Source organism: Crocodylus siamensis, chromosome 4 (assembly GCF_052110815.1).
Source record: "Crocodylus siamensis isolate JL-2025a chromosome 4, ASM5211081v1, whole genome shotgun sequence".
In the NCBI taxonomy this organism is placed as follows: domain Eukaryota; kingdom Metazoa; phylum Chordata; order Crocodylia; family Crocodylidae; genus Crocodylus; species Crocodylus siamensis.
In genome coordinates, this window is record NC_143398.1 from 146,568,446 (window position 1) to 146,712,624 (window position 144,179).

A 144,179-nucleotide genomic window follows, 5' to 3' on the forward strand; every position below is an offset into this window, starting at 1 on the left:
ACTGTAAGCCCCTTTTCCTTCACTCCCACCCCAGCTATTTACTGTTGCTCTTAGTCCTGGCCATCTCTTTCCTGTAATGGCTGCTCAGTGGTCACCTCAAAGGTATGCAGGGCTGTGTGGCTCTGGACTGGGTGGGAAAGGAAGGGAGGGGTTAGCTAGGATAGGGCTGGAGGGGTGTAGGGAGAGAGTAGGTTGGGATTCAGGGTGGGAATCAGGTTGGGGGGCTGGGCTGGGCAGGGGGTAGTATGGTGTGGGGGTGCAGTTGGAGGCATTAGGGTGTGGGGTGAGTAGAGGACCCTTGGAGTTGGGGGAAGCATAGTGTAAAAAGCCATTGTTGCAGTCAAGAGTTGCCAACCCAAGAAAATGTAATGACAATCTGCAAACTTTTTACTGATGACCAAACTATTTTACTATGGTTGGCATTAAACCCCTAAATTTGAGCCCAGCCCTTCTAAGTGCTGCCCAGGGCCTGGCAGAAGGGGTTACATTTACATTATGTAAAACATCTGTACAAAAAGTATCAGCAAAAAGTTTGCAGATTTTTCATTAAAATATCTTGGATTGGCAACCCTGGCACCCACTGATGTCTAAATTAAGTCAATGCTGCAATTTGTTTAATATTTCCCATAGTTCATCTTTTCATACATGTGAAAAATGTTGAGCAGGCTGATGGTATAGAAGGTCTGAGAGCTTGTCTACTCTGGAAAGTTATTTCAGTAAGCTGTGAATTTAAACTGATACAGTTATGGTGGTATAATTCACACTTGTATTCCTGTAGACTTTGTCAGTTTAGCTTTGGAAGTGGTTTAAGCTAGCTGGAAAAATAAACATTTATATTAAAGTATGGGTGCCTACCAGAAGCATGATCCCAGTTAATAAATCTTTCCAGAGCCAGGTACATACACATACTGCCTTTGCATCCATCCTTGTCCTTTAGCTACAGAGCAGAAACCATAATAAACCTAAATGAACTCTGTAGTTCTTGCATGCAGACAGCAACAGCATGAACACTTCCATAAACATCCTATGAAGTGATGTGCTGGTTCTACTTTTCTCACTGCTGCTAGCTGCAGCAGGCAGGGGAACAAACTACCCCAGGCCTAGATGTCTTCCTGCTTCCTGTTATATTTGGTTTAACTGTTTGAAATAGCCTGTGAGCTGAAACTGGGGGGCAAAACTGTGACTGTCTAAGCATTCACTTTATAGCTGCTGACAGAAAGCATGTTACAGGGCATCCCAGGAAGAACCTGAGATGCAGACACTTCTAGAGAATTTGGCATAGCCACTGCCATTAGTATCACAGGGAATTGCTACCAGATATCAGGGCCTGGGTGGCAAAGAACTTAGTCCACACCCTTTGTCCGTTTGTATTGTGTGATAGAGAGACTTCACCTGGTTGAATAAGCAGCTGCTAAGACGCTGCACTTTTGACATGCTGTGAACTGTGTTCTTCTCAACAGTTCTGAGCTCTGCCAGAGGCACTTGCACCCTTCCCTGCTCAGGTTACAGCAAGCTGTGGACCTTTTACACCTCCTACCCGAGAGTGTTATCCTGGAGTCCTCTGATGCATATAGCCTGAAGGTTTGGACTGATTTCTCAGATGCTGGTGCGAGGCTTTTCTACCTCCAAGTAACTGGATCTCCTGCCTGCTCCCTTCCAGGTCTATTAAGTTCCAGTGGGAATCTTTCTGGGAGATGGAAGGTTTGATGTATGCACCCAAATTTGAGATGCATTGCCAAGGCCATGGGTCTGTGGGCCATCTTCTGTTTGTCACATGTACTGCTTATCACATGCACAAGATTCAGAGCAAAAATATCACCCCCTCCTCTTCCCACTCTCCTATAAAATCATCTTTTGCCCTAATTCAAGAATGATAAATAAGCACTTTACAGTTAGCCTGACACATCTTCCATCTGTTATAGCAACTACCCTTTCCTCACTAACAGGCTTATTACCAGAGCCATTGTGACAGCAGTGTGCTGCTCATACAATGGGGTTTTTGTTCCTTTCCTAATTTGCTCATGAGATTCTGTGACAACTGCAGAGAGGGTCCTGACCCATTAGCAGCTCAGTGGAATTTCTCATTTATGAAGGTATTGTTTTCTCAGGCCAGCTGGGAGCCTGGTGAGTGAGAAGCTGATTCTCACAAATGTGTTTTATGTGTCCGGGTTCTGCAACATGCAGAAATTCTGTACCTGATTTTTCCCTGCTCTTGGGGTGAAGAAAGCAGAGCCCTTTTGCTTGTGCTAATCCTTGTAACCTAGCTATGTTGATTAAAATCAGAATGATCTCCTAGTGCTTGTGCCTGATCATGCTGGGTCAGTGGCAAAGGCCAGGTGCCCTAATTCCCAGTCGTGTTCATTTAACTCAGCGTATGCATTCATTTGTCACAGGGACAAAGCCCCAGTTGCTACTTGGAACGATAGAAAAACAGGACTGGGAGGGACCTCTGGAGGTCATCTATCCAAACCATCCTATGAAAGTGCTTGTGTAACCCAGTGGTGCCCAACCTTTTCTTCATATGGGCAAATGAGCAGTGCCAGGTCTGTGGGCCTGATCTGATGCATAGGGTGGACCCCATGTGGGGTGATGGGCCAGGACCCAATCCAGTTGTGTGGCAACGTTCCAGGCTGGACCTGCTCCAGCTCTGTGGCAGCAGCCTGGGCCAGGCCCAATTGAGCTGTGCAATCCAGCCACACAGGGCTTGGAAATTTGGTGGTGGGGGAGCTGTGGAAGGGTTAATTGCCACCATTCCCTCGCTGTCAAATTTCAGGGCTTGTGGGGAGCCCTATGGGCCTGATGACATGGCTCTGTAGGCCAAATTTGGTCCATGGGCTGGGGGGCTGAGCAGTCCTGGTCTAACCTATTCCTAAAACAATCCAAACAACTACTGCACAACTACAAGGCATATTGCTATAAAGCACCACGAGCACCTTCATCTACCACAGGGAAAGCAGGGGGTTAAGGGCACTGTCAATGTCCCACTGGTGCAAAGATTATTAAAATACACTCGAGAGATCCAAGGAAGAGGTTCATGGTCCCTTGCTACAGAGCAAGGCAACCAGCCCCTAGGACCATGATGGTCAGTGAGGTAAAATTCCTTCTTGGCTCTAAATATGGCAATTAGTCTGACCCTGAGTAGAGCAGCAAGAGCCCCTAACCAGGTTTTAATTCCAGCAGGAGTATCAGCACAACCCAACTTTGGCTACGGACCTAGTTAAGAAACACCCTCACATGCATGGCTAGTAGAACAGTTTTGGAAAAGATCTTTCTGTTCCCTTTAGGATGGTTGGAGTCAGCATTATTTTAGCATGGGAGACCACAATGTTTAAAAATTCTACTTCGCTATCATGCGGCCTTCTCTAGTGCCGGCAGCTACACCAGAGAGTGGTTTGTGAGGAGAGTAGTGCGCAGCTCCAAACCATCCCTAACAGGGCTCCCCATCCAGGATTTCGGTTGCAGGCCCTAGTCCCATTTACCCTACCCCTGAATTTTTGGCCCCTCTAGGTGCCTTGTGGGCCAGATGACATGGCTGTACAAGCCAGATGCCTGATGTCCCTGCTTTAAAGACTCACTGTCATGAGTTCAGTGTTTGATTCTCTTCAAGGTTGGAAGGATAGAAATGCAAATCACTGATTTGGTTTAATCTTCTCCAAGTTATGTCTGGGAAAAGCAGGTGCTGTCCATTCACGCTCATTTGCTGGAGACTTAACAACAGCAAACAGGTGATAAACTTGCTCACTTGCCCCTTCTGCTAGCCGTTGCTCCAAGTATTCAAAAATCAAGAAACTGGTTTAAAAATTAAGCCTCTGGTATCAGAGTTTATTGGCTATGCTTGCTTCATGTTTTCAAGTTTTTCTCCAAAACTTAACTGCTGGAAATTAGGATGCGTGTTATAATCAAGGAACTAGGGTAACAACAGTTTTTGCTGCTTAGGCTTCTCCCAGGGGAACGTAAAAGTAAAGCTGCAAGTGCTGCAAGCAGGGCTCGCTGGCTGCAGACACTTTCTCTTCTCCCTCCTCCCAGAAAGATTTTTTTTTTCTTCATTCTGCCTTTCAGAAACAAGGTGTATGTCTTAATTAGGGCCATGTTGTATATGAGAAAATATGGTATTGAAATAAAACAGTCTCTGAGAATCTCAGCTCTTGCTTCCACGAGTTGGAACAGTGAGAAAGCACCAAATACCATAGAATCATAGGTTTGGAAGGGATCTCGGGGGCAGAGGGATTAACAAGCAGAGTTGGCACCCTGGGTGGAAGAGGGGGGGCAACAATTTTACCTATGCCAGGAATTCTTGAACAGATTCTTTCTGAGTTGCTGCTGCAACTGCTGCACACTGCCTGTCCCACCTGTTGCTCTTAAAGCAGCAGCAGCAGGAGAAGCTGGGGACTGTTTTGGAATTCCTGACATAGGTAAACCATGGGGCTGCTCTTCCTTCTGGGGCCCCTCTCTCCCACCTCTAATAATGTGCCTGTTTAGGGGTCATCTAGTTTAACCCCCTGCACAAATGCAGGATGCTATTCCCAAAGCATCCAAGTCAAGAGCTTATGCAGCCTTTGCTTGAAAATGCCCATTGAAGGAGCTTCCACAATTGCTCTGGAAGCTTGTTTCCTTTTCCACTGCCCTCCTGGTCTGACAGTAAGTGCTTTTTTTCCTGAGATTCAATCTAAATCTGCTTTGCTGCAATTTGAACCCATGAACTACTCTACTGCCAGCATCCTGCCAGTGGCAGCGCTGGACAGCACAGTTCTTGAGGATGCAATTTGTCAAGCAATGCTGAGTACTGCCATGGTGTCAGTAATGTCTTCCTGCAGCAGCAGGAAAGGGGGCGCTGCTCCACGGAGGTCTGTCCAGGTAGTGTGTAACTAGTGCGGTACCTAAGGGTGGAAAACTCTTTGCACTACAAGTCACCTCCCTACTTTCAGAGCTTCTGAAAACCAGTGTTTGGCAGAGGCACCTTCTCCTACTGCAGGAGTTTCTGGGCAGTTGGCTTTCAGACTTCAATTAATGTGGGAGAATGAAAGACAAATGTTTTTGCTCTCAGTATTTTAACCTCCCCCCAAACCTTGGCTATGGTAGGAGTGTCACCCAAGCAGAATTCTGCCTTGGGTCTGGCCTCTGCCAAGGGTGCACTGAGCGTGAGCTACTGCCCAAAGTTGGGGGCTTGGGGGTGTGTGGCTGATGAGTCATGTGACAGATCAGACCTCTTCACCCTTGACCCCAGTTAGGTGACTAGGGCCAAGTAATAAAGTCCCTTAGATCCCAGCTTCAGTCATTGAGAGTACAGTATGGACTGTATGGGAGGGTACCCTTTGGAAATTGGGCCTGTGTCAGAGGCAGGTAGGGTTGATTTTCACCCTTCCCAGTTCCTGCTATTCCTTCTGAATGTGTAGCTAATGCACGCTAAAAGCTGAAAATCTGAGCTGGGGTTTCTTTAGGTCTGTTTAAAACTCAGCATACAGCAAACCAACAGAGGTGGCAGTTACTCCTGTGGGATCCTGAGCAGCACAGGGATAGATATCCCAAAGTCAGGAAAAGTCCAATGAACAGAGTTCATACTGGAGATGCCTTTTTTCTCTCTGCTAAAGTCTCATCTGCAGAGGCCTGGAGGAAGAATGTAGGAACGTCTTCTAAGAACCTGCCAGCTTGCAAGCCCCTCAGCCTCTGAGAAGATGAAATGGGAGAGAGACAAAATGAACAGCTAGGCTTGGATTCCCATTGTGTATGGAAAACTGGGGAGAAGTTAGGAGTGGCTGGGTAAAGTGCTGTCCTCTGCCTGTGGGTTGCATTGGAGGCAGGCTCTGGTGGAGACCTTGTCCTTCTGTTTTCTTTAGCCAGGAGCACAGCCAGCATGAGAGATGATAGTTAGGGTTACCATATTTCCAGTTTTAAAAAAAAGGACACCTGTCCGGGGTGGGGGGAGAGGGAAATATGATGGTGGGGGGACAGTGATATGCCCATGCCCTCACTTTCAAGCCACAGTCGCCCCAGCCCTGCTGCTGTCCCTCACTCCTGACCCACAGTACCCTATCCCCTAGACCATGCTGCTGCCCCTCACTCCCAACCTGCAGCCTACCCTGTCGCTGCTGATACTGCTCACTCCCGACCCATAGTCCCCTGGCACTGCCTGTGCCCTGCACTCCCGCCCCACAGACTCCCATCCCCTCTGGTGTCCTTCACTCCCAAGCCACAGCCTCCCCGCAGCCCTACCGGTGACCCTCACTCCTGACCCACAACCCCCTGCTCTCCTCTGCTCTGCAATGCCTCCTGGCTGCTCGGCCCCTGTGAGCAAGGGTACCGGCTTGAGTACTGTAGGCCAGGCCATGTAGCTAGTTCTCTGTTGCCCCCAAACGGATGCCCCACTCCCTTCCCTTGCTGGAGGGATAGCTCCCCCCAGCGTTGGCGGGTGCCCGCCCCACTCACACATCCCTGCCCCCTCCCCCCACAGTCCCCCAGACAGTCCCCAACCCCCATCTCCCATAGACTTACCTGCATCCAGCTGCTGGATCTACACCCACAAACCTGCCTGGCTGCATGTCGGCCATGTGCACATACGTGCACAGAGGTACAGGATGCCCCCTGCCTGCAATTGCTCTCCTCCACTCCCCCTGGCCCCAAGAAACTCCTTGCTAGGGCAAGCCAGGAAGTGCCAGGAGAAATTTTGATGCTGAGCACACCAAAATCCCGGGCTTTTGTTGTTATTTAAAAAAAAACCCACCCAGACAGAGCTAGGAGGACCCAAAAAGTGGACATGTCTGGGAAAATTTGGACATACGGTAACCCTATGTTAGTGACAGCAGGAGCAAAGCAGTTCCAATCTGCTCTTAACACAGCTAACTACCTCTCTCTGATGAGGCCTTGGGATGCATTAGTACAGGGCTGGGTGAAATACTGCCTGTGGGCTGGATTTGGCCCACCAAGGGATTTTATCCAGCCTGCAGCATGTCCCTCAGCCCTGGCATGGGGGGCAATTCAGGCCATGGTGCCTGCAGCTAGTCATGCTGTCCTCAAGTGCACAGTGGGGTAGAGGCAGCACAGTGGCCAGACACTGCTTCCTGGCTGCCCCAAAAGTGGCTCCTTCTGTCTGGCACCTCTGCAACTGTCAAACCCAGTGGCTAGGGTGTCACTGCCTGGGCACCCTGGCCCGTCTGCCCCCACCCACCACTGGAGATGGCAGATGGAACGGGTGGGTGGGGTCTCCCTGGAGACCAGCCTGGGACCCCCATGAACAGGGTGCACTCAGCCAGGTAGATGGGACGGGACTGCAGGCGAGTGGGGAGTGGCATCTGGGAGCGGGATGGATGGGTGTGTCCAGGGCTGGGATCGCAGGGTGGTGACAGCACAGGGTTTGGGCCTGGGCCCAGAGAAGAACCATGATCTGCTGCCTGCATGGCCCTGTGATGGGTGCTGGGTCTGCTGGGTCACAGCTCTGCCCTGGGCCCCAGCCCTGCACTGTCACTGCCCCACAGTCCTGGCCCTGGCCCTGGCCCCAGCCCCAGCCCCAGCCCCAGCCTCACCCACCTTTCCTGCTCCCAAACACCAGTCCTTGCTTGCCTGTGGCCCCATCCCATCCACCTGGCCAAGCACACCCTGCCCATGGGGTTCCCAATCCAGTCTCCATGAAGATCTTGGGGCTGGGGCCAGGTTTGCAAGGTGGTGACAGCACAGATCTGGGACCCAGGTCCAGGGCAGAGCCACCTAGGGAGTTTTGGTGAGCAGTTGCAGGCCAGGGCAGGGGAGGTGCTGACCTGGCCCGCAACAACTCACCAAAGCTCCTTAAGTGGCTTTCCAGCCATCCCTGCATTAGTTATACAGGACTGCTCTCTCTGTGCCCACCAGAGGGAGTGCTGAGCTTACCACTCTCCACCAAAAGAAATACCAGATATTCCCTGAGGGGTGGGGACTGGGAAGAGTTTTGCCTCTTGCATGTTTGTGTGATGGCCCGGTCTCAGTTCCAATGCACATAGTCCATATTTTCAGAATAAGCAAATTTTGCCCTCCAACCATGATTTAACTGCAATCCCATCATGTGAACTCCAGTTCATTCTTCTAGTGACTCAAATCTGAAAACAGGCAAGTTTTCTGCAGTCTCAGCACTTGCAACAACTATCTTACTCCTTAACACCTGACCCCCCCCAGGTCTCTACTTTTGACAGTAGGGACTACTGTGTTTTTTATGTCCTCCTACTCCATCCACTTACGGTGACCACCTTTTTAAGATGTAAAAGCAGGACACATGCCCTCTTCCCCACACCACACCGCTGCTGGCAGCATGGCTGGAGCAGAGCCCAGCAGGGTGGGGGTGGATGTGGGCTGCCCACTGCGAGCGCTGAGCTCCCTGCCCTGCTACCCTTCCCCCAGGACCCCCACGCCAGCTGTGTGCCCCCAGCCTGCCAGGCAGCAGCAGGGGGTAAAACTCCACGCTGCTGCTGCCCTCACCCCCACTGCTGCTGGATGGGCAGGGGGCACATTGCCATAGCCATGTGGGGCTCATGGGGGGAGGGCTGCAGGTAGCCTGCATCCATCCCTTCCCTGCATTCAGATGGGGAGGGCACATGCCCCCTATGCAATCCCTCAGGGGGTGTGCACAGCAGTGGGGAGCTGTCCTCACCATACCCTACACCCCTTGGACAAGCCACCCATAGCTTCGTCCCACTCCATGCCCTGGCCCCATGCATGGCCTTGCCTGGGCAGCACCCCAACACCCTGCTCCTGCCCCATTCCCTCCCTCACCATGGGGGCCTCCATTTGCCACCCCGCCACCAGACTTAACTTCAGGGAGCTGCTGTCCATGCTTCCCAGCTCTTCCAGCCATTTACATGTATGTGCAAGCCCCCTGTGTCCTGCTCCCAGCAGCCCCAAGCAACCCCTTGCAGGCTGAAACAGTTCCAGTCTGCAAGGGGAAACCCATCATTTCCTGATCCCTGCACAATGCTGCGAAACTGGGACATATGCTGTCCCAGAGTCATGCAGCACAGGACCGGGACTTGAGGTTCCCATTCCGGGGCTGTCCACCCAGTTAGGGACAGGTGGTCACCCTACATCTACCGTGACTAAGATTTAGCCTTCTCATTGCCCTGCTCCTAGATTGAACCTGTCGCTCACAAATCAGAAGCCTAGACAAGGGTTTAAAGAGACCATGGCAAGAGTTGGGCACAGTGGAGACCCTTGTTCTGCCTTCCATGAAGCCCTCTCTGGCACATATTCTTCTCTGGGTTAACTGCTGAATGCTAAATGAATATGGCTCGTATCTACACATTACCCTTCAATCAAACTAAAACTAACGTATGTTGGAGGAAGCTAAGTATCTCAGGAGATGGGAAGAGCAGACAGGGAAAAGCCCCAGAGGTGTTTGCAGTGAAGCGGGGAGATAGGAGGGGCTGGACACATTTTCCTATTGGAAGGCAGGGGATGGATATACTCATTTCTTGCCTCCCTCACTGACCAGGTCTAGCAGCTTTTGGGCCTGGGTGGTGGTGGTGGTGTCTGTGCCAGCAGTAAGAGGCTGCTGTTTTTGTACTGCCCCTAAGTCAGCACCCAGGGCTAGTGCCCCACTCACCTCCTCCCTTAGTTATGCTGCTGTTCATGACAACGTCCCTGGACACACATGGAAAAGACTATTTCTGTGCACTTTTGGAGGTGTTTCTTCAGCTGGGGCTGAGACAACCATTCAGGCTGTACTAGAAGGGCTTCCGGTTTCATAAAGTCTGCTGCTCTTTACTCTTTTTCTGGCTGGTTTAACATGCTGGTGGGCACTTCCCCTCTGCCCCTTTGTCAATATATCAGCTATCAAAGTATGAGGAGATCAATATTAATTGTATCAAATGGTCTTCAGCATTGTAATAGATTGCAATATTACTGTGATTGAAACACAGAGAGGGAAGGAGGGCTGTGTATGGGTGTCATTAAGGCTGATTCATTTAGCAGAGCAAATCTCCTGAGAATATCAGCAGAATTCATGCCAACATTCTTCTAGGGAGCTTCATGCATCTGTTAAATGTTAAAAGATATCCAGCACGCCAAGATTATCAGTCTCCAGAGGCTGGCCTAATGACACTGGGCCAGCAGCAAGTAACCTTGGAGCCCAGAGGTCACAATATGAGAGGAGATGAAGCTTGTATTATTTCTAAGAGATGGGCTGCACATAAACTCACTGTGTAGGTCACACCTGCCTTCCACACACGTGCAGGTTACACATGTGGAAGGCAGGTGCAGGGCTCAACCTCCTCACCCATAAATTCAGTTATGGCAAAGCAGAGAAGGTTGTGGGCTGAGCTTCCCACATGCCCCGGATCTGAGTGTGGGTGGGCAATAGGGTGCCCCAGGCATGTGGGCAGCAGATCACTGCTGCAAGATCCCAGCCCCAGAGCAGCTCCCTGCCCAGCTGTGCGCCCTACCAGCACTGCTGTGTCCAGTTTCCACAGAAAACCTGGCCCCATGCTATCATGACACCACTGCTATTGGGGTCTTCATGGAAATTGGCCACAGCGATGCTAGCAGGGGCTGCTAGGTAATGGAGTCCGGCCACTGGCCGGATCCACCATTTTACCCACCTTGGTCTAGCTCCATCCGCTTTCGAATCACCCTTCAGGCAGTTGGAGGCTGCTATCAAATCCCCCCTCAGTCCTCTCTTCTGCAGACTAAAAAAGCCCAGTACCCCCAGCCTGTACTAGTGCATGGGATTATTCTGTCCCAAGTGCAGGACTTTGCACTTGTCCTTATTGAACCTCATGAGATTTCTTTTGGCCCAATCCTCCAATTTGTTGAGGTCACTCTGAATCCTAGCTCTGTCCCCCCAGTGCATCTACTACTTCCCCCAGCTTGGTGGTATCTGCAGACTTGCTGAGGGTGCACTCTATGCCATTTCCCAGGTCATTGATGAAGATTTTGAACCAAACTAGCTCCAGGACTCATCCCTGGGGCATTCCACCTGATACCAGCTGCTGACTAGACATTGAGGGCACAGAGAGAAGTGCAGCTCCCTGCCATAACTGAGAATGCTTTGCAGGAAGTGTGCTAAGTTACAATGGTCTATGGACCAAACAGAAGTTCACTGTTGGTTCCAGCGGGGAAGGGAATCTGGCTTCTGCCTGCAGCCTGCAGCTGGTTTCCCCTAGCCCTCCAAACCTGCCCCTGTTTTCAGAATGGGAGAGGGGAAAGGGAGCAGAGGGAGCTCATTCTGGGGGGTTCCCAGCCAGCACTGGAGGATGGGGTGGGTGAATTGGAGCCCCTCCCAACCTCAGGGGACTCCAATATACCTGCTTCACCCTCCAGCAGGGGCTGATGAAACCCCCCAGACCAAACTCCCTTGCTCCCTTTCCCCCCCTCCCATTCTGAAAACAGCTCAGAGGCTGGGAGGCAGCTCAGACACAAATTACAGAAGATGCTAGGTTATGCAATGATGGTTCAGATTTTTGCAGGATTTGTCCCTTTTGAAGCACTTTTGAGCCAGACACTTCTGTATGATCGTGGCTGTAGAGCACTGTCAGGGGCCAGTTCGAGCAAAAAATTGTCACTTCAGTCTGCAACCTGAGACACTGATTTACTACCCTTTGAGCTCAACAGCCCAGCCATTTTTCTGTTCACCTTACAATCTATTCATACAACTCATACTTCCTTAGCTTGTTAGAGTGCTGTGGGAGACCATATCCAAGGCCTTACTAAAGTCAAGGTATATGCTTTCCCCACATCCACAGAGCCAGTCATCTCATCATAGAAGATAACCAGGTACGTAAGGCATGACTTGCCCATTGGTGAATCCATGCCAACTCTTCCTAATCACCTTCTCCAATGGGTGAGATTCTTACAAATGGATTCTTTGAGGACCTGCTCCATGATTTTTCCAGGGACTGAGGTGAGGCTGACTGGTTTGTAGTTCCCCAGATCCTCCTTCTTCCCTCACTATATTTGCCCTTTTCCAATTGTCCGATACCTTTCCCAATCACCATGAGTTTTCAAAGATGATGGCCAGCAGCTTTGCAATCACACTGCCCAACTCAGCTCCTTTGGGTGCATCATATCCAGCCCCATGGACTTGTACACATCCAGCTTTACTAAATAGTGCCAAACTGGTTCTTTTGCCACTGCTGGCTGCTCATCTCCTCCCCAAATTGTGCTGCCAGGTGCAGTAGTCTGGGAGCTGACCTTGCCTGTGAAGACTAAGATAAAAAAGGAATTGTGTAGTTCAGCCTTTTCCATATCATCTGTCACTAGGTTGCATCCCCTATTCAGTAAGGGAAGCTGCAACTCCAACTGCACTTTGGTCTTCCTGATTTCATCCTTGTATTCCTGAAAAATAGTCTTATACTCCTCCCTAGTTGTTTGTCCAAGTTTCCACTTACAAGCTTTGTTTTGGTGTTTTAGCTCACTGAAGAGTTCCCTGTTAAGCCAAGCTGGGATAGTTTGTTCCTACACCCTCCGTAAGGTTTCTTTAAAATACAAATAGCTCTCCTGGACTCTTTTTTTCCCCTCAGACTGGCTTCCCAGGGGAACATTTCCATCAGTTCCCTGAGTGAATCAAAGTCTGGTTTTCTGAAGTCCAGAGTCCTTACTGTACTGCTCTCTCCTTCCTTTCCTCACGATCCTGAAGTCAATCATCTTGTGGTTGCTGCTGCCTAGGTTGCCATCCACTTCTACATCCCCCACCAATTCTTCCCTGTTTGTGAGCAGCAGGTCAAGAAGAGCATGATAACTGGGGTCAGGCAATAAAGCCTGTCTTTTCAGTGCTCACTTGGACAGTGTCACAAATACCTCTCTTTTCTTTCCTCCCATGGAGCCCAGGCCCACTTTTAGCTAGTAAGATCCCCTCGACAGTCTATTTGAAGTAGCTGACCTGAGTAACAATATAATTTTTCCTAACGTAGCCTTCTATCCACCATGCTCTCTTGTTTGCTCATGGCTCCATCCATAATGGGTACTTGTATTGTGTGTGTCTTTCAATATCCCCATTCATAAATATTTCAGGGTTGTAGAATTCTTCTGTTACCAACATTTTCTTACTTAATCTCAGCAGTTTGCATCAGAGAGAGCTGTGCCATGGAGCGTGGTGCTAGTGTATTTCTGCTTGGCAGCCTTTTATTATTAGGGTTAATTCCCTTATCCCGTGCAGCATATTCTAAGGGTACATTTGGGACAGACTATAATGTTACATGTTAATTATTTAGTATGAGCAGAAAGGAACTTTGCATCATATTCTGGGTAGTAGATTTATGGTGCTTCCTGCTGGGCTGTGTATGGTTCCTATAGCAGGAGGAGCATCAGGGCAATAGCAGCAATAGAAATTGCTCTGAAAAAAAAATATTGATGCTATGAAAATGCATCATCACAAAGAACTGATCCCTGAGGATATTTTTTCCAGCTGAGTCTGTAGCATAGTCACATCCCACGGGATAATCCACCAAGATAAAACTAGAGGTTTAATGAGTAAACAATAAGAAGAGGATATCCAGTTATCCGGCTGCTTGTTAAAAGAACCTGAGAATTTCGGGGGGTTTCCATAAAGAAGATCACTGTCTTTCTCGCTCAGTCTGCCTAATAAGGAGCAAAGCATTACTGTGATTTTTTTAAAATTGACATCGATGGGTTGGTGTTTGTTGTGGGTTTTGCTAATGTGATGTAAGTATATATAAGCAATTTAGTGTGGCTACCACGCAGATAAGGTAATGTTCTACAGTGAAAGTAACATGGGAGTCAAAGGGCAAGCTCTGCTCTCTTAGGGCTGCTGTGCTTTCACTTGCTGTAACCAGAGAATTGTTGACACTTTATACAAGCAGAGTGTGTGTGCTATGTAAATGAGGCCCAGGTTTGACAAACCTTTTCTAAAGAAGCCAGTGTAGATTTGTACCTTGTACAACGTCTCAGGTGCATAGCTGGAGGCTGGAGAACAAATAGCTGTAATCTTTCAGTAACTCCCTTGCTTGTCACCTGCTTCATCTTTCTCTTGCTGAGCTGGAAATGCAAAGTAGATTTATTGACTCCCAGGGCTCTGATCTGCTGATTATAAATCTCTGTCCTTCAGAGGTCACTCCCTCTCAGTTCTGTGAATCTGATCTTGCCAATTCCCAGAACTATGCTGCACACATCTATCAATCATGATGTAGTGTCTTGACAAAGCCAAAGAGAGACACAGAGTTAACGTTGCACGTTTAAGTGAATCCGTTCCTAAAACTTCTCTCATGGAGACTGCCTGCGCTGAATGTGCCGGATGAAACACTAGATAAATGCATGTTGCTACTATCATTAATGCTCACTAGAGAGCAAGCCCAGCAACAAGGAAAGGCCCTGCTCAGCTCCTTTCAGCTCCAGTTTGGAGATGAGAAGAAAAATATGGCTTATAAGGAAAGCAGATGACCTTCCTTTGGAGGGAAGAGATGATGCAGCATGGAAGATTTCCTGGGCTCCTGTGCCATTGGCAGGCTCATCCACCTTTTTCTAGGTCCTTCTGAAGCTTAGCTGAGGGGTGCTTCTGTCCTACTGGCTTCCTCCCAATAGGCAAATGGCTGTACCACCCCTGCTGTGCATTGGGGTGATTTCACCCTCCTCACTGCTGTCTGCATCACACTGCACTGTATCATATTCCTAGCTCTGCAGCTGGGGCCAGGCTGCTCAGCCAGAGACTGTCTCTGCTTCAGTCCAGATTGCATCCCAATATCTTTCTAGAGCACAACCTCAAAATACCACTGTCTAGCCAGTGGGAAGTAATTTGGAGTTGCTGTGGAAATAGGCAATTTTAACTGAGATGGTGGAACTTGGATCAACACCAGGTGCAGTATAAAGTCACTTGTTTGACTGTGCTCCGAAACAGACACAACCCCCTCGCCCCTGCTCGTACTTCAGTGAACTAAACTATTCCCCAGGGTCATGTGCTCTCATTTAAATCAGAGCTACTTCTTCTCTTCCACATAGCTGCTGATATCCTCCCCCACCCCCAGAGTGTTTGGTCCACTCCTGCTTTGTTCTGGAGTGATAGCTCAACATGGTGTTTTTAAATGTTATTTCTGGGTTTGCTGTGAAGGAGCTGCTGTCACAGGAGCCGTTCCTGCTGGTCCCCAAAGAGCCACTCCACCAGTTCCTTGACTTGAAATAGATGGATTTTCCAGCCAGTGGTTCTATAGGTTTTGTATCCCACAAGTCAGACCCTGGCAGTCTAGTTACTACGTCATGCATCCCTACCTGCCCTGGATACCTTCTGGGTACAAAGAGTCCTGGATCTTTTGTGCCGAAGGCCAGAAACTGAGCCTGGCAGATGCGCTCGTTACCAATATTATTGCTACCTGTGTTTGGGGCCCCTTTGTCTGGGTGCTGCATACATCCATAGAAGATACAGTCCCTGCTGTCAGAAGCTCACTGTCTAAAGAGATGAGAGACAAGCAAGGGACCAAAGAATGCTCATTGTTCCCATTTCATAGATAGGGAATTGTTGTCAGGAAGAGTAAACAGTTTCCTATGTTTCAGGGCTTCTGGTAGTTATTTATAGGGGTGAGAAAAGAATTACCTTTTCTTCATGAATGCTTTATACACTTCTGATTCTTTTCTTCTTCTCTGAAGCATTGGTCGTGAACATAGCTAAAGATAGGAGTGTTTTTTGGGGTTCTCTGATGCTCCTTCTGGTACTGAAGAACTTCTGAGATACCTGACAAGGTATTTTGCTCTCTCAATCAACATCTAAACTGGGTCCAAAAGGAATTTCCCTCATGTCAGATTGGGAAGGACTTCAGAGGTTTTGTCATCCTCTGTAGCATGGGCATAATCCTGTTCTGGGGATCAGCAGGGCATCCACAGTGCCTTATCTCCTCTGTTTTTTTACCTGTGGCCCACTGTACAGTGTTGCTGATTTGTACATGCTATGTGCATAAAGGTTTGAAGTGGACAGTTTTCAGGACTTTCTGAAAAGCGGTTGTCTGTAAACACAGGGGACTGGATTCAAGAGCCCCTTCAGCCCTGGGCTCTTGAGCAGCTGAATCATAGAATCATGGAAAATGAGGGTTGGAAGGGACCTTGGGAGGTCATCTAGTCCAACCCCCTGCTCAAAGCAGGACCAGCCCCAACTGGATCATGCCAGCCAAGGCTTTGTCTAGGGTCTTAAAAACCTCTAACGATGGAAGTCCACAACCTCTCTGGGTAACCTGTTCCAGTGTTTCACTACCATCCTAGTGAAAGTTCTTCTTAATAGCTAAACTTCTCTTGCTGCAACGTAGACGGTTGCTCCTTGTTCTGTCATCTGCCACCACTGAGAACAGTCTAGCTCCATCATTTTTCAAACCCCACTTCAGGTAGTTGAAGGCTGCTATTAAATCCCTTCTCTTCTCCAGGTGAAATAAGCCCAATTCCATCAACCTCTCCTCATAAGTCATGTGCCCCAGCCCCTTCACCATTTTTGTTGCTCTCCGCTGGACTCTCTCCAGTTTGTCCACATCCTTTCTGTAGTGGGCCCCCAAAACTAATCACAGTACTGCAGATGTGGCCTCACCACTGCTGAATAGAGGGGGATAGCCACCTTCCTTGATCTGCTAGCAACACTTATTGCCTTATTAGCAACAAGGGCACACATTCAGCTTATTGCCTACTGTAACCCCCAGGTCCTTTTCTTCAGGGAATCAAGGGAGTGGTGAGGTATAAACTCACCCAGAACTCCTAACCCCAAGGGAACGTAATTCTCTCCTCTCCAGTGTCAGATCTGAGCCCTATGGACAGACTTTCATAGACGTTTCAGGTCCACAGCATGGGAGGCACGTGCTTCAGGTACCTGCCTGGAGTGATGGTCATAGGCCTGGATTCCAGGACAGGTAGATCACATCTCAGAGCTTGAAATCATCTGGCTCCTGGTTCCCCAAAGTCTTCTTCAGAGGGGTTTGCACTCTCCAGTGCAAGAAAGAGGCCAGGAGGTTCATAGTGATGGAAATGAAACATGGAGTTTGGGGTCTCCATAGAATCCCTCTCTCTGAGGCAACACCAGTCCTGGTGATTTCTTGCCAAGGAAGGGGATGACACTGGCTGCCAGCACTGGCACAGAGAGACCATGGCAACAAACTGGGGTGAAGCACAGCACTTTCTTTTATTTGGGTCTGAAGATGATGAATACAGACAGAGACTACAGAGTGGGGAAGGGTAATAAATTTGCTCAGCATCGACTCATTTACAAGCACCTGCCCTTTTCTGGAACTTGTACTAACTAGAGCATCTACCGCAACAATGAATTGTTTTCAGCTGCTAGCTCCTTACTGACCATCCATAATCCTTAATGGGAGACTATGGTTTCACGATTAGCTTGCCATGAACACAGCCAGGATCTCATGCAGCATTATATGGAATCCTGCCTTTTTTTTTTCATTCCACTGCTTCATGGTGCCCTTCTCTTCCTAACTGTCCTCTGTGTTGAAACAGCTGGACGGAGTACCCACCTCCTTGAATACCACAATTAAAAGACTCCCTAGGATGCAGCTTTCAGAGTGTGTAGATTCATTTCTGTGGTGACAGCCCTCACCTCTGGAGAGTGGAAAAGCCATGAAATTTATCTGTGTGTGTCACAGTCTCTTTCTGAACATGGACCTGTGCATTTAGTTAATACTTTTGTGAAGTGGGTAGGTAGGGGTTTTGCTGGGCCACTAATTTCCCCTCTAAACAGTGATGTATGCAGTGACACATGCAGTTCAGTGTGCAGAGCAAGTACAGGATTGTGTCAGGGGGAGTGTCAGTCATTCACATCATTTCTTGCTGAAGAGCCCAGCAAGTAGCAAAACAAAACAGTCAACTTTTTCATTGAATAGTAAGTTCATAAAACTAATATGTGCCCCTTTTCTCCTTCTAGCAGCACCAGTCAGCACTGGGCACAATTTAATAGGTCAGCTATTTCCCTTTCATTGCTAAAGGGGGAACAATAGTTGCAGTTAGTATATTGACTTTGAGCCCTCTGCCAATTTCCCAAAATTTAGGCATTGAGAAGGTTGAACTGTAACTTCACACATACTGGGTGCATCTACGTGTTCATTAATGTGCTGTAGTTACTATGCCATAGTTACTTGGATAGCCAAGTCCTAAGTCAATGCACAGTAACTTGTACTACTGTGCAGTAGCACCAACACATGGGGGGTTTTTTTGGATGTTAACAGCACAGTAGCCTAACACTGATGCGCAGTAGCATATTAGCATGGGTTTTGCTAGGCACAGTACTGTGCAGTGTTATTAGGCTACTGTGCAGTTAGTGTCTTGTGTAGATGCACCCACTAGGCACCAAGGTGCATCATATAGGAGCAGAAGGCATCAGTAGAAAGGTTCATTTCTAATTCCTCATGCTGTCTTTTGTAAGACCTCTATCTGGATGGGCTCAGTCCTAAAGTAGTTGTTCAAAGCCATGGAGAATTCCCACATTTCTTGTAGGAAACTAAGGGGAGCTTATAACATACACTGTATCTCTGCAAGCCTGGACATTGAATCATAAACAGGCTAGGAGTCCATTAGCTAGGTATTAGTTAAAAACAAAGCAAGAAAATACCCCCAACATCTGGCATAAAATTTACCGTAGTGGGCATGTCTACAGGAGATGTTTATTGCACAGTTGACCAGTTAACTGTGCAGTAAACATCTCAGCGTCTACATATGCACCCCTATTGGGACACATGAAACTAATAAACTCTGTACCAGGGCAGTACTTGGAAATACAAGTACTACCCTGCTGTGGAGTATTTTCATGTGCAGCAGTGCACATGTAGATGCTGCCCTGGCTGGCTGGGGCACAGGGTGCTTCAGCACAGGGCTAGCTGGCAGGCAACACCTGTGGTGAGGCACCCTGTGCTCCAGCCAGCCACTCCACAGCATGTGGAGATGGGGGAGCAGCCAGCCTTGAGCTGGCTGGACCCCCATTTCCATGTGCCTCAGTCGGGGCTCTGCAGTATGTGGAGATGGGAGAGCAGCCAGGGCTGGCTGACTCCCCCGCCCTCCATCTTCACATGCCACTGCAGCTGGCTGGGGCACAGTGTGCCTCAGTGTGGGGGCTGCCCCACAGCACATGCAGCCTGGTCAGAACAGGCCTGGGCTGGCAGGCTGACCCCCTTGGTCCCCTGCCGCCCGGACTACTCTGACTGGGCTCCATGTGCTGCACATGAATAAACTCTGGAGCAATAAACTCCAGTACATTGATCCACATTAATTGCACATGTGGACGTTCCCAGTGAGAATGCAATATATCTTGTCCTTTGTCTCCCCTGTGGGCTTAAAGTAGGAGCTGACTTGTTGAGATCAGCGGACAGGAGCCTCTAGGCTGCTGCACCATCATGAAGGATCCCACATGAACAGCTCATGAGTGTACAAGATCCCTTTTGCTGCCTGTGCCTTGGCTTATATAAATACTGAATGTAAAGGCACACCTCCTGTTTTGCAGAATTATTCACACAAAGCTGCAACCTGATACCAAGGAAATAAGCACAGCAAGCTTGAAGGGAAAGAAGGACTAGTCAAGAAGCTGAATAAAGGGGCACTGGCCAAAGATGTAGATGAATTTATTAGTTACAGTATTTTTTACACATAAATAATAAACAAATCAATAATGCCAATGAGAAACGCTCTCCTTCACCTTCACTCATGGGGCACCGGAGAGAGCATGTTTGCTGCCTGAGAAGGACAGGAGGCATAAAGGCCAGTGGTTGCAAAGTTAGTGGGCCCTGTGAGGCCCAGAGGAGAGGCAGGTCCTTCAGAAAAGGGCACAGAGCAGGGTAGCAAAGGAGCAGGTGGGTGATCATTTCAAAAACAGAAGAGCCTATCACCCCTTGGCCAGGGGGAATTTCCTCTCCAGATACTGTGACTATGGGAAAAGCTGGGTTTCCTACCAGCAGCACAGGGAGGTGGCTCCAAGGGAGATCAGGCTCTCAACATACCGAACTTTCCCTCCAAATCACCATGCCCAGCAGAGCAAAGCCTTTCTGTACTTTCCAGCCTGAACATCAGTCCAAGAAGCAGCACACAAAGCCCTGCTGCTCAGGCAGCGATGGGGGTGTGCGGGTGGGATGCTGGTTAGCACCTCTCAGCACAAAGTTCTCCCCACCTCTCACAGAGGTCATACTTTAATTAAACAGCATGTACTGCCTTGGCCAGTGACAGGGCTGGCCCATCCTATTCTGCAAAACCTGCAGCCAAGGGGTCCCGTGTCTGGCCACTTCCCACCCCCACATCCCCACAATACAGGCTTCACATCCAGGAGCTTACCACCCACCCCACCCTCCTGCTGATGGCGGCTTCCTCAGCCGCTCACCACTCCCTGCTGCCAACACCGGCTTCTTTGTGTCAAGAGCCCCATAAACTATATTTTGCAGGGGCCCCCAAAAATTGTGTGCTGGCCCTGGCCAGTGAAGCCCTTTTTCAGACAGTGCCCTAGAACACCCCTTCCCATATCCTGAACATGCATGTCTGGAAAGGATAAATACAGATGTTAAGACCTTGGGTGTGTTGCTTTTCTCTAAAGCAGTTGGCTCACCATCTCCCTCCCCCACCAGCTGTTGAGAAGATTTTCTAGTCCCCAAGATTTCTCTGCCATGTCCAGGTAAGGAAGGTATGACCAGCACTTGATGGAGTTGTAGAAACTGCTGAGAATGACTTTGGAGGAAGCTGTTCAGTCTGGAAGAGCCTGTCTGCCATGTGCAGGCCCAGCTTGGGCTGGAGGAATCAGCAGCCAGCAAGTAGCTTGGTCATAGAGCTTGGAGTACCATGGCCTTTAGGCAGGATTGGAGTGCAAGGGCTCCAAATCTCTCTCTCTGTGTTGCTCTCTGGCTTAGCTTCACCAACTGTGTCAATTCATAGTAATCTGTGAGGTTACATAAGTTTAGAGCCACAGGCCAGCCTGGAAGGGGAAATATGAGGGGGCTCCTGGTTTACCCACAGCAGCATTTGCTGCCATGCTGCAACCCAGAACACAATGGCACTGGCCAGTAGCAGCCAGTCCTCTCCCATAGTGACATCAGGCTTAGTACACAAAATAGCCCATGTATAAAGTATTATGAGCAAGGAGGCACCAAGGCAGGAGCAAGCACATACAGGAGAGCAAATATTCCCTGTTCTCAGAAAGCATCTATATGAAAACATGACACTGGAAACCTCCCATGCCCAGTGGCTCATCTGGGGATAGAACGAACACCCGTTGCCAGCATGCGTGTGAGTGCAGGCAAGAACATTGCTTGTGTGGGGGAGGGAAAGGTTAGGTGGGGGCTCTGTGTGTGTTGTGGGGAAGAGAATTAAGAGCAGTGTTGGAGCATCATAAAGTCAGAGGCCAAGCCCAGGGGGACCTATTTCCTTCCCTAGGCCCCTCAGCTGGAGCTCCAGGACAGTCACAGGGAATGTGGCAGGATCATGCTTTGGCTGTAGATGGCACAGACTCTGTATGCTGCTGCCAGCATCGTTAGCCTGTCCGCTGGAAGTTTTTTGTGTTGGTGAGAGAACCAGTTCTGCCCTATCATGGGGCCCTGTCATGGGGCTGCTGGCTGGTTGTCTGAGGATGGGCATCTCTGCCAGACTGATGCAGCTATTCATAAAGCCTAGTACAGCCCCAGGCTGGTCCAGCATAGCTCCTATACTGAATACTAACCAAACATCTCCATATATACACACACAAGGGCTACATTAAGGACCCAATGGTATTAGTATGTGTAGCCTTTGTTGTAAGGTTGGGAAGGAAGACTCCCAAGGTCCTGCATGTATGCAGCATTCTCATCCAGGTGGGACAGGGGAACTGTATCTTCCTCGCTGACCTGACGATCAAACTCAGCTTTCAGGGTAGGCCGCTGATTGTCTGGGAAGGCCAGGGAGAAGAGGGCTTCGGGCTCACAAACAAACTTGTATACATAGCGCTCTCCAGCAACCTGCAGGATGGAGACAAGTCATGTACTGCAGTGTCTGTCGCACCCATCCAGCACGCAGCTGAATGTTCCCAGCAAGCAACAAGAGTAACAGACACATGGGGCACATCTAGATGAGCATCCACATGCATTTCCTCGGGGACATATAACAAAAGCACATGGTTGTGCCACTGCTCCTTGCCTCCAGGGAACGCCCCTGCAGGCGTGCTCTGGTGCATGGCAAGTAGCCCTGGGTGAGGTAGGAGAGGAAGGGGCCAGCACCTGGGCTGGTCCCAGCAGCCTTACCTGGGGGCCTCCTGGGGCTCCAGTGGTGGTTATCTGGCAGCAGAGAGCTTAGCCAGCAGCTGGAGTGTATCTCTGGTTGGCCAGGCTCCAGTTTCAAGTGGCACAAGCTACTGCCAACGTGCACCACACATTTTTCTTGTGCAGGTTTTTTTGACACTGGCATCTCCCGGTGTCAACCCCACCCCCCTGCACTGCAAATTAGCAGTGTGGGGAATGCCTGCATGTGTGGCATGTGCAGTGTCACAGATGGGTCTGCAGTGTCGCATACAGCATGTACATGCTTGTCTGGATATGCCCATGGGGTAAAAAGGGAGCCATGGTGGCAGGGCTTGGAAAAAGCCTTGGCTCCCTAGCTTTTCTCACTGCATCAGGGGAAGACTACCACCAGTCCCTACAAGGTCTTCCCCTCAGCTGCTGCTCTGTTCCTACCTGGAATACCTTTAGGGAAAGAGAGCATGTCACAATGTTCAGCTATTTTCCCTGGAAATGTAGGGGGACAAGAGAGAGAATTGTGGTTGTGGAGATAGGAAGCTGTTTGATTGGCAGCAGACTTCTGGATTTACAAGATATTTATATGGTCTCTTGGGACACCTGGAACTTACAGTTTGGTGCTCTTTAGTAGCTTTATAAATTCACATGATTGGAGCAACTATAGCTTCCCTATGACAGTCATGCTGACAGCTATTTATTTCATGGTAGGTTCTTTCCAAATACTTTTAGGAAGGGACAGTCCCCACACCACAGGGTTCACAAAAATGCATTCCCCTCTCATCACCCTACAGAGTTCTTCTGTCCTAGGCAGTAATTCCTGGGCATTTGCTGCCAGAAGAATTCCTCCCCTCTCCCCATTGAAGACAGACATGGAGAGATAAAAAAGTATGCCTCCTCTTTGTCATCTTTCCCTGGATTCAGCTCCTTCATCCTTTCCTTTTAGGGTTTCTGTTCTTTCCTTACTGCTGTGCAAATGAAGGTGTAGGTGAAAGAGGAAGCCTCCAGAAGCCTGGCTGACTCACTGCATGTTCTGAAACTTCTGACCACAAGCAACACAAGTGTCACTGAAGGCCTGAGATGCCAATAAATTTGCAAACTAACCTTCTGCATGATGCCCTTCTCATAATAGTAGCGAAGGGACCGGCTCAGCTTGTCATAGTTCATGGCGGGCCGGTTCTTTTGGATGCCCCAAAGCCTGGCTACCTGCAGCACAAACACCAAAACATATTAACATCTGTGAGCCCCCTGGAAAAGACCAGATGACACATGCATGCATGAGTGTTTGCACACATGTGTTTAGGGGGAGATTCAATGAGTTTCATTTTTAAGGGAAGGCTGCTGCTTAGAGAACTAATATAAATAATTAAGAGGAGCCACACAATGGAGTGAATGATAATAAGTTATCACCTTTTAAGTGGCAGTGAACAAGAAGGACAGGGCTGAAAGACAGGTGCTTCCTTTACCCCCAACACAGAATGCAAGTCTGCAGGCATCCCCAAGGCAACTGCACTGATTGAACAGTCTTTCAGTATGCAAACCCCTACACTAGCTAATCAGCTCTCTCCTGGTCTCCTGATATGCTGACAATAAACAAGCATGTTTGAGGATTCATTGGAATCCCAGATGCTGAGCGGCTGGCAAAAATGGTATATGATCCTCAATTCTTCATGAAAAAGGCTTGGCATTTTTTTAACAGGTGCCCATATGTTGATGGGACATTTTCACAGCTATGCCAGCTATGGAAAGGGCCACTTCAAATGAAGCTCTTTTCAGCCTTTCATGAAGGCTGAGCCAATTACAATAACAAGACGGAAAACCATTGTAAATGTATATCAGTGATTCTCAACCAGAGTACGCAGCACCCTACAGTGCCTTGAGATCCTTTCAAGGGTGCCACAGGGTGCGACACAATGTTAGCACTGTTAGGCCACGTTCAGACAAGCGTGGCTGTGCAGTATGTGGGTCTGGAGACCTGTCTGCAGCGTCACACGCTGCACATTCAGGTATTCTCCCCAGTGCAAGGTAGCAGCACAGCGGTTTTTTGATCCTGGGAGATCCCGGTGTCAAAAAAAACCCTGTGAAAAAAAAAGTGGGGTGGTGCAAGTGGGGGCAGTATATGCTGCTCAAAACTGAAGCCTGGCTGGCCGGAGCCATGCTCTGGCTGCTGGCCAGGCTCTGAGCAGCAGGAGTGCTGTGACTGCAGCTCCTTAAGGCACCTGGGACCCCAGGTAAGGCTGCTGGGGACAGCATAAATGGGGTAACCTGCTGTGCATCAGAGGGCATTTGGCACAGGCATTTCCTTGGGACAAGCAGCAGCAGCACAAGGTGTACAGCTGCTTCTTGTTCCCCAGAGAAACAAATTTTTATGCTCGTGTGGATGCAGCCTGCAAACATGATACACAAGAGAAACCCAGAAATTTCAGATAGGAATCCACAGTGTTAAAAACGTTCTGACTGGTTGTGATCTTTCTGAGTTTTTTGCAACAGATGAGATTCTCTATTATTTTTCTGTTGTCAAAAAAGGAGTGAAAACTAAGAGCCAGCATTTACCAAGGGGTGTCTTGAGTCTAACCGTTTTGAGAACTACTGATGTATGTTAACAAAGCAGTGACCCAGCAAAGCAACTCAGCCCATCTGTGTGGCATGTGTTTGTAAGAGCCTGAGGTTTAGTGAGAGTAGCATTAAATGCAGCTATAAATTGGTTCTGACATTAATGGATGTTGCAGACACATTTCCAGCTGTTATCAGAGTTTATTGCTCTGTTCAGGACAGGGCAACATTAGAAGTGACATTCCTGTTAACTGCAGTTTCTATCCACCCATGCCTAGAGTAGGATATCTTTTCTTTCAGATTTCTATTAAAAACACTGGAACCAGTGATACTAAAAGAAAAATGACTGCCTCCAGTCCATTTCTCAGTGAACAGGATGCAGGTGGCATAAAACCAATATGAGACCAGCTTGAGAGTAAAAGTCCCTTGGAAGGAAGGAGCCAGACAGTCCACTCAGTAACTGCGTTTTTCCTTAGTAACTCTAAAACCCAGTGAAGGAACTATTGGAGGAGGAGAGTACATAACTCCTTATTCTGGACACACCATCCAGACTGCTCACCTGCTCCTGAGCTGGGGCTATGAAAACCCCAGCCTCAGTGACAATTCTCAGCTAGTTAGCACCACTGTCAGGCAGGCAGGCAGGCAGGGGGCTTTACAGACTTGGGATAAAGGCCCCTGCCCTGATGAGTCTGCAGTCCCAGAAGCTCAGCCCCATGACCCCTCATTTTTCCTGGGGAGAAGCTGAACGGTTTTCACCTCTTCTGGCTCGATGAGTTTGAACTCCATCCCTCTGCCAGTCCATGCAATGAAATGGGAGTTGGTGGGATCATCCAATAAGGCCACCAGGAACTGCCAAAGCTGGAGAGAACCCCGCCGCTGGTACGGGGGTCCTTCCCGGTACCCGCCGACTTCCTGCTTGATGTCTCCTGCTGAGCAGAACAAACAAAGAGGGCTTCTCTACCTATAACCCTTCCCTCCCCTACTGTCATCCGCCAACACTTTTGTGGGTGAGGGCTCCTCACTTCACAAAGAAGAGGTGAAAACAGCTTCTCAGTAAAATGGCACAAAAGTCAAGGCAAGTCGCAGGCAGCCCATACTGCAAATTTCCTCCCCCTGCTATTTATGCAAGGGAAGAGAGTGGCTGCACAAACAGGCCTCAGAGTACAGTGAAAATTGGACTACAAAAGATCTGTGAATCACCCTGCAGTGTAAACACAACAAGGCACCCATGGGTGCGGCCCCCTCCACCCCCTCTCCTGAACTGGGGGCTAGAGACTGCTGCCACCTAATTGCTAGGAGCTTTCTGCAGAAATAACTTCACACTAGATGTGTTTTCCTTCTAGCTTCACTGCCTGCTATAGACTTGTCTCACCATTTCTGCTGTTTCACAACCCAGGAATGGGGTATCGCTACTGGCTGTCCCTTCAGGCCCAGGCACACGTTTGTCATCAAGCTGGATGCAGCACAGCTGGCTACCATCCAGCGTCAAAGTGTGTTATGTAAGCTCCCCTTTTATTGTTCACAAAGACAGGGCCAGCCCCTGGAGTCCTCAGTGGGGCATGCGTATACTAAATGGGATGAGTAAAGCTGTAATTGTTTCTGAGAAATGCAGGTGCCAGCACTCTGGGCAGATGTTAGGCCTGAGTTTTGGCAGAAAGCATTTACAAGTTCAGGCTTGACTCCCTGCAGCAGCAAAACATGGCTACAGTCTGCATCCCTTCCTGTGGCACTCGTACAGCACCCTCTGTGCTGTGATTGACAGGCTGTGGCCAGGATCAGACTAACCAAAACCTGTTTGCAGCTTGAACAGTAGTCACATTATTGTGGATGATGTTAACTCCAGTGAGCTGCTTTTTGAAGCCCAGGAAACACGCTATGAGAAGCCCAGGAAACACATTCCTGAGAAGCAGGATATCAGGTATAGCTCACGCATAAGGGAGGAGTTCTGTCTAATGGACAGGGCCCTATACTAAGTAGAGCAGGCAGTGTACTCAATGCTGCCTGGTGACCTGGCTACAGAGGGCATTGGATAAACTTGCCCCAGACCAGAATTTGGAAACCACACCATTTTCTTTCAGACCTTCAAATTTTTCTGGAACGACGCAGACATCTTCAGAGAATGGCCTCATTTGCTTGTCATAGCCATATCCTAGAAAGAGACATGAGCAGCAGCAGTCAGAGAACACAAAGAAAGAGCAGCACTGGAATAGGGGTCATTATAGCAGACGAAGAGGATCAGGAGATAGCGTCATATGCAACTCTTACCTAACGGCCCTTCAGTATGTGAATGGCTTCGGTAGCCCTCAGTGTTCATGTACATGGAAGGACAGCCAGCATCTACAGGACAATCAGAAACACACATCTCTTCAACCAACTTGAGCCTTTCTAAGGAAAACAGAGAGACCAGGATAGCCTTAAATCATCTACTCAGTCTCATTCTAGGCTTGCCCTCTCAGCAGGTATCCAACAACCATGAATTATAGGAAGGTATAACTGTGATACTGCCCAAAGCACTGGCTTTGTCCATGATGCCAAGTAGGAGAGAAAGTAATCTGTCCACATTGTGCACTGTCCTGGTAATGCAGAATCCTGGAAGGACATGGGCGCGAGTGTATATATTCATTTGCTATTTCTTTTCCATTTAGATCTGGGTTAAGATGACATTAGACTGGGTGGTGACTGTTCCAGGTAAGGGAGCTAGTATATTACTATAGGGACATTACCATAGTTCAGCTGCGTACTGTAGAGATATTGATGCATACTGTATAAAAAGTCTGTCTCAGCCATATAGTTACAGGTATTTTGCGTTTAAAATTTAATAAAGTGTTGTTCTCATCATTAAAGAAAGCATGAGGTTAAAAAGGTGGGAAGAGAGCTAGTTTAAAGGCTCTGTCCAGTAGGTAATACACAACTAGTGAAGTTTATACTGCATTTTATGTTTTCCCAGATCAAACCTGTTTTGTAGCTCCAGATGGACTGGGGCTGAGCATTTTGGGATATTATCTCATATCTATATCTATATTATATTTTGGGATAAACATTATCTCATATTTTTAGGGTTTATCTCATCTCTTGTGCAATGCAGCTGCCTTCAGCAGAAAATTTCCTGATGCTACAGGCAATGGATACACTCAACAAACTCCACTGTACATTCATCCCTAATATAAACTAGGCTGATGAAAGCTGTTTCTCTGCAGGCAGCACATCTTCCACCCCATTTTGGACACAGGGACTTGGAGAAGGGGTAATAGCAATGTAGCCACAGAAATGCATTTTGGACCTTATTGGGAACTTAGACTGAATTTATTTTTGCTAAGGGACACCAGTCTGTTAAAATAACCATAATGCAGTCAAAACAGGCTTTTAACATAGCAAATATTTTCCTTCCTGTATTGTCAGATTCCCAGGCAGCCCCTTTGGAGCTTACTAATACACAATTTCATAACGTTGTGATCAGCTCTGAAATCCTCGGTGACATGTGTGGAGTGGGGCTTGACAGATTTGAAGGATTCAACCTGAGTGCAGCGGGCTAGCAAACTCTGCCTAGCCCAGCAAACCAAATTCCAGCTCTGCTCTTGCCCGTGACCTTGGGGCGGCTCTTACCAGCCCGAGTGGGGTGAAAAGCAGAAATCTAAAAAAAGCAAAGATCTGTTCATTGGAGCAAGGGCGGCGGGGGGGGGGGGGGGGGGGGGGGGTTATCTTAATGATTTAACCTCCAAGCCAGGGAGTCATTCCTCATTGTCCCTGCATTGCTCCAGGCAGCAGTCAGACAGTTCCACTCCTGGCTCATGTTACCAGCCACGGGCTGATGTCAGCTGCCTATAAGAAGAGAGTGTGTGGTGAAAACTGACACCGCCGCCAACCCGCCAGGGAGTGCAGCTCCTTCCCCAGTCCTCCATTTTGTGAATGAAATTCCTTCAACTCCATTCAGACAGAGAGGAGCTCTCTCTGCCAAGCTGCAGGGAGGGGCTGCAGTTCAAGGTTATGTAATGCAATCCCTGGCACTGGGGAGAAACACTCCAGCTCCACCAGCATTTGAAGGTCACCCAGTGAGCACGTCTTTTGCTGCAGAGACCTGAGGCACGTTCCCTGTACATTTGACTCCAAGACATCTGACTCCCATCTCTCTGCTTTTTTCCACAAGGGGATTTCACTGCAGCTTCTGCAAGGCTGATGCTTGTATAACTCAGCAAAACCAGCAGAGAGTGAAATGGAGATGCAGAGGAGCTCACAGCAGAGCCCAAGGCTGGATAAGAACTTCTCAGCTTGTTCTTTCTGCAGATCCTGCTTACTGTTCCTCAGTCCATTCCCTCTGGCTAGCTTTATGTCCCAGCTGACCAGAGCCAAACCCATGGGCTAGAACCACCTTTCCTCCCATAAAGGTTGTCCCAGGTGGAGAAATGTCACCTGAGTATAAGCATCCCATCCCCAGCTCTCACCAACACCCACTATCCACCTATCCATTTAGAGATGTAATATTGCCACAGTATCTGGGTACCGTCCATGGAAAATCAGTGCTCTTCTCTGACAAATCCCTGGCCTCTGAGCTTGTTACTCAGGAGTAGGGGACCCACAAAGATGACATTTAAAAGTGAGAAAAGGTTTTGGTTTTTTTAGCACAATGTATATTATCCTGCTTGAACTCACCAGTACAGGATGCTATTTAAGGCCAACAACTTTGACATTTATAAGAATAATGGGTATGAATAATGAGAATACCAGAATTACTCTTAATGAGTTGCAAACACATTAGGGAGATAAACCCTCCTGCTTCACAAAATGAGCCTGTCTCTAAATGCTTGGGACTAGGAACCAATTTTAAAAATATTTCCGTTACAGGGTGTCTTGCACAACTCTCCAGCCCTCTGGTGTTGGGCACTGCTGGGGACAGGAGACTGGGCAACATGGACTCCAGTCTGATGCATGGTTCCTGGGCTGTGATGTGAGGATATTCATTACTGTTCACCTTTGTAGGAAACAGAACTGTTCCCTAAATCACTCATGTGTGGCTTTGGTTTAGTGACTTTGCACTGCTGGAGGGAAGTCAGGGGATCACAGGATGCTCTCAGCACAAAGAATGAAACAGAGAAGAAGACATGCCCCATGCTTTCTCCTCATTGATGGCAAGTGCATTCAACTGATCTGGAGGAGCAGGCTCCTTCTTTTAAGGACTTGCCCTTGGAATCCAATGAGAACATTACTAAAAATACACCCAGAAAGAAAGAGTCTGCTCCCAAATCCATCAAGATAAGGTCACTGCAGCCTGGACATGTGCCAAAGTGTTTCTGCAGGTTTCAAGGGTCAGAGTTCCAATTAAGAAACATTCTCTGGTACCATTGTTAAAGGAAACATTATTCTTATGTTCCAGGCTGATGGGGGACATGGCCATATGACTGAATATATGACTTTCTATGTTTTTCCTGGTCTGTGCCACCATACTCAGTGTACAAGACTCCTGTATGACATCTTACATATTTGATTCTACATGAACCCACTCCCGCACCACTGATAGTGCTTTACTCCTGATTTCAATGATGTAGAGCCCATCACTCTATGTATCCAATATTGGCAGGGAATTGGGAGCAAAACCCCCCTGGAAACTGGGCCACTGAGCAGGTAGAATGGGAGGCTCCCAGGACAACAGCCCCTATTCTAAGTAGTTATAGGATCACCAGTATTTCAACACCAGCTGTTTTCTAAAGATTCTCTGCTTTGTCATTTGTAGCAAGGAGAGAAGTCCAGCATAATGTCCCCTGGCTGACCTAGGTTGACTGACCAGGCCCAGGCAGAAAAATTGGGATATCTGGTCCTCCCTTGTGCCCAATCCTCATTTAAAATGGTCAATAACTGGCTATTAGAAAATATGCATTGCTGTGCATTAGCCTGCATTACCCCTAGCTCAAAAGTGCACTAGTAGAGGAGGGCCCAGGAAGCCTCTGACAGCAGAGTGCCTGCAGTTTCAAGTTCAGGCACAGGACTAAGGGACTCCAGACCCCTACAGAGAGATGTAAACCCAAACATATGGAAAAGACTTGAGGAGCAATTTGGTGACCAGCAGTACCCTTCATCAACTGGCTAGGATGCTTTTCGGGGCAGAACTCTATCTTTTTGTTTTTGTACAATGCATAGCTCCGATCCTTGTTCAGAGCCCCTAAGCTCTATTGCAGTAGAATTAATAATGATAGTGATGATTAATAGTGATGTTGTAGCTGTGATGGTCCAAAAATTATGTGGGTCAAGGATTTCTTAGGGTGATATCTTTTACTGGACCAATAATGTAGTTGGGATAGAGTTAGATAAGCTTTTGAATGCAAGACATTTGAGGGACCTAAACAAGAATGTCTTGCATTCAAAAGCTTGTCTAACTCTATCCGAACTACATTGTTGGTCCAGTAAAATATATCACTCTAAGAAATCCTTAACTCTCACATGATAATAAATTACTGTATGTACTCAAATCTAAGATGACCTTGACTTTAAGATGACCTCTCAATAATTAGACTCTATACATGAAAAATTAATAAATTTGTTATAATTTTCCATATATAGACTCAAATTATTGCAAGGCATCTTTAATTCATCCCCACCCCCACTGCTGCAGTGGGGCAGACGGGGGGGGGGCAGGTGGTGGGGAGGGGTCAAGCACCTTACCCTTCTTATGTCCCCAGGTTACCTCTGTCCCCTTCCTGCCTTCCCCTCTGCATCACTCATTGTGGTGCCCTGTGACCAGTGGGGTCCCTCAAGGCTCTGTCCTGGGACCCATACTGTTCAACATCTTCATTAACGATGTGGACATTGGAGTCAGGAGTGGACTGGCCAAGTTTGCCGATGACACCAAACTTTGGGGCAAAGCATCCACACCAGAGGACAGGCGGGTGATCCAGGCTGACCTGGACAAGCTCAGCAAATGGGCAGACGAGAACCTCATGGTGTTTAACACCGAAAAATGCAAGGTTCTCCACCTTGGGAGGAAAAACCTGCAGCACCCTTATAGGCTCGGCAGTGCTACATTGGTTAGCACTACAGAAGAAAGAGACTTGGGGGTCATCATTGACCACAAGGTGAACATGAGCCTGCAATGCAATGCTGCGGCTAGTAAAGCGACCAAAACGCTGGCTTGCGTCCATAGATGCTTCTCGAGCAAATCCCGGGACGTCATTCTCCCCTTGTACTTGGCCTTGGTGAGGCTGCAGCTGGAATACTGCATCCAGTTTTGGGCTCCACAATTCAAAAAGGATGTGGAGAAGCTTGAGAGAGTCCAGAGGAGAGCCACGTGCATGATCAGAGGTCAGGAAAACAGATCTTACGATGACAGGCTGAGAGCCACGGGACTCTTTAGCCTGGAAAGGCGCAGGCTCAGGGGTGACCTGATGGCCACCTATAAATTTATCAAGGGTGACCACCAGGATCTGGGGGAACGTTTGTTCACCAGAGCGCCCCAAGGGATGACGAGGTCAAACGCTCACAAACTCCTGCAAGACCATTTCAGGCTGGACATAAGGAAGAATTTCTTTACTGTCCGAGCCCCCAAGGTCTGGAACAGTCTGCCAGCGGAGGTGGTTCAAGCACCTACATTGAACACCTTCAAGAGTAAATTGGATGCTTATCTTGCTGGGATCCTATGACCCCAGCTGACTTCCTGCCTTTCGGGCAGGGGGCTGGACTCGATGATCTCCTGAGGTCCCTTCCAGCCCTAATGTCTATGAGATCTATGAAATCCTTGGGTCCCTCTTCCTTCTTCCCCACAGCCTCTACTCCCCCTTTCCTGCAGGCTTAGGAAGTTCCTGTCCTGCCTAGGGAAGAGTTGAAGTGGTGACTGCATCAGGGTTTTGGGGTCTGGTGCCTTTCTTTCTGCTCCCTTTCACCTTGACCTTGCTCTGTACCAGCAGGCACCCTCCCCATGCTAGCCAGGGGCAGTGAGAATGGCCCCAGCCCAAACGCTGTAGCAGCCATGCAGGTTGTGTGCTGCTGCTACAGAGCTAGGCTGGGGTGGTGCTTAGTGCTCCAGGCTGCAGCATGGATGGAGCCTGCCAGCAGGGAGAAAGGACTGCGTGGGAGGGGCAGGTGAGGAAGCAGAGCCTGTGTGGGGTGGGGAGATATGGGGAAGAGGCTACACGGTGGACATGAAGCGGTGCAGGGGTGGCAGTGGGAGGGTAGGCAGCTGCAGCAGCTATGGCCACAGCAGCTCCCTGCTCCCACTGATACTTGATTCTAAGATGAGGGGCTCCCCCCATGTTAAATGAGGGGGAAAAACTTATCTTAGAATCAAGTAAATATGGTAAGACAGACTGCTATTGGTTAACAACACCTGAGGGATCCTTAGCTGGCAGCCTGGGAAGTCTGATTCATAGAATACAAACCACTGTGGATCGTTCTCATCATCTAATCCATGGGTGGGCAATCCCTGACATTTATGTCAGAGCATGGCAGGTGAAGCCCACATTGCTTACACCAAGCAGCCCCGGCCCCTTCCCTGCTGTGCTCCCTGAGGCATGTGTGCAGCCACTGCCTGCAATAAGCTGGACTGGGGCTCTGGACCCAAATGCAGCCACTTGCAGGTTTGTGGCTGCCTGCTGCAAGCAACCTAGACTCTGGTAGGCTCCTGCCACCCACCACAGAGCCTGGACTGCTCACAGCAGGTGGTGAGCAGCAGATATAGCAGGCAGTGGTTGCATACACACCTCAGGGAGCATGGCGGGGAAGGAGCTGGGGTTGCACTGCCACAACAAGGATCAGGACTCTCATGGCTCCCCTGCCAACTGCCCATGTCTTCCAAAGTGAGGTTGCAGGGTTTTTTGGCACTCAACCCAAAAACATTGCTGACCCCAATCTAGTCTGACATCCTACATATCACAGACCAGGGAACCTCACCCAGGGATAAATTCTATATGAGCTCCATCACTTCTGGTTGCACTAGGGATATCTGGTATTGATTTGAAGACTTCAGGAGATGGAGGCTCCACTTTGTTCTCAGGCACTCATAGGCTGGGATGAAGTCACTGCTTACCCTCCTCCTGGATAAACTGCATTGACTGAGCTGCCTGAGCCTTTGGCTTCCTAGGGCTTTAATCTTTATGACAGTGCTTTCCTGGATGTTCCCAGAGGTCTGCCTTAGGCTCAAAAGATATGGTAGTGGAGGGGGAGCTATCCCTAGGGAGAGGGAGCCAAAGTAGCCAACTCTGTTGCGACATGGGATGGTAACAAGAGGCCATGGTGATGCTGCAGGAGTGAGAAGACACCTCAGGAAGCCATCTTACCCAGGGACAGCAATCTAGCCCACATGCACTGTTTCAATTAGGAGGATTTGCCTGCCCTACCTGAGTCATACGCATAGTCGGTCTGCTCTTGCTTGATCACCAAGCCGGCTGGGTACTGGCGGGTGCTGCTGCCTCCCATCTGGTTTGCTTGCTCATACGTTGGGTCATGGTACTCCTGTTTAAAGCCCTGCTGAGGGTACTGCAGGCAGGGCTCAGACATCTGGCGCTGGTAGGCAACTGGGGCTTCTCGGCCCGTGCTCTGGGAGGAGGGGAAAGAATGGCACATCTCCACAGGTGGCTGGTAGATGGAGCTAGAACAGGGGGAAATTGTCAATGTGGAGGCAGTGCCCCTTAATCCATACATTCTGGACCCCTGTGCCAGGACAGGGAGAACTGGGACTTATTAAGGCTGTAGAGGGGGCTGTATAATACTTACGAGAGCTGCATGTGCAACTACAGCCATGCAAAGACACCACATGCAGGGTGTCCCAAAGCCCGCTGTGATCAGTAACAATACAGCTGAATGGGCTTCAGCTGACTGATGCCCCCACACTGGGCAATAACTTTGAGCTAGGTTGGGCACAAGAGGGAAGTTTTGTTATTGCTGGTGCAGACTGCTTTGATTTGGATGTGGTGCCCATCCCCAAGCACTAAACAACTTCAGAGCACCCTGGAGGAGTCCTCCCAGGCACTAGAGACCTGTGGTCACTCACCTGTGTTCCATGAGGTAGCCACGGCTGGAAGTGGGTCGGGATGGACCCTGCAAGTTCAGGAAGCTCCTGTCCTGCCTAGGGAAGTGTTGAAGTGGTGACTGTATCGGGGTTCCTGGGTCTGGGGACTTGATTCCAGCTTGTCTGGTTTGATCATAGGCACTGAGACAATCAAGCAGATATTGAAACATTATAATCCCCTGAGAGCAACTCATTCTATTTGCAGGGGACAACATGCCACAAGCAGATATATGGCATGAGCTTCTCTCCAGTTTTTGATTCTTCTCATTGATAAAGCTAAAGGTACTTTACAGAGCAAACATGAAGAGAAGACCTCTGGGCTGAAGAGCTTACACTGAAACTCATGCAAATACTTAGGAGTGGTGCAGAGACAGATATGCAAAGTATCTGGGGAGGGAGATGTGGAAAGGTGGGGTCACATGGGAGACATGAGGAGAGAGTATAGTTTAGGTAGTGGGACCAGCCACAGAGACTCAATAAGGAGATGCAGGAAGTCTTTGGGGATATATTAGGATGCTGTTATCTGTGGAATGATTTATTTTAACATGTAAAATGCTTTTACTTGCTTGGGTGCAAGGGCCAAAACAGGCAAAAGGCATTAACAGGTTTCTACTGGGGCAGGAACTGACCCAATCACTGGTTTGCCTCACTGACCCAGCAGTCAGCCAAGACATGCTTCAGTAATACTCATTCATCCTTCCCTTTGCCATGTAAGCAGCATTACCTGGCATAAAGGCACTGCTCGCCATTGCGGTACCGAAATGGCTGCTTATGGCTGCAGGACAGTGCGGGGTCCGAAGAGGGACTCTGTGGCTCCTTCTTAACTTTAGCAGGAGGACTGTGAAAAGCTACTGAGGGAGAGAAAAAAAAAGGCAAGTCAAAATCCCCACTGGATCCAGTGAGGCTAAGACACTCACACAGGCCCGACCCAACCCAGTTCAACTGACTTCACGTGAAACAAAATGCCAGTGGACACAGCTACTCTCTGGAGCTCTCAGAGATCCATCCAGAATACTTTTCTGCTATCCCCAGTGTTGCAACAGCTGCTACTCAAGGTTCACATACTGGCATAACCTTTAAGAAGCAACTCTAATGAAGTGGCAATGTGCACTATAACTTTCCAGGGTGATCTGGAAGAGTTTAAAAAGGGTATTTGCTAAGCAGTCCAGAGCTTGAGGAAAGATGCAGCACAATGTCACAGGAGAGCATGCATAACCATTCTGTTATAACTTAAAGGGTGACATTCATGTATCACTTTCTAACACCCAAAAGCCGAATGCTGGCTTTGCATCATGTGAAATATTTTCTCAGATCTGCATACTTGTTAACAATGCGCCACGATGCATGATGCTATCCTGTAATACGCTAGTTGGTTCTGTAGGGCAGGGGTGTCAAACTAATATGGTCACATGAGCTGGATGAGGGTGACTGGGCTGGTCTGCAGGCTGGACTGGGACTGACCCCCTGGGTAGGGCCCACAGTGCCAGGTCCAGCCGATGTGCCATACGCAACACAAAGGCCCTAGGGCTCAATGTGCACATGGCACATAGGACTGGCATGGGGTATGTTCTACCCATGGCACATGGGCGGGACCCAGCACCAAGGGTGTTGCCCAGAGGGTCAGTCTGCACCACATACAGACTGTACCCCAGACTTCCTGTGCCACACAGCACCAGGTCCAGGCCACAGGCTGCGGGCAGTGTATGCCCTGTGCTGGGCCCAATGGCAGATTAAGATTTACTGGGGCCGTGGGCAAACAGAAAATTGGAGGCACTCCACACACCATTATAAACATGAATATATCCAAAAGCATTAACAAATAGACCCGTTAAATGTTTACAGGGTGCATTAAGAAATAAAGCACAACACATGATGTCAAAATAAACTACTTAATTTTGCTACACACACAACCGAATAAAACAACTGCCTTAGGAAAATGACTCAGATGTATGGGATCACCATAAATGTATAATAATGACATGAAAAGAAAGATGGTCTATTGGTCACATAGACTCTTGTTTGACTCCTTTTTTTCAATACACATTTTACATTGTACCTACACTATGGCAAACTACTACTAGAAAAATACAGAACACGCTGATAGCCTCAAGCATGAGTCTAAGAATACTGTTCATGATTCTTGCAATTAAAATAAAGCAGTAGGACTATAAAATACATCTCAGTGTGTTTTTTTACCTTTTCTGAAACATTAAAAATATGCTAAACTTCATATACTTTAAAGCTCTCTTTTAAATACACCCATTACACCTGTTTCAATGCTACCAACACATAATTATGTAACCAAAATGTACAGATATATTGATATATACATACATATACACACACACATAATGCCCCCCACCTATATTTCTCTGTATATAAATACCTATATAGATGTGCACATACACACACACACACACACACAGTTTCCCTCACTTTATGTGGGTTCTGTATGTACAAATTTGCTCTTATCCGATGACCCTTTTTGTAATTTTTTAAAATTCATTATATTCAAGGTAAATTTACTCTTATGCAATCTGTGTAGTGGAAGCCCGCAGTCAGCTGCTTTGTGCAGTGCATTGTGGGAGTGACACACACCAAAATTTAGTCTCCTGTATAAATCTGTTCTCCTCGCTCATTGTCTCTGATACATGTTTCTGTAGTTGCTATCCCCATTATGATAGTGTATGATAGCTTGTTTCTACTGTCTGCTGTTGGTGAGCACCAAAATTGTCTTGTAAAAGAGGTAGAAATGGGTCTGGGTGTCAGTACAGTCAAGGTCTTGGAACATATCCCTATTTGTTACATTGTAAAGAGGGTTCCCTTTATGTGAATTCGAGTGATGTGCCATTTTGCAGAAACAAATGTACAGCATAAAGCGAGGGAAACCTGTATAATGCATCTCTCTAGGCACACGGATAGACAAACAGACAGATCTATATCTAATCATTCCCTGGAAGAGCTTACACTTCCCCACATGAGCTGCCATTACTTGGGAAAGATGCAGACCCCTCTCTATTGGTAGCCTTATTTGGGACTGAGAAATGCAGGAAGGGGAAGAGGTATTCCTCTTCTCTGTGTCCCAAAGCAGCTCTTGGCAGCAGAACCAAAGCACAGCACACTGCCCTACAGGGGGATCTGGCATGGTCTGGGGTCATACCTGCCAGAGCTGTCTGCAGGACAGCTCCACACGATATTGCTGAGCAGATGGATTTGGCTCCAGCATTGCTAGGGGGGTTCCATGTGTGCTGGTAGTCTGTCCTGAGCTGTCTGCCTGCCCTGCAACCTGAGCCTTGGGAAGGAGGCAGGGACAGTGGGCAGGATTGGGCCCCCTTTAGGTGCAGGGAGAGACAGACCAGCTGGGCAGTGAGTGGCAGGGGCAGCAGGGATCCTTGCCTCACCCTGGTCATTCCCACAAAACAGTCAAACAAGTTCCCCGTCACCGCCTCCCACCGGCTCTCATGTTTAACATGAAATAAAGCTTAAGTGTTTTGCAGGACTTTCCCCTGCAGGCTGGGGAGCACAGTGGGCCCCTGCACCAGCCCTGGCCCCAGCCCCCAGAGCCCCTGATTGGCAAGGCCCCTGGGCCCAGGACCCATGGGCCCATGCATTAATCTGCCCCCGGCTGGCCCTGCATGCCACATGCACAGTAAATCCTGAGGCCTGTCCTGAGGTCCATGCATACTGCATGCAATGCATTCACCTTGCCACATGCTCTGCACACTGCAGGGAGCCAGCACAATAGGGGTGCTGCATGAGGTGCTCTGATGGACCAGTCCTTCATGCTGGCCCTGAAGCCAGCATGCAAGGCTGGTTTGGCAGGTGCCACAGGCAGCACATGCCCTAGACCAACCCTCTGCTGTGTGCAGGGCATGTGGTACTGGGTTCAGCCTGCATGCTAAGCTGGGGCCAGCATGTGACCCATGAGCTGGATCAGATGGCTCTATGGGCCAGATTTGGTCTGTGGGTTGTATGTTTGACACCCCTGCTGTTAGTCAATTAGTTTAAGGTGGCTACCCTAGTAATCACTGTGTGGGAACCTGAAGATTGCCTGTGGGAAAATAATAGAATATTTACTAAGGTTGCACTCATGTTTAGCTCTGTATAAAAGCATTATGAAACAACATGTTCAGAAACACCTGAATGACTGAGGAGGCTAAATCCCATTTTCAGAAATGACCTTGATATTTACCAGTCCAAATACCACTCATTTTGAATGAGACCTGAGCTTCAAAGTCATCCAGGCAGCCCTGGCAACTTTACCTGCTGTCTGTGCCCAAAGCTCAATACAGACAATGTAATGCCAGACCATAGGACATGCAGGTCAGAGGTCAAAGCTCCAACTGCTACAGAAACATGTTTTATGTGCAAGATTAAAATCCTTCTTAACCAGCAGTAGCAGAAAGGTCTTAGTTCACAAAGTAAGCAATTTCAGATCATCTCCTGGCCATCAGATAAAGGCAACCCATCTTTGGTTAGCACCCAATGCATTGTTACAGAGTAGGCTGCATAATATATGGCATTCATCAGCAGGGTTTCAGATGACATACAAGGATTAGAGAGGTTTCCTAATCCTCTCATCCCAAGACTGTTCCTGGAGCTGTGGAGAGAAATCTATTGTGAAGAAGGCATAAAAACTGCATCCCAACATCCTTTTTTATTTTAATTGTCTAGTTAGAAGAAAGTTTGGCACAAGGCAGACAGGTTTCTGGCTTGTTTATGTTTGGACAACAGCCATATACATTCAGGGAGATGTTTACTCAAGGAGTGACAGCTCAGCAACGAACTGTGAACTTCTGTGTCTCAGAATAAGTCCCTGGCTGTGTTCCTGATGCTTAGGAATCCATAGACAGAAACTGCTAAAGCCCCAAATGAACAAAGAGCATCTCATGGGCACGTCTACACAAGATGCTACTTCTTCATCGTGTCTCCAATCCAACCTTTCTAGGCAGCCTGTTCCCAATATTCTGCACAGGCCACTGCTTCTGGTGTTGGTTTTCCCAGATCTTGTGGGGTGCACTGTGGTGCTAAAGACCGCCTCAGGAACTGACCCATGGTTTGCTTCTAACAAACACATTGGTTGGTTGCAGAGAGGCCCCATGATTTCATAAGAAAGTTGCATTTTCCAAGATCCAGTCTCCATCTGTCCGGGCTCTGCCATGTATGCCATTTGTAGTTGGAGCCAAATGCTAACTCCTCACTGGGGGTAATTCCTTGCTGGCTCCATTCAACAGCTTTGTCACATAGTTACTCCCATTCTTTTTACCAGGAGACAATGAGACGCTAGTGTGCAGTGGTTACTGTGCATTTATTTAGTTCTTGTATAATCAAGCACTAAATGAATGCCGACAACTGGAGTTACTGTGCACTGTGCTGGCGAATGCCTTTTTAGTGATGCTGCTGTGCAGTAGCTGAATAATACTGCATAGTAGCATATTAGTACTGTTTGTGGTGTGACACACCACTACGCAGAATTATTTGGCTACTGCACAGTTAGCATCTTGTGTAGACATGCCCAGTGAAAATAACAGCATGGAAAAGGATCAGACTGTGCCAATGGGAAGCTACAAGCTGCAGAACTCCCTCCTCATGTAAATGTGGGAAGTGTATATACAGAATGAGATGTAATGGGTTGTAGGGCTTGCATAGGTGGGGATGTGTGGGGGTTAGTGATGGGGAGGCCCTGAAGGCTGCAGTGTAGCCCCCAAGGTCTGTTGCTCCCACTGTACCAAAGGCTTCTGTTCTGTCCATTCTAATCTGCAATGTATCACCATCTCTTGGTCACCTGAATCACAAAGTTATGAAGCTCCCAGGTGCAGCATGAACAAGAGGCTTCATTTTTGCTTCCACAAGCTCAGGCATGTGTCAGTATGTGGCACCAGTAAGCCAAACTCTGGCAATACCCTGTGGTGAGGCTTAGTTCATTTCACACTGAGGAAGTGGTAGGGAAAAGTAGTTGGCCTGTCTGACCCAGGATGACAATCTGCCAGATTCCAAGCTCCCAACACAGTACTCCATCAGAAACATGGGAGGTAGATTCAAAGATGGGAAGACATTGCACTGATGTAGGTATCCTTCATTTCTTCTTTTAAACCATGGGTGGGCAAAATATGGCCTGTAGGCTGGATCCGGCCTATGGAAGGACTTTTTCCAGCCCGTGATGGGTCCCTTGGTCCTGCCTGACCCAGGTGCCATCCAGCCTGTGGTCCATCTTGCCAGCCCCAGGTGCGCAGCAGAACTGGGGCAGCTCCATGGCTGAACTGTATTTCTAGGCAGCCCAGGTGTCGGTGGCTCCTTCCAGCTGCTGCCGCCACTGGCTGTCACCACTGGCCCCAGCCATATGGTAGTGGGAGGGACCCATGGGCCTGGCCCACTCCATGCCTACCCTGGACCTGCCTCAATTGGAGTGGACTACCTCTGAACCAGCTAGGACCTGCATGCACAGCCCTGTTCCAGGCTCTAACTATGCTCGCTCTGGACTAGCCCGCCCATGATGAATGGCAGTGGCTGGAGAGAAGCTGCTGCTGGGTGTGGGTGAAAAGCTGCCACCACTCCCTCACTGCTGCTGGGCCCTTCTTGCTGCAGCCACCCAGAGCCCATGCCCAGGCTGCCCTATGGCTCCTTTCTGGCATCGTCAGAAGCCCCACCTCTGAGCTACCCAGCATGGCAGCAGTGCAGCATAGCCACAGGGCACCCCAAGTGTGGGGTCTGGGTGGCTGTAGCAAAAAGGGCCCAGCAGCAGCAAGGGGGAGGTAGCTGCTTTTCCCCCATGCTCAGCAGCAGCTTCTTTCTAGCCACTGCCGCTGCTGTTGCTACTCAGCCTGGGTAGGCGTTTGGCAGCAGGCAGGGAGTGGGCCAGGGCAGAGCTGTGCATGTGGGTCCCAGCTGGTCTGAGTCTGGAATGGGCGTGGGGCAGGCCAAGGCTAGGACCATGGCTGTGTGCTCAGCTGTACTGGGTGCTGGTGGCAGTAGCGGCGTGGAGCTGCAGGCTCTGGGCTCTGGGCTGTTGCAGGGGAGGGAAAGTTATTGTCACCAACTGGCCTGTGACAGTTCCCCAGAACTGCCTATGTGGCCTGCGGTCCCAAATATTGCCCGCCTCTGATCTAAATGATACCTTATTTAAAGAGCGTGAAGCCCTGCAACTGGCCATGAGGGTCTTTTCTGCCACAAGTGAATCTGGGACTTTATAAAGGGAGCTCCTGCGCTGGGTATATGTTAACCATCAGTGTATGTAAATGGGCAAAGGGAAGGGTTGGGTACTTTAAGATGAACAGGCCTTATCTTACCAAGAATATTTTTGAAAGGATTGCTTTTTATTTATGCCCTTTTCAGGTGCAAGCTGAAATTAGGTTGTGTGCAATGAATGTGTTTAACTTTCATTACAAAGAAACCCCAACAACTTTGTTCTATATTTGGAAGGCCATGGTCTGTGCTTGCTGTCAAAGACCTGATGTCATCAGTGTGAAAAAGGATAAATGGCAAGGGCTTTTTTCTAATCTAGTATGTATTTGAAAGTCTAAGGGGTGGTTGCCCCACTATCTCTTCTCTATATACTAGAATACCCAACCAGGGAACTCCTGAAGTTTATGATGAACATAGAAAGGATCAGGATTAACAATGTTGTTCTTTTAATATGCTCTCCTAGGCACTGGAGCTGCTGCTGCTTATCAAAGATCATAAGGCCATAGCAGAGAAACTAAACGAACTCTTTACATCAGTGTTTACTGCAGAAGACACTGGGGACATTTCCATGCCAGATCAATCCTTTCTAGCAGGTGGGTCTGAAGAATTGGACCAGAATGAAGTGACAACAGAGGAAGTTTTAGAGCAAATCAAAAAACTAAATACTAAGTCACTAGGACTGAATGGCATTTGTCCCAGAGTTCTGAAGGAACTCAAAGGTAAAAATGAAGAACTGCTGGCAACAGTATGTAACCTTTTATTACAAATGACCTCTGTGCTGGAAGACTGGCGGGTTGCCAACATAACATACATCTTCAAAAAGCGCTCCAGAGTTGATGCTGGGAACTAGAGACCAGTGAGTCTCACTTCCATCCCTGGCAAGTTGGTGGAATCAATAATAAAGAATAAAGCCAGCAGTCACATGGACAAATATGATCTGCTAGGAAAGAGTCAACATGGTTTTTGTAAAGGGAAATTCTTCCTTACAAATCTGCTGGAGTTCTTTGAGGGTGTTAACAAGCATATGGATAAGGGGGACCCAGCTGACACAACGTATTTGGACTTTCAAAAAGTATTCAGCACTAAACCTCACTAAAAGTATTCAACACTAACCTCACTAAAAACTTTAAAAAACCCGGCATGGTCATGGGATTGGAGGGAAAGTTATTTTGTGGATTGACAGCTGGTTAAAAGACAGGAAGCAATGGTAGAGCTAACTGGTCACTTTTCAGGATGGAGGAAGATCAAAAGTGGAGTCCCACAGGGATCTGTGCTGGGCCCTATTTTGATCAACATTTTCATCAATGACCTGGAAATGGAGGTGCACACTGAAATCTCCAAGTTTGCAGATGATACCAAATTATTCTGAGTAGTCAAGTCCCAAGCTGACGGAGGGGAGCTGCAGAAAGATCTCACCAAGCTAACCGAGCAGGCAAAAAATGACAGATGAACTTCGTTGTTGACAAATGCAAGGTAATACACCTGGGAGGAAAATAACATCAACTAGGCATACACAATGCTGGGTTGTAAAACAGCTGTTGTCATTTAGGAAAGAGACCTTGGAATCTCTGAAAATGTCAGCTCAATATGCAGTGGTGACCAAAAAAGCCAAGATGGGTATTCAGAACAAAATGGAGAATACCATTGTGCCATTATACAAATAAATGTTGTGCCCACATCTTGAATACTGTGTGTTGTTCTGGTCTCCACATCTTTAAAAGGATGTAATAGGATTCGAGAAGGCACAGAGAAGGGCAATCAAAACGATCAGGGGCATGGAGCAGTTGCCATACCAGGAGATACTAAAAAAGGCAAGGACTTTTCAATTTGGGAAGGAGAAGGCTGAGGGGGTAGTAGAGAGCTGTAAAATCATGAAGGGTGTGGACTGAGTGAACAGGGACTGTTGTTCACCAAGTCCCAGAATACTAGAACTAGAGGGCACCTGTTGAAATTAGCAGGTGGCAGGTTTAAAAATAACAAGAAAAAGTACTTATTTATGCACCACATAGTTAACTTGTGGAATTCACTGCCATAGGAGGTGGTGGATGTAAACGGCATAGCCAGGTTCAAAAAGGCACTAGATGGATAGATGATAGATCTAGTAATGGCAATTAAACAGAATGGATGAAGATGTTTTCTTTGGCATCTCTAAACCAATAAATGGTGGATGCCAGGGAGGGTATTGAATAGGGGATATATCACTTTAGCGATATCTGGTTCAGTGTTCTCCATCTATTGCATGCACTTGTGCCACTGTCAAGAGACAGAATACTGGGATAGGTGGATCACTGATTTGACCCAGTAGGGCACTTCTTATGTTCTTATGTTTCTAAGGCATGTTAGTCTGGAGATATAGGTAGAGAGCACTGAATTCCCCCCCCCCCCGTCTTTCCCAGTGCAAAGTGAAGACTAGGTATGAGAGAAACTTTGGGCACTCAGAGAAGGTGCTGATTTTTGAGGCTTATTCTGCCAAGAACAGGAATAATGGATGTGGCTGTGTGCAGTGTGCACCTGACTGGCTTCAGTGCAGCTCTCACATTTCTGCCACAAGTGTTTGGGGACAGGCTACAAGGGGAGGAGGATGCCTTTGGGAAGGCAGAGCTCCACCTGTAGGGTACCAGGCTTGAAGGCCTAGCTGGGGTAGTTTCTGCTCACCTTTGTTTCCTTGTGTGATAAATATTCTTCTGAGGGATAATATTTTGAGAGATGGATGTCCTCAAAGGGGCTGTACTGATAAAAGCTGAGAGCTGGGCTTCCTTCCCAGGAAAGGAAGGATGGTGGGCAGGGGACATTGGCCTGAGACTTGAGTGATACTGGTTTAGTTCCCTGCTTTGTCAAAGACTTGGCCTTTGGTCTTGGGCAAGTTGCTTTCTTGCTCTGTGGCTCAGGTCCACATCTCTGAAACATTGCATTGGTGAGAATAAAGCATTCCTACGTGCAGGGAGCACAGATACTGTGGTGATAGGGCCAGATGAGTATCTACCAGAGATCAAATCTTTTCTGAGAACTGAGGCTTCAGTGGTTTGCTGAACTCAGCAGTTCCACAGCATCTTTTAGATCAGAGTCCTGACATTTGGCAAGCCACGCAGCCTTCTAGTGGCACAGGTTACTATTATCATCTCCATTTTCCAGAAAAGTTCTCAAGTTTGCATGCTGAATCATTGTCAGAAAATCCTGGCTTCTATTCTCATTCTAACCACATTTCTTCCCAGAGCTGGGATAGAAAATGAGAGTCTGGTCCCTACTCTCTAGGAAACACTCCCTCACAGGGTCTTAGTAGGCATCTGTACACAAGATATTTACTATGGAGTTGCTTAATTAGCTCCACAGTAAACATCACAGCATGTACACATTAGGCTGCAGGAGACTAATAAGCTCTGCAGCAGGGTAGTACTTGTAAATACAAGTACTATCCTGCTGAAGTTTTTTCATATGCAGCAGTGCAAATGTAGAAGCTGACACAGCTGGCTGGAGCACAAGGGTTCCTTTGTGGAATGACTTCCACACTAACAGGTTAGACTGTGGGTCACCAGAGCTGTATCTCTGGCAGTAAGCCAATCATTGCTGCCATAGACGCAGAGATCAAAGTAATAAAGGGCTCATCTATACGTTCAGTTTTGCTACGTCACATTAAATATAGTACCTCTAATATGAGGTACTAACTAAATGCACATTTGGCTGCCCTAATGGACAGTAGCAAAATCGCACACTTTTTTTAGTGACAGTTAATGTGCAGTAGCCTAATTTCACTGCGCATTAGCATATTAGCACAGTTTTTGCCATGATGTTCTAATGCACAGTAAAATAGACTGCTGAGCATTCAAGCACACATGTAGATGTGCCTAAAAAGAAGTGAGGTAAAAAGCAGCAGTGAAGGAATATCAACACCTACATCACCTGAGCCTACAAGCAGTAGACCAGTGAACATGCCAAATGATACCATGCTACCTTCATTATACCAGCTTTTAGCTTTGGTCTAATTCTTGGCTGGTTAGAATATCATCAATAACAAACATGGATAGCAGTTTATGGGGTCAAGAAGTGGGATATGGGTATTATTACTTGTTACAATTAATTGAATCCATTAGGGAGCAAAACTTCCTTTCTGGCTCCTTGGAAGAGCCTGTCCTAGCTGATGGTCACAGTAAGACTTTGCCCCTGGTTTCAGCCACAGGAAGTCACTGAACATGGGAAGGAAAGAGAGGAGGTAGGCAGGGCTTCGTAGGACATCCTGGTTTGCACATTCAACAAGGAAAAGGCGAAAGGAGCACTGGGGCTACAGAAACAGAGTTCTTGCACTTTACTTGAATTTGGACCTTGTTCACTAGGTTCATTCTTAATTAAAATTTCCATCCCCATCAGCTAACACCATGCCAGAACTTGGCCCAGGATTCTAAGGAAGGAAAGTTACCTGCTGATCTGGCTACAGCTCTGACTTTAGCTCAGTCTATTTCTTCAGTAACTAACATGAGAAGTGCATATACCAGTCAGCTTGATGCAGATCCCTGTAAAGATGTGATGGCCCTCCTCTGAGATGCACTCTTCTAGCTGATCCTCTGAGCTCTGTCTCTGGGAATTAAATTGTATGCTGTGCCCTGAGTGCTGCCGAAGGAGGCAAGATGGACCTGACCTCTACAACCAGAGGATCAAAATGAATTCTGAAGCTCCTGGTACCCCTGATGCTCCATACTGCACCACGTACAGCTCCAAGGCTGCACACTGCACAGGTTTCCTGGAACCCCAACCACACAGGTGGTGAACCCCCCTCCACCACCATGTAGGCAGCAAGAGTTACCTCTCCCACCATGTGGGTGGCATGTAGGCAGTGAAAGCTCCCCATCACTGCACCACATGAACAGTGTGAGCCTCCTTCTCACCATTGCATGGGTCATTTGAGTGCCCCTGCTGCACAGGCAGTGGGTTCACAGTCCCCACCCCCAGTTGCTGCTGTGCCCCAGAGACCCTGGCTGCTGTAGCAGCAGAAGCAATGAGGGAAGTGGTGCCTTGGCAGAAGCCTGTGGGCTGGATATAGCCTGATTTGCCTGGACAGGCCTGATTTGCACCAACATAGGTAAGAACAGAGTTTAGCTCTTGGGGTGTCTTTTCTATGTTGCAAAGCATGTACCACTGTGGAGGTTACCTTGGCACCCTGTGAACAGCCTACCTGGAACAGAAATGTTGTGGGGGTCTATTAGTACAACGCAAAACTCTTGGTTCAAATCCCAGGCAAGCCTTCCTGTGGAGGTGAATTCTGTGTCCCTTTCAAACGTATAAAAGCAAGCATCAAATTCCAGGATTGGAAAAGGGGACTTATTGTCCTGGCACACTTGGGACTAGTCTATACCCAGCCACCACCCAATAAACCTTTTTCTCTGCAAGAAAGTGGGAGAATTCAGAGCCCAGCTAAAGAAACATCAGCCCTCACAACTACCTCTGATTTCAGTCCAGGTTAGAAAAGCTCATACTTATTCCTAATATTGCTCCAAACCCCAATGAAATCCAGCCTGCCAGTCAGAAATCAGTGCAGATAAATATGCCCACAATTATATGGTGGTTCTTAGTGGGTTTTGGTCCTGTTCCTTACTGTGGAGGCCTATTTCCTAGAGTGCATCTTGATGCTACCATTAATCACAATGGAGTGGCATGCTTATAAACAGAGCTGGACCCAACCCAAATAGGGAGCAGAAGTGAGCCTGACACCCATCCCCTGTTGGTCACCTTAGGCATTTTTATACATGTATGTGTCGCAGCGCCAGGCACTTTGAAAAGAACTGGGTGCTGTGACATATGCAGTTATATAAGCAGCAAAATGCGCATTAGCATTGAGAAAATGGTGGTGGTGCGCTTTTGAACTAAAACACCTCGGAGGTGCTTTAGATCAAAAGCGTACTGCTGCTATTTTCTGTGCGCTGATGTGCACTTCAGCACTTATACAACTGCACGTGGCGCAGCGCAGTTTGCCTCAGCTCGCATGCAGGGCAGACTTGATTAAACTAATAGCATCTAAAACGACACTTCTGTGTCTGTGCAAACACTGCCGGTTTCAGGAGCAGTGGCAAGGGAGAAGTACCCTCCTGTAATGCTGAAACATCCCTTGCCCTTCCGCTTGTGACACTACATTTATTAGACCAAGTAACAAAAATGCTAATGTGTCTACAGAGGAGGAAAAAAATCAGCTCTGTCCAGGACACTGCACTCCATTCAAGCCTCCAGAAGCAAAGTGTGCTAGGAGCGGCCAACCCTTTCTGGCCCCTAATAGCTGGAACAGGCTATCACATTACAACTGGCTCATTCATTCAGCATGAAACATGGGACTGGCCTCTCCTCAGCTCAGGGTCACTGGAGGAAGAAACAAGTCATATGACCCAGGGAGCTTGCCTGGCCAATGCTGCAAAGCTCAACAAGTCACCAGAAAGGAGGCAGGCAAGTGGGCAGCACTAAGAAAACATGCTTCACTTTTATTTTCTTGAGCATAAACAAACAGGGAGTGGGAAGCATCCCAGTCTGCCCAAGCAAGGGAGAGAGCGAAGCAGCATCTCAGGACTGCAGCTGACTCTGGAACAGCTTTAAACATTCATCTCTCTCTGTTCTGAGTGGGCCGACATGCTGGTGAATCTCAGGCTTTGGGTACTTGCAGCCAGGCTGCAACAGGCCTCCTTGGAACAGTCTGTATGCATTTCTGTCCCATGGCCTGGACCATCCCTGCTTCAGCTATTACCTGAAAAGGATAGGCGAGGCAGCTGCATGGGGCATCTCAGAGGGGGTGCATCTCAGAGGGCTGAAGGTTAGGTGGCTCCCAGTTACAGGAGTAATGCTGATGAGAATCCAGCAAGCCCCTCCGAATATTGCTCTGTGCAATATTCACCACAAGTTGACTGAAGGTGGATTCCACCTTCACTTGCTACCTACTTTTCCTTCCTCTCCCTGAAACTATAAGCCATCTAAGCCAGCCTCTACATGCTGGTTTAGAGCAGACTTTGCCTCTGTATGCCATCTAAGCCAGCTTCTTTTAGTCTACAAATTAGAGGGGAAAGCTTTGCTTTGTCTGCTGTGCCAGTGTCAGGTTTTAACTGCCTTGGCATGCCCAATTACCTGCCTCCCCGCCCCCAACGCCACTAATATGAACGGCCCCAGGAACCTCAGTCTTAAGGGATGTGCTAGAGGCCACCTCCTGTGCGAGAGACCATCTCCCTGTCTGCTAGAAGGGGATGGTTGGTGGCTGAGGTTCATCACTATTGCTCTGCTTCCAGTGGTGTAGGAGGGGAGCTAATACTTTAGCTTTAATCTCTATGCAGCTCATTCACATATTTGTTTGGCTTAAGCATATCCTGCCCCTCCTCCCTCCACACATGCACTCCTATAACAGTACTTACAGTTTTCTGAATGAAAGTCAGGCACAAATTGCTCATCGCTGTCTGGAACCTGAGCTGTATGGGTGGGTGGATGGGTGGAGGAAGTATGGAAAGAGAGGGAGAAGAGAATTAGATTTGGCACTTCTTATGCTGTAATTAAACAGTAAGGCAGAAATGAGTCTATGCATGTAAGATCTGAACTTTCTGCCAGGAGGCATTTTAGAGACCAGGGCTGGTTTCCCTCAGGGATTAAAAACACTTTGATGCAATTCTTCCCTCCCCCACAGATTCACCCATTAACAGACTATCAGTTTCTTTCCCTCTTTTCTTGGAAGTCAAGATGACAACTACATGTTATATTCACTAACTAGGTTTCATTATTTCCTCATATACACAGAAAGGTGGGTACATTCATTATAGCAAGAATAGCTACCGATTGATAAACCCAAGTTAGAAATGATACCGGTACATCAAGGTACTGAGAGAAGTAGGAATCAGACATGTCTTTGTACAGAAGTAGCCTCTGCAAATACTCCAGATAAAACAGACAGCTTGGCACTGGTAGAAGATGCTGCAGTTGGTCAGTCACAAAAAGGAAGAGGAACATTTCACAAGAGAAAGAGTTGAAATGTTGTTATTGCTGTATTGGTTCAGGAAATGTAAGAGAGAGAGGCAAGGATTTTTTTGATATCTTTTATTGGACTAACAGTATAGTGGGGAGAGAAGTCTGAGAAGCTTTCAGGAAGGAAGTACCCTTCTTTGGGCTGGGGGAAGAAGCAGACACAGGCTAAGCTAAATGACAGAAAAAAAGGCTGGTGTTTAACTCCACATAACTGAAAGCAGTCACTTAAGGAATGGGAAATGGCAAACTCCCACATGTCTAGACAAAGAGCTACCATGTTTGTAGCTGTGCCTGCTGGGAAAATGCCCAGCGGGCATACAGAACAGTCAAAAGAATAAGGCGGCATGCATATCCTACCACGTGGACAGCTGAAAGTGAGTGGGCCCAAGCCAAACTGGTTTCACAAATACAAATAGGGGCTTTTGTCCATCATGTAATGGGTTGGTTACATGTTCCCCTTGCTCTAGATTTGGTTGTTGGCAGGGCCACAACAAGGCCAGTGCTGTGGTTACCAAGTGAGTTCTGACTATATTAAATGCAAATATTTTCTGAAGCCACTAGCTGCAAACAGCCTGGCAGCATGGACTTCACTCTTAGGCATCATAGCAAAGAAAAGTTCAATTAAAAGAGTGACAGCGTTGAGTCAGCCAGCGTCCCTGGCAATCAGGCTGAACTGCATCATCTCACTGTTTCCTGGTGGCCCTTTCCAGTCCCATGGCCACCTGTTGTTGTTGTTCTTAACTCAGACTGTGAGCTCCTTAAAGCAGGAACTGTCCCCCTGCTCTGTGTCTTTTAGCACCTATCACAGTCAAGCCCTTGTCCATGACTGGGCTGCCTAAGCATCACTGCAAGAAAAACAATGAACAGCAGAATTGAGTAAAACAGGTACAGTAAAGGAACAAGAACTATGCTGCACCACTTAATGAGTATAGCTGACACAGCAAGTTTTGTGGGTGTACCCTAGAAAGGCTATTTCAGCCACATACATTAATATTAATGGTGTCCATAATGCCACAAGCAAGTACTTCCTTAGCACAGAAATGAGTCACAAGCATGCACCCTGCAAATTGCCAGTCTCTTCAGTTCCACAGAACAGCCAGTGAGGGATTTTCCCCTCCTGCTCTTTCTTGCCTTTCAGGAAGGGCTTTAATCAGCACCTGCCCTCCCCCCCAGCCTCCTGCCTTGAGCCATCAAAGAAGAAACAATTTATTCTGACTTTCTAATTGTAGATATAACCGTACCTTTCTTTGGGGTATTGATGCTCACTTTTCTTCTGTTGTAGCAATGTTATCAAGCCTGTCACTCAGGCTGCCTTCATTTCATATAGGCTTGTGGTTAAAGTAACTCATGAAACAAGGTTCCCAATCTAGCTTTTCCTTCCACAGCAAAAACACCTGGCTGCCTCTGGGAGTGCTCATTAGTCCTGCCATCCAGTAACAGAACAGAGACTGAGCAAGTGACACAGGGACATTGTTTTAGTTTCAGCATAGCATTTTTGCTGCTCAGAAACTGGCCCTTAGACCAATACACAGGGAACTTTTCTCCAAGTACTCAGAGCAGATGTCGCTTTGAGATTTCAACACTAATGCACTTCGAGTTGCATTGCCTTCCACCATCTAACTTCCTTAAAATATTTGCCTCTGTATGAAGAACGCTTCTCTGAGCCCCACCTCTCTAATCAGAAGACTACATATCCTACTTTCACATGAAAATCTTTAAAAACTAGCACTTGTCCAGGAAGCCTCCAGTCACTTCTTGAATTTTCTTGTTTACCTTTCCAGTGTGTCCAAACATGTCTAGGTAGTGCTCAACCTTTTCATCCAGTGGGCTGGATGGGCAGTGTCTGATTCCCCCACAGGCCATATCTGGCTGGTGAATCCAAACTGGCACCTGGGGTAGTTGTAGTGGGCCCCATCCAGCCACATGGAGGAAAGCAGGGGGGCAACCTGGCCCCGATCCGGCCATGCAGGCAAGAGGCCTTAATCTGGCCCCGACCTGGCCCTGCAGGGGGGAGGGAAGAGGGCATGACCCAGCCCCAATCCAGCCCCAAGGAGTGCGGCCCGACCCTATAGGAGGAAGGGGGCATGGCCCAACCCCAATCTAGCCATGGAGGGACAGTCATGGCCTTGCTATGACCCACCACCTGGGGCTTGAGATTTTGGCAGTGGGGAAGGGTAGCAGTATTAACTGCCACTGCCCCCCTGCTGCCAAATTTCCCAACCCATAGGAAACCCTGCAGGTCAGATTCCAAGGCTCTGCAGGCTGCATTTGGTCTGTAGGTCAGAGGTTGAGGACTCCTGGTCTAGACAACCTGGCATCTTTGCTATGCCACCCGTACCTGCTCTGTTTCCCCACTATGGTTGTGCCTTGTGCAACATGGGAAATGTTCAAAGCAGCTGACTAATAACAAGGCCAATGGTCAAAAAGTACAATCAATAGGTAAAAAATGCAAATCCAAACAGCATAATAGAAAAGTAGATATCAGGAAGTCATACAGTCTAACCCCTGCTCAAGATCATCTCTCACTAAACCATCTTAGACAAGTGTTTGTCTAATCTATTCCTAAAACTGCCTGAACAACCCTCTGGTACAACTACAGGCACAATGCCTGAAAACGTCAAAAACACCCTAAATTGCCACAGGCAAGTCAGTGTTATGCCACTCGAAAGACCAGAAATACTTTGTTAAAATAACCTTAAGAGACCCAAGGAAGAGGACCACACCTCACCTACAATCTCCCCACAGTCCATGCCAGTCTGACCACAGGGTAAACTTTCTTTCCGATCCCAAATATGGTGATTGCTCTTACTTGGAACAAAGGAGTGAGACCTAACTAGGACCCCTGGATGTCCCAGCAGGAATAAGGACACATGGCAGTCAAAATCCCCAACCTTGACTGTAGCCAACACCTAAAGAGAAAACTTTCTGTGAACTTATGTCTCCATTTCTGGCTCCCCAGAGCTCTTTAGGGTTAGGAAAAGACATTACACATCAACCAGTTTAAGTGATCAGAAATTGGTTTAATCCTGTAACAGAACAGATGTTCAATGCACACAAACCAGTTTGAAAATGGCTGAAACCGGTTTGAGGTAAACCTGGCTAAATGTAGTATCAGACTTAACTGATTTGGGTCAAACCAGTTTATGCAATGTCTGTCCCAGATCCCTTCCTAGTTTAAGTTAAAACAGACTCCCCCAGCATCCCAGCATACTGTCTGGACAGCGTGGGGCTCTCTGCTCCACAGCAGAGCTGGCCCCTCCCCTATGCTCCCTGGCTGTAGCTCTGGCAGAGACTGCAGGTACAGTGGGGTCTGCCTGGCTTCCCCCTGCTCCCATCACCACTCCCTGCTAAGTAGGGATTCCCCTCTCCTCTCTGCCTTACACAGACACCTCTCAGCATTAGCTAGCAGACCACATGTTGGCTACGGTCCATGCTGTGGCAGACAGGACAAAGGCAGACAGGACTGTTTCTGCTTAGAGCTTTTTGGAGTTAATCAACAGGTCAGCTGGTAATGTCCATCCTCCATTCCTTCTTTGGAAAAGCTGTTTAAGAAGAGCCTGGACTAACAGAGAGAGGCTTTGTTTTCTGATAGGATGATAAATGCTGATAACAGAGCTGATAAGTACTCTGTTATCAAGGGGGAGAACCCCTCCCTAATCAGAGTATCCTGGCAGGGAGGCCTAGCCACACCTGCTTAGCTCAGCATTATAGAAGGGAGGGAGGGCTGCTGTAGCATCCCTCAGCTTCTAACCTGAGCCACTGCAGGCATGTGCCTGCATTTCCGGGATGTCTGTGTGGTTACAAACCAGTTTAGCCTAGCCAGATTAGACTAACCTGCAAAGACTGAATCAATTCAGGCTCAGGCTTTTTGAATGTCTGTCCCTAGCCTAGCAGAACTCTGGCTAGATAAGCATCAAAGGCCCCAGACCCAGGATTAAGGCCCAGATATACCGTGAAGCCCCATCAGTGGTTGGTGCCTGGAGCATTCTGGACTCCAGAACCATGATCTCTTCTGTAACCTTTATACTTTTGCAATGCTTATTCATTCAATTTTGAGGCTCTTTCTTTGTGCACATGTACAAGGAGCTCCTTTGAATTAATATGGCAAACCAATATAAGCAGCAATTTTATTTTGCATAGACACTACCCAGTAGTAGGAGAAGTTCTGTAGCAATGTAGAATACCTTGCAGCTTCCATAAGAGTGTGGAACAGTGAGGGGGGATTTCTAGGTCTTTCTTCAATGGAAGCAAAAAGCTAGCTTCAGAGAGAAACGCTCACATCAAGGAAAGTCTACTGCAATATAAAAGATGTACCCTTTCCCTAGAGTGTTTGCTCCCATCAGATCACTTTATGGGGCAGTTGTAGTTTTCTCCTTAGAGTGAAGTCCAAATACTAAACATTTCACTCTTGCTTGTCCCACACCTGGGAACTCTTTGCTTTCCAACAAGTTGTACAGTTTGACACTGAAGGGTACAGGCAATCTACATTAAGCATAGGCAGTGACTGAAGAATGTGTTAGTTGCCTCAGGTTGCTCAGGGGAAGAGAGATCCCAACATAGAAAATATCACAGATTCCAGGAAGCCAGTATTATGCTTCCTAAAGTCGGCCTAAGGTCCTGCAACATGCAAGGGGTCGCATTACCATTGTACATGTAATAAACCCATGGTTAGGGCATATAAAGATAAATCCTGTTTCATTCTATGGTCTCAAATGGCCCATATACAGCAGTGTAACTGCAGGTTTTGGGGCACTTGTGCACAATTTCAGGTTCTATTTTTCCCTGTAGCAAAACAGAATCACCCTGAACAAGTATTGGCTTGAGGCAAAATAGGGGGTTTCTCTAGCGGTTAGGGTACTCATGCAGGGTGCAGGAAACCCAGGTTCTAGCCCCTACCCCTCATCCACAGGGGCTTGAACAAGCACTTCATGCTTTCCAATAAAGTTCTTTCAAAACAGGCATGTATTTGATACCCGTGTTGGTCTGAGAGTTTTGCATTTCACCAACAGGATGCACATTAGGTGTTTTCCAGACCCCTTCCTGTAAATCTGATCCACTGAACCTTGCATTTGATATAAGTCTTTGGAAAAACATCAATGGCAAAATTTCTATCCCATTGAGAGCAATGGCCAAGGTCAGAACCCAGGGTTTTCACTTATTCAAGGCAGCAAACCGCACTCCCACTGGCTTGTAGCCTTCTTCTGGGTCCACAGAGCTCTTTATCTTAGTGACACAGGGGTGGAAGGAGGTGAGCAGCCTCAACAAGTGGGCTGAAAAGGGTCAGGATAATGCCTAACCAGTGGTCTGCTACTTTGAGAAGTATACTGGAATGCAGACTTCATAACCCCTGTGGGTGAGTGGGGTGATGGGTGTCCTGAGCAAGTGCACTAACTATGGGGCTAAAATATGGAAGGGACCTCATCCTCCATCCAACACCCTCTAGTCATGGTTTTTCTGCAACTTCAGGTTTACGAGTTATTCAGCTTGGGCAACCCAATTTTGCTGTGTAGCTGTTTGGCCAGAGGGCATCTCTACTGTATATTTTCAGAGGGCACATGCATGCTTCCATACTCAGAGCAGGTTATGTGCCAGTGCCAAAAACTGCAGTTATGCAGATATATATATGCGATTCAGGCCCATAAGGTGAAATAGGTTTTAGCTGATGGTCCCTACAGCAGACATCTGACTATTCAGTTTCAACACAATGACACAACCTTAGTAGCAGGCCCACAGCCAGCCCTTAGAATGCACATGCACAGGTAGGGTAACAGACTAAACTCGTTCACATCAACCCATCATGTTAATGAGGTTCAGGACCTAACACCCTACACAAGAAGCTCCCACTGACAGTCCCCCCAATTTTAGAGAAACTCTGTCAACTTAAAAAAAATTCCAAACATTTTAAGCACAATTATTTTTCTGTAGTTGATTAGAAATATCCATTAGTCAGGAAAAAGTAATGTCATATTTACATTTTACTGTTTATATTGTATTCACTTAATTTTAGCTAGGCAATGAAAATCACTGTGGAGTTAAATGAAGAGACAGAATAGCTTGAAAATCTTGGGTGCAGTTGGAGTGGACTTGGCCAGTCGTGCGCCTCTTTATTTAGAGATAATATTCCCATCATGTTCCTGGAGCCACTACAGTTTTGGAATTAGAGCATTTCCAAATCAATTGTTTGAACTCAAAAAACAAAGTGACAACATTTATTTTTGTGATATGTTTTTATAAAAGCTTTTTGTTTTTGTCCTTAAAGAAAATGTAAATCTGAGGCCAATTTTAAGTTGACAGGTTGCCTTACATGTTTTGCTAGGAAACAAATTAAGACACCAACCCACTGCAAATTGTGCAAAGTTATATTTATTCTGTAAAAGAAAATAATATATATTTGTGAACAACATGTAAGAAAACTAGAGCCAGACAACAGCATGTCATCTTGGTTATGTCACCAAGGTTTAAAATGACATTATCCAGTCCTCTATGCCAATGGTTTTCAACCCTTTTTCATTTGCAGACCCTTAAAAAATTTCGAAAGGAGATGCAGTTCGCTTTGAATTGTAAGAGTGGGTATTCACATACTTTTGATTGATCATGGTAATGTTCTGTGAACCCCCTAGATATAGTCTGTGGACCCCCAGGGGTTGAAAATCACACGCTGAAAACGACTGCTCTATGCCTTTTTAAATAGAAATAAAAGGAAACTTATCAAGAAGCTGGAGGAGAGGAGCACAACCCTACGCTGCATATGGCTAAAAAGCTATAAGGAAGAAGGTACTATTCTGAAAAAGACTTGCAATTTCATGGAGTGTTAAGGCCACCATTTGTGAAAGGGACATCTTAACATTACCCTGAAGAGCTGGTCTATGTATGTTTTATGTAACAGATACAATCTATATTTTGTAAAATGGTTTGATGATGCTGTGATGCAGTGGAACCAGTTTGTCCGTCTGTCACACAAACGCTCTCTCTCTCCCTCCAGTCCCGAAACCCACCTTTATATTGCTACTGTCAGCTGACTCTAGTGCAGGGGGAACCCCAGACCTAATTCTGTCCCACTCTAGCTGTGGGCTGTAGCTGCACAGGGTTCTAGCATGGGACAGTGGAAACAGAGGGCAGGTTTCCTTCTCCTGCACCAGCTCCCTCCCCACTGTGCTCCCCACCCCCCTGAGGATCTCCAGTTGATGCAGGCACAAGGGAATCCCAGAGCTGCTCCTGCCCTGCTCCAAGCATGGGATGCAGCTGTGCAGGGAGCCAGGCTCTGCTGGGGACAGCAGCAGCAGTACACAAGTTTCACCTTCTAGCACCTGCTCCTGGCCAGGGGGAGATATCTTTGGGAAGAAGAGGGGTGGGTGGTAGGGAGCAGGCACAGGAAGAAGAAACACACGGAGTCATATGCCCTGTGCCCCCAAAAATATGTCTTTCCTTGCCCGTTGGACATGAACCACAAGGAAACTCTACATTCTCCCACAATCTGTTTCGTGCACTTTCAGTGCTAGATTTGGACAGTAGAGATCTAACTTGTTCATTTTCTAGTTTTGCTTTTCTTTGTGAAAAAGATACTTCTAAAACATAAGACTCTGAACTGCATTTTTACAACACTCCCCCCCCCCCAAAAAAAAAACCAAAAAAAACCAAACAGGTGAAATGATGTTACTTCTGTGTGTCAGTTTTTTCCCCACTTTGGGAACATGGCTTTTCTGTAAAAAGAGACTTTTGTGTTTCTTTCAGCTGAAATACACAGAGCTCATTTTTTTTCATTCTGGAAGAGTGATTTCCCAGCCAGCCTGTAGGACTGTGATACAGGAATGTCAGAGCCAAGATTAAAGATTTGTTAAGGACACTATCTGTGGTCCTGCCCGAGTCTTGGCAGTCTTTGTAATGCAAATGAACATTTAGAAAAAATTACAGAATCATTGCAAGTTGTTCTATAAACAGTGGTTTAGCCTTTCAAACTAGAATTCACTAACTCAATTTCCTTTGCAGCAGAACACATTTCAGACTGTCTATATTTCTATTTACTTGTCTGTAATATACTCTTTTAACAGTGAGTCAAGGATTTCTTAGGGTGATATCTTTTATTGGACTAATTAGATAGCTGGGATAGAATTAGACAGGCTTTTGAATGCAAAATAGTCTTCAGCATGTCTTTTTACAGTAAAACTTCACTGATTTAAATCATTTGGGAGACTCACTCAGAATTAAGGACATTTACAAATGAGCAAATAAAAAAAAATGTGTGTGTGTGTCGGGGGGTGGAGAATAAACAAGTTCTGCTACTTTATTTTGGCAATTGTAGCTTATTTTTAATTTGTCTATGATGCCATTGAATGTTTTGTGAGAGCCACAAAGCCTTGAGCAAGAGCAGTGGAAAACTTTCTCTGTTTTTAAATTCTCTGCTGTGAAACAGGGAATGTGAACAGCCAGCTTGCAGTCAACAAAGCACACGCTAGTGAAGCTCTGCTGCACTCACTCTGTGAGGACACAGAGCCTAATTTAAAAATCTAATACAAATTACTACTACTTTTCTATTTGTACATAGTATCTGTAAGGCCAGAACAACCCAGGGCTAGTGATGCCTACCTGCAGCTGCTTTCAGGGCAGGAGGGAAACTCGTATTTGGATTTTATAGATCTCAGGGCAGCTAATATTCTCATGCTTTAGTGAGGGCAGAGGTATATAACAAATACGATAAAAATTATAATATAGGACCTGAAACACTGGGGTGAATTCTACTTTTTAGATAGCTGTGAGTTTTGATCTAACAGCCAGTTACAGCCTCTCTCACAGATTAACAAATTAATCTGAGAGAGAGGTAGGGAGGAAGATAGGGAGGCCATCCACTCTAATTTGGTCTGAAATTAATGGAAAAAAAATCTGACAGCAAAAGACACAGTGGCATTAATGTCAAGCCAGGCTGGAGACACAAAATTCAGGGACTGAGACTCTTGTTACAAAGTTTTTCATTTAGGTGGATGTGGAGCTTGGAGATGCCAGGTTCTGCTGGCTGTGGAACAATAAGATGTAGCCCAGTGTTTGCCAGCAGCATGTTGTGTAAGAGATCTAGCATCCACCTTTCCAGCTAACTATGAAATTTGATAACTCTGATAGTTTTGGAGAAATCATTTTGTTCTTTTTTTGGGGGGCAACTCCACAATCCAACATTCTGGACTATAAATCCTCTAAAATGAAAACATTTAAAGGGACCCCTACATCAGCATTTCCCAACTGGTGTGCCATGGCACACTGGTGTGCCGTCGGACATGTCCAGGTGTGCTGTGAAGTCATGGGGGGGTGGCTTCCAGGGAGTGTGGCTACAGCCAGTGCTGCCATGGACACCCTGTGCTGCCAGTGCACTGATACTGCCTCCCTCCTGCTCCACAGTCAGCCACTGTGATGTGGGGTGGAAGAGGCTGGGTAAGTGTGCCATAGGATGGAAAAGGTGGGGAAACTCTGGCCTATATCACAGCAGAGACTGTACAAGATCTGGCCTGTAATAACTTGCAGTTTTCGGTGCTAAACACCATTAGGTTCAGGCTCAGGAAATGGGCAGATGAGAACCTGATGGTGTTTAACACCGAAAAATGCAAGGTTCTCCACCTAGGGAAGAAAAATCTGCGGCATCCTTATAGGCTTGGTAGTGCTGCGCTGGCTAACACTACAGAAGAAAGAGATTTGGGAGTCATGATTGACCACCCAGATGAACATGAGCCTTCAGTGTGATGCTGCGTCTAGGAAAGCAAGCAAAATGCTGGCTTGCACCCATAGATGCTTCTCAAGCAAATCCCAGGACATCATTCTCCCACTGTACTCAGCTTTGGTGAGGCCGCAGCTGGAGTATTGTGTCCAGTTTTGGGCTCTGCAATTCAAAAAGGATGTGGAGAAGCTTGAGAGAGTCCAGAGAAGAGCCACGCGCATGATCAGAGGTCAGGAAAACAGACCTTACAATGACAGGCTGAGAGCCCTGGGGCTCTTTAGCCTGGAAAAGCGCAGGTTCAGGGGTGATCTGATGGCCACCTATAAGTTTATCAGGGGTGTTCACCAGGATCTGGAGGAACATTTGTTCACCAGAGCGCCCCAAAGGATGACAAGGTCAAATGGTTATAAACTCCTGCAAGACCATTTTAGGCTGGACATAAGGAAGAACGTCTTTACTGTCCGCACCCCCAAGGTCTGGAATAGCCTGCCACCAGAGGTGGTTCAAGCACCTACTCTTAATGCCTTCAAGAAAAAATTGGATGTTTATCTTGCTGGGATCCTATGACCCCTGCTGACTTCCTGCCCCTGGGGCAGGGGGCTGGACTCAAAGATCTTCTGATGTCCCTTCCAGCCCTAGTGTCTGTGAAATCTGTGAAACTGAGAAACAGCTGGATCCGCCACGCTACTTTTGTAAGAACTGGATCTACCACTCCTAAGCAGAAATGCATAACTTGGAGTGCTGTTCTTCCTCCTCCCCCCAGCCCAGGGAAAAAGTACATGGCTCTATACTGTCTGCTACAGGTACATGGGTAGACTTCTTTGGCATGTGGAGGTGAACAACTCTGTGTAAGGACTGGTTAGAGAAACTCTCTGAGACAGACTGCCCTTCTGATATACAGCAATAAAACTAGTAACAAGGGACATACGGACCAGAGAAAAGAAAGCTCCAGTCTGCTGGAACCGAGTCCATTCTAGCCTGAACCTTGATGGTGGGGGCTGACAGAGGTACTGACAGAGATGCTTGTTTAAGGGAAGTCAAGAGCACACGTCCCTCCCTGGGGACTTACAGAAGACCAATGTGGTTTGTGACTGGAGGTCACTCTTGTTGCACAGGGATACAGCTAAGAGCATATTTTTGCTGTAACTTTCAAAGACCAACTTGGAAAAGGTGGTTTAAGCACGACTGCCCCTCAGTGCAGCAGGAGAGGCAACTGATGGATGCAGGGAGAGTCTGTGGCAGCAAGTACAAAAGCAAGATGCTAATCATGCTGATTTGGGAGGGAGTTTCCTTTGTTACAGATTTTTTGTAATCCTTCACACAAAACATGGTGTCCTGCTTGAGGCACATCTTACTGACCATCCTTTCACAAGAAGAGGCAACGGTCTAAAAAACATCTGGGACACATTGTAACTGTGACTGTACTTGCTATTGCTCCCATGGGTCTAGCACCTATAAGAGACACCAGCAGAGGCCCAGCTCCAGGTACAACTTTCCCTGTGCTCACAGTTCCATCACTGCTACCTGCAACAGTCAAAGTCATCAGAGTAAGAGTGGGTAAATTTAGGTGAAAAATAAGGATGATGTAAATGATGGAATGAGCTACACATCCCCCTGAAGGACATGAGAACAAGCTTCGTATGGATGACATAACCAAGAACAGGCAACTTGAATAGTTAATGGAAATTTAGGTTGAACATCAGAAAACACTTTTTCAGAGCCAGAATTGCCTCTAAACTAAAGGACAACAATGGCATCAGGGCAATCACGAATTACGCTCCACTAAGCACTTATTCTTGATTTTACCCTACATTACACAGACTTAGCCTCTGTCCCCTCCCGGACAAATCTGCCCTTGCACAAAGTTAGATCACTAGCGTAGCAGGTGCAGTTACAGTGGTAGCAGAGGGTGTATTCATAAGAGAAATGACAAAGGACAGTCAAAGTTTGTCTTGTGGAGAACACAGACCATCAGCCTCAGTACACACAGCATAGGCTGAACTAGAGAGAAAAAAAAGTGTTTGGTGCTGCACTTGTTTTAATGAGATCTTCTAGAGATTTTGTACAGCAGGAAAATCAAGTACGAGCTGAGAGCATCTGTCTCCCAAACTTCATGTAAACTGGTGCTAAAAACAGGTTGGCAACTAATGCAGAATGGACAAAACTGTTTTCAGCGGCACTGCAGAGGAAGCCTGGTCACACGGTCTTTTGGCTCTGCAGGACAGAGACAACACAGGCCACCTGGCTGACAAGATGGGGTACCAGGATGGGCAGCTAGCTACATCCACTGGGGGATGGCCTGTCATCTGAAACAGGACAAAGTACTACAAAAATCCATTTCAGCGAATAACCCTGTGCTACACCAGGGTAATGGTCTAGACTGAAGGCAATAAAGCTCCTCCACTGTTATTTTAAAATCAGGGCTGTCCAACTGGTGGCCGAGTGATTAAAATGTGGCCCGTTACTCCCTCTTTTGCTGCTGTGTGGTTGGGGAATACTGGAGGATGCGTGTGCTGCTGGTGCAGCCTGCACAAGGGGGAAGGGGGTGCATATGTTGGACAGTCCAATTTTAAGTAATCTACATAGCAATAAATGGAATCAAAGAGAGGAAAGGAAAATGTACCAAATTCAAAGAATGAACAATCTTTTCAAGATATCTGTCATCTGAAGTGGCATTTGTGGGCGGCACAGGTGCTTAGGCAGTGGGCCCTGCCCGAGTCCCTTTGTCACCCTGTGTTGCTATTTCATTTCTGCAGTGATGACCCGAGTTTGGAGGTCTCAGCTACTGTGTCTATTCTATATATTTTTTTTTAACAAAACACCATGCCCAGGTGCTTGTCCCAAGCTGCTGACAGTCTAACTCAGAAAAACAGTACAAAAACCACTGGGCTGTATCCTGTTGCTTATAAAACCAGCAGTTTATCTGGTCTGGGAATAGGAATAGCAGGGTCAGGGCTGGACTGGGATTCTAAGGCTTGGTGGCTTACAAGGTTTGCAGATGGTCTGTTTGTAAATATATTTATAGACCTCATGCCCCAAAGTCAAATTTGTCAGTCTTGCTTTCAAGAAAATTATGATTTTCCAAATTCATTCTCTCTCTCACACTATTGCAACAGTCAAAGAAATTTGCTTCCATCTCTCCCTCTTCCAAAAGTACCAGCTGTGCTTTCAGGAGAGCTGGGAACCCTAAACAGGCTTTTTATAGTCTCTCTCCAGGTTTATTTTAGTCGCTTAGACTGCATACATCAACGCTTGCCCCATTTTATCCCGCAGCACTTAGAAGTTTCAGAGCATTATAGCCCATACTTTGAGACCAGTGGCTAATAAGGATGAACACAAGCTCCCCCTCCTCCTCACACAGTGGTTCTAAAAATGGAGGAGTCACAACAGATAACTAAGGAAAACACAGAAACTTTTCTCTAGTGAAATTTTTGCACTTCTAAATCAAGAGTCACTTTAAAAAAAGCTTTCCTTCAAAATTAGTTATATAGTTGCTTACTGGAGAGTCACACCTTTGCACTAATATGCTCCAATTCAGATCAAAAGCAATCTGTAAGAGAACTTCAAAGGTTTCAAAGTCTGCTTAGAAGACAACCATATGCAGAACCTGATGTTTTATACCAGTGCAACTGAGAAACTGGGCCCCATTCTGCAAAAAGCTGCAGAATTAAACCACTTGCAGAACAAGTTTGTCACATACTTTTTATTTTTTTAATTTTGTGCACAGCTGGGTGTTTGGCACTAACTCATTCCTGACTTCATATTTACAAGTTGCTTCCTTCCTGCAGTTTTTTCCTTTCCACATATAGTAAATGCAGAAGCAACAGAAATAAAAGGAGCTGGATTTCTAAACTGCCTGAGGTTGAGGCACAGAATATCTAGAGTACCATATTTCAAGGTTTCACTTTTGGTTTTTAGTTACCCATATTTCTTAGATATCCGCGAGTTTTTTCCTATACTGTTCAAAGATATCAATAGCTTTCCATCATCTAGATCTGTGACAGATGCCAGCAGATCGATCGACATGTATAAGCATTAGACAATTCTGGATTGCAAGATTTACTAATAAAGAATATGAACTGCCAGTGAATACAAAAAAGAGGCAAATAAAAGAATCTGCTTAAGAAGGGAACTCTCCCTAGTAAAACCAGGAAAATGGGGCAATGAGCCTTTAACAGAATTTCTATTCAGTTACAATTTTATCATGCCTAAAAGAGCAGCTAAGAAGCCACTTCTCCCTTATACAAAGAATCTGAGCATCAGAACCTGGATTATAATAGCAACATGTCCTTAATCTCATAAAAGGCATGGACTGTAATGAAACTCTTTGAGTCAGATAAAAATTCTTGATGTTTGATAGAACTACATCTTTAGAAAATAACATCTCACTTTTTAAACTAAATATTTTTGTTCTGATTGGGTGTTTTTTTACAATGCAGACAGTCTGTCACTAACTATGAAGCTCCAGGTTTCTTTTTAGTTTACGCTGGAACATTGCACTTATGAACTGTGGTGGGAAGAGGAAGTCCACAAGGTTTTGAATACTTTAGGTAACTGCAAGAGTTTTCTTCAAGGGGCTTCTCCATGACCTCGTAAAGCCAGTCCCCTTTCCTCAGCAAGTTCTCTTAGTTCTCCTTTATATGGTATATATTAGTGATTCTTTTTTAATACTGGAGAAATAGAATTTTTTTCCACTTATCCCTGTTCCCCCCAAATCCAGGTTTCCCAACACTGAGTGTTCAGTAAATACAACCCAATAGCTCTGCATTTCTATCCAAAGACCTCAGAGTTATGCAAAACTTAAGTTACATGGGTGAGTTAGGTCTGTATTATTATTATTATTAAATAGGGAAGTGCAGAGGAGGGGAATGTAGTTATGTGGTTATAGCATGACACCAGGTGCCAAAAGAAAGATTCCAGTACTGGATGTGGGATCTTGAGCAAGGCACGGAGATGTTCCATGCCTGAGTGTCCCCATATTTAAAACAAGAGTTGTGAAACATACCTCAGAGTTGTCATAAGGATCATTTTATTGCTGCTGCTAAATCATTTTGAAATCCCTGAATAAAAGGACTAGGGCAGAACAAAGTATTAATATTTATTAACTGGCAAGTGGAGAAATTGGGGCTTAGCAAGGTGAAAGGGCACTCCACAAACCAATAGCAGGGCTGGCAAAAATCCTAAACTTTTTACTTGCACTCTAGCACTGTACTAGGCAGTTCTGTGCGATTGCCTTCCAGTAACTCCATAGCTGGGGGAAAATAATTTCTTCCCCTCCAGTAATTGTCTAACGAGAGGTAGGCTTTTCTTCAAACATCTCTTATTGGACCAATTGTGCAGTTGGGAGGGATCTTAGACAAGCTTCTGGGCACAAGGTACCCTTCCTCAGGGCTGGGTTAATGACAGGTTATTTACCTCTGTCCATGCCTGAGAGGTAGACATAGAACACCACAGTGGGAAGCATGGCTATTACTGACGTGAACATTTGACAAGAGATTCTCTGCAAGCTCTTTGGATTTTACCGTAATGACATTTAAAATATTTACAGGCAATCAGAAGGCCTAACACAAAATCCACCAGACTCCAAGTGTGGTCCCTACTTACTAAGTCTTCTTTCAAACACCTCTTCGACTTAAAGTTAAAAGAATCTCATTCTTAATTCATTCCAAGTGTGCACGGAGGCCATTAATATGAAGGGACTTCAAGCAAATCCATCCTTGTTTTCCTGGCAGCATGAAAGGGACAGGAATTCTAATCCTGGACTGGCCTCCAGACATTGTTTTGCATCCACAGAAGTCTATGTTCCCAAAGGCTCTCCTGATCAAAGACTTTTCATTTGGGTTTGAAATAGAAAAAAATGTTTTAATAATAAAAGCCCATTTATATGACTAAATTTGCAATTTACTGCTAAAATGTCACACTTCAGCGGGATTATTTCTTCTTCTGATAGTAGAATTAGAGGGAAGACTGCCATTTGGATTATCAGACCCTTAAATACTTGTTTAAGGTCAGTAGCATGTTAAGCACCTTTGGAGAGGGAAGAGTTTTTCTTCTTCTGTTAAAGTAAAACACTCTAAAACCAACATTTTAACTCTTTCAGAGAATGGGCCACTGGTAGCACTGCAATAGATCACTGCCCATTAGTTGGAGTTTGAATTAATTGGGCTCGCTGGGATTTGATCATTTTCCTTCAATGCTACAGTCAAAAGGCAAAACAATTTAGAAATCCAAACTGACCACACTGTTTAGAGAGGCAAAGAAACTCCAGGACAAATCCTCAGAGAACTACCTTCTTTGAATTCGGAAGAGGAGTCCCCCCCCTCCCCAATTAAAGGTAGTGGTTCAGTGTTTATTTAAGACATCATCAGTGTTTTGGCAACTAACAAACTCAAATGAGAAATTAACCCCAAATCCCAGCTGTTGCCAGTAGATGCTGCGAGTGAAATTTTTAACCGAGAAAATGGCCAGGAGCCAAGCACCATTCATAAGCAAATAGCCAGCACAATAGTGTGATTCATAATCCCCGATTTACACAAGCCCAGAGGTTGGCAAGGCTGGAAAAAAAATATTTAAAGGTTTAGAACTGGGCAAACAAAGTGAGGGAAGAACAGGACAAATGTCAGGGACAACCAAGGGGAGACGAAGAGGAGCACAGGCAAGGCCGGGGAGCTTACCTTCGGTCAGCCAAGTCTCCTGCAGCTGGCTCAGATCCTGGAAGAGGTCTGCAAGAAAAAAGTACGAGGTTCGCCTACTGGAGCGTGGACGCGCGGGGGCTGGACTGGGTGGGAGCAGTGGGAGAGGTGGGAAGGGAGCCCGGCGGGGGAGGGTCCGTGTGGCCCCGTCCCTCCCCCGCCCGCAGCCCCCGGCGCGGCTGCCTTTACCTTCCGAGTCCTGCGGGGGAGGTAAGCCTGGGTCCATGGGTCTTCTCCTGGTGCCCATCAGGGTCCCATTGCCGAGCGGTTTCTGGGGGGGACGACAAACGCGCTTGGGACAGTCCCGCCAGGACGGGGCCCGGGGCTGGGCACAGCCGCCCCCCCGCCACGGGGCTCTACTCACGTGTGTGAAAGTGTAAGGCACTTGCTGGTCCAAGTATCCTTTCATCCTCCCGTCCATGCGTCAGCTGCTCGTGGGCATGGGGCGCCCTGCGGGCGGGCAGAGGGAGCCGCGCAGGGGCGGGAGCGGGCACCGGGCTGCACCTGCCCCAGCCCCAGCCCCGCGCCCCGGCCTGGCCCTGGCCCTGGCCCTGGCGGGCTCCCCGCGGCGGTGAGGACCAAGCGCGGGCTCACGCTGCCAGTGCCGGACTCGTGCGCGGGGCCGGGGCCGCCCCGCTCCGCCGGGGAAACTTCCAGGCAGGAGCCCCTGCCCCGCTCTCTCACCTGGCGCGGGCGCCTCACAGCCGCTCAGCCCCTGGGGCTCCGCATGCGGGAGCCGCGGGCCCTGCCCCGGCCCGCTCCCAGGGACCGGGCTCGCTCTCCCGGCGGCTCAGGCAGTCGGGTGCCCGGGGGCAGCCTCCCATTGGTGCATTTCCTCTTTCACAGGCTCAGCTTTCTCGCTCCTTTGTTTCATTGACTTTGTGAATGAAGCCAGGGGCTGGGGCACGCCCGCCAATCAGGGCGCCGCTGGGCCCTCACCCCGCCAGCAGGGGGCGTGACTTCGGCCGGGCGGGCCAATCACAGCGCCGCGCTCTGGCATTCATTCAAGGCCAGGGCTCCCATTCATAAAAAAAAACCCCACACAAAACCAACCTCCCAAAGTTCATTCATGAAGGGCTGCGCGCAAGTGCTTGTGATAGGGCGCCTCGGCTCGCAGTCGGAGCCGCCCACCGGAATTTACACACGGCCAGGACTGTCACCCCCGAAGGCGTGATCTCAAAGCGGCTTTGCACACCCCGCGTGCTGGGAAGGACTGGTTTTTACTCGGGATTCCGTGACACTTGCAAACCTCATTCATGTTTCCGGGGTTGTGCCAGCCGGTGAAAGCCTTGGCCCCTGACGCCAGTTTCATGTGCTTTATACGCAAGGCAAAACATGTATAATAATAATAATAATAACAGCAACAGTAATGATAAAATAATAATAATTGCAATAATAGTAATAATAATGATAATAGTGATAATGATAAAATAATAATAGCAATAATAATAGTAATAATGATATAATAATAATAATAATAATAATAGTAATAATAATAGTAATAACCCTAATAATAATAATCCGGGCCCTGAATCCTCCCCCTCACAAGAGATAACTGCCTTCATGAGCAGCCAGTGGTTGTGCGATACTGTGGAGCAATACCAATCAGTTGGTCTGCTGTATTCAGGTGCTCAGATGCTGCTTTCACCATCAAATAAAGGTTTTCAGGTTTTTTTGGGGGGGGGGTTGCATGAACAAGCATATACAAATATATAGGCTCCAATTCTTAAAGTTCTCCTTAAAAGTTCTCTGACACAATATAACATGTTTTGCTCCAGCCTGTTCGACCATAAATACCATTATGTGGAGCCCAGTAGCTGTAGCATAAGGCAGGGGGAAATCACTTCCAAGAGAGATGCTGGAAGAGGCGGCAGAAAGGAAAATGGGGAACTGGAAAGAAAAAGAAAGGACAGACCCACTTCTAAGTATGGAAGCTCTGCTTATTTCCATGCTCTGTATTTAACTAACACCTGGCACATCAATATAGTATATTGGATGGTAGTATCTGGATGCCCAGACCTGTTATTCTCCGTAAGACTCAATTATACACTTGTTCAACCCTTGTGCCAATTCCAGCTGCAACTCCAGTGTTTATTGGAGGGCTGTAGTTTTGTTTGGGAGCATGGTTGAAACATAGCTCTATACTGTCTGCACAGGCAAGACTGAACAATATGTTCCCCAACGTGGGTAATTAACAGTCTGAATCAGCCCCCACCCTTTCAATCCTGGCAGTTGTGTACCTAATTTAGATGGAACTTTAGGATGTTAACTCATTCCTCACTGGAAGGTGGTTACATGGTAGTAGAGATGGTTGCTAAGACAGATTTCCCTAGTTTTTTATAGTTTCAGTGACTTTGTAGGTATTGTATACATTCCATGAAAACAAACTCAGGCTGTAATCTATGCCGTATAGTCAGGGTTGGACTGAATGAAAAGACCCTCCTAGTTAGGTTACCCTTGGTGTCTTGACATAAAAATAATTCTTATCGCCTGATACCTGACTGATACCCATGCTTTGTCTTTCCCTTGTGCAGACATCAGGAAAACAATAACGTGACTCTTAGCTACCAGTGGCACATTTCCTGGGTGACAGATAATGGAGCCTTTGTTATATATTAGATCTGATTTCAACCTATGTTTGTGTTCTGGACTCTAAACTGGATGGAATTTTTCTACTGTAATATTTGTTTACTTTACAATGTTTTAATTTCCCACCCAGCTGGCAGTAAGAGAATTGCAAGGCAAAGGAGAGGCCTTTGGCCTCAGCAAAAGTCCTTTTACTTAATTTACCTCTAAAAAATATGGGCAGCCCTTCCAGCTCTCTTTATTTTATTTCATTCATATGCACGTACACAGTTCGGAAGAAAAAGAAAGCTTGGGAGAAGATAGCTGCGTACACATCCCAAAAGGTGACCATGTTAACTTCAGAGAATTCAAGGACCTAAAAGTGACAAGTTGAGCAAACCAAACCTTTTACTTTAACACCTGCAGTAATCCTACTTTATCAATCATAGTGCGCTCCCTTTCACACCATTCCTGTAACCTCTGCAAGGATTATTTTTCTTGTGGCAACTGATTTATCATTTCAAAAGAAAAGCTGGTGCACTCCTGGATTATTCTATCAAAGCCAACACAGGAAACTAACCATTCTCCCTTCTCCCTCCCCCAAGCCAGTTACATGTATTACAGTGCAAGCTGATTGGAGCAGGGATTTTCATTTATGGTATGATGTTCAGCACAATGATGCAGTAGCATAAGTAGGTATGGGTGAACAGGGCACAAGCCCCAGGCGCGGATTCAGAGGGGACAGCAGAATGGCAGCCATCAGGGAGTCTGTGGCTTCAGTGGCTCCTGTGTGAGGAGGTAAGTGCTTGGCACCCCCATTTCCCTACCCCCTCCAAGGTGCCAAAATTTTGAGTTACACTTCTGCAGTGGTGCAGAACGCTACTGCAGTGTAAAAAATGATAGCAAGTCTCCTGCAACAGGTGTTACTGGTTAAAGCACTTTCCCATTCCTCCATGGCCATCAACTCTGATTGCTCAGGTGGGCAGTGTGTTGGAATGTACAAGACTCATCTGTCTTTCCAAAGGAGCCTTATTTCATCTCAGTTATTTTAGCTTATGTCCCTCATTCCCAGGATCACAAGGGCTGTCGGGACTATAGGACCATGCTCAGTCTGTAGGAGAAAGGAAAGCCTTTCATTATGCTGACAGCCACAGTAGGAATCAGAGACGGCCACACAGTATGCATTCGCCCATGTGGTTCTCCATACAAATAAGGGCCTTGGAATTTCAGCTGCTGGGGTAGACACAGTCTCTTCTGCACAGTGCCCAGTATAATAGGGCACTAACCCCTGATAGGGGCCTCCAGGTGTTACAGCAATACAAATAGTACACAAAACCCATAACAGTATGACCAAGGGGTGGGGGAGAGGAGAGAGGTGGTTATAGTAATGGTGACTGGAGATAGAGAAAATGAAGTGTCCTGGGAAAAAGAAGGGATCTGCTATTTCTAGGATTCTTTCTCTAAGTGAAGTGAATTTTGTATTTAGTGGTAATCCAGTGCTTTATTTCAGGGATTTCCTTTATCATATTACATTAACTTCTGTCCATGGAGACTGGCTCTGGGAACTCCACCCATTCAGGTCCAGTTTCTGTGCCCCTTAGCTGAGCCATTGCAGCTTTGGAGAAGTAGCAAAGCATTCTGAGCCTTCCCCATGTTGATCCCATCTCCTTCATGGCCCCCCATATTGTGACTTGCAAAGGGCTCTCTTGCCAAAGAGCAGCAGGCACAACATGGGTGTGAATTATAGCACCTCAACAAGATGTGATGATGTTCAGGGCTCCCTTGGGGTTTTTTAAACCCTCACATTGGTTCTCCAGGGCAAAATTGCAGCCAGGACTGACATACAGGGCTATACCAGTTCTTAACTTGCTGCTCCACCCTGTTCAACAGACTAGGTGGCTACATGGGACTTTGCAAAGACCAGCTTCTAAGGCCTTGTCTATGCAGGAAAGTTTCCCCAGTCACCATAAGATTGTTAAACTGGTGTAATCTCCCTACTCCCACCCTTGCTTTGGGGGAAACATTTCAATTCTTGACTACTTGTAGCTTTTTGAGTTTAAAGAAAGCCCCTTTCCAAACAATACAAGCTAACCTAAGGAAAACTGCTCATATTGGATTGAGTGTTCACCCCAAGAGCTATTTTAGTCTAACGAATAAGTATAAATTCACATCTTAGTTTATGCTACTATACGTGCCAGGTAGACAGTCCACGTTACAGCATTTTGGGGTTGCCAGCTCTAAGAATTTATTTGCAACAGTGAAGCAGTTGTGTCAGGGACCTGATTATTATAATACAGTTTGCTCTGATGACATAGCTAGAATCAAGCTGCATTATAGTTACTACAAAATTAGTCCTATAAAATATGCAGATTTATCTCTGCTACACCATTCAGGACAGGGGCCACAGTACAGTTCTGGGACAGGGCTATATCTTTTCTACACTGCAAGCTAAAAGGAGGAATGGTCTTATGATGACAGCATTAGACCAGGAATTAGAAATCTGCGTTCGACTTAGATCTCTGCTACAGACTCGCATTGTGACACTGAGTAAGTCTATTAGAAGCAGTAGGATATATGTAACTCTGATAGGTTACAAGACTAAAAATAGTTCCATAACATGGTTATAGCATATTTTTTTTGGGGGGGGGGGTTTGTCCAGCCTACAACTATACTATATTTATAGTACAGCCAGAGCCTTCAGACAACAATGACAACAAAAGCAGGAGTGTCTGCTGCAAAAGTAACTTTAAAACTTGTGGGAAAATCTGGAAAGTTCCTCACAGTTTTCTGGACATCCTTTTTTCTGTTTTTTTCTGGATCATTTCCGGATCAAATGTTGCCTTGTCCCTCTGCTCAGTCACCCTTGCATTAAATGCATCTGCCAGATGCAAGGCAGGTGAGGCAGGTCCATTCCTGCTTTTGAAAGCCTCTAGCAAAGGGTGAGTGTGGGACCACAGTAGACAGTGGCTCTCTGTATCCCCTTCACCATTGCATAGCCTGTACAGAGAGGAGCAGTTTTTTCAAATGAATAACAATTTCACAACAGTTTAGGGGCTTGATGCTTTCCTTACTGTCACCAGATTTTACTGCAGTCTAGCCCTTCTTGATTCTGTGATTTATTTCAGTGCTAAGAAGAAGTGAATGAGATCCTAAATATTCATCAGCAGATTTCTCCCATTAGGGTATATCATTTCATAAGGAAGTGCAGTTATGGGGCTGCTGTGAAAAGGGGAAGCAGCTCCTGGATCCTGCAGAGGGAAGGCAAATTTTTTCCTTGGCAGAACTCCACTTGTATTAGTAAGTAGATGTTGAAGACTTACTTACCAACAGTACTGGAGGCAGAAAACCATATCTTTATGTGTAGCAAAGTTCCCCTGACCTAGAGGCTGGGCAGCATTTTGCAGCTCTGAGTATTGCATATGTTTGAATTTCAAGATTAACTCAAATTTCAGCTCCTATTTGTTTGTGAAAAATCTCAGCTCATAACAGATCTGGGGCTTGACTTTTTCAGGAGCTGCAGAAAGAAATCTGACTGCTTGGAGTAAGGAGAAAAATAGATAAGGAAATATTAAGAGGATGAGAACTAAAGACAAAAAGTGTAGGCTGCAGCTTCCAGGTTCATGGCTTCCCAAAAGGAATGCAGCTTTGACTGCAGCAAAAGGGAATGCTTTTTATTTACCACAGAGTCATTAGGGAAGCTCCAAGTCGCTTCCCAGGGTTTTTCCAAATTGCAATTTGCCATATTTTATTTTATATTTTTCCCCAGTGGGGGAAATGGCAACACTTATAGCCCACAGGCTCAAGCCAGGGCCCAGCTCTGCTCGGTTGCACCAGGTGTGCTGCTTATACCAGTGAAAAATGGGTATAAAACCCTCTGAGATCACAATGGCAGCACATGCTCCACTATGCAGGTGTGGAGCAGTGAAGTGCCTGGCACTAGCTGCTTTCTCTTGGCATGAATGCCCCACACTGACAGGGCAGACTTGCTTTTTCAAGCAGCCACAGACTTGTGATATATGGTTGTCATGCTTTGCAGAATTTAACAGATCCCAAGCCAGAGCAGGCAGGCAAAAGTGAACAGGAAAAGCCCTCTGCCACCTGAGTTAACTTCCCCATACATGCCTTCCCTCTTAAAGAAAAATCACTTTAAAGGATTAACTAAACTGATTAGGGAGATAGATACCAATCTGTGCCCTACTCCTGAGTCTGTCTAGGCTGGTTTGGAGAGTTCTGAGTCAGAAAAATGATCCAAGGCTTTAATTAGAAACTCCTTCCTGTTTTGCTTGTGCACAGGTTTTTCTTACCTCTAAGGTACAATTTTGCTTCAACAGCCCAGACTTCCCAGCTAGGTATTATTGTACAGCCTGTATATGTACTCAGAGAAAGATAGCCAGGCCTGTGCATGCACTCAAATACTGGAAGATGGGGGGGTGGGGCATTCAAGCCAAGATTCACACCAGGCATCTCCAGCATATAAGCATGAGCCTCTGTAGCTTTACTCTGAACACCCAAGCTGAGAGCTATGAGACATGGCTCCTCTTGACCAGCCAAAACATATTACATGTCTTGGCCATATTACACCAGACTTTCTGTTACCAAGGAACTATGGATGTTTCAACAACTGATCTAACCAGTTCTGCTCAGAACAGGACTGAAATATAGTGAAAAATTACCAACCTGCATACATGTATGCTTCTCATGGGATTGCACCCATGTCACTAGTGGTGGGAAACATTCAATAAAAAGGCCAAATTTAGACAAGGCTTGTATGGTCTACATTCTGTTGCCTGTTACATATGGTCTCCTCGGTCCATCCAGCTGGTGAAATAAATGTTAACTAAAACTAATCTAAAAGTTCCAGAATTGAGGTAGAGATACCCCGCTTTACATGAAAATGGCTTTTACTTGGGTTTAAGGTGTCAAAATTGTAATTAGAGGGAGCCAAGGACTTTAAAGTTCATATAACTTTTTAAGTAAGGGGAATAGCTTGAGGGGCCCAAAATGGACTTTTAGTGGAAGCCCATGCTACACAGAGCTTCAAAAAAGATTTGGCTCAGAGGGTGGGAAGACTAATTCATAGAAACTGAGACCTGAGAGCAGAGGCTCTCTAACTGGTAGAGTTTGTGCCCTGGGAAGAAGACACACCTGATCACAATCAGGACTTGGGACACCAGGATTGGGGGCAGGGGAGGGGAGGGGGGTGAAGAAAACTGCTGCAATGGGAGGTTTGGTACCCAACAGCAAGGTTAACCTTCCCCTGGCTCTGCAATCATTGCAGTTTTACACAGCTAGCAAAGGTCCAAAGCTCTTAATTTGGGAGTGGCTGCACGGGCCAGGGAAGAGTTAACCTAGCTCTTGGCAACAACACCTAACCCTCCCGCTTGCAACAGTGCTTTTCAAGGATGGGGGGTGTTGAGTGGCTGACAAGGGACTCTGCCTGGCTGGAGCCCCCTGCCTACATTCTGATGCCCTGCTTTATTGAGCATGCAGGGTTTCTGCCTTGGTCACCTGGTCTTAGGTGCACTAGTTGAGAGAGCCTGGGTTCTGCTTAGTTTGGTCAATCCATTCATCAAATATGGTGAGCGGCATGATTAAAGGATGAATGGAACAAGAATATCTAGTTGGGCAATGCTGGATCAAAGGTTTTAATTACTCACAAATATCTGAAGGGAGTAAAAAGCAGAGCAGAAGAGAAAGAGGCACACTAGTCTTCAGACTCTTGAAACTGGATTCTCAGTGGGGCATAGCTTCCTAAACCCTAGCTAGTGAAATCTGAGGCTGGTTTTACCACTTGGTTAACCTTAGAGGACAAAAGAACAGATCAGCCTGTGCATCTACATGAGATTCTATAATGCACAGTAGTCTATTCTACTGTGCATTAATGGGTCATGGCAAAAACCATGCTAATGCACTAATGTGCAGTAGATTTAGTCTACTGTGCATTAAGTATCACAAAAAACCCATTTGCTTTTGCTACTGCACATTAGCATGGGCTAATGCACCTTTATGTAGTACCTCATATTAAAGGTACTAAACTTAATGCACAGTAGCAGAGGTGCATTAATGAACATGTAGACATGCCCAGGAAGTGCTGACATCAGTATTAACCTGCCCTGTCTGCAATGCACTTGGCACGTCTACCTGTGCTATTGATGTGCTATAGGCTTACTGTGCAGTAAAATACTGTGCAGCAAGCCTTTCTCAGGAACATGACTACATGTTCACCCTGTTGGGAGCAAATCTACTCCCAATAGAAGCAGCTTGATACAGGGCTGCTCCTGCCCGGCGCTGCCCCTCTGTAGCAGCCCAGGAGAGCTCCAGGCTCCCTCAGGGTGCTAGCCTGCGGGCTGGTGGGAGCATGGGGCCAGGAGAGCTCTGTTGGCTGTAGCAGGAGCTGTCTCCTGGCCCTGTGCACATTGGGAAAGCTACACAGGAGTGGTCTTGATGTGTAGGGGCCGGGAGACAGCTGTTGCTGCAGCTAGCAGAGCTCTCCTGTTTGGTGAACATCTGGACACACCACAGCCAGCTCAGTGCCCATGGGCTTCCCAACCCAACAAAGGGTCAGCCAGGAGCTGAGAGGACCAGGGACAGAGAACTCCCCCTCTCCACAGATCCCCCATGGCCCCCTGCTGGTGTGGCTGATCAGGAGCAAATTTACTCCCGGTCAGTGGCTACACGAGTAGTACTGGGTAGTAGCTAATGTAAAGCATCTTGTGTAGATGCACCCACTGACTCTCAGGAGTTCATGGGAGAGGGAATACGCAGCACACAGGGCTCCTCTCTGCTAGAGAGGGAAGTCAGGACAGGAATTCCTGTTGGTGATGGGGTATGCAGGGGAAGGGATATGACAGTGAACTTTTGCTTTCATCTCCTTCAGTCCTCCTTTCTGAGAATGAGCTGGGGTCACAATACTATGGCACTGCTGGTCTTCCCCAGTGCTGGCTGCATTGCAGCAGCTCTGATATGTGCATGCTGCAATTTGTAAAGTCTGCTAGGGTAAAGTGGCTGTACTGTACATAACAGTGCTGAGCAGTGTCAGGTTCCCATCTATCCTAATAAAATGTGGACCCTATGTTATCAGACCTTTAACCCTTTTGAACACAGAATAGATGGCCAAATAAGCATGTCCAGCTATAGTGATCACATCCTAATGCTTTCAGAGACTGCCATCTTGTGGCACATTGGAGAGCAGATATTAGGACTTTCTGGAAATGGCTATCAGAAAGCCAAGGAAACAGAAGAGGTCAGGGAATGGCAAAGGGTGGTATATTGCCAAAGGAGTATGTGGGCCTGGGCTGGCAGCTTCTTGAATATCTGCACTGGACTTCTCAGAGAACTTGGTCCAGACTTATGCTGCTAATGATGAAAAGGGTGAGACAGATCCAGCTCCTTTTAGATTGCAGATATATAGAGCTCATGATCCAGAATCAATTATGCAGTGAACAGGCAGGTTTTGCTTCAAAGCTATAGCTCCCTTTTGCAAATTTCTCTGGTGTGAGATACAGCAAGTGCAAACAAGTTTATGAATGACATATTTATTTATAACCATATTTAATTATATAGTAATTAGTACTTATATATTTATTTATTTATATTTATTCACAGATGGCACCAAGCTCGGGGGGAGTAGTAGAGACACTGGAGGCTAGATCTAAGATTCAGAGTGATCTCAACAAATTGGAGGATCAGACCAAAAGAAATCTCCCAAGTTTCAATAAGACAAATGCAAAGTTGCACACTGAGGAAGGAACAATCCCATACATTGGTACAGCCTGGGGGGCTGACTGGCTAAGTAGCAGCTCTGCAGAAAAGAACCTGGGAATTACAGTGGACAATAAGATGGATATGAGCCCATAGTGTGCCCTTGTTTCAAAAAAGTCTAATAGCATACTGGGCTGCATTAGTAGGGGAGTTGCCAGCAGATTCAGAGAAGTGATTATTCCCCTCTATTTGGCACTAGTGAGGCAATATCTGGAGCCCTATGTCCAATTTTGGGGCCCCCACTACTACAGAGTGGTGTGGACAGATTGGAGAGAGTCCAACAGAGGGCACTGAAAATGGTTCAAGAGCTGGGGCACATGACTTATGAGGAGAAGCTGAAGAAGCTGGGCTTATTTAGTCTGCAGAAGAAAAGACTGAGGGGGGATTTGATAGCAACCTCCAACTGCCTGAAGGGTGGTTCCAAAGAAGATGGAGCTAGACTAGGCGTGGGCAAAATGGCAGATCCGGCCAGCGGCTGGACTCCATTTCCCAGCAGCCCCTGCCCGTTTCCATGGAGACCCCAGGAGGGGTGGGGCCATGACAGGGTGGGGCCAGGGTTTCTATGGAGAAGTGCTGGGGTGGGGGGGGGGGTGCACAGCTGGGTAAGGAGCTGCTCCAGGGCTGCAGCAGGGATACTATGGTGGTGACAGCATGGCCCAGAGTTGGGGAAGAGCCACGATTTGCTGCTTGCCTGCCCTAGGCAGTTTAGGTTGCATATTAGGAAAAAACTCTCTCAATAGTGGGGTAGTAAAGCACTGGTGGAGGTTACCCAGAGAGGTGGTGGAATCACTATCTTTGGAGGTTTTTAAGACTTGGGTAGACAAAGTCTAGTTGGGGCTGGTCTTGCTTTGAGCAGGCGTTGGACTAGATGACCTCCTGAGGTCCCTTCCAGCCCTAATTTTCTATGATTCTGTGATTCAATGACATTAGAGGGGGCGTGTACACAAGTTGCTATGGCACCACAGCGATGTGTTACAGTGCTGTAGCATCCACTGGCAAAAACTGTGATGCTGCCACTATGCTTTTGTAGCAACACACTTCCTCATTACAGTGCATTGCTATGGTGATGTAGCAGCCAAAAATAACCATTTGCAGCTGGCATGGCGCAGTATGGGCTATTGCAAAAGGAAGTACTACATGATGGCGCCATAACAAAGGTACCGTACGGCCATCTGTAGATGTGCGCAGTGTGTGTGTGTATTCCTGAGTGATACAGAATATGGTTGGATGTAAGACACGGTGGAATCACCCTTCTCAGCTAGTATATGGTGATGCCATTTTTCATAGTGACATTAAAATCTGTTGGTAATACTGCCACTAGTATCATTATTTTATTTGGATTGCAGTAGTGTCCAATGGTTTCAGTTTGGATTGGACATCTGTTGTTGGAGTAGACATACATGTACATGTGTGCATTTGTATGTGCTTATGCATATGCATGTGTATTTACATGCTTGTGTCTGTTTCATGCACATGTACATACACATGTATATATACGCACTAGGAGATGCATGATCTTTTGGTCCTGCAAAGTTACTGTATAACATAGAACCCAATCTTTCCGCTGAGGAATTCAGTGAGAATCTGCTGTGGATTCAACAGGAGCATGGTCTGGCTCAAACTTTGCAGTTTTCCAAAGTATTTGAAACCTTTGTTAAGTGCCATACAAGTCAGTTAAGAAGATTTTAACTGAGATTTGCATAGGAAGAGGGGCAAGCTGATAAGCGATATTAGAAAAATTCCTGAGAATAGTGTTGTCAACTTTTCTGATCAAGTTGCAAGTCTTGTAATAGCTCAAGTATTTTTCTGAAAATTTCATCTCCTGGAGTCATGTGATTATGTGAGACTCTCATCTTTCATCTCCTTTTCAAAGCAAGTTTCCACAATCAAAAACACTGGAAAACATGATCAGGGTTACACCACCAGAAAGCAAATGAAGAGAACATAAACAGAACTTCCCCCCTTTAGTTTTAGCCTTTAAAAAAATCCTCATGGTGCTTGAGTGCTTGGGACTGGCAATAGTGGGAAACAAATTCATTGAATTCTTCCCCTTGTTCCTCATGGTCTTTGGAAAACATACAGGATCTGCTTTGCAGGATTCACCAGACTACTTCTAGGTCCTGATACCTCTATCCAGGCAGTAATTAGTGAAGAAGGAAGCAAGAGTGTCAAAAAAGAATAAAACTGAAGAATTGTCTTTTCTTCAATGGGCTGGGCAATTTAGCCCTATTATTTGAGATGTTCACTCATATTATAAGCTCCTAGGCGGGGAATAAAAAGCAGGTAGCACATAGCTTTAAGAGCACAGAAATCCATTAAGCAACGATACAAGCGATGCAGTAATAGAATGAAGCGGTAATTATCATGGTACAGCTGACCTCATTGGTGAATTAAGTGTCTCAAGGTGAAACAGAGACTACTTATCATTAGCAAGGTCAATTCTCTGATTTACCTCTTGATGAAAACAATATCTTTGCAGAAGAAGCATTCCCTAAAGCTAGCTAGCTAGCTGTCTGTCCCTCTGTCTACCTCCATGTACTCTAATTTCTCCAACCATTTGTCTATTACTTTGACTTCCTTATGTGCATAATAGGAAAAAAAATAGGGTGGTTAATGCTCAGACTGAGGGATTGTGCATCATACAAGATGGGGATACAGAGGACTTGTGTCCTCTCTGAAAAAGGAGCTGGTGCCAACATAGGAAATATTCAGGCTATGCGAAAGAGCCACAGAAGTGATGGATGAGAAGACTTGACTTTTTGCTGAAGCTTGGCTGGCCCCTCTTGCACATGTTCTAGAGATTTGTCCAGTCATTTTCAAAGGCCTAAACCATTGAGCTAGGGAAAGTTGTTCTGGTGTCCATCCTTCCAAGCTTACAAAATAACACCCAGGATGATTAATTATTCCCATTACTTTCTCCCACAGTTGTGATCTTTATTGTAACCCAAGCAGGGATTTTGCCTACATTAAAGTATTTCAGGGAAATATAAACCAGAAGGCACTGGATCTTGCTCTATCACCACTAGCCACAGATTTTACTCCAATCAGTCTGACCTCTGTCACTTGAATCAGAGGTTTCTTCCCCTGGTTGGTGGCTTGTTTCTTCTTAAGTAACAACCAGGTTCTGTGTAATTCCTCACCCCTTCAATTATTTTTATAGAGCACAACGGTATGAGAAAAGCCAGCTCCGGTTCTCAGCTGCTTGTCCTGCAGTTTGCATTACATATGGTTAGTACAATGCTGATTTCCTAGTCATGGTTCCTGACACTTACAGGAACAAATGACAAATGTCTTAGGATGTGGCGAACAAAAGTCTAGCGGAAAAAACCCTATTATGCAGGAGGGAGACATGAACAGACCTTCAGTTTTATAAGAATAATAATAAAGAAACAGCTGGATGAAGAGCTCAGGTTTCTTAACATCTGGAGTGAAACCAGCTCAGACACTCTTCAATGCCCTGTTGTTCCTTGAACAGGAATATCCTGGATAAGGTGTTAAGTCTACTTATTGCTATTAGCCACCATTGTCTAGCAAGGTGATGTGATACCTGAAAAAACACAGAAGTCCTGATACTGGAAACACTTTTCCATATGGCAGTATGGGGTGCAACTGTGCACGTGGCAGCATTCAGGACAGGGGATCAGAAAGTAGGAACATACTTTCTAAGGACTCTGACTTCCCTCTCCCAGCCACAACTGCCTCTTCTCTTATTCTGTAAGAAGAAGAAGGTGGCTGGACATAGCAAGCTAGCACTGACACTAGAAGAAGATATAGAAGAGACAGCTGGTCTTCAAAGGGTTGACAAGGATTACCCCAGTGGGTTACCCCCAGAAAAGCAGGGCCTTTGGGACATCCTATCACGGTCAGACAAGGTTCTTTGGGTAGATGTGGTATCTTTTATTAGACCAATAAATAGTTGGAAAAATTGTTGTTTGCAAGCTTTCAGGCACAAACACCCTTCTTCAGGCATAAGGAAAGTCAACTGGTGTTTGTGTGCTGTCTTGGGTAGAATAGAAGCCAATACAGGCGACCCTCGGCATTCGCGGGGGATATGTTTTTGCAAATAAGGCACCGTGTTCATGAACACCGTCTGCATTCATGACCTCAGTGTTCCCGGCGGCTGGGGAGGATGGGGGGCACAGCTGCTCTGGTGGCAGCAGCAGGAGCCCGGCAGCGGCAGGCACAGAGCTCCCAAGGAGCTCCTTTAAATGTATTTAAGAAGCAGGTTTGGCATTTGCGAATATTTGAAACCCCGAATGCCAAACCCGTGAATAGTGAAGGTTTCCTGTATGCAAAATGCAGGTCTGTGAAAATGCAAATACGTGGCAGTGAGAACCTGAGAGAACAGGACACAATAGGTATTATCTCTGTAATGAATGCTTGTGTAAAGTATTGGCCCGTTGTCCCAGAGAAGGCCTTTTATTTCTTTTGCAGGTCGGTCCAGTTGTTCCTGTAGCTCACATAATAGTTCTCTCTGTTGTGATGTTCAAGGCTGGGGATTCCCAACCTGCTGATAGCCCTTGTGTAAGTTTTTACCTTTGTTGCACTCTGATACCTCTTCATCACTCCCCTGCTGCTGCTTTGCTCTGACTGTGGCAACTCCCCCGTGCACCCTGCTGGTGAGCTTTTGGAAGAAGGTGACTGCCCTATGGGTAGATGGGTGCTCTTCCTGTAATCTGACAGATAATGACTTGGGCAAGAATCCTGCTGAGCATGTCCTGTCCTGCTCTGATCTAAAACAGCAGCAATAGAGAACGGAGCTCAGCTTCTTACTGTTCTGTAGATTCTCATGCTGAAAGATGAGGATGTGTGAATTTACAATCTGTCTCCCATCATTTTATGTAGCCATCTACCCAATCTCTTGCATTTCTAATACATCTATCACTTCACTATTAGCATCCAGGTGTCAGAGAAATTCTTGATGATTTCATTCAGCAATAGAACTTCACTATTTATATCCCTTAATCTAGTAGGCTTGGCAACATTCATTATAACACAGGACTGATAACACTCCTAAGAAGTATGATCTAGGGTTGTACCACACCCATCACTTATATTTGTCCACTGATTCTCAATCCAGCAACACCCTGGGCTGCCTTGAAAACCTTTCAAGGCTGCCATGGGGCGCCACATAGTTTTAATGATGTTAGGTGTGCAAACATGATTTACAGGATAAAACCAGAGATTTCAAATAAGCATCCATAGTGTTAAATACATATTGACCTGTTGTGGTCTTTCTGAATTCTTTGCAACAGAAAAATTGCTTTATTATTTTTCTGTAGTAACAAAGGAGTGACAAGTAAGAGTTGGCATTTTCCAAGGGGTGTCTTAAGTTTAATGTGGGGTGCTTTGAATATAAAAGGGTTGAGAATCACTGATTTATCATGTCATGCTTCTGACCCATCATTTTTCATCTGTGCACACTATAAAAAAGGTAGATCATTATTATTATTATGGTCACAAAACACCCTCTGTTTTCTCTAGGATTTTTTAATCTTGCTGGACACTAAGCATTTGCAAGCTTAAACTGTACCAGGCACACCAGGCCTGGTGTGGAACTGGTTAGTAACAAATAGAAGCACAATGCACAAAAAAAAAAATGACAAAAAGCCCTGTGCCATTTTAACTTGCAGTGGAGAATTTAGGAGGGCAGAACAGTAAATTGATTAGGTTAGTGGAGTTCACAGTCCTACTCTTAAAAAAGGTGTGCATAGGATTAAGACCCATAATACTACATCACATGGAACAAGCCATGGGCAACTGGTGCCACCTTAGGGGGGCCATGTGCCCCAGTGACCAGTCAGCAACCCGGGGGTGGGGTAGTATCCCCTGTGGCCAATTGCACTGACCAGGAAGCGGCTGCAGCACTCCTGTAAGTGGCTGCAGTGCTCCCAGAAGTGGCTGTGGGGCTGTATCTAGTGCTCCCACTCCCTGGTCGGTGCTTGCAGGGGGGCACTGGTGCTTCTGCCTGCCCCCCTGCCTGTTGCCTAAGCGGGGGGCATGGCACCAGCACTCTCAGGGGTGCACGTGCACCCCCTACGTGTCACCACTGGAACAACCTGTGTCTTGTGTCATTGTAAGTCTTCTCCACCTGGTGGAACTTTAGCTTAGTACCAGCTTTAAGAACAGAGTGGTACCCCCTGAATCATTAACACTGCTTCTTGCAAACATAGTGCTAGGGGTCTATTAAACAAGTACCAGTGAGCACAAGCCTGATGACTTTTAGAGGTGTGTAGCAGGACAATGTGATAAGGCTGTGGAATTTCTAGAAACCCAATTGCCTTCCACCACTTAATGCTTCATTTCATTTTAAGAATGCAATTGTTAATCAGCTGCTGGGCTTCCTCCAGAGATAAGGTACACCATCAGGGAGCTGACTGAATTAGACATTGCTCCTGGCCTTTAATTTTGCAGATGTGGCCTTTAATTTTAGCTAGACTTGATAGCAGAAACAATCTTTTCTTAGTTCCTAGAAAGGTGGTTGATAGTTGCATCACCATTGCAGTTCAGCCAAAGAGGATCTGGAACAAGGAGATGTCTGTGCTCTGAGAAACTTGTGAACACGGTGAATATAATTGGCAGAGGACTGAGGAAGCCTAGATGGCAGGCACAGATTATTAATAACATGTGAAGTACCCAATGGATTCTACTACTAGTAAATTCCCCTTTTTCCCCGTGCTCGTATGATTCCTTGTAATTCCCAAGGCAATATGTGATAAATGTTGAACAAGCAAATTGACAACTTGAAGACAAATTCAATTTTTTGCTTTCAGGGTCTGGTCCAGGAGCAATAAGAAGACAGGAGCTTTCCAACAGGGTACAGAATTCTACTGGTGAGACACCCTTTGCTCTCCTGTAACTGGGAGAATGACTACAATTAACATAAAGCCTGGATCACAAGGAAGAACCTGTGGATACGTTCATTTCACCTCTGCAGCTGTATCTCAGACCTGATGCAGAGACCTTGGAGAAAGCTATTTTCCATCAAGTCTTGCCATCAAAATGTCCCTTTTAAGTATTCATGCCAGTGCCTTTTCATAATCTTCTGAATGGGAGAAGATAGCCCAGGTACTTTGTCTGCGGAAGGAAGCAATTAAATTATTAGCACTTTGAGAAATTAAATGATATAACTTATGGCAGAATAAGTTTAGCAAAATGTTATAATGTAAGAAAACAATTAAAAAGAGTTATATAAGGTTGGGCGACTTCTTTATTGCAATAGAGTGAGCAGTTAATTGATTGTCATCTTGTTATAATGCACCAGGGCAGTTGTGGCAGCAAATAGAGCTATGTCTACTCAGGAAGTGCTAATATGAAATGCAGAAAAAGGGAAACATCTGTTAGAGGAAATGGGAGCAGACAGGAGTCTGCCACCCCTGATTCCAATTCCTTGTCCCTTTCAGAAAGAAAAGAGTGCCGAGGGTCTCCCCTGCCCAACCAGTTGCCGCTCTTTTGCTTCCAAGCAATACTTCAGCATTCTCAGCTCCTCTCTCTTCAGTGATGAGGAACAATGCAGGACTGGGACACTAACATAGAATCATAGAAAATTAGGGTTGGAAGGGATCTCAGGAGGTCATCTCATCCACCCCCCTGCTCAAACAGGACCACCACCAACTAGCCGATTCCAGCAAGAGCTTTGTCAAGCCAGGTCTTAAAAACCTCCAAAGATGGAGGTTCCACCAACTCTCTAGGTAACCTTTTCCAGTGCTTCACCACCCTTCTAATGAGAAAGTTTTTTCCTAATATCCAACTGAAACTCCCCTTGCTGCAACTTGAGACTATTGTTCCTAAGAACAGACTAAGTATAACCAGGAAGAGTTTCTAACAAAAGTAACAGAGCAGTGGTGGAGGAGCAAAGCAAAGTATTCTATTTCAGGCCACTTCAACCCAGTGTCCTGCTCCTGCCACACTTTGACTAGTTCTCTTTGGATCAGGAGAGAGGCAAGGCAGCATTCTCTGAGCAGACAAGACACCTGCAGCCTCTTGGGTTTAGTCCAGCTCATTACATTTCCGGATAGACTCAGTGCATCCCACAGCCCCAGTCACAGCCTGATGCAGCAGGCATGGCACAAAGACAGAGAAGCACATGGCTCTGGCATTGACAAGTTCACAGTCTAAACAGGGGAAGAAATGACACTGGAAACACCAACCTGGAATAACCTTCTGTATAATTTCCCTGGTGCCTAGATCAGGTGGAGGTAGATAGGGGGCCCCCTTCCTTTAATATATAAAGGAGTTGAAAGAACTGCATAGTAATCTATGCACCCATGTTCCAGCTAAGAGTCACTTGTGTGCTCTTGTCAGGATGCTGAGGATTGTCTGGCAAGCCTGGAATGGGGCTGGAGCTGGGGATGAGGGGTTGTGCTGGATGGAACTGGAATAAAACTGTGCTCTTTCTACTGGAAGTTGCTCTTGTGCCACTTGACCTGGGAAAAGGCTGTTCTCTAGAGGGGCAAACATTACATGGTAGCTGGGTTGGGATTATAGTGGAAGCCCTGAGAACAAACTGAGCTCTGCACAACTTCAGAAGAAGCTGGGTGTGAGCCAGGGCTGCAGATATGGGAACTCCTGTCTATCTGGCTCCTGGCTGGAGGGTCTCCACCTAGGGTTTCCGATTACCAAATTTGGCGTCAGGAGGAGATTTTTCACTTAGGTCAGATTGACATGAACTGTGTGGGGTTTGCCTTCCTTTGTAATATGGGGCACAGTCCTTTTCCTAGGACCTGCTGAGCATATGCTGGTATTAAACAACTGCTTCCCTGTTGTTGCAGTCGTCGGCTGTCCCTTGGAGTTGAAGATAATGTTCATTGATGAGGCCTCAGGTGACTGAGGAGCTTGATTCTGAATACACACGTTCCTTGGCAATGGGAGCATGTTGTTGCATGGGGGAGTGGGATTCACAGCCCGGGGTTGGTCTCCTTCTCCTTCTCCACCACTGCTGTTCTGCCTCAGTATCGAGTCATTGGGCCTCAAAGTGATGCGTGCCTTGGTGGACTAGGGGGCACCACATTGAATGGTCAGCAGCTTGCTCCTCCAAGCTGTTGGTGTCAATGCCTCCATCCTTGAGGGCAACCTTGAGTGTGTCTTTGTACCATTTCCTTTGGCTGGCCTGTGAGTGTTGGCCAACAAAGAGCTGGGAAAAGAGAATCTGGCGAGGGAGGCAGTTCTCAGACAGCCTTGCCTCAGTGCCCAGCAGCCATGGTGCCTCCTGCCACTGCCTGGACTGACTCACTACTTAAGCAATGAAGGCATGATCCTTTTTTTTTTTTTTTTTTTTGAGCTTACCCCTCTGTGCTACCGCCTGAGCACTGAGGGGCTCAATCCTTTTTTTCTCTAGAACTCACCCCCTCATACCGCTGTTTCCTGGGCTGCTGGCCAAGCCAGACAGGCAATGCCTGAGCTCTAAGGGGCCTGATTCTTTTTGGGGCTCTGGCCAGTCTGCATTCCAGGCAGGGTGGCAAGGCGGGGGGTGGGGGTAGGGGGGGGTTCTGGACAAAAAAAGGATCGGGCCCCTTGGGCCTCTGGTGTGGGTGACAGTGGGAGGCACCATGGCAGCTGGGTGCTCTGGGGCTTCAGTGCTTGATTTGCCCGATGGCCCTGCGGGGCAAGGCACTGTGCATGGTCTGCTGCACCTTGAGGTCCCTACTTGCCCTGACTCAGGAGGGGCCACTACATCCTGGGATGCTGAAGGACTGCAAATTGGGTAAAACTGTTTAAAGAGTGGGCACACCTTAATGGATCAGGAGCAAAATTAGGCAGATTAGATACAGTTCTGCCCAGGAGAAGTGTAACTTTAAGATGGATAACAAATGCTTTAAATCACTTAAATGTATTAATGTGCAGCTAATCCAGAGCTCCAGAAGCCACCTAAACTTACTGTGTAACAAGGCCCTAAGAGACACTACCATCTGCTTCAGGACTGATATAGAGCAGTGATTCTCAGCCAGGGTTACTGTCACCTTGAGGCATCTTGAGATCCTTTCCAGGGTGCTGCAGGTTGCCACATAATGTTAGTACTGCTAGGTGTACAAACAATTCACAAGATAAACCCAGAGATTTCAAATATGAATCTATTGTGTTAAAATTATTCTGTCTTGCTGTGGTCTTTTTGAGTTCTTTGCAACAGAAAAATTACTCTAATATTTTTGTATCATTGTCTTTGATGGCAATGCTTCAGTATGAGGATGACAATCTTCCAGTAAATAGGAAAGTTGTCAGTAAGTCAGTAGATGACTGAAGAGGCCTCCTCAGTCATCTGTTTGTCCATAGTAAAAAAATGAATGAAAACGAAGAGCTGGCATTTTCTGAGGCATGCCTTGAGTCTGAAAGGGGTGAGGAGCATGTAGAAATGATTCTAGCAGGGTGCAGAGCCCAGGGCAAATCAGCCTATGAGGGTCCTGGATGTGAAGAAGCTGGTGGCAGCAGTGACAGCAAAGGTGTGTGTGTGTGTGTGGGGAGGGGGGGCAGCAGGAGGAGGGCAAGCAGCTGGATGTGAAGCCGGCAGTGGTGTGGAGTCACAGCACCAGGCGGGCCTCAGGAGGGGCCTCGGCCACTCCGCTCAGCTCTGCAGAGCCCCCCAAAGTGTGAGGCCCAGGACGGCCACCCCAATTCGCCCTCCCCTAGGAATGGCTCTGGGACCACTGATATAAAGATTGATGTCACAGACGTTCCTGAGAAGCTGTACAGGTCTGCCCTGGCTTATCTCTTGTACTGATATTAAACTGTCTGTACCTGAGGACCCTGAGGATTGTGAGGATCTTGTCTGAGTAGCTGCAGCATAAGATAGCATCTCCTTGGGGCAACATCTGTATAACAGAAACCTCAAGCAACCACTGCTAAACTGGAAAGCAGGTAAAGAACAGATCCTAGTACTGAGGCTGAATGAGATCAAGCCTCAAAATACAAAAATAAACTCAGTCCTAAAATTCCCAAGGCTATTCAAGGGGCTGGGAAAATTGAGAAAAATCCTTTGTGATCAAGCAGGGGCAAATCCAGAGGGGGTGCAGTGGTATGCCCATATAGCTGTTTTGGATCACGCTGTGGAAGCAGCAGCTGGGGCTTTTTTAAAGTCTACAAAGGAAAGACTAGCCCCCACCTTTCAGCACCACCTCTCTTTTCCTCTGTGCCCATCGAAGCCTGAACAACTGCTCCTGAGTGACTCAGGGTCTAGTGACCCAAACTTGGGCACTTGCGCCTTTTGGCACCACGGTCTGTTGGACATGTCTTCCTAAGCAAGCTTCCCATCGCTCATCTGCCATGCCTTGGTCTTAAGAGGAATCGAGGGAGGTTTTTTGTATGTTATCTACTTCCTTAGGCATGCTCTGTATGGATGTTTCTTGGGGCTCCTCCTCTCATACACCCCATCCATACACAAACTGTGGATGTCTAGCAGTGTGCCTGATGGCCTAGGCTTGTATCCCCATAGGCCTGCCCCGTGACTCCGACTGGGTCAACCACCTTCCCAGGATGGGGCTGGTTGGCTGATTGTGCAGCTACTGGGCTCTCATAATGCGGAGAGGGTTACTTCTTGACCATGTTCCATAACTGAAACTAAGCACAAACTTAAATCTTATGTAAGGGCCACGTCAGTCCTGAGATCACAGGTCATCCCTCAGGGCTGCACACCCTGATAGGACCAACAATTGGACCTACTATAAATCTGAGTTTCCCCTCTGGGTTCTCCTGGAGTTCCTAGCCTCCTTGCCCTGGCAGCTTTAGGCTTGCAAAGCATGTGCCTCTGAGAATGAGGAACCAAACAGAAATGAAAGCAAAACAGAAAACTGGGAAACTGCACTTATCTTCCCACTCACACATCCCTGGGCTTTGTTGGGTCCTCGGATCCTCAGCTCATCCTCCTCTGGGGCAGCGTTGTCCTCACAATGGGGGCAGCATCCCTCTGGGCATCCCCTTCATGCAGGTGGGGTTTTACACACCTGAACATGCTGTCCAGGATCCTGCAGCTGCCATGCTGCTGCCCACCTTCTCACCGTCCTGCGCCAGCTCTTGTAGTTGGTCTCTGGTGCTGGGTGATGTCAAGCATGTGTGCCCTCCCAGCTACACTGACAGCATACTCAAAAGCCATGCAGGTGGTGCTTGGCTGCCACTCCATGCCTCTGGCTGCTGTACCTGTGGCAGGCAAGTTCCTTCCAGTTTTGGCCCTCCCAGGCCACTTGCTAGGACCTCTGGCATTCTTTTATCGCCCTTCCATCCCTGGCATAGGGGATTCCAACCCCCCAGACCTGTCTCCCTGCAACACATCCCCCCTTTTAAACTGCCTTGGGGCACTTGTACCACAGATTTCTGATGTATACCTGTGACTGAGCTCTTCTCTACTGGGTAATGTTTTGTATTGGTGTCCTCTCTTTTCTCTCACACCTAGACAAGAAGTCAACCACAGTATTAACTTTTCTGAGCCTATCAATTATCTGGAATTTAAACTGCTGTAAAGTGAGTGCCCAATGTGAGATCTGGGTGTTGTCAGCTTTAGCTTGGCTGAGCCATTTTAATGGAGCATGATCCATGACAAGTAGGAACTCCTGGCCTACCAAATAATATCAGAAATACTCAATGGCCCACTGGGTGGCTAAACATTCGCGTTCTATAGTGGTATAAATTGTTTCTATTGGGTGAAGTTTGTGGCTAGCATACAACACTGGCTTCTCAATCCCCTTGTCCTCTTGCATTAATACCACTCTGATGGTGGTTTCCGAGGTGCCTGTCTGTAAAACAAAGGGTTTATTAAATTCCAGCATATGAATCAACATATCCCAGCATGAAGTGTTCTTGATTTTCTCAAGTTAAAGGTCATCTCTGGCGTCTAAGTGATAGTCCCCATATGTTGTTTTAGTGCTTCCATCAAGGGGGATGCTAACTCTGAGAAGTGTGGCATGAACTGGTGGTAGTAATTGGCTAAACCAAGAAAGGATCACATTTGTTTGCTACTGTGCAGGGCTTGGCATTCTCAGATAGCTTGTACTTTATCTGCCAAGGGCCTAATGATTCCTTGCCCACCTTGGAACCATGAGATACTTTGTTTCCCTTTTTCCCAGCACTCATTTCTTTGGATTAGCTGTTATTGCCATTTTCCTTAGACCCATCAATATAGCCCATAGTGCACACAGGTGTTGTGGCCAAGTTTTTGTGAAAATGACGATATTGTTGATGTTCGCTGCTGCATATTGTATATGTGGAGCTAGTATGTGGTCCATCAGTCATTGAAATGCGGCCGCTGCTCCATGCAGCCTGAAGAACAGCCTCATAAATTCATAAAGGCCCCCCAGCGTCTCAAATGCCATATTAGCCTGGTCCTGGTGAGCTACTGGGATTTTCCAGTTGCTCTTTGATAGCATGGAAATAAAATGGGACTCTTCAATGCATTCTACCAAACTCAGGAAAGCATCAAAGACAGCTATCTCATTCAGGCTCCTATAATCTGTGCACAGACGGAGAGAGCCATCTGGCTTGGCTATGGAGACCAACGAGCTCCTCCAGAAGCTCCTTGAGGATCAGACAACCCCCTGTTTTAGCATTCTACTGAGTTCCTTGCATACCTCTTTGTGCAGGTGGTGTGGCACAGGCCACCACTGTTCCTCAACTACCATCCCTCTGGGAGTGCATATTTAATATTTGACATCTCGGACCCATCCTGGTTCATCCTGGAACACGTCCAAGTAGGCCTGCACTAGGGTTAACATCTGCCTTTCCTGAAGTAGGGTTAATCCCTCTTTCATTTGCACCTGTTCTTCTACCAATGTTTTTTCCCCTTTGGGACAGCCCTGAGGACCCAACTCCTCGGCTTCCCCATCAGAGAGGTTCAACCAGCCCTCAGGCTCTTGCCATTCTCTAAGCAAATTTATGTGGTATATTTGCTTTTCTCATTGGCATCCTGGCCTGTGGAAATCATAATCCACAGGGCCCACCCGTCGAATGATTTTGAAAGGGTAAGGACTCTCTGCCCTTCTCTAAACTCCCGTAACTTAGATTGGGTATCATACCTTTCCTTTTGCCAATGTTGTGATTCCCTGAGGTTATTACTGGCAATTTTTTGAGCCAGGTGTAAACAATTCCGGAACTCCTGATGATATGCCTCACCTGTCCGTACATTCTCACAGGGTAGTGCTCACTCTTCGCTCAGGGCTTGGCATAGATTCCAAGGGGTATGTCCCAACACTAACTCAAAGGGTGAGTATTTTAGAGAGTCCTGGGGAGTATCTCTGATTGCAAAAATCAGCAATGGAAGAAGGAGACCCCATTGTGTAGATCTTTCTGTGTGTTATGGTGTAACATCCTCTTCACTGTAACATTCAGCCTTTCAACTAGGCCATTAGTTTGTGGATGGTAAACAGAGGTTTTCAGATGTATAATCCCCAAGGTCCCACATACTGCCTTTAGCACCCCCAGCATGAAGTTCTGGCCCTGGTCTGTTAGGATCTCTTTGGGAATTCCCATGCCAGATATCCAATTTATTAGTTCTTTGGCTATCTGGGGGAGGAGGAGGGGGGCATCATGGCTTGGAGTGATAATGCCTCTGGGTACCATGTTGCATAGTCAATGAATACAAGAACATATTGATTACCCATGCTACTTTTTGGGAGAGGTCATACCATGTCCATCACTATCCAAGAAAATAGAACGTCTACAATGGCCTTGGGCTGAAGGGGGGCCCCTGGAGGTCTGACCTCCTTGGTCTTTTGGCATTTGGGGCAACAGGCATACATCCGTGTGATATCCTCAACTGGGCTGGGCCAGAAAAACCAGCGGGTCACCCTAGCTAGGGTTTTGTCATGTCCCAGGTGACACCCCCATGGGCATCGCATGAGCCCAACAACTGCACCACTCACCAGGAGGGTATAGGGTCCACAAGCTGTTCTACCTCCTGACCAGCTTACCAATCCCTCTTTACCCAATATAACAAATTGTGTTTTACCTTGTAGTGGTGGTTCGCAGCATGAGGATCAAGTTGGGCATCTCCCTGGGCTGTCAGCTTTTCCTGTATGGTGCAGAGTTTCTCATGTTGGGCAGTGTGGGCGGTGGGGTCTCACAAGGCTCAGTGCTTGGATGAATAATGTTCAATATCTTCATTAGTGACTTGGACAACGGTGTGGAGATCACATTGTCTAAATTCATGGATGACACTAAATTATGGGGCAAAGCAAGCACACTGGATGGCAGGAATCAGATTCAGGTGGATTTAAACAGGCTGAAGTGGGAAGAACAAAATAGGATGAAGTTTAACAAAGATGAGTGCAAAGTACTGCACTTAGGGAGAAGGTATCACCAACACACTTACAGCTTGGAAGATGACCTTCTAAGTAGCACAGCAGCGGGAAGGGATCTTGGAGTCATAGCTGACTCAAAGATGAACATGAGTCAACTATGTGACGAAGTGATCAATAGAGCTAACCGCACTATCATGCATTAATAGGTGCATCATGAACAGGTCTAAGGAGGTGATATTTCCCCTTTATGCAGCATTGGTAAGGTTGCAGCTAGAATATTACATCCAGTTTTGGGTGTCACTCTTCAAGAGGGATGTGGATAACCTCGAGAGGGTCCAGAGGAGGGCCACTTGTATGGTTAAGGGACTGCAGGTAAGGTCCTACAAGGAGAGATTGAGGGACCTGGATCTCTTCAGCCTCTGTAAGAGAAGGCTGAGGGGTGATCTAGTGGCCATCTACACATTTGCTGGGGGTGGGGGCAGCAAGGGATAGGAGACGCTTTGTTTACCAGGGCACCCCTTGCAGTAACTAGAAACAATGGCCACAAACTGCCAGAGAGTAGATTTAGACTAGACATCAGAAGGAACTTCTTCACAGAAAGGATTGCCAGAATCTGGAATGGGCTGCCAAGTGAGGTGATGCTCTCCCCTACCTTGGAGGTCTTTAAGAGAAGACTGGATCAACATTCTTTCCGGCTCAGAGCTGGGGGTCGGACTCAATGATCTACTAAGGTCCCTTCCGACCCAAAAAATCTATGAGATCTTCCTGAGCATCTTGAAACTCAGCTCCACTTACAACATTCCTTAGCTAGATCCCTTCTGTTTTGTCAAAGGAATCTTCTTCAGCCTCGGCCTCACCAAACCACCCCTTATTGTTTTTTAAGCACTGTTGCTCAGTCTCAGTGTCCCTTATTTGATCAAGAATATCATATATAGGAGTCCAATCTCATCCTAATACCATCCCACAAGCCAAGCACAGCACTATTACAACTTGCAACTTGCCTTGATGTTCTACCACTCAGGTGCACCCAGCACCTTTCTGATTGCTCTTCTTCACTGGGAATGCACATCTTCCTCACGGGGTAAACTTATGTCTAGCCCGCTGTGGTAGCATGTTGGCCTGGACCAACGACTGAACAGTCAGTGTCTAGGATCGCCTTAATAGAATGCCCTTCTATCCATGCCATCACTATTGTTTCCTCTGCTCCCATAGCTACAATCCATAGCCTTCATAGCTTTGGACTCTTTTGCCTTATCCCCTGGGACCCATGCCAGACCTTCCAGTCTCCACCTTTTGCTGAAGTTGCTCCAACAATCTTTGGAAAAGTGTCCCACCTTGCCACATCTAAAGCATACTACCTCTCACGACCCTGTCTTATTTTGGGGCCACCTCTTCTCCCTCTCTTTTGTAATACTGCTTCCAGGGCCTGGGGATGAATGTTCTCTATCTAGTATACTCCACTGCAGAAACTGTGAAAGCTTCAGCCAATCTTAATGCTTTCTTGAAGTTTTGGGACAAATGACACTTCACCCACCTTTGAGTGCTGTCTTTGAGGTTGCTTAGAAACTGCTCAAGTAACACTGATCTGCTAAGCCCTTGTGGTCATACATTGATGGTCTTAGCCACTTACTCATTAGGTCTCCTAGTAACTGCAAGAGGACCTATGGCTGCCAGTCTTCATGACTTTTTTCACTTGAAATAACCGCCGATAGTACTTGGGGGTTATCTCTAGCCTGTATAATATCACCACTTTAACCTTTTCATAGTCATGGGCTTCTTTATGTGATAGGGCTATGTAGGTGGCTTGGGCTTTGCCAATGACTAAGGCCCTAAGCTGATTTGCCCAGTAGCCTCTTATCAGTGCAACCTGAAAAGCAGTGCATGCAAAAGCCTCGATATAGGCTTCAGGGTATATCTTGGGTAAGATCTTGGGCATCTTAAAGAACGATAAATTATGTTGCATCCATTCTTGTTGTCTAGTGACCTGCTGTTGTTAAACTTCCAGAACTTTACTAATGACCTGCAATGTTTGCCCTAACAACTCAGGGTGGGGCATCATGCCTGGTTGCAACTTTATCTTATTGCTCTCAGTTGGGTCCTCCTTGGGATTCCTGGCCAATGCATCACTTTGTGCCCATCTAAGTCAAACTTGGGAACTTGCAGCTTTTGGCACCCCTGTCCATTGGGTGTTTCCTCCAAAGGGAGCTTCCCATCACTCATCTACCACACGTTGGTCTTAAGAGGAATTGAGGGAGGTTTTTCATGTGTTTTCCACTCCCTTAGGCATACTCTGTATGAATGTTTCTTGGGGTTCCTCCTTCCCTACACCCTGTCCATACATCAACCTGTGGATGTCTAGCAGTGTGCCTGTTGGCCTGGGTTTGTATCTCCCTAGGTCCGGCCTGTGACCTCAATTAGGTTGACCACCTTTCTAGTATGGGGCCAGTTGGCTGACTGTATAGTTACTGGGCTCTCATAATGCAGAGAGGGTTACTTTTCTTGATCCTGCTCAATAACCAAAACTAAACACAAACTTAAATCTTATGTGAGGGCTGCATCAGTCCTTAAATCATAGTTCATCCCTCAGGGCTGCACAGCCTGCTAGGATCAACAATTGGACCTACTATAAGTCTGAGTTTCCCCTCTGGGCTCTCCATGGGTTCCTGGCCTCCTTAACCTGGCAGCTTTAGGCTTGTAAAATGGGTGTCTCTTAAAATGAAGAACCAAGTAGAAATTAAAGCAAAACACAAAACTAGGAGGCTGTGCTAATCCTCCCACTCATGCATCCCTGGGGTTTGTGAGGTCCTCATATCCTCTGCTCATTCTCCTCTGGGGCAGCGTTGTCTTCATGATGGGGGCAGCACCCCTCCGGGTGTCCCCTTCATGCAAGTGGGGTTTTACACACCCGAATGTGCCATCCAGGAGCCTGCAGTTGCCATGCTGCTGCCCGCCTTATCACCATCTTGCACCAGCTCTTGTGGTTGGTTTCTGGTGCTGGCTGCTGATGTCATGCCTCTATGCCCTCCCAGCTACACTGACAGCATACTTAAAAGCCACCCCCTGCCTCTGGCTGCTGTACCTGTGGCAGGTAAGTTCCTTCCAGTTTTGGCCCTCCCCGGGCCACTTGCGAGGACCTCTGGTCTTCTTTCATTGCCCCTCCATATTCAGCATGGGCTTTCCCGCCCCCTGGACTTATCACCCTGTGGTAACCTGCATGCTCAGCCTCCCCTGCCTACCAACTTCCCCTCTCCTTTGCCTACTGTTGCTGCTGTCCCCAGCTGAACTGGAGGCAGGGGGAGCTCCAGAGCCACTCTTGCCTCATTCAAAATGCTACCATCCCACCACCCCTGGGTGTTTCCTGACAGTCTGGGAGCAGGCAGAGGGAGGGGGAACCCATCTGCTGCCACTTCTTTCCTCAACTGAGTCTAGCTTCCCCCATGCATAAGATTCCCTCTGCCCTGGCTGGAGCAGGGCAGGAGCAGTTGGGACAGTGGCAGTGGCAGGCACTATACTCAGAGGTGCAAGCTGCTCAGCACGGAGCGAGTGGGGTGGAGGTGCCAGTAGTGGGAGGGGATTCTTATCTTCTTTGGGGACTTGAAAACAAGTCCCCCATTGCTGCTCCCTTGGAATGGTCTGCCTGTCCCATGGAAGCATTTCCCTTTTCAAAATCCTGGATGTGCCTATGTGATGAGGCTAAAAAGAAAGGCCTACAAAGGATGGAAGATGGGATTCACCTCCAAGGAGGAATATTCTGCACTGGTCTGGTCCTGCAGGGGGCAAACCAGGAAAGCCAAGGCTGCAACTGAACTCCAACTAGCTTCGAGCATCAAGGACAATAAAAAGTCCTTTTTCAGATACGTGGGGAGCCAGAGGAAAAGCAAGGGCAACATTGGACCCCCGCTGAACCAGATGGGACAACTGACAACTGATACCCAGGAAAAGCCAATCTATTAAATGAGTACTTTGTGTTGGTCTTTCTTCAGTCCCATGGGACACCCATGCCTGCTATGGGACAGGGAGGTCCGGGTGAGGGAGATCCCCTGCCCTCCATCAATGCTGACCTTGTAAAGGAACACCTTGAGAGGCTGAATACCTTCAAGTCAGTCAGCCCTGACAATCTGCACCCCAGGGTACTCAAGGAGCTGGCGAGCATCATAGCCCAGGCTCTGGCACAGATCTTCGAGAACTCCTGGCTCTCTGGTGTAGTGCCTGAAGACTGGAAGAAGGCCAATGTGGTGCCTATCTTCAAGAAAGGGAGGAAAGTGGATCCGGAAAACTACAGGCCCATCAACCTGACTTCTTTCCCGGGGAAGATCTTAGAAAAGTTTATTAAAGAGGCCATCTTTAATGGACTGGCTGACACCAACATCCTGAGGGATAGCCAGCATGGGTTTGTTGTGGGTAGGTCTCGCTTGACCAATCTCATTTCCTTTTATGACTAGGTGACATATCACCTGAACAAGGGAGAAGAGATTGATGTCATATATCTTGACTTCAAAAAAGTCTTCGAGCTGGTATCCCATGATCACTTCTTGGTGAAACTGGCCAATTGTGGCCTTGGGTCCACTACAATCTGCTGGCTGGGAAATTGGCTCTGTGGTTGGACGCAGAGGGCGGTAATTGTTGGAAATCAATTGTCATGGTGCCCGGTGACCAGTGGGGTCCCCCAAGGCTCTGTCCTTGGACCCATATTGTTCAACATTTTCATTAATGATGTGGACATTGGAGTCAGAAGCGGGCTGGCCAAGTTTGCCGATGACACCAAACTTTGGGACAAAGCATCCACACCTGAAGACAGGCGGGTGATCCACACTGACCTGGACAGGCTCAGCAAATGAGCGGATGAGAACCTGATGGTGTTTAACACTGAAAAATGCAAGATTCTCCACCTTGGAAGGAAAAACCTGCAGCATCCTTATAGGCTCAGCAGTGCTACGCTGCCTAGCACTACAGAAGAAAGAGACTTGGGGGTCATCATTGACCACAAGATGAACATGAGCCTGCAATGTGATGCTGTGTCTAGTAAAGTGACCAAAATGCTGGCTTGCATCCATAGATGCTTTTCAAGCAAATCCTGGGACGTCTTTCTCCCCTTGTACTCGGCCTTGGTGAGGCCGCAGCTGGAGTACTGCGTCCAGTTTTGGGCTCCACAATTCAAAAAGGATGTGGAGAAGCTTGAGAGAGTGTAGAGAAGAGCCACGCGCATGATCAGAGGTCAGGAAAATAGACCTTACGACGACAGGCTGAGAGCCATGGGGCTTTTTAGCCTGGAAAAGCACAGGCTCAGGGGTGATCTGATGGCCACCTATAAGTTTATCAGGGGTGACCATCAGTATCTGAGGGAACCCCAAGTGATGACGAGGTTGAAAGTTTATAAACTCCTGCAAGGCCATTTCAGGCTGGACATAAGGAAGAATTCCTTTACTGTCTGAGCCCCCAAGGTCTGGAACAAGCTGCCATCGGAGGTGGCTCGAGCACTACATTGAACACCTTCAAGAGTAGATTGGATGTTTATCTTGCTGGGATCCTATGACCCCAGCTGACTTCCTGCTCTTCGGGCAGGGGGCTGGACTTGATGATCTTCCGAGGTCCTTTCCAGCCCTAATGTCTATGAAATCTATGAAATCAAGGTCAAGAAAGATGTTTGACCCTTCGTATTTGCAGGTGTGTCTACACACTCTTTTACGCAAGCCTAAACTTAATGCACATTTGCCTAATGCACATTAGGGCAATTTAGGTGTGTGTCTATACTTGCACCTGCTAAGGCACATTAATGTGGTATGTGGATTGACTTGGGACTAAAGTTAATCCTAAGTCAGTTGACATACACAGTGTTAATGCACCTTAGCATGTCTACATGTGCATTAAGGCGCTTTAGCTATTCATGCATAAATTTGATACCTGCTTTTGCAGGTGTCAAATTTGGGGGCGAATTGCCTAAAATCACCATTTTTAAGGCACAGTAAGGGCACGCATGTGTAGACCTGCACCCTTAATGTGCCTTAAATTAAATTGACACATATAGATGCACCCAGTGTCCTGGGGAGTTCCCCTGCCTTTGATGAAGGCTGTCAAAAAAGAACTCCAAGATGTGGTCCAGAAAGGAGTTACTGAGCAAGCTGATGAGCTGGTATGCACCCATGGTTATTGTAGCTAAGTTTCCTGGGATGTGCGCATCTGCATTGACATCTGAATTCAAAAGGAGTGTAGAATGTGAATACTAGTCCACATCAGCATTTGAATATTCACGTGGCCAATGACAAGACGCTAAACTCTTCAACAAACTCAGTGTCTACTCAGGGATTCCGACATATACCTATCACTCAAAAATCATCTGTGCTCACTATATATGTTACTCTATACAGGTTCAAAAGCTTATGGCTAGATCCTATTTCATGTTTTATGTCCAATTTTGTAACTATCATTTTTTACACGGTTTGCAATCCTGTTCTATGTGCAGTGTGGATGCACAAGCATCTGTGCAGCTACTGTGCATGCTCAATAAATTGAACTTTGGCTGTGCAGGTACTTAATTCCAAATGCATCTTTTTTAATGTTAAATCCCCAATTTGTAGCCTAGTAAAAACAAGGAAAAGAGACCTCCTCTCTTTTAGCACCATAGTCTAGTGATTAGGACAGTCACTCATGAAGCAGGACATTCGTTTTCTAAGACAATCCTTCATTTCTTACTTTGAATCTACAGCTCTTGCTTTGCAGTACAGTGACCAGGTAAAAGGTTAGTCATTCAGCAAGTCCATCTCCAGACCGCCTCTTGAAGCTAAGCCACTGCTCTTTGCACTTAATATTCATTGGAAAAAATGGATGGAGAACAGTGCAGTGGGGAAGTTTCTGCCCTAGTGGGAGCAAGGCTCCAGACTAGAGCCTAGAATCCCCACCCTACTATTACAGCATCCATTTCATTAAGCCACATGGCTTGTTTGCTTTTTCCTGTCCCCACATATCTTCCTTGTTTGGGTGCCCAGAGGGCCAGCTTCAAGATGAATGCTGGTAGTACGTGGCCTCATGATGATTACCACTGTACTAGAGAGTAAGAGGTGCAAGTTTAAACCCCTCTAGTTCAGGCAGACCTAAAACCTGTATTTCTCACTTCCTGTGTAAACACCCTAACCACCAAGCTATTGAGGTAAAACATAGGAGAGCCCTTCTTTCCTACAACTTGCTAGTCAAAGGTTTTTGCTTAGCTACAACTTGTGGACTTATATTTATTTAGGTATGTGTGTATGGAGCCGCATACTTGTCTGGTCAGAATTCTGGCTACTAAGCATGTTCACCACCTGGGTGAATGCTTGCATGTTGACAGTACATGCGGAACAGGATCACAAACTGCATAAAGTCCAAAAGCAGCAGTTAGTTGCCTGGGTAAGGGTCATTTAGTCAAGTCAAGTGCCTATGTGACTTGCCCAAGGTTGCATAGGAAATCTGCAGCAGGGCAGGGAATTATACCCACCTCATTAGCTCTACCTAGTGGAACATATTTCTCCATCAGGGAATGTAAAGAAGAAAATGTAATTACCTGAGTTGGGATTAACCGAAGTCACCATGGGACCTCTGTGGAGTATACTATCAAGGCTCAGGTTCTGCAATAATGGATCTCAGAGAAATTTGGTGGATTATATATAGAGCTGGTTCTGTAGGGGTACTAGAGATGGATCTGCTCTGTGGGTGGAAGTATGCAGTCAAGGAATGGGAAGCTTCTTGGAAGAACTCAGCCCAGCAGCAGGCGGTTTTAGTGGATTTTTTTAGTGCAGAGAAACCTGCTGCAGGTAGCCACAGGTAGATTGCTGTATAATCCAGCAGTCTTTCCTAGTCCATGGGGCACCCTGCAGTTCACCGTGACCAAGTCTTTCAAATGAGATTTAAAACCTCTCTGCTGTTCCTGCCCCACTCCTCTGTCAGTGCTCAGGCATACACTTGCCATCCCTATCGGGGTTTTGACAACAGCAGAGCTAGAGAATGGATTATAGCCTCTGTACTGTTCATGGTGTGAGCTAGGTTGAATTCTGGCATGCTGGGATTTCAAGGGTTAAAAATCTTCTGTAAGTATTGTGGCTTCTTTCCAAAAGGTTTCAGTTAACACCAAAGGTCTCCTGATAGCTCACTCTCTTTAATAGATTTTTCCCATTGACTTCTCCCTTTATTGACTATCATTTCCTTTTCTGCAGGGCAGCTATTTTCTGGGTCACTGATCCAACCAACTTAAAAGGGATTTCATTGATTGGATTTTATTGGTGGTTACTTCAGCCATGATGGACAGAGCTGCTAGTACCTGCTAACAGCTCTTCTGTTCCCACACAGTGATTCCAAGCAACTCAGGTATACCTTCCCCACCAGTGTAGTTTGGACACCTCTTCTTTATCTTTACTGAGTGTTGTACACTTGCTAGCACATTCTTCATTTCCTTGTTCTCTCAGCTGGGTGTATTTCCTTCTTTTTAGTATAGCTGGCAAGGTTGTTATTCCATATCAGATCCCCACTTGATGTAACAGGCCATTAACTCTATTTACCCGGAAGGAGCTGCCATTATCAGCTGAGGATCCTGTCCACTATTTCCAGCCTTATAAAGGGGGGAAGATGCGTCAAGTCACAAGTTATAAGAAAAAGCAGAATATTTTCTCAAGTGGGTGGCATTTCTCAGAAGTAGCTACGTGATTTAAGAACAGAATCACACCAGGAAGAGACATAGAGCACAGTCAGCAGTCACTTCCCTCCACTCCCCCTCTTTCCTCCCTACACACTAAGCTCCAGGTCCAGCCCCTGACCAGTGTAATATTGTCAGGTAAAATCTGATGAAGCTGCAGGCTCTTTCTGCTAGGGGGCGGAAATTGGAGCTGGAGTCAGCTGCTTCATTGGTGACCCTTCTTTTTAAACCAAGAAGGTACAGAGTCCTGTTTCCTTGAGTGCAGCAAGTGCCAGTTCATTACTTGCATTTCTATAACTCTTATAGTTAGCACTCAGCCCAAAAGTACGTTCCCCAGGACTGTACCCGAATGGGCTGTTCTGATTGTGTTTGGAGATGCACTGGCCTTGTTTTCTCTCTTCACAGGCTCCTAGTATCCACCCTTCACCCATTTGAGCAGTGTGCTTGCCTTGTTTTGGGTGATGTGTTGGCATATAGGGAGGAAATTGCTATTGTTTCAGCTCTTTAGTTGCATACAGAGATGATATGTTTCACACCGCAATGTCTGTCACAATACCTCCTGCTGCTCCATGTGATGTGGCTGTTAAGGATGAGCTGTAGTAGACTGACTGGAACTGGAGTATGGAGATACCTATTCAAAAGCAGTTCAGCCAGGCTGAAGTTATCTACAAAGCGGTCAAACATGGCCCACAGCTGGGTCCAGCATATGGTGCTGCCTCATGTGGCTTCTCTCTGGCCGGATGATTCACTTGGGAATTTGACAGCCATGATGAGAAGCCCCACAATGTGAATCTGGCCCACTAGCTTATTTGAATTGGACATCCCTGATCTACAGGCAGTGGAGCCTAGTATAAGGCATCTGCTATTTTTTAAATCTGCCTTCACTATGAACATGTCCTGGAGGAAATGAGGGCCAAAACCACAGAGTCAAATCCTATTGAAGCTTTATGAACCTAAGCGACAATTACAGAGCCATGTAAGTGCAGGACTTGTCATATCTGCACAGCTTGGATTGTTTTTATCTGTCACTGAATACAGTCATCCAAGTGTGGCAAGCTTGCCGGCTTGAAAGGGCTCAGAGTGATTGGTGGGGCATTCAGGAAAGGCAAGGGGAGAGGTCTACCCAGGGACAAGGCAAAGAGCAGGAGTCTAACCCTCCCCCCCTCCGATTGGTCCATTTACAGTCTAGGATGGAGCCTCCAAAGAGGATAAAAAGGCAGCATGACTGGCATATGGGTGGCTGCAAAGAGGGACAAAGAAGAGGGTGAAAGAAAAGCTGGCAGAGCTGGCCAGCGGGGCAGAGCAGTTGCCCCAGAAGAGCCCAAAGACAACTCGTGGGATGGGGAGTAGCAAGCGGCTGCGCCCCCCAGCCCCGCCACAGGGAGTGTGGCGCCGGTGCACGGAAGATCCTGGGAGGAGACCGAGACCCCGTAGCTGCACGTGGCAGCTCAGGTCTAAAACCCCGGCACAAGGCCGGACATGCGGTGAATAGGGGGCACTGGTGCACAGGATGGTGCACAGGACCAGGAGGGGGCTGGAGGCTGGAGAGCCTTGAGCAACTGAGGACCTCCTGCTGAGGGAGGAGATGCCTCCGCAAGAGGAATGAGAGTGGCCTCCACAGGCCTTAGTGAGTTGCCTGGGAAGGGGATTTCCACAGGGGCGGAGGGTCCCGCCTGTCATTTCTGTGGCTGGGAGCTGGAAGGGAAGCCCCCTGATGGGGGAGGGACCCCAGGTTTGAGGTCAGCCTCTTGGGTGATTCAAGCAGGGTTACAGGGTCCCCCCATATGGCACTGGGGTATCCCGTCACTTTTCTTATCTTTGGTGCACTGCTATTGCTCTAGGGCAATGCAGGTTATTTTTTGTTTTTTTTCTCTGGGACCTGCACCTTTTCATTTGTAAACCCTGCATCTCAGGCTTTGTCAATCCCATGCTTCATATTTTGTGAACTTGCACCTCATGTTTTGTAAACTTGCATTCCATTACAGTATAAGTTTGCATGACTTAATGAGACCCCTTTGGTTCCTCACCTGTATATAGTGTCTGCATAGATATGTAAATAGTCTGCCTATAGTTCCTGTAACTTATGTGTATATATGCTCATTATTATAACTTTTATATCTTATTAAATTTGTACATAGGTAAGCTTATCATGTGTCTGGGGCTTGCTCTAGAGGGGGAAGGAGGGAAACTGCATACAGCAGGCAGTTTGCCTCCCACAGTTCATCAGTACCCATTCCAATCCCTTCATTGGAAGAGGGGGTACTCATACTAGTACCAACCAGGTTACACAAGTACGTGTATACCTACAAGAAATGAGCTGGAGGACAAGGAAGAGGACACTTCTACCTTTTAGTCCAAAAGCCTAATGATTAGGACATCTGCGCAGGAAGCAGGATACCTGGGAAGTAGGCTCCCTCATCCAAAGGGGGCTTGACCTTGTTCCCCACCTCCCCCCACCATTTCCTAGCAAGATGCTCTAACCACCAGACAATGTCTAGTCCTCTTCTTGAAACTGGCTCACTGTGTAGCCAAGAGGGGAGGAAATGTGAGGCCATGAGCTAAGAACAAGTTCGATATAGCACAGTGTTAGAGGGTGGATTCTGATCTCTGCCTCAGTGGCTTTTCTGCATCTAATTTTCATTGCATAAACAGCAGCAGGAATATTTCCACCCCGCTGGGGGCAGTGGCCAGCACCTGAATGCAGGGCTTACTTTCTTCTAGGGCACTGTGAATTTTAGAAAGCACTTGCTTGCTTGCTTCCTCTTGGCCCAGTGTAGCTTCCTCTCCCAGCTGCTTTGTGGACCAATTTCAAGAGGAGCCCTGGGGAATGTGAGCAGTGTCTAGCTCATGGGCCAATGATTAGAGCTCTGCAAGAAATACAGATTCAAGTCCCCTTACTGTGAGGGGAATCTATAATCTAGGTTCCCTATGGGCAACTGTCCTTATCACCTAGCTGTTGGGTTAAAAGATGGGATGGCCTACCTCTTCTGCTGGTATCAAACACTTATTACTGGTCAGGACTAAGGTTTCTGGACTGATTTGGTGTCATGTGCCAGGGAGCATGGCAGAGCAGCACAGCACAGTCCTCAGTGCCTGGTGTAGGGTACTGGCATGGTGAGGTGCAGAGGAAGCCATGGCCAGAGAGCTGAAGGTGGGATAAGGTACCTGCACTTGTGTACCCATGTGCATGATGCAGCAAGAGGGAAGAGCATGCATGGGCTTGGTATAGTGGGAGGTAGGGAGCACCTACATGTCTTGGGATAGAGAATGACCATGTGCCCAATGCCACAGAGGTTAGGGAGTACCCATGTGCCCAGTGAAGCAGGGGGCAGGGAACACTTGCTTGCCTGGTGCATTGGGGGCACAGTTGCCAACCCAAGACAATATTTTTACTAACAACCTGCAAACTTTTTACTGATTAGATGCTTTACCTAATGCAAATGTAAAGTCAGAGAAAAAAAATTCTTGGGTTGACAACCTAGCTTGACTACATCAATGGTTTTTACACCCTCCTGCTCTCACCCCAGGGATCCCCTAGTCATCCCAATACCACAATACCTCAGCTTCACCCTGTACCATGCTGCTTCCTTCTAGCTCACCCCTGAACCTGACTCCTAGCTGGGATCACACCAAAAAACAAAAAAACCCAAAAAACAACAACAACAACAAAAACCCACACAGCTTGGCTGTATAAATCATCTCCAGTGAGTTATTAAGACAGACTCCCTCCAAAACGTTTTGCAGCATGTTGGACAGCTAAGATGTTCATTGCCACATCAGTTCTCAAAGATGAGAAGACAAAATACAGGAGGAAGCAACATCTTTATTTGGCCCAAGTAACAAACCAATTCTGCTGAAAAGTGCTATGCCATCCACCACAGCTGTCACCAAGGATCCAAGGAATCCCACAGGTGCTCTTGAAGTCTAGATATCACCTAGATTTATGTACTCCTTAAATATTTGCAGAAAACACTGTGTGCATCTACATGTGCCATTAAGGTGATGTGATAAACTCCAGCACAGTTTGCAACAGAGTCAGCTGCTCCCAGGCACAGTGTCTGTATGGGTGCCTGGGACTGCAGAAGTTTGTGCCAGGGCAGACCACTCCAGGTTGGCAGGGAGCCGCAGGAAGGTCAGCCCTAGGCAACAGTCAATTGACCGAGTTTTATTTGATGGGTCAAATACCCATAATGTCCTCAAGTCAGGCATTATGCTATACCTCTGGTACATAGAGTAAGCTGGTGAGAAATGCAGTTCTTGAATTAAAAGTCTCAGGTCACAGAAAGGGATCTTGTCTGCAGTAGGAACTTGTTTTACAGTTCCCAATTCTGAAAGCTTCAAGATATGGTAAAGCAGGACCCTATTTACCCAGTTTACTTTTTAAAAACTGGGTAATGCAGTGGTTCTCAACTTTGTTACACACTCAGGGAACCCTTCAGAAAATGCCAGCTCTTCACTTTCACTCATTTTCTGTGTGTGGCAAAATACTTCTATTGTAAAGAACTCAGAAAGACCATAATAGGTGAGAATGTTTTTGACACTATGGATTCCTATTTGAGATTTCTGGGTTTACCTTATGAACTGTCTGTAGGTGTTTGCACACCTGACAGTGCAAATGTTAGGCAGCACCCTTAAAAGGTTTCTCACAGCACCCCAAGGAGCTGTGGTAGCTTGGTTGAGAATCACTGGTTTAATGCTTCACACACTTCTTGGTAGCGGCTCCGCTTTGTTCTTGCCAGAGCAGATCACTGGTCGCCTGCACAGAGGAAGGATGCGTCACATCATTGAAACCCTCACTTTTTCTGAATTCAGTCCTTGAGGGGTTGGGGCTTACCCCCACTTTCTTAGACCTGTGTATTTGCAGCATTGCAATTACTCACAGAGCCCACTGGAGGCCACTCTCAAACAGCACTTTTTTACTGCCTGAATCCCAGGTCACTTAAGAGTTGCCGTTAGATGAGGGTGCAGATTAAGCCCAAGAGACTGAGTCTCTGGCTTGGCTGTTGCAGACTCCACGGGGGAACTGGCATATGGTTTCTGATGAAAGAGGTAGTGAGGCAGGGAAAATAGCCATGCTGTAAGGCCTGAGGAGGCTGTGTAGAAGCCAACACACTTGCTAGCTGCCCTCTTATTCCTGGACATCTGGGTTTCCCTTGTGGCCTGGCTGCTCCACCCTTCTCCCTGCCTGCAGCTCTTTTACACACAACACAAAATTAAGATATAGGAAAGAAATGCCATTAGCACTTGGTAACCAAGGCACTTGAAAAGTCTAGAGTCCAGAGGTGTGTCCTGTGCTGAAACCAATTGCACAGACGACTAGTGAGCTCTTCCAGTTTTGTGGAAAGATTAAAAAACAAAAACAAAAAACCCCAAAACAAAACCTACACACATTGTTAACCCCCTGCACCCCAAAATGCACAGCATTTTTCATGAAAAGAGAAATAAAGAGAATTCAAGTGAGTATTTAACTAACTGTGCAAAGGCAGCTTTTATTCAAATCTGACTTTACAATATGCAGTTATACCATGGTACCCAGCTTTCTTTGTAGGAGTGTTGGTAGCAGCAGACAAATAGGGTCTCCTAGTTTTAAACAAGGATCATCTATATAGGGCATTTTCCAAGCTTCCTCCTTTTAAACTACTTTGTGTGCAATGGAAAAAAAGACATCAGAAATCCCCAGTAGGGAATAACCTTGCACTGGCAGATTGAACAGATGATCTCATAATACCCGAAGGCCTTTTCCTTCCCTATCTTTCTGTGTCTAATTTGGAAAGGAGTTGAATGGAGTGTATGGCTGGCAAGTCACTATCACCAGGTGGCAGTATTGAAAAAAAAATCCCATACTTCAATATCACAGGTCAGTAAAATGAACCTAAGCACCCTACTGGACCAAGGCCAGGCTCCCAGACAAGACAAGTCACTCTGTACCCTCACTCACCCATTCCCTCATCCCATCCCATTCCGGCTTCCCTCCCTTTGGATCAAGGAGGCATTTGTGTATCTTTGAGGAAGGGAGGGAGGTAGCTAAGCCTTAGAAGAGCATAAGAGGTAGGAGGAATTATGTAAGGACTTTACAGTCTGAGTTGCATTAGATTCCCTCGTTTACTACACACGGGGAGCATCTACACAGAGATGTTTACTGAGCAGCAGACTAATTAATCGAGTCTGCTCCAATGCACTGTAGTTACAGCATGTCAGAGCAGCCCTGCAGCACATCTACAGGCACTTGTTTGCATGCGTGTCACTGGTGGAAATGTGATCTTTGAATCTGGAAAATCTCTCCGAAGTATTATTTAAGGAGGATGTCATTATAGCATCTCTTGAGAGACAATTAGAGTTTTTGTAGACAAGCCAGGAACAGGACAAGACTAATTTCTATAAGAAGAAGTGAGGCAAGTGCCCTATGCTGCCCAGGGAGGATGCTAGAAGACAAGGGAATGGTGAGTCGAGCCACTGTTCCACTCACATTGGAAGTCCCCATTGTTCAGGATGCAGGTGAGGAGCTGTACTCCTGAGCACCCCTCCTACCTTAACTCAAGTGAAGAATAACAGGAAGTGCCATGCACTAGTCCTGCAGGGAATACAGTTCTGAGAAACAGGCTCTTGTCCCCCATCTGTGAGGAATGACGTAGAGGAAGGGAATCTCAGAGACAGAAAAATTGAGGGAAAACCACCAAAATAACTTTTAAACAAATATCAGAAATAACTGCTTTATTGGAGCCAAGTTTGTCTCCAGGGAAGGCCTCTCTGGACCTTCTCCACTCCTGCAGGCAGCAGTGCAAGCACCCCCTCCCCGACTGGTGTATACATGCCCCAGGCTGTGCAATGCAACACCTCTCCAGCTCCTCACCAAGCAGACAGGAGGGTGTGTTAAGAACTCCAAGAAAGACAGAGACCAAAGGGAACAGGTAGATGGGGCAGCATGAAGGATCCAGGAAGCTCTCTCTTCCTGGCTGACTTTTGAGTAGTGGGGAGTAAGAAGAGGACTGTGACCAGCATCTGAGACACATCCTGTACCTGCCTCTTTGACAGTGTTGCTGATTCCCCCATGCCAAGACCAAACAATCCCAGTAGTGGAGGGAGCAGTGGATAAAGAGCACATTTTGTTCTCTTCCCAATGCTTGAGTTCACGAAAGCTTGTGCTCTGCATCTATGTCTTATCCACCTCTGTAAACTAACTAAATATCTACCCTGCCTTCTGACTGACTTTAGAGTAACAGGCCACCCACCTCTTTTCCTAACACTCCATCGTTAACTTGAAACAATGCTGCTGCCCTGATCTGAGCTTGTCGTGTGAGGCTTGGGCCTAGGGTTGGGGGCCAAAATGTTCAACCACTCTAGGACACCTAGAATGATCTGCCCAAAGCACTCCCTGTGCTCACACTTCTATCCATAGAGGCTGTGCAATTGCTTCCTCTCCTAATCACAGAGGTCTTTGCAAGAAGAAGAAATGCAGGCTGCCTATACACATGCTGAGGGGTGGGAGGTGTTCCAATTAGAGCAGTTCCTGGAGAGCCGCTTTGATTAAAATGCTGCAGCATCACATGTATTAAGTCCCTGCACATTTAAAAATGGATGCAGGACACCAACTAAAGCTCATTCAGTGAGCTTTAGTTAAAGTGCCCTGTGGCCATTTTGAAATGTGGTGGGGCTAAACACATGTGAGACTGAGGCAATGGTAGAGTGTTCTAATTATAATGCATCAGAGCTTGTCTATAGGCAGCCTCTGATCAGGATTTCTCCTCTGCTGGATTAACAGCTCCAAGAAATGGATCTGCAAATTTTTTATAGACCTAACTGCTTTCAGTCTAATGGGGACAGAGGCCCACTGCTGCCCGGCCATGTTCTGCACTCACACAGTCAAATGCAAAAGCATTGCCTGGGAGTGTGCAGATCTGTAAAGCAGGAAGTCCACTGTGCACCCACATACTTCTGTACCCCTAAGAGTATGGTGACCACATTTTTTTACTCCTTAAATAATGAGGACACTGTTGATGTGGGTGGGCACTGCTGTTGCTGTGGTGGGGGGGGCAAGGCAGGTGACTAGAGCAGTACCCAGCCCAGCCTACCCCCTATCTCTAGCCACTGCTCAGGAGGAGCCAGGCCTTCCCACTGGATGTCTGCACCAGTGGTGCTAACTTGGGAGGCAGGGTCACCAAAATACAAGTTCACCCAGGGTGCCATTTTCCCCAAGGCTAGCTCTGCTGTTGTACACTCATGCACAGTAAAGATCATGCAAAGAAGGGATCATGTTAGATGGTTGAATCCAGGACTTGTTCAAGATTTTCACCTTTCAGGATTGGCCTATAAAATCCAGGACTGTCCCACCCAAACTGGGATGTATGGTCACCCTACCGATGAGGGTTGCTGGGCCACTCTGTTACTCAGTTTAAAGTCCTCTAGTTGTAAGCTTTTAGGTTTAATCACTGAAAAGTGACATGCAGCTGGGCAGGGTATTCCTGCTCCATTTGGAGAAGTTGAGCAGAAATGCAACTGAACTATCTTTTCTCAGAAATTATACAGTGTAAGGGAGCTCCTTTCACTCCCAGGGAGGCAGCAGTATGATGACATACTGGGAACCCGGGGCAGCAGTGACACAGGGTCAGCAGCAACTTCCCTGAACAAGTCAGTGCCTGGAGCTGCTACTCTGGTCAGGCTGCCTTTGCTATCCTGCTGCAGGGAAACTGTTAGGACCATTGCTCATGTCCACATTTCCCCCCTCCAGCCCATGGGGATGGGAGCCTATTGACTCATATCATATCCCTCCTCCTAGACAGCATGGCATTTTCTAGACCCAGAGTTCTTTTGGATGGGGCCTCTCTTTCTGCCAGCCCTGTGCATTGCTGAACTGCCTGAGCAGAAAACCCCCCACAGCTCCTCCTGTTTACTCCGGCTAAGGACAAAGTGATTAATGAGGCCAGAACACATCCTCTTTCCCCAGGATCCAGCAAGAGGCACAGCTGAATAAATACCTCGCGTTATTCTAGCTTGCCTGGCTGGGAGCAAAACTACAGGTAGCAAAGAGCAAGGCCAAGCACATTTATCTGCACCTCACCACTGAATCCCACAGATGAGAGAGCAAGACAGAAAGACTGATAAAGTCTAGGGTTTTGCTCCCAGCCTTCCGCTGGATGGCAATCGCACAGTGCTTCAGGTGCCCCCCACCCAAGAGAGCTCTATGAGCAACAGGGAGTGAACTGGGGTTTCATCCTCTGCTTCAGCCCTGCATCTTTGTATGAAGGCTGCAATATGTATCCATACTTGGAGAAAGCTGGGTGATGCTGCGCTGCCAATAAAGAGATTCTGTGTAAGCATGGGATTTTTTCACCCCATGACAACCATTTTATTCTTCCTGGGAATGATCCGTGTCTTCTTTGCATGTCCTTGTGCAGCAGGATGTCACAGCCCAGCCTGGCACTAGAATTAACTCTAGTTAACTCTTCCTAGCAATCCACCAGGTGAGAGGTATTGCCATCAATCAGGGAGGCCCCATCAGGAACTGCAAGTCAAATATGGAGACTGTTATAAATGCAGATCCTTGGCGCTCAGCTGGGATGTATATATAGGGCTACAGTTGGGGCTTGAGGTAAGACTGCTTTTCCTGGTACAAGTCAAAGGGCTGTGCTTGATCTTTGTGCATTAGAAGAATTAAAATAGGAAGAGCAGTGTCTTATGGAAGGCTTTTCCAGCTGGAGAAGTGTTTTTCCTTCTCCACAGTCTTTTTGCAGTTGGGGAGCATTTTTAGCGCTGAGAAGGGCAGGGACTGGCCTGGCTCAGGCTCATACAGTGAATTGCTTTTTTTAATTTGTATTTTTTATTAACAGAGTATTGAATTTTAGGCCGGGGGGTGTTCCTCTATATCTCTCGCTTGCTTTTAAGCAGAGTAGCTTTTTGAACCAAATTCTCCAAATTCTCCAACCCAGCAGCTCCCCCCAAACCTCTGAAAGGGCCTCTGCCCCATGGTCCTAGTCAGATGTACAGGGAAAGGGAATTACAATCATGAGCTGCCTTATGAGACGACCATACTACCAGTGTCTAGTTATTCAAGTTGAGGGACTCTGAGCTGGGAGTGTGGATGGGTGCAACATTAGCTGCTGCTGATTGACATTTTAGAAGGTTGCCCATCAGAAAAAACAGAGTCCAAATCATATAAAGTCTACCCACCTAGACACTGTTTCCATTAGCATCTGGCTTTGAATAGCATCCCTCTGTTTCCTTCTGCAGCCCCCTGTTTTCAATGTCCCCACCCCCTGATATCCCCATCGTGAAAGGAGCTGGGGGAGCTGGAACACTTCTAATGGGTTATCTGTGGCCAGTGGCATTTGGGGGCTGGGGTGCGGTGCAAGGGAGCTGCTGAGGATTATTAAACATGTACCTCTAATCCAAAAGGTGGAGAAAAGAAATTCATTTGGTGGGGTCCAAACTGAGCAGCATCTGCTGTGTGTGTCATGGTCAGAGGGCAGGTCATGTGCTTTCCAGCTGGGAGACATCAGAGCCAGCTCTGGCACTGAGAAGAGAGGGTGACAAATCTGAAAAAGGTGTTTGGCAGAGTTAACATCAGAGCAGCAGCAAATGGTGTCACAGACAGGGCATGGGGCCAGTGGCCTTTAGGTTGAGCAGGAGTGCACTGGGAATCATAGACCATGGAAGGGAAGCTCATTCTGCTCCTTTTGCTTCCACAGGAAGATTGTTTCCTCAGACAGCCACTAACTTCAGCTTTTATCCTTTCTTAATTTTTTTTTTGTGGGGGGGGGGGAGTGGAGGAAAGAGAAGGGGTGTCTTGGGGGACTTCCTGCACACCATGCAGTATACTCTCTCACACTCATTTTGCGAGATGCCAGCTCCCAGGCCACACCTAGATAGTATTTCCAAAGCTAAAAAAGCCAAATGGGGTTTCATGCTGTAACATGTTCCCAAGAAAGCCAGGATTTAAACACTGAGTAGGGGAGATAACACTTCTTATAGGGGAGCCAACCTAAAACCAAAGGCACAAATCCCTCACATGGTCATGTATTCTAGTTCTGAATCCCCTATAGTGGATTATCTCCTAATGAGCTACCAGGCAGATACAGCATAAGCTAAATTCTTGCTCGTATGAACCCACATTTTCCTGGAACCTCTGTGGCAGGGCAGATTAACTCCATTTTGGATGGTACTTAAAAGAGAGGGCAAATCCTATATTACATTTACATATTCAATTATGTGCTACTTGAATAAATTGCACATTTTAGATGCAAGAAAATAGATTTTAGATTCTATTTTCACTTGTGTAGCTGCCTTTGCCCTGTGCTTGCTCCTTTGCATATACTCAGAAAGCTCCTGATGGCTGGGTGGGCTCCTGGCTGAAATAGAATTGCTCATCTACATGCAAAACCTTGTGCAGCTGCCCAGACTTTAAGTTGGAAAAAAGCAGCAACTAGAGAAGGGGGGCAGCTTTCAGTCCAGTAGTTCAGCCACTTACCAGGGAGTGGAATAGCCAGGTTCTAGGCTATCCCAGAGGGACTAGAACCTATACCATGTTTCTCAGAAATACGCTTTCCATCAAGAGCTGGGTTGGACGTTGCCTAGAGCACTCTCCAAACCAGCTCTTAAAGCTGACCCACTTGCAGTTAAGAGAGAAATACAAGTAGGGTCAGAAGGTGAGCCATCCATCAGGAGTGTGGATCAGATGCATCCTGCCCTAGAAGAGGAGCAGTGCTGTTTCGCCCCAGTGGCTCGTTTCATGTATTAACCAGTGCATGAACAGGTGTGGGATAGTTTCCACTCCATTTGAGGTAGGTGAGGCCCAGAACCTGAGGCTACCTCTTCTTCTAAGGAAGAGTCCATCTCACCAAGTTTGCATTTTTCCTGGCCCCAGGTATTTTCCCCTCCTGGTTGCATCGTGGGCCAGCTCTGAAGACTACTCTGGGCAAAGTCTAGTCTAATTCATGATCTGGTACTTGAAGTCCTTTGGTGACAAATAGGAGGCATTGGAGGAAGGTCCCTCTGGGTACAGATGGTGTCTAGAAGTTAGGTCTCCCAGTCCCCGGGTAAGCACTGTAACTATTACGTTATTAGGTTAAAGCATTATGTGGTTATGTAACATGCCACTTAAACTTATAAAAGTGAAATAGAATTTTGCCCTAAGTTTTATAATGGATAGAAGATTCATTCTGGGACTGAGGCGCTAGAATCAGTCACATATGGAGACCATGCCTGGTATCTGAAGGGACAGGTGATACCAGCTCTTGTGTTTCCCCGTCTGGGCCCTTCTGATAGGAACCTAATAGGATACTTTGCAAGTCAATGGACAATAGAATGGTACCAGATAAGGGCAAATGTTGCTCTACTTTCTGTCTACTCCTTACTAAAAAAAAAAAAATTCTATATGAAAATGTCACAGCTGCCTAAATTTGCCATATAGATAAAGGCAACTATGTGCTTGCCTAATTTAACTACAGAAGATCACATGCTCCTATAAGACCTTTTATCTCCAGCCCTCCCACCCCACCTGTTTCTGTTCCCTTCGGCTTTTCTCCCAAGCCCTTGCTTTATTTTGTTTATCTGGATATAGAGCTCTCCAGGAAGAAAGAATTTGCAGCCACATCAAATGCTCCTGACCCCAGAATGAAGTTAAGTCCTTCCTTGCCAACTGAGAAACCCACATCTCAACCTGACTGCCCCAGCACACTGGATTTGGGGTGGGGGGGTCAAATCTTAGACTGGGATCCACCATTTTTAATCCAGTCTAAGCATGCTGAACTTCTGTTGTGTTATGGATATAGACTGGTCTCCTGTGCCAAACTTATGTTCTGTTACAGGTGTAGACCAGTTTCCAATCACTTATACCAGTAAAAGTATAATGTCTGTACTTGGCCTGGGTGTGCTATGAGTGCGCCACCTACTTTGTCTCCTTCTCTTCCTATAGGTAAAGGGGAAGTAGAACAGGGGCCTGTAGGATACTGGGAGTCCTAGTGACCTGTAATGCCATGGACAGGCATTACATATGGAGCTAGAAAACTTCCCTTTCAGTCAAAGATGCTGTTTGAAACAGCTAATGGTCTGCAGTGGAATCACAATGCTTTTTCCTGCACAAACCACTTGAAAGCCTGTATTTTCACTTTTTGTGCTGGGGAAAAAGGGCCTGTTCCCAGATAGAAAGGTAATGCCTGTCCAAGGCTACAGTTTGCAGAAATCTGTTCAATTGTCCATCTAACAAATTCCTTTCTTCAGCGCCCTGCCAATGCAAATCAAATGTGCCCCTTGCAGCTACTCTTGCTATACTGCTTCAGGTGCTTTCAGGATCAAGAATGGTTTTAGAGCTGCTTCAAAACTCAAATTTTAATTGGGTTTTCCAGGCTGCAGAAGTGCTATTGAGCCTCAGCAGGCAGTAGGACGTGCCAGTATCCAGGTCCTTAACACATGCCTGGCACAAATGTGTGTGACTCTATGGATCTGCTGAATCCTTGTAACACTGTACAGCAAGGAGCAAGGCTTGTATGCAGTGAGAGGGAGGAGGCAGAGGCATTATAAGAGAGAAAAAGACAGCAAATGTATTTTAAAAGGAAATTAAAATGAAGTTGAATTAATTTATTTTCATGTTGTATGCAACTTCTGAAGTGTGTTAAAGAGCCTTGGATTAGAAAATAGAGTAACTCTTCTGTCATCTCTTTTTTTTTTTTAACCCCACAGAGAAAACAAAGATGTTGATTTAAGATATGCAGCAAAAGGCTGGGGGAGACCTGCTGAAGGCTCCTGCTGTTTGGGGTCAGAGGTCACACAACACAGCCTGCCGCCTTGGGATCAAGCTCAAGGTTCTTGAGTGATGGAAAAAGCATTTGACGCTTTTCCTCAGTGAGCCTAACTTGCTAACACGAGCCAGCTGAATGAACACAAACAGAGGTGCTGTAACCGGCACAAATCCCAACTTCCTCTGAAATTTCCAAGCCTCTTTTTTCCTGTCAGATTCCAGACAGATGAAATTTTCCTGGCATGGGCCCATTTCTGGCAGCATCTCTTCCCTTGAATCACAGTAAATCAAGGTTTGAGGTTTAACTGATTGACAGCCCTGAAATAAGGGTGAAAGGAAAGTGCCCTGCTCTGTAGGTTAAATGCAGCCCCAGCTGCCTACTGCTCCTTCCTCCCCCATTCTTATCTGCAGCATTGCTCATATTTTCTGGAAATCCAGACTGTAATTTGGATCTGAGGGCTGCTGAGCCCATTGGCCCAAGTGATACCATTGTTCATGTGACAGTCAGGAGTGAGTACATTCCTTAGATCATATGTCATCTCAGCCTAACCCCAATTAACTACAGACCCTGGATTTCATTTCCCTTGAATCTTACCAGCCATAACAAATTAGGTCACTGAAATTTTGGAGCAGGCCCTGATTGGAAGGGGCCAGGGGATCTCCCTGAATCCATGTATGTGGTGGGGTGACAAAGGAGAGAGTTTTGAATCATGGAGTCATAGAAAAGTAGGCCTGGAAGGGACCTAAGGAGGCTGTCGAGGGGAGAGCAACAAGGGTGATGTCATGGTGGGTGTGTGCTATAGACCACCAGGCCAGGAGGACAAGGTGGATAAGGCTTTTTTCAGACGGCCAGCAGAAGTTTCCTGATCACAGCCTGGTTCTCATGGGGGACTCCAGTCACCCTGACATCTGCTGGGAGGGCAACAGAACAGCACACAGGAAATCCAGGACATTTTTGTAGACCATTGGGGACAACTTCCTGGAGCAAGTGTTGGAGAGGCCAACTAGGGGCCATGCTCTTCTTGACCTGCTGTTCACAAACAGGAAAGCATTGGTGGGGGCTATAGTAGTGGATGGCAACTTGGCCAGCAGCGATCATGAGATGATTGAGTTGGGGATCCTGAGGAAAGGAAGGAAGGAGAGCAATAGAGTAAGGACCTTGGACTTCAGAAAAGTAAACTCTGACTCACTTGGAGAATACTGATGGGCAGGATCCCCTGCAAGGTCAGTCTGCGGAGGAAAGGACAGCTGGATGTATTTTAAAGGAATCTTACTGAGGGAGCAGGAATGAATCATCCTGATGAGCAGGAAGACTAGCAAGTGTGGCAGAAAATCCGCTTGGTTTAGCAAGGGACTCTTCAATGAGCTAAAACACAAAAAGGAAGCTTAAAAGAAGTTTAAACTTGAACCAAACTACTAGGAAGGTGTGCAAGAGCATTGCTCGGGCATGCAGGGATGAAATCAGTAAGGCCAAAACATAAATGGAGTTACAGCTAGCAAGGGACATGAAGGGTTTCTATAAGTATGTCAGCAACAAGAGGAGGATAAGGGAACATTTAGGTCCCTTACTGAATGGGGATGGAAACCTAGTAACAGATGATGCAGAAAAGCTGAAGTATTCAATGCCTTTTTTTTTTTTTTTTTAAGCTGGATCTTCACAAGTAAGGTTAACTCCCAGATTACTGCACCTGGCAGCAGTCTGGGGAGGAGATGAGCAGCTGACAGTGGCAAAAGAACAGGTTAGAGACCATTTAGAAAAGCTAGACATACAAGGCCATGGGGTCAGACATGATGTACTCAAGTATGCTGAGGGGATTGGCTGATATGATTACAGAGCCACTGGCCATTATCTTTGAAAACTTGTGGCAATCAGGAAAGGTCCTGAACAATTGGAAAAGGGCAAATAGTGCCCATCTTTAATAAAGGAAAGAAGGAGGATCTAGGGAACTACAGGTTCAGCCTCATCTCAGTCCTGGGAAGATCATGGAATCATTTCTCAAGGAATCCATTTCTTAGTACTTCGAGGAGAAGGAGATAATTAGGAACTGTCAGCTTGGCTTCATCAGGGGCGAGTCATGTCTGACCAAATTGATTGCTTTCTGTGATGAAATGACTGGCTTTGTGGATGTGGGAAGAGCAATGGACATGATATACCTTGGCTTTAGCAAGGCTTTTGATATGGTCTCCTGCAACTTTCTTGCAAGTAAACTGAGGAACTCCAGGTTGGATGAATGGAAAGTATATAGAAAACTGGCTGGATCATCCAACTCAACAGGTAATAATCAATGGCTCAATGTCTAGTTGGCAGCTGGTATTAAATGGAGTGCCCCAGGGGTTGGTTCTGGGGCCGTTTTTGTTCAATATCTTCATCAGCAACCTGGAGGATAGGATAGAGTGCACCCTCAGCCAGTTTGCAGAAGACACCAAGATGGGGGGAGTAGTAAATGCACTGGGTGGTAGGCCTAGGATCCAGAGACACCTCAACAAATTGGAGGATTGGGCCAAATGAAATCTCATAAGGTTCAATAAGGACCACTGCAAAGTCCTGCACTTAGAAAAGAACAGTCCCATGCACCGGTGCAGGATAGGGATTATAAGCAGCAGCTCTGCAGAAAAGGACCTGGGAGTTGCAGTGTACAATAAGCTGAATACGAACAACAGTGTGCCATTATGGTAAAGAAGTCTAGCTGCATACTGGGCTGCATAAGTAGAAGCATTACCAGCAGATTGAGGGAAGTGATTATTTCTCTCTGTTCAGCACTGGTGAGGCCACATCTGGAGTACCGTGTCCAATTTTGGGCCCCTCACTGCAGAAAGGGTGTAGACAAATTGGAGAGAGACTAGCAGTGGGCAATGAAAATGGTTAGGGGGATGGCTCACAAGACTTCTGGAAAGAGGCTGAGGGAACTGAGCTTATTTAGTTTGGAGAAGAGAAGACTGAGGTGGGATTTAATAGGAGCCTTGAACTATCTGAAGGGTGGTTTGAAAAAGAATGGAGCTAGACTGTTCTCAGTGGTGGCAGATAAAGGAAGATGGAGCAGTGGTCTCAAGTTGCAGCAGAGATATTAGGACGAACTTTCTCACTAGAAGAGTGGTAAAGCACTGGAACAGGTTACCCAGATTGGCTGTGGAATCTCCATTCTTAGGGATTTTTAAGACTTGGCTAGACAAAGCCTTACCTGGAGTGATCTAATTGGGGATGATCCTGCTTTAGAAGGGAGTTGGATTGGATGACCTCCTGAGGTCCCTTCCAACACTAATATTCTGTGATTCAGTGAATTCTGCTCTCATTCCTACAACTACTTCCTGCAAATACAAGATGTGTTGGTGGGAAAAGCTTTCTCTGCTGCCACCCATGCTACATTTGTGCCAGAGGTAGAGGGATCCTGCTCTCCCTATCAGTTAAACAGTCAGAAATGCTCTTTTCAAAGCGAAACTCCAACAAACCAAGCAAATCCTGGGCTAAGCAGCACAGTGGAAATTGCCTATTGAACTGCTTTTCCCTGCCGGAGAATAGAATTCTTTATTTCCATATTTAAACTTGCGTGGGACTGATGTGATTCCCCCTTAAATTTTTCTCTCCATATTAGGAGGAGAACAAGAGAGAGAGGATATGCCATAGAGCTGGCCACTCTTTGTGACTCTCCTTCTGAGTACTGTAGTGAAACTGTCTTCATAGCACTTAACCATTTCACTGTGTGCGATTTTTATAAATAACGTTAAATGAGCAAAGGTAGTTTTTGAAATGAAATCACTCTCGTTCATTATCCACAGTCAATGGACTGGAGCACAGCCTGAAATCCAGTTGTTGTGGAAAGAGTCGGCGGTGGGCCCCACTAACTGAGACACATTTTCCTGGGGCTCTAGACCAAATGCAGGGAGAGGGGGTGGTTCTGGTAGGGAGCACAGCAGTGAAATATGAAGGGAGGTGGAGAGTCATGACAGGGCTTCATGGCTCTTTCAAGCAAAGACCTGTGTAAGGAGGTGAGGTATCCAGAGTGGGCAAGGGGAAAGCAGCATATTAATAAGAGAATGCAGTGCTCTGCTGGGGTACTACCTGTGCCTAAGCTGCCTGGAAGACAGCTCACGGAGGTAAGGTGGTCCCTTCAGAATACTCCTTTCCCCATGGAACCAGAGCTGAAATTGTATATCTTATGTTTTGAGCTAGTTTCCTTTTATAAACAGCAAATAAAAAAAAAGCTAGAAAAATGTCTGGCCCAATGTGAATAGATAACTGTATTCTATGATGTAATTCCTGGCACGGAAAGACTCAGCCAAGTGCTCACCTATTGCGGAACAGAAATGGGAAACCAGCAGACAGTTTAAATACATGATTTACTCTGTCTGCAAACACTAGCCATTTGCATTGGCCTGCAACCCTACACTGAGAAAAACAGAACGGATGTTCGGCAAGTGTGACATAATATGGGAACAGCCACAGCTGGGTTATGTTCAGTTTGAGGAGGAGAGAGCCTAAGCTAAAGAAAGCACTGTTTGCACTTGATAGACACTTATATGAGTAACTGGCAAGCTACATGAACAGAGACTGCACCAGGACTCCTGTCCATCATTGTTTACTCGGCAATTGCTTAGAAAAGTCCCACAGGAAGAAGTGCCACGGGGAAACCACCTCCAGCCAGTGCCAAAGGCAGCAGTCTGTATCTGCAAGAGCAGGAGTTGCTATGATGGTGCAGCACAAGGCTTTTGCACTGTTACCAGCTTCCAGATATAGGTGAAGAGCTTGATATTAGTGCTTATGCAGGTTGGTGTCTGAGAGATCCCTCATCTTCGTATGTCCTACTGCAGATCAGTCATATAAGGAGCATCATTCTCAGTCTATATTTGAGCCCAGTGTGATGCAGTCTCATTCCTGTTCTCACAAACACATTGAAGAAATTTGGGCTAGACAAAACTACTGCGAGTGGAGAGATACCTGGCTCATGCAAAGGGCAGTCATAAATGGATCCATGTCAGAATGGCAGGTTTTGAGTGGAGTCTCACAGGTGTCTGTCCTGGGTCCAGTGCTGTTCAGTGTCAGCATTAATAATTTGGATGCTGGAATAGAGCTTCATGAGCAAATTTGCAGATGACATGAAATTGGAAAGGATTGCAAGCTGGAGGACAGGAATACAATTCAGAAGGGTCCTGGTGGATTGGGAAGCTGGTTGGAGCTAACAGAATGAAGTTCAATGCTGACAAATGCAAGATATTACATTTTGGGAAGAATAATCAAAGCCAGAATAAAAAATGGGTGACACCTGGCTGGGCACCACAGAGGAGGGGCTAGGAGTTTTGGTAGATCACAGACTCAACTGACTCTGCAGTGTGATGTGAATGTAATTCTGGGCTGCATCAATAGAAGTATTAGGTGCAAGACATGGGAGGTGATAGTACCTTTTTACTCAACATTGGTTAGATCTCATCTAGAGTATTGTGTGCAGTTTTGGGTTCCACATTTTAAAAATGATATGGAAAAATTAAACAGGGTCCAGAGGCAGGCAACAAAAATGATAAAGGACTTGGAAGGCAAGCCGTGTGAGGAGAGGTTGAAGGAAATAGGCATGTTTAGGTTGTGGACAAGGCACTTAAGCGGAGACATAATAGCAGTCTTCAAATATCTGAAGGGCTGCCATAAAGAAGAGGGAAAACACCCTTTCTCTCTTGCTGCAGAGTGCAGGACATGGACCAATAGCATGAAGTTGCAGCAAAATAAGATTAGACTCAATATCAAGAGACTGCCTAGGGAAGTTGTGGAATCTCCATCATTGGAAGTGCTTGGAGATGATCCAGGAGTAGCTATGCTTATGCTATGCTAAGGGTATTTACCAAGCTTCTGGCCTTTAGTGGTTAGCACATGTAGCTGGGAAGAACCTTTTTTCCTCTCCTGCAGCTCCATATGTCGGGCTAAAGCTCATCAAATGAGCTTTAGATAAAGCGTCCCTCTTCCATTGTTAAGTGCGGGGATGCCGATACGCAAGCTGCTGTAATTACAGTGCATCGGAGCAGCCTCGCTGCTCGTGTATAGGCACCCCAGGGTCCTGGCTAGAGGGTTTTGCCCCTCAGCTCAGGGTCAGACCAATCACCATATTTGGGGTCAGCAAGGAATTTTACCCCAAGGTCATATTGGTACAGACTGTGGGGGTTTTGCCTTCCTATGTAGCATGGGGTGTAGCTCTCTCTTCCATGGATCTCTCAAGCATGCTTTAACAACCATTATAGCAGCACGAGACTGGTTGCCATTGCTTTCCTGCTTTATCTGTGGCAGGTTTAGGATATTATGCCTTGTCATCGCGTGTCAGGATTCACTGTTCATTTTTACTAACAAATTAGATCAGTGGGTGCCAACTTTTTTTGGCAGGCATTGCCAGAAATTAGCTGTGCACTTTCCCGCAAGGGCCCCTTCAATCGCCTTCCCCCTTCCCAATATGCTGTTCTAGTTTCTGCTCCCTGCCCCATACTCCCTGTCCCATCTGTTGCTCTTCTTTGTGCTTCCTGCCCTATGCTTCTTGCCTGATCTGCTGCTCTGCTGTTTGGTCTCTGCCCTATCTGCCACTGTGCTGCCTGTCCCGTCCCTGATTTGTTGCATGCCACACAAAGAAGCTGCCTGTGCTATTTGTGGCATATGGGCCACCCCTGGGTTAGACAAGATTTTCTATAGGATGGTTAAGGTAGGGGTGATTCTGCCTCTGAAATGGAGCTGGACTAGGTGTCCCTTCCCACCCTACTTTTCTATGACTCTGATTCTGTGTTGCAGGGTCCTGATAACTGAGTTTCTGGAGATTCAACAAATTTAATCCCTTCTTCCCCCATTTGTACATGGCTGTGAGTACCAAGAAGTTAGAAGTCTGCCAGCTTTGCATCTTGCTTTCCTGTCTTGGCCTCTAACTCTTTGTGTGACCTAGAACTTGATTTGAAGTCTCAGTGCTTCAGTTATCCCTGCTGTTGCATGACATAAAGAGCAGACGCATCATAGGTGGGCTGCAAGGCTTAGTTATTAATGATCATCTGTCAGCTGGGATCTTCAGATAGGAAGGCAAAAGGCTATAAGTGACTTATTCCCCAATTCTCTGTCTGAAAGATCTAATGCTGCTAGGAGAGAGGACAGACAGCAAGAAGAAAAGCCACACCCAAAATGTTGCTGGCTGCCCCTGGGATTGGGGTCTTCCTACAGTAGGGAATTCAAACACAGCATTATTCTTTAGTTTACATTTTGTGACAGGACCATAGCAAATTCAGCCTACCCTACTATTTAATATAAAACACAAAACCCCTTTTAAACTTACCCTACTATTTAATATAAAACACAAAACCCCTTTTAAACTTGCACACATTGTCCCTGACACCACATCCTTGTAAGGCTGCCTGTGCTGTTACTGGTAACATGGTTGGTAGTATCAGCTGTGGGCCAGTTCTCAAAGTGCTAAGCACTCAGAAAGGACAGTATAGTCAGTGGGAGCTGCTGGTGCTCTGCATAAGTTACCAGCTTATATCAGAAAAAACTTTAGGAAGAAAAGAAAGATGACCAGGGCATGCAGTGCCATAGCTTATGGTTCATGGTAGAATGGGCTACTTAATATTGAAGGAAGTATGCTTTCTCTCTGTGTAACAACCATTTGTACCTGAAAGTTGAAGTATTTTCCTTTGATTGCCTTTAGACAGACACCTGCTATTTAACTCTACCATATGTCCATTGTGTCTTTATCTCTGATCAGGACAACATAGGCTTTTATCTGGAAGACCTCAAAACTTTAGATGCCATGAGTTCACCATTATTCTTGGCATTTTTTCATCTTGATTCTGGCAGATACACAGTGAAATTGAATTTTCTGCAGTGGAAAGATGGTAATAAAATAGAGCTCATTTTTCTCCCTAAAATAATGCTACTTGATTTGGTCCAAACAGCTGCCAAGAAAAGAGGAATTGGTGCCAAGTTTCATGTTTGAATTTATGTCTAGAATCCAAGTCCAACATTATTAACCTTACATTGTCTTCCAAAGGGCGTTTTATATTCTGTGCATGTGTAGAAGATGGCAAAGCAACTGCTTCTGTGAACATCTGGTAGCTAGTGTCCCAAAGACCAGTTTTCATCTGGCATTTGAACAACTGGCCCCAAATCTATGGTTTCTTCTTCAGTGCTAGAGTCCCACGTACAAAACTTCCTCTCCAGCTGCTCTTTCAATTTGTTTGTGGCTGCAAATGTCTCACAGTAAAAAAGGGGCAATTATTTGTCGTAAGCAATGAGACGCTTTGGACTAGATTCTGATCTCTTGCTGGTGTAAATGGGCAATCGTAGTTGCATTCCCGGCTCTCAGCCTGTATCACCTTGGGCAAGTCATTTGATCTTCCTGTGCCTTAGTTCTCTAGTTGTAAGAATGGAGGTAAATTTTCCTCCATTTTCTAAGTGTAATTCTTTGGAACAGAAACTGTCTCTCACTTTGTGTCTGTACAGAGGCCAGTGCAGTGTGGCCCTGTTGTCAACTACTATCACATATAACTAGTAAGTATAAGGTCAGAATTTATCCTTCTTTATTGTCTGAGTTTTATTCCCATAATACACAGAGCCTATGAGCAACCCTGCTGTAGAGTCAGGCGAGCTCACCATAGGTAAGATATTGTTATAAGAACATTAGAGCAGGATGAACTTAATTCTTGTAATAGGACTTTTTTTTAATGCTTATTTATCTAAAGTTTGAATGGCTGGAAACTTCTTCCCAGTGTGTGCATTAAAGACTTCCTGCCTGGAGTGTTTGATGGACTCTGAGCATTCACAGGATATTAAACAGATTCATAATGGAACTGAACAGTATAAACATGTCTTGAGTGCAGACAGGAATGCCACAAGTCCTTATTTGGTGTAATATAAAACATATACCAGTTGTGCCTCTGTTTCCTTTTACAAATAAACAAGGGGGAGATGGGGCTTTTAGATTCTTGCCTGTGAGGTGGTGGTAGGTTTCTCATCTTATTCTTTATTTCCAATTTTTATGGACATTTTAAAAATGTGAGACTTAAGGAACCATTTGCTGTAACACAGTCTGTCCAAAGCAAAGCCATTCGCAGGTAGGGAGCGGCCTCCAGTTCAGACATATGCTGTTAGGTCTTGGAAAATACAAGGCTTTACTGTGCCCAAGGCCTGTCAGTTTTCTGGTAGACCTTATATCTTGACTATTGGGTATGTGCACATGTATGCTGATATATGTTTAAAGATGAGGCATGCATGAGTGAGGGCAACTTTTAACTTGACATTTTCTCTTCTGACCTGTTTGATGACTCCTGTTATAAATAATTAAGAATGGTTCTGTGCTGTTCAATCTGATGTGACCTTGTTCCTTTTAAAATTCCTCAGTCTTTTCCAGCACTAGACAGATGCCTATGCTTTGCTTTCTGACAGGGGAGACAAATGGCTTCTATCAGTCTGGATGCCATGGTCGCTTTGATCTACAGTCATCTGGGAATCTCCATCACTGCAGTAAGTCACAAACTGTACACAGTATGGCAGAGATAGGCACCTCTGCAGCTTTGTTGTTATCCCATATAGAACATGACAATGCCATGCAGGTCTTTGCATCCCACAGGCATCTGCAGGTCCCAAAAAATGTCAGGGTGCAGAGAAATGAGGAATTTGCAGCATGCCTGGGATCCTGCAATCTGCTGATGGCCCATCTTAGACTTAGAGAAACAGGTTCCACGATAAAAGGTCTTGCTCTTCTGCTCAGGGTCATTTGACTAATTACATCTGTGGTCAGGAGAGACTTTTCCCTAGGTCAGGTTGTTCTGGAATTTCAGAGCATGGGGCATCTAAAATCTCCCAAGAATATATGAACTAATTACTTTTCTGCTGTTGCAGTGGCAGGGCATTACTATTGCCTTTGTCTCTCCTGCTTTTACTCATGGCATGTTATAGGGCAGTGATACTCATGGTTTTGGTCCTACGAGCCCAATGAAGGGTGCAGGGCTCGTCCATGGGCAGGATCAAGCCCCACACTGTCCCCTTGTGCCAGGACTGGCCCTGGGGCCCTGTGCCACCTCCACCCAGCCAAGCTCAGGCTCTGGGGGCTCTGTACCACCGGCACACACTGGAACGGGTTTCGGGGAGCTCTGTGCTGCCCTCACTTGGCTGAGCCCAGGCTCTAAAGCCCCATGCTGCCCCCATCTAGACTGAGTCCAGATCCAGGGCCCCGTACTGCCCCTGCCCAGCCCCCACACATCAGGCTCAGACCCCACACCACACTTTGCACTAGTTTGGGCACAGAGGGCCATTGCCCGTGGGGCTCCCCACAGATGCATGGGGAGCCCCGCAGACCAGATGACATGTACCAGGGGCCAGAGGTTGAACACTCCAGTTATAGCGTGTTTTTGAGCAGTGTGTCTCTCAGTTTCTGAGGGTTTGAAATGATAATTTAGGAAATTTCTTGGGTAAAAATGTCTTTCTGTACACTCAGGCAACTGGACTTTATGGCCCAGGAAGCCCTTATCTGTCTGCTGTACCTAATTTCTGTACATTATTGTTATTCAAGTATGTTTTTCAATAGAAGAAACAAACAAATAAACAAAGAACATTTTTGACAGAGACAATGAAAAACAAATTCTTTTTTATGGGAAAAGAGTTTCCTGATCAGCTTTGACAGTGATTTTTTGAGGCTTGGTGTGACTGGGCAAACTTTGGGATATTCCAGTCTAGGAAAGGCATGTCATTTGTCCTTTTTTACAGCCCACCCCCAGCCTGTGGGGTGACTGGGCTAATGAGTTTAGAAGATTACTAGTTTTCTTTTGCTGACCCGAGGGGTGAATCTTGCTACAGAATACTCTGTGACATCATTTTCTGATCATCTACCCGGGAGAAATATAAACCAAAGGAAATGAGACCAGCACAGAAAACTCCAAGGAAGTTTGTGCAGTGAGCACTGAAAAGGGAAAATCTTGATCAGGTGGACATCAGAGAGAGATCTTCTATGGTCTTTTTGGATTAGCACTGGCTGTGGAGATAAACCCAGGGCTGGGGCAATCAAGACCAAGCTCATGGGACCCAGGGTAGCAGACAGTCACAGGACAGGAGTTTGTAGCAGTGGAGCCCGTTTCACTAAATTAAAAATTAAAACCTGTTAAAAAGCCCAAGTGTTAAATCAAAAGCAACTCCTGATTCTGGTTTCAAAGCCAGGGACCCACTGCATGAGCAAGAGGGATTTAAAAATGTTTTCCACTTTAAAAGGAAAGAAAGAAAGAAACATGACTCGAGTCTTCATGGCATGAAGTCACCATCCTCTGTTATTCACCCCCATTATCTCTTGTTGTAATCTGTTCCCAGAGGATCCCCTGGACAACCAGCTGCTTACGCTTGTTATGAAAAAAAAAGAGAGTGAGCAAAATGGTGGGGGAAAGGTCTGGCACTAAATAAAAGCTGCTCCTTTACAGCTAAATTAAAACAATGTGGCACTGTGTGAGATGAGGGTGGGGAGAGGAAGCCATGTGTCTCTCCAGGCACCTGCCCATACCCAGTATTGCAATAGATACTGCCCCATCATAATTCACAAATACAGCCTGAAAGCTGATAGCCTGACACTGAGATTGCTTTACAGTCAAAGCCTGACAGGTTCAAGTCGGACAGAAGCCCTTCTACTGTAATCGCTGAAAGAAAATGGATTTCCTGTCTCTTGTGTTAGATGTGGTGCTGCTGCATGGATCCGAGAGTCTAGAGTCCATGCACTAATGCAGGCATATAATATTTCTCATGGGAGGAGGGGAGGTGAGTGGGGGGAGGACAACATATAATGCAGACATAATATTTCTTGGTGTGTGGGGGGGGAGGTGAGGGGGGACATCTCATGCAGACATATACAATTTCTTGGGGGGGGGGCAGAGGTGAAGGGGGGGTGGACATTATCCTTTCCCCAGAGGCTGGGAATTATCCAGAATATGAGATAGTGGCTGAGTAAACTTCTCTTTTCTACCTTGGAAAACTCAGAACAACGGTAGTGTCTCCCAGTGCCTGAAGAAGGGTGTTTGTGTCCCAAAGCTTGGAAAGAACTTTTTTACAACTATTTAGTTGGTCTAATAAAAGATAGCACATCTACCCAAAAAACTTGCCTGCCTGTGAAAAGAACATACTCTTGGGGTTCCTGAACGCACTGTTTTCTAGTCATCATGCAGACCAGAGGTTGGGGAGAGCATTCAGGGAAGTGGTTTCCTTCTGAAAAGTCATTGGGCTGAAGCAGGAACCTTGCAGACCAACCAAGTATCTTATGTGACGCATACATTCAGCTGGCTCCAGGCAGGCAAGTCTTGGTCTGAACTCCTGTTGGGCACCTCAGGGTGATGCCCCCTCTTCCTCCTGCTGTGGCTGCTGTTTATTTCTTTGGGGTCCAGGCCTTTTGGAGGGAATGAGGTGCTGCTGTCAATGTCCAAAGGCACTGTAGCTGAGCAGCTACTGGGGAGGAGAGGGAACCAAAGTTTAGGGGAGAGTAAGAAGCCTTCCTGGGGTAATAAAACAGCAGCAAAAACTAATGGGGCCAAAGCCAAGCAGGATCCATGGCAGTAAGCCCCTCAGTAACCTCTTATCGCTCAGTGGCTCTTACTCCCAACAAGTGTCCTATGAATGAGATCCTGCTCCTACCACTTAGGAAGTCTGAGGTTGACCCACATTTTGGCACATTTTGCATGAACGCACAACTTCTGGTTCTATTGCCTATGCAGTAGATAGAGATATCCACAAGACTACTGAGTATGCACAGTAGGCTATATGCTGGTTGGGCAGCTATATGGATGAGGTAAGTCCTGAAAAGGGCAGCAAGAAGTGGGGACGGGGAGGGGATACTCTGGCAAGTTTTAGTCTCAATAGGTGAGTTGAAAGTAAAGCAATAGTTCTGGGTTCTGGGCTTCCAGCCCTGCCCAGAGAGATTGAATCTGTGTTTTTCTAAGTTCACAGCATAATGGTTTAACCATCATATCCCAGGTCAGGCTTTTTCTAGATGAGCCATTTCACTTTCATTTAATATCAATTAGATAAAATATATGGGGGCAGTGCTGAAGGATAGCTTCTGCCCCAGTGGGAATAAGGCTTCAAGCTAGAAGCCAAGGGCTCCCTTCCTTCCAAAGCAGTATCCATCTCACTGGGTGCATCTACATGAGACACTTAACTGTGCAGTAGACTAAGTTACTTCACAGTAAAGCATCACCATCTACACATATATAGCATGTACTGATCAGTAAATAAGTCTACTGCACAGTTAGCTACTATTTGTAAATACAGGTAGTAAATTAACTGTGCAGTAGATACCGTGTAGTAAGACTCTGTAGATGCTGACTGGGATCATATTTGGTCCTGATCAGCCTAGGCAGAAGGAGACCACAGGGGACAGGGAGCTCTCTGTTCCTGGTCCTGGCATTGCTCAGCTCCCCGGCTCCCCCCAGGAGTTGGGAGCTGATCAGTACCTGGACGAGGAAGCTGTCTACCTGCTGTCCTGGGTCCTGGCGTGGAACTGGCAGCTCTGGAGGGTGAGCAGGGGCTGGGAATCCAGCCCCTACCTGTCCCACCAGAGCAGCTCCATGTGGTACAGAGCTCCCTGGAGGAGGCAGCTCTGTGCCAAGCAGGGCAGCTGCTGGTGCTCACTGGCAGCTGCCTCACTCAGGACAGCTCCCAGTAAACCCCTTGCTGGGCAGGGAAGCCCTGTCAGGCAGGGGGCTTGCTGGCAGCTTTGTGTCCTCCTGGGCACCAGGCCAGGAGAGCTCTGCCCACTGCAGAGGCAGCTCTTTCCTGGTCTGGTGCACATTAGGTCCCCTCGCAATGTGCACATTCTACTAGAAGGTATGAAAAATAAAGGTTTAACTCCCCTCTGCATGTGGGGGCCCTAGAAACTGTCTTCTCCATTCTTGGCAAGTGCCTCAACTGCTCATCTGTCGGGGCTAAAACATATGAGGGCCCTTGTCCTGCTCTATCTCATACCTGCTGGTCATAGGTGTTTGCTGGACAGAATTTTGTAACTTGTGTGCACTACAGATAAGTGCCTGTATAGTTATGTAGCTACCTGGCAAGTGAGCAGCCTACTACTTGTGCACAGCAGCTGTGTGGGTGCTTTCACATCCACAATACACAGATAATAAAATTGCCAACAGTGTGTAAGTGCCAAAAATGCCACTTAAGTGGCTGGAAAAGTGCCATTTCATCAGGAAAAAGATAGTAGAATTTGTCCTAAATCTTCCCCCTGCTTTTATAAAATGGAAGTGTGTATGTCTATAGCTGAGTACAGTGCCCAGGGTGGATCATTAGTAGACTCTAGAATGCTTTTTAGGAATAGATAGGAATGTCTACATGTATAGTTAATGTGCATGAATAAACTCCAGTGCTTATTGTTTCAGAGTTTTTTGCTCCTGGGCATGCCATTTGGATGTGCACCTGGGAGCAAAAAACTCAGGAGCAATTAGCTCTGGAGTTTATTCGTGCACAGTACATGGAACCTAGTGGGAGTATCCTGGGCTGGCAGGGAACCCAGGTATGTTACCCCACACTGATTTGTGTAAAACATGTATGAGAAGTGTGTGGGACCGAGCAGCCATTGAGTTATTCAGTGTTGGACACCTTACATGACGGTGAATTACCAGGACTGCTCTATTCAACTGCAAGCAGCTATTTTTTCTGTATAAAACCCTGGAAATCTGTCTGATTTTCCTGCCCTAGATTCCCAGTCTGATGTGTTTTCAGTAGAGCAGTTGTCCAACCTCCGTAGAAATATGTGACTTGCCCATCTGGTATGTATTAACCTTTGCACTTCTTAACCAAACATTAGGCTTTGCCAGTCATATGATAAGGTGCATCCAGTGAAAAGAGTTGAGAAAACTGGGAGGTCATTTTTTTCAAATTACATCTGTAGAGACGTATTACTGCAGCAGAGCACTGTAGTGTCACTTTGGTGAGAGAATATCTATCAATGCAGCTACCCTTGGTCTGGGGAGCAATGTGCTGAGACATTCACTCTAGAAGACACAGACTTAAAATCCACAGGAGGAACTGTGTTCTTCAAGCACAGTGCACACTTGGCCTTGGAAAGCTTTTTTCTTAGAAAAGAACTGTTCACGTCACTGTCACAACTGGTGACAACTAAATGTCAATGAGAATTTCAGGACTTTATCACACCTCACAAAATGCAGTCTCATCTTTTTGGGCATCGTGGATCTAGATTTTGACCTGCTTGTTGGGTTACATTACATTTAACTCCAGAAAGCATCTTTACCTCTTACTGCCCGTATCAAATGTATGGGCGTGATATTAGTTAATAACATCAGTTCAAATGACAATAAATATATAGTCTAGTTATAAGTTAACCTCATGGAATACATGCCTGGAAAGCTGAAGCAAGCACTGACTGCCATGGTTTTTTGACTTGTTTATTTTTATTTTTATGCTCAAATAAATCCCCACTGCCAAGATTTTTATATGCCCCGAACTGGCTATCTGCTTTGTCATATTGCTGTTACTCTCCTCTGTTCCATGCTGGCTCTTGTATGCCATCTTCTCCTGTCTGTTTTTACACATACTCCAGGGTGGAGGGTGGGCGCTTTCATTAGAGCACCCACAGTATCACATATATTCAGCATCTGATGCTTCAAAATTGCAGTGGGGGCACTTTAACTAAATCTTGTTCAACAAGCTTTACTTAAAGCACCCCTACCACCACTCTGAAGTGTAGGGATGCTGAATACATGTGATGTGGAGGCTGCTGAAACGTGTCAATTATCGTGTTCCAGCAGACTTGATTCATTAGCATACGTCAGAGCTGATATCCAGCATGTGTATAGATACCTATTGGGTGTGTCTACGTGTGCATTTGATGCCAGACCAGTTTATTTGCAACTAAACTATTCATGAGTAAATGCTCCTGGACAGGTGTCTACTTGTGCAGGGACCTGAGAGCAGATTCACTGCTCCTAGCTGTGAATCTCACTTCCTCACTTCCTGCAATGGGCTCCTGCCACCACCAGGGGGACCTGGAGGCTCCAGCCCTAGCTGCCTGAGGCCAGAGGCCATCTTTAAAAGGCAGTTTTTGCACTGCAGCCTCTGCTACCCCGTGCTGTGGCTGCTCCAGCTGGCCACTGTATTGGCCCTGCTAGTCTGACGTGCTGGCTACTGGCTGGCCCACAGCCGTCTGGTGTGTGTGGGCTCGGCCACATGCAGCAACCACCTGCCTGGCTCCACTGCACTGTCCCAGGTCCACTGCTGCCACACAGCTTCTGGCTCAACCTTGTCCTGCTGGTCAGACCCTGGCAGGGACACCAATGATGGGTTCCAGGATGCCACCACCGGGGCCATCCTTGCCTTCCTGGGCCTCTAGCTCTGCCACCTCTGGGCCCACTGGGCCAGCCAGGACTGATGGCTGCATCAAGTTCAAACCACTTGCAATAATGAGCAGTGGCTGGAGGCATTCTGCATGACCCATGCCACTTTCCAGGGCATCCTGGAGCAGGTCCACTGGCACCTGGAGCAGCAGGACACCAATATGTGGCAGCCCCTTCCTGCAGGCACCCAGTTGGCTATCACCCTGCTGAAGCTGGGCACGTCCACCAGCCTCTGATACACAGCCAAGGCCACCGCTGGGGAGGCCATCCTGGAGGTGTGTGGTGCCCTCCAGGATGAGCTGGGGCACATGATGCTCTGTGTGCATGACCTCCTGGCAGTGGTGGTGGGGTTCCATTTCCTGGGATTCCCCCAGTGCATTGGGGCCCTGGACAGGACCCACATCTCCATCAGCTACCCACCCTATGCTAACTGCGCCCTCTACATCTGAAGAGACTTTCACTCTGTTGTGTTCCAGGCCATCCTGGAGCACCAATCATCGTGGCTTCTTCACCAACATGAGTGCTGGCTGGGCAGGCAGTGCTCATAATGCTCATGTCTTTTGGAACTCCACCCCGCCAGCCCTGATGCAGAGTGGGCACTTTGCACTGGGGGTGCCAGACCTCCAGCTGGGCGCTGTGGTGGTCCCACCCTTGCTCAATAGGAATCCCACCTACCCGCTCCTCGCCTGGCTCATGCAGCCCTACACTGGCCAGCTGGACCCCCACCAGACCCACTTCAACCTCTGCCTGGGCCAGACCAACATGCTGGTGGAGTGAACCTTCAGCTGCCTCAAGGGATGCTGGTGCACTCTCACCTCTGGCCTTGACTTTGCTGAGGACAACTTCCCCAGGGTCACCATTGCAGCCTGTGTGTTGCATAACATCTGCGACCTGGGGGGAGTGTTTCTGCGAGGCCTGTGCAGAGGAGGTGCAGCAGTTGGAGGATGCTTGGCAATGGGAGTAACAGGTGCAGTGGCAGTGACAGTGGCAGGCCCCCCCTGCCGAGGCCCAGAGCAAGCTGCACATCCGCCACTATAGGCCAGGGCAGCGGGTGTGAGAAGCTCTGACTAACCACCTCTAGCAACCTCTGCCACCACCTGGACTGTGCTACCTGTGGCTGTGCTACATGTCCCTGCCCTGCACAGCCGAGGAGGACATAGCTGTCAGCAGTGACGTGTTCCTCAGTATGTGAGGCCTGTGCCAACCTAGCTACTCACTGCCTCCTGCCTCCCTTTGTGTGGGGTGGAGAGCCTGAGGGCCAAGGGAGTGCATCCAGGCTGGGTGGGGCGGGGAGGCAGGGAGTGGGGGCTGGGGCCAGGGGCAGGGACTGGGGGGAGGCTTTCGCCCAGTGTGGGGCTTATCATGTGGGTGGGGCTGGTGTGCCCAGTGACTCTAGTCAGTCTTGGCAGGTGGTGGTGGTGTGTGGCTCCCAGTGGACTCGTTCGTTGGTGGGGCATGGTATGCAGGTTGCCCCGTGAGCCATTATAGCTCAGGGTCCTGTAGCAGGTGTGTAGATGCATCTATGGCACCAGGACCAGCAGCAGGGCATAGTGGGTTGGACACCCCCCAGTCCATGTAATCAGCTCCTTGAGAACTGTATGGGCATGTGCAGCAGGGGCATGCTTGGGGCACAGAGGAGGCATGGTGGGGGAGTGGGCTGGGGTGCCTCCCTGGAGAAGATCTTTGTGGAGCATGGGCTCTCATCCCAGTTGTCCGGGAGCCCCATGCCCCTGAGCCTGAGTGCCGCAGGCTGGAGGACAGTGCATCAGAGAGGTTGGCCTGCAGGATGATATGGGGGGAGTGGGGTCTAGAGCCATGGCAGCAGGTGCTGCTAGGAGCCTGAACTATCCTGTCCTGGGAAGAAGGCAGGGGAAGAAGGCTGCCCAGGGCCAATTTCCAGAGGCTGTCTGGCCCCAGGGGAACAGAAGGGGATGTGGGGCTTAGCCAGCAGCTGCCTGGGTCCAGACCTGCCAGGCTGACTTACCATGGTCCCTGGACAGCTGTGCATGCCCAATGCCTGAGCTGAGGCTGTGCAGCACACAGCTCCTGGCACAGAGCATCAAATTTATGAAATGTTGCAAACCCTCACAAACATCTGTCTCATGTCTCATGGCTCTACAGTTGCACTCAGGGGAAAGGCCACCCTTAGCAGGGAGGATGTGGCTGTAGGGTCACTGCCGCCCATGGCCAAGGCCCTGTGGATGTGCTGACTCTGCCAGAGGAGGACCCTGGACAGGACCCTGGACCACCTGGTCACAGCGTTGGAGAACTGGCTGGGTGATGCTTGAGCCTGGTAGAGGACATGACCTGCCAGGATAGGTGGTGGGCAGAGAACATGGCCCACCAGGACAGGTGGCAGGCAGAAGATGTGACCTGCGAGGAGATGGGGGACCACATGTTGGCCCTGCTCACCCTCGACACTGGCTGCTAGAGAGGGAATCACCTGGGTTGGGGGAGCATTGGCTGCCCTTGCCCCTGAGCGAGCCCCCCACCTGTCACACTCACTACGGCATGTGCACCCATGAAGGAGTGGCTAGAAAACAGGGTGCTGGCTGTCTGATCCTGGGCTCTTCCCCCTAGTTACCCTCACCACATGGCCCGACACCCTGGGATGGCACACACAGGACATTTTACATAGTTTTCATAGGGAAGAAAGTTTTTATTGTTGGTGGGTGGTGGAGGGGCTCTGTTTGTTGAGGAGGTAGGGTGTAGTGGGGCTCTGGTTGATGTGCAGGGAATAACTTGTTTTTCTGAGATGTGTCTACAGTAAGCATGGTGCTGGGGGTTGTAGGGAGGGAGCTGTGGGTAGTGGTGCATATGTGTAGGGCAGGAAGTACTGGAGAAGGTGCCTCCAGCACCTTGTACTCTGGCCCTTGCTGGTGGGTGCATGGCTCTGCTTGGGCCTTGGCAGGAGTGGAGGGTCTGTGTAACAGAGCACAGGATATTCTGTTACTATCAGGGGCCTGGCAACAGCAAGGTAGCCAGCAGCTGCTTGCAATCTCTGTCAGGCCTTTTTGCCTGATAGGGGAACAGGATCCAGCTAGTATATAAGGGCTGGGTCCCTAAACAGCAAGGCAGTATTCTGCTGCCAAGAGCTGGAGGGTAAGCATTGGATGAGCTGTGCTCAACACTAAGGGCTGGGGCTAAGGGGAAGGAGGAGGCCCCATGGTCCTGGGCAAGACCTAAAACTGCACCCTGCCAGAGAAGTGTGGCCTGGTGGAGCTACTGTGGTGGGGTAGCTCCCCAGAATTTCCAGGCCAGTTACCTTCCTGGTGAAAAGTGAGTAGGAGCATTTGAAAACCCCAGCCCCTACATCCCTGGTGGGTTTGATCAGGATCGGGGTAGCCTGGGCTCACTGTGAGCACTGAGTCAGGGCCTGGGTCATTGGAGGGACCTGTTGCAGTGCCCAATCTCACAGGTGAGCCTGGGCACATTAGGAAACTGAAAGTTAGGCTCCAGGGATGTGGAGCCCTGAGCCTTGGGGAGCAATCAGGGAAGCTCCCAGGTGAAGGGATATTGGTTAACTTAGAGCAGCGGTTCCCAACCTTAGGTCATGACCCAAATGAGAGTCATGGGGGCAATGCCAGTGGTGCTGCACACAAAGGATGAGCCGTGCTGTGTCAGGAGCTCCCTCGCCCCCACCCCTGGGTTGCTGCCGCCACTGCACTCTGCTTCCAGCAGTGGGTCATGACAAAAAAAATGTTGGGAACCACTAATTTAGAGAGTGCAGTGGCATGGGGCTTGGAGTCCTGGTTCCAGTGGGGGGCTGGGAGCCTGGTCTGAGGGGCTTCTAGGCCCAGAGTTGTAACCTGAGGACAGGGACTGGAGCCCAAGGACAGGGCCTGGAACCTGAGGATGGGGCTTGTAGGCCTAGAGATGAGGCTGGGAGCCCCAAATATATGAAGAGTATGAGAAAGCTGGGTCTTAGGCCATAGGTATGAAAAGGCTGGGTGTTAGGCCAGGAAACATCTGCGAGGCGTGGGACATGTTAAGAGGGGGTCAGAGGATGTACAGAGGCCCTTGTCATCAGGGAAGGTAAAGGGCAGCCTCCAGCCTGATTAATATTAATAATCAGAACATCAAGGCATGGCAGGAAAGATGGGTGGATGGTTTGGAAACAAGTGGGCAGGACTAGATTGAGATTGGCTCCTGGATGTCCACTTGTTACAGTCTGCCATTGATGCTGTAGGAGATGCTTTATCTGCCAGGCCTTCTCTGCGTGCCATGCCTTCCTTCACCCAGGCCTTGCAGAAGAACTCCCACTGGGTCTTACAGATGTTATGCATCATGCAGGCTATGATAATGACCCGGGGAGGTTGTCCTCGGTGAACTCAAGGAGGGTGGTGAGGGTGTGCCAGCATCCCTCAAAGTGACTGAAGATGCACTCCACCAGGGTGCAGGTCTGACTCAGGCAGCAGTTGAAGTGGGCCTGGTGGGAGTCCAGGTGGTCGGTGTAGGACTGCATGAGTCAGGGCAGGAGTGGGTAAGCAGGATCCCTGATGAGCAGGGGTGGGACCACCATGGTGTCCAGCTGCAGGTCTGGCACCTCAAGCAGGAATTGGCCACTCTGTCCCAGGCCTAGCAGGCCAGAGTTCCAGAACACTCAGGCATCATGTATGCTGCCTGCCCAGCTGGCACTCGTGTATGAAGGAAACTCAGTGGTTCATGATGGCCTGGAGCACCACAGAGTGAAAGCCCCTCTTGCTGTAATAGGGGTGGTCTCCAATAGGGTAGGTAGGTGACAGGGATGTGGCTCCCATCCAGGGCCCCGATGCACTGAGGAAAATCCTAGGGCATGGAACCTGGCCACCACTGTACACACAGAGCACGGTGTTCTCCAGCATGTCCTGGAGGGCACAACACACTTCCAGGATGGCCTCCCCAGTGGTGGCCTTGCCTACGCCAAACAGGTGGCCAATATGCTACATGCTGGTGGGAGTGGCCAGCCTGAGCAGGGCAAGGGCCAGCCAGGTGTCCATGGGGAGAGGTGGCCACATGTTGGTGTGCTGCCACTCCAGATGTGGCTGGAGATGCTCCAGACGGTCCCAGAAGGTGGCTTGAGTCATCGTGAAGGCCTCCAGCCACTTCTCATTGGCACAGGTCTACTGGATGATGTGCCGTTATCAGTCCTGGATTGCCCAGCAGGCCCAGAGGTGGTGGGGCTAGAGGCCCAGGAGTCCAAGGCTCGCCCTGGTGGTGGCATCCTGGAGCCCATTGTTGGCGTCCCTGCTAAGGTCCGGCTAGGTGGATGAAGTCCAGGCAGCATGTGCACAGTGGTGTCCCTGGGACAGTGCACAGTGGAGGGGCATGTGGGAGAGGTGAGAGGGCGAGTCTGCCATGGGCCAGCCAGAGGTCAGTATGTTGGGCCACCAAGGGCAGTGCAGCAGCCAACAGGAGTGTAGGGCACTGGTTGTTGCAGCCAGGGGCAGGGGCTGGAGCAGCCATGGCACAGGGATACACAGGTGGCGAGGAGAGCACTTCTGTGTGCTATCCCTGCACTTAGCACACTGGCCCTGGCCAGGGAAGTGGCTGGATAGAGAGCAGTGGGCAGGGCCGCCTTTTGAAGAGGGCTGCCTGAAACTCCTCCCAGTGGTGGCAGGGGCCCATTGCAGGGCCCCAGGAAACAGGGAGCAGATTGGCAGCAAATCTCCCACTTTCCTGCATATGTAGACACATGCCTGGTACTATTTACTTGCGAGTAATTTACTCATAAGTAAACTGGTGCTGCATCAAATGCACGTGTAGATGTGCACATTGTATCTTTCCTAATTGGGTAACCCCATCTTTCTATGTTGTCTGTTAAAAACGTCTCATGCCTCCATATAACAACACTTAACAACAAATATAATATGTTATTATGTGAGACAGCCTTCAAGTCAAGGATCTATGTCCTACTTCTGCAGAATCATAGTCCTTTGTTCTTACTAGGTGCCTTTTTATTTCACTCTTCTTGACTAATTTCTTCTACACATTTTTGCAAATCTGGATAGAAACCCCTCATCCAGGCTCTTTGTCTTCCTAGTTTTCCTGTGTGAATGATGTTACCTTCTTTTTCTCTAATTTTCTTGACTAGTAAGCAATATTTTATCACTTAGGAGAGTATAATTCCTGGTGATGTGTCTGAGTGGCAGGTTTTGAGCTCTGTTTTTTGTTCCCCTACTTTTTTGGGTGAAGGAGGTTAGTGCTGCAGTCTATGTAAACAACCATGCTCATTTAGAGTGCTTATCTTTATGCTCACAATATCAAAAGAGAATGACCCTTTTAAAGTTCAGATGCCTGCAGCCCAGATGTGGACACCTGGCTCAGTGAAGATGGGGAGACTTTCCCTCATTTCCTCTGCAAGATAAATTGCTTCAAGATTTGTTAGGAGACTTTATAGGCTAAACCAGAGATCAAGCAACCAAGCAAGACCCTGCAGGAAACATAACAGATGTGCTGAGACAAACTAGGAATGGCTCTTCTTTTGGGTACCATTTGGATTTTAGAATTTTATTGGTCTAATCATTCTTTTATCAGCTCAGTATGCAAGGGGAGGGAAACCTGTCTCATGCCTCTGGGGACACAGTGTAACCATAAATTTTTATGATTGTCTCACTTGTCTCTGGAAAATTACAGCTAAATTCTGTGCAGCCCTGTCTTTTCACACCTAATGAATACTGGCTTCTATGGCAGTGATATAACAGTAAGAGCCACAAATGAGATGACACTTATTCTCATCAGCCCATCAAGGGGATGGTAAATCAAGATCTAGTCTGCCCTTTCTTAACAGTACTACTGGAGTATGTTGTCCTGTTGGGCATGAACTGTATAAATAGTTGTACTGCTATAACTTTCCCAATTTCTGAGAGAAACTGCTCTGTGATCACACATAGAAATTATCTTCTATAAGTGCTTATCTCCATTTAAGTCCAGACAATTAATCTGCTTTGCAATAGATACAAGAATGTAAGTGGGAGTTACAATGGTTGACAGGTAATATGTTAAACTATACTTCAAATATAGGCATTGTAGTTCAATTTATCCTCCTACTGCTCTCTCTCAGTCATCTGTTCACATTTGAAGAGACTGTTTACCTGTCTACATTTTTCTGGCTTGTGGCTACTTGGAGAGATCTCTTCTTTATGTTTAAAAGCTGTCTGCAGATGACCAAGAGTTTCTACCAATTTTCACGGTAGGCACAGAGACTCTAATGCAGTGGTCACCAACTGGTCAATCTCTCTCCACCTGCATCCCGCTGTTCCTGATTGGGGAGCCCCTGACAACCTATCTCAGTCTGGGGGGGCTACCTCCCCACAGACTGAGTTCGATTGTCAGAGGCTCCATGATTGGGAGTGGCAGGACGCACATGGGGAGCCATGCCCCCTACCACCAGGGCCCGGGCTGGGTGAGTGGGATGAACCCGCTCTGTACCCCCTGCTGCCAAGTGAGTGGGGTCCTGGCCGGGCTGGGCTGGGCCAAGGGAGGGTCAGAACCTGGGCGGCTTGTCCAGGAATGTATGTGTGTCGGGGTGGGGGGGCTCCTGCTGCTGCATGCACCCCGGTGGAGGCCCGGGGGGCATGTGCCCTGCTGATTTCTGTGTGGGGCAAGGTGGCTGCCACTGTGTGCTGGGCTTTGTGCCCCAAGCCCCGAACTGCAGCAGGGCTCAGGGCACAAAGCCCAGTGTGAAGTGACAGCTGCCTCAACCCAAGCACAGGTTGGGGGGGCAGGTGCCCCCTGGGCATCCGCCGGGATGTGGGCAGTGGTGGGAGTCCCCCTACATGCCTAGATGAGCCACCCAGACTCCGACCCTCCCCTGGCCTGGCCCGGCCAGGGCCCCACTCACCCCTGCCCCGCCCAGACTGACCTGCTTTGTGGGGGGCGGGGGCAGGGGGGCCATAGATCCTGGTAGCTCCCTTTACTTCAAAAAGTGATCTTCATCTTAAAACGGTTGGAGACCACTGCTCTAAAGCCATTAATACCGTTCAGTGTTGTGCAAGTATGCATAATCACAAGCCACCATCAATATGACTGTGTGTGGCCCCAGTGGGGATCCTGGACTTCTCTGCCCTTCGGAGAAAGAAGCTGCCTTTCATAGGAGATATTGCAGCTATTGAACTCTGCTGGAAGTTAGGTTCTGTCTGTGCTGACACTAAACCAGTTTGTTTAAAGGTGATTCTTCAGTTGAAAGACCCCCTTATGACCATGGAAAGGGTGGTGAGATGCTAACAGAGTGCTAGTATGCTGGTTCCACACAGTGAAAGATACTGAACATTTCCCATCTGCTGTTCTGCCATTGTAGAACTCATGTCTGTGAATTACTGGTGACTCGCAGAAAAAGGGTGACTGAGAATTAATTTATTTTGTGGGTGAGGCAGAAGCTGGAATTTGAAATGTCTGACTCTCCCAACATGGGGCATTTTGAATATTCCTTTCTTCTTGTGTCCAGGGTAACAACACTGAGGATCCCAGAGGTAAATTAAAAAAACAAACAAAACAACTGCTTTTATTAAAAGTCTTAATTCAGCCTCATGAGCAAGATAGTGTGCACTTATTCCAGATTGCTCTCACTTCACTTTCCCAGCAGGATATTGACTGGGTATATACATACAGCCAATGTAACACATGATAAAAGCATTTCACACTCATTGAATACACAAACAGCATGAGTGGAGGAGTCTGTTGCTCAGCAACTATTGAAAGTTGCTTTACAAATTGTCCCTTTCATGAGACTCACACAACTTCCATTAAGTTAGCTGCATAGTGAAGTCTGACTGAAAGCATTGACAAATCTATTTAAGCACTCTACCTGTCAAAACAATGAAAGGCTGGAAGGGTCCTCTTTTAAGGTCACCTAGTCCAACCCCCTGCTCAAGGCAGGAGCATCTTTATCATCCTGTATTCTTATCCAGTGTCTATCATTGTATTTCATCCAGAAAAGGCAAGCCATGAATACATGGTTTAGATCTATGCTTTGTGTAATTCTAAACTTTCACATGAATCCAATACACTTGCACGTACACAGATAAATGAGGTATTAATCTGGAAGTTGCAAGTGACTCAAATGAAAAATCTCACAAACTGCCTGACACGTCAGGACTGAGATTTGTACCAAACGCAGCTTCAAATAACACAGCATGCTCAGGGTTTCAAAACAAATTGCTCTCCTGGAAAACCAAATCAATTAAAACAGGATGTGTTGGTTGTGAAGCTGCCATCAACTTGCCTGTGACTTTTTTGACAGTGTCTGTACTGTAGCAGCATCTGCCTAAATGGCCCTTCTGTACCAGGCACTGTGCATACACTTGCCATGAAAGGCTGTTTCTGGCTCTCCACAGCAACAACAAGATTGAGAGAATAGGGATAGGAAACAACAACTCATCTCAAACAACATTACACATAGCATTCCATGGAAACTCTATTGTGCCACAAGGGAATAATCCTAAAAATGCATGTATAAGTTGGAAACCTGTGTTCAATCTGGATCAAACTTCCATTAAAGCCTCCTGCATTGGAAGGAAGAAAAATTTAAATCATCATTACTCCAAAGAGCAGACGTCCTCTCTGAGCTGCTTGCCAGGATGGTTGTGTGACAAGATGTGCTGCCACCATTTCATATTTTACTGTAGACCCTCATTGTGCAGGCTAGAGGCTGCATTGCAAAAACATTGTCTAATTTCCTTTTCTGAACAGTGCTGAATGCCAGGACCAGAACCCCTTGATAAAAGGAGGCATTGTCCACCTCACAAAACTTTGGCATCCATTACACACACACACACAAAAGCAACTGTCAGAGGAAAAGGAACTCAGGAAAGGTAGGTAATTTAATGTTGTGTCATATGACTGTAGTTTGTCCAGACTCATTGTGCTTAGTGAGAAGGGAACAGTTATCTGTCCCAAAAGGGTCACAAATTTACTTGGATAAAGAACAGTAGTTCTGCCTGAGTGGATCCTGCGGACACAGAGATCCTGCACATTTTGTCTTGCTTGCTGTTCTTTAGCACCATATTTCCCCTCCCTTGCATTAGGCTTCCTGGAACAATGTACAGAACAGTTTTGCTCCAGTTCTAGCCAGCAGATCCAAACAATTTTACCATTGTGGAGCACAGGTATTCTTTCTGACATCTTCACTTCTTGCACTGTCATGAACAAGCACAAGCAGGTGGCTTAAGAAAACATTAACAAGGATATGTCATTGGTTTAAAAAGTGTTTGAAGGGAAACTGAGCTGTTGCTTTCAATTTTTCACTCAGCTGCCTCCCTGATGAAATACAGTCATATCCACTTAAGTAATACCTCATGAAAAAGGAAGTGTCATGTTTTTATTGGACACCTTTATTACCAGCCTTGGTGAAAAGTGCAGTTGCGAGCAGGTATCCATTCCTTAGGCCTTTCACCAGCTTGTAATCCTGACACAGAAGGGCTCTGAATTAAGCAGTCAGAGTTTCAGCAGCAGGATCCATAGCATGTGGAAAATAAACCTTAAACAGTTTAGGTTCATGAGTGGCTGCTCCCGACCCAGGTATAATTTATGAAGGATGATACCACTGTGTGTACTGAAAGGCCTTTTCTCTAAATGAAGCTTGCAATTTAGATGGGATTGTTCATTTATAGAAATCAAATTCATACCCAACCACAAAGGATGTTCATTTTCTTGCAGAAGCTAATGTGAACATGAGAAAGCAATAGGAAATTCTTCCTTATGGTGCCAGTCCATAGCCTACCAGTCATATTAATGATCATTGTGGGAGACTGGTGCCACCTTAGTTGGGGGGGCACATGCCCCCCCCAGCAACCAGTCAGCAGCTGGGGGGGTCCCCCTGCAACCAATCTTGCTTACCAGGGTGGAAGTCCCCTCACAGCAACACTAACTGACCAGTGAGTGGCTGCACTGCTCCCGAAAGCAACCTACATCCAGCGTTCCCACTCCCCAGCCGGCCACGCCATGTGCCAGCACTGTCTGATGGTCTGATGTCTGATGATCACAGGGGATTCATAGGAGCTTCAGGGAATGGCTGAGATCTGTGAAAGAAAGGCAGAGAGGGCTCAGCTCAGCCAAAGACCTGGTGTACACTTTGAAGTCCTGTTGGCAATGTTCCAGTTTGGCCAGCAGAAGTTTTCATGTGTATATATAGAAATGGCCAAATATTGTTCTACCTAAGGGCTAGGAACAGAAGTTGCATTTGTCCCAAGACAAGTTCTGCCTTTGTTTGTACTGAAACAGAAAAGTCCTGGGATTGTTGTGTGCACACATCAGCCTTCCAACCAGGGTTTAGCGAGTGGCTGAATGCACTGTTGCTTTTCTACTATTGTTTCAATGATGCAATTCTGAGACAACTGTTCAGACACACTTTGCAATGTCCCAGGACAAACTGTTAACACTTCTTATCCTGTGAGCCTTTAACAGACAGACATCTGAATAACAGTACTTTGTTTCTCCTGGGACAATGTGACGTCTGTAGTCTAAGTGTGACCCTGTTGCACTCTGCTCAAGTTCCTGAAAAAAATATTGACGTTTACTTTTGCAACATGCCATCATCTCAGTCTTAAGACTGTCACAGAAAGCAGAGGGGGACCAAGTCATGTTTTGTATGAACTGTTTTTCAGAAACTCAAGCAGGGTCAAACATGTGAGTTACCGCATCTGCTCTCCCCCCTGCCTAATGTGATTGACCCAGTTCTTTGCAGCAAGATTGGCTGCTGAAAGTGCCACTTATCCCTTTCAAACACACCTGCCTCATGTTACGTGTTCACATGATCTCAGTCTATTCTAGCAAGCCTGGTGTTCACTGCTCTCTGGTTCCCTTGGCTCCTGATTCAGCTTTGGCTTTCCCTGACCTTGGACCTCCCCTAAACCTCTGTGCTGGCCTTACTCACCCTTGTGTCCCTGGCATCCTGACTTGGCTTTGCTTCCTTGACCCTGACCTCTGAACTTCCTTGGAACTTGGTACCAGTTGTCTGACTCCTGGCATCTGACCTTGACTTACATCTCAGACTACTTCTCTTGGATCTCCCCTCTTAGCTCTGGTACCCTGTGTTCCCATCCTGCTGACCCCCAGGTTGCTCCTAGTGGCATGCTTCAGGCCCAGCCACCTACATCCCAACTAAATCGTCACACCATTAGACAAAACACCCAGCCCTCTCCTCCCATTTTTTTTGACTACACAAAAACAGTAGAGCAATTCTTCTGTTGCAAAAAATTCAGAACGACCCCGGAGCAGGTCAACATGTTTTGGATGCGATGGATTCATACTTGAGGCCTCTGGGTTTATCTTGTGAATTATGTATGGCTGTTTGCACACCTAGCAGCTAATATTGGGTGGCACCCTGCGGCACCCTTAAAAGGATCTCACTAAACCTTGGCTGAGAATCAGTGGATTAAAACCTGTGTTTTTTTCACTCACTGGTCAAGCATCCTAGTCCAAGTGCTGTCAGGTGGGAGGGTTTCCCTCTCATTTGACTTCTAGTATGTGTGTGGGAACCCAAAGTGGAAGTAAAATATGAACAGTGTTTAAGTGCCAAAAAATGGCAGTTACATAACTACATAAGTGCCACTTAAGCATATAAAGATATAGAAGGTAGCTTTTTGTGTTTCATTGACTTGAGCATGACAATAGTATATATTTCTAAGAGATGGACTAATATCTTTAATTTACAGCAAGAATTTTTGAACACTGTCATCCTAAAATTGCAGGTATCAGTCTCTAATAAATGCTTTTGCAGAGGCTGAACAATAGTGTTAATAATGATTTAGTCCACAGAGGAGAAGACTTGAAGGGGTGGGATTTGATAACAGTCTTCAAAAACCTGAAGGGCAATTATAAAGAGGATGGAGAGAGAGACTTTTTTCTCTGGCTGTAGGGGACAGGAATAGGAGTAACAGCTTCAAACTGCAGCAGAGGAAATTAAGTTGGAGATTGGGAAGAACTTTCTGACTATGGGGGTAGTTACATATTAGAATAGGCTATGTATAGAGACTAAGAAATTCCCATTCCTGGAAAATGTCAAGAGCAGGGTAGACAGACACTTGACTGGAATGGGTTGATCCTTCTCTGAGCAGGAGGATGGACTAAATGGCCTTATGTCATCCTTTCCAGTCCTGTTTTACTATTATCTCATGCTGTCTGTGTTTCTGCAAAAAAACTGTCATTAATAATGCAGTAGTAAACTCACCTGTGTCCAACTCACTTGTGTCCAAACAAGTTCAGCTATAGTACCTGTTAATTGTGACTGTCCTCAGAAGAATTAATAAACTGGGCACATAAGATTTTTACTCCAGATTTTTGAATGGAATGACTCATTGGATGGTGCATGTCCCAGCTAATATGAGCAGCTATTTAGCTAGAACAGAAAATAGTTTATTTGATATAAAAGACAAAAAAATACAAGAATACTATTCATCACAATTCATCTTATTTTATCTTCTGTTTTTTATTTGATGAGGTCAGAAATGCCCAGAAATTCAGTTCCGAGTAAACACCAGCTAAACGCTAAACAATAACAAAATGGTTTCTCCTTAAATGGAACCTGTGCAAAAGTTGACTCAGTTAAGCAGTGGCCTTTGGCATTCACAATGAATATGTTGTGTTTTTGGGATCCATCCCAGGGAAAGTATGTCAATAAGCTACATTAGAGATGGTCCTGAGCTGAACAATAGACTTGACTGTGATTCTGGACAGTGTGTCCAAGTGGCTATTCCAAATATGTATACTGGCATGTTTAAGTGAGATACACCCATGATGTTATTAG

General features: G+C 47.0%; 1 protein-coding gene and 1 long non-coding RNA gene across 3 annotated transcripts; one reads left to right on the forward strand and one right to left on the reverse strand.

Annotated features, from left to right (window-relative positions):
* Window positions 1–19,476: 19,476 nt before the first annotated feature.
* Window positions 19,477–67,052, reverse strand: ETV4 (ETS variant transcription factor 4). 2 transcript variants are annotated; one of them, XM_090044090.1, is made up of 12 exons: window positions 66,563–67,052; window positions 66,388–66,469; window positions 66,181–66,228; window positions 49,209–49,262; window positions 35,378–35,504; window positions 34,636–34,794; window positions 33,983–34,233; window positions 26,931–27,002; window positions 26,746–26,814; window positions 25,422–25,591; window positions 23,217–23,318; window positions 19,477–21,842 (listed from the first exon to the last, which is right to left on the reverse strand). In XM_090044090.1, the coding sequence occupies exons 1-12, from the start codon at window positions 66,617–66,619 to the stop codon at window positions 21,621–21,623; spliced, it is 1,413 nt and encodes a 470-aa protein (XP_089900216.1). In that variant the 5' UTR covers window positions 66,620–67,052; the 3' UTR covers window positions 19,477–21,620. The 2 variants fall into 2 exon arrangements, with proteins under 2 accessions (XP_089900216.1, XP_089900215.1); XM_090044089.1 differs by having other exon boundaries at window positions 25,422–25,594.
* Window positions 67,053–67,342: 290 nt separating this feature from the next.
* On the forward strand, window positions 67,343–83,846 carry LOC149866746 (uncharacterized). Its single transcript, XR_016441942.1, has 3 exons — window positions 67,343–69,561; window positions 79,685–81,048; window positions 83,298–83,846. It is a non-coding gene; the product is annotated as an uncharacterized LOC149866746 (long non-coding RNA).
* Window positions 83,847–144,179: the final 60,333 nt, after the last annotated feature.

Coding starts and splice junctions, on each gene's coding strand:
- ETV4 (XM_090044089.1), bottom strand. CDS start 66,619: ATGGACGGGAGGATGAAAGGATACTTGGACCAGCAAGTGCCTTACACT. Junction 34,234..34,635: donor GGCTACCTCATGGAACACAG/GTGAGTGACCAC, acceptor CCCCTGTTCTAG/CTCCATCTACCAGCCACCTG. Junction 25,595..26,745: donor CGTTCCAGAAAAATTTGAAG/GTCTGAAAGAAA, acceptor TGTTCTGCTCAG/CAGGAGACATCAAGCAGGAA.